Source organism: Camellia sinensis, chromosome 4 (assembly GCF_055761805.1).
Source record: "Camellia sinensis isolate YWXY chromosome 4, ASM5576180v1, whole genome shotgun sequence".
Classification (NCBI taxonomy): Eukaryota; Viridiplantae; Streptophyta; class Magnoliopsida; order Ericales; family Theaceae; genus Camellia; species Camellia sinensis.
The window spans coordinates 176,838,046-176,982,224 of NC_138964.1; the positions used below are offsets into that span (position 1 = coordinate 176,838,046).

The window sequence follows — 144,179 nt, forward strand, 5'->3', positions numbered from 1 at the left end:
TAAATTTAATTAAAGTATTTATTTATTTGGATAATTTTAATTCTATTGTGCCATGAAAGTGTAATTATCATATAATGATTTTATATGATATATATTAAATTATAAGATAGTAAAATAAACACTTATTTTGATATTAAAAATAATAGTTAAATTATAAAGAGAATTAGTAATATAAAAGTGACTCTAATTATTTTATTTAATTTTTATTTTTATATTTATTTGGATAATAAAAATATGTAGAAATATAACTACACAAAATTTATTGAAAAGATTAAATATAGATATGTTGTGATTGGATTAGGAAAAAAATATCTTTAATATTCTTTTTGAATTATTCATACATATTGTATATAAGTATATAAAATTTAAATTAAATATAAATATTTTGTAATAAATAATTTCATGTTAAATAAAAAATTAAATATAAATTAATATTAAGACATCAATAAGATAGAAAAAAATATAAAATATTAAAAAAAATTAATTTGATCCGTGCAATACACATAATTAAGCATATTCTGTCATATTTAAATAGATTAATTTATTTATGATTTATATTGAGATAATTTTTTTTTTCAAATATCATAGAGTAATAATTAAATTAAAATCAACTATATAAAAGAAATCTCACAAACAAAACTAAATACACAATGTAAAATATATAGAAAATAAGGCGGCGCTTGGGTTCTGCTGTCCCATTCCCCCTCGCAGTACTTGGGTAATATTATTACTGTATTAATTTAATGGTTTTAAAAGGGTAAAAAAATATATGTTCTAAAAAGGGAGGAAAATTGTGATGACACATTCTTGTATCATGGAAAATGTCTCGTAACTTAAATTTTGTGGCTCAAAAGTGGCTCAAATGGCCAAAACTACGTCGTTTTGGCCATTTTTATGTTGCTCTGTACTCAAAACGACGTCGTTTTGGCCATTTGAACCACAAAATTTGAGCTACATAGCATTGTCGTTTGTATCATATTCTAAACTGGAAATGTGTTTCCTAGTGTTGAGATCAAGTTGCCAGACAAATAAGATTTTGCTATTGTTAGCTTGCTAAAAATTTTAGAAGCTGGGAAAGAAAAAACAAGAAAAACAGAATAATGAAAGAAAGAAAGAAAAACCAAAATCACTTGACAACTTAAAGAATTTGCTTGCATAGTATGTGTGTACTACTCTCACACATTAGTTGGGAAGCTTTAGGTTTTTAATGTCTGTTCTGTGTTGTTTTTGATTCTGGCCACCGTGAACATTAATAGGTAACAACTCTGCCACTGATTGTCACCATCTTCACCAGCTGCAATTTGCTGGGGCTAGAAAACCCCACCTCTTGAGCTAAACACTGGTCACTCCCTGATCGTATCAGAAATTATATATAAATCTCAGATCTCATCCTGGAATAGATCTCATGAACTTGGCAGTGATAAATTTGCAGTATTATCAAGGAATGTGAATGGATTACAATCAGTTTCCAATAAGAGCTCTGCCCCCAGAAGTTCAATTTAAAGGGGATTATTGTTTGTTTATTGAGCAAATCTCACATTTGATTGACATGAACCAATCAAATTGATTTCAATTGTGTAATAGACACGATCAAGGTCATTAAAATCGGTACACGCTAGCATAATGTTCAAAGCTTTTAAATGGCACATAAATCCCCATAAGTTTTACAAACTAAAAAATTTCACTCACCAACCGCTCTCAAAATCTTATACTTCAAACAATTAAAACACTGCAACTAAAACAATACTTCAAACAATAAAAACACTGCAACTAAAACAACCCAAATGGATACTTCTTGTCTTTCTAGCGGCGGCAAACGAATCCCTAGCTATTGCTCATCTTGCTACTGCAGTCCACAGTAGCCATAGACAGATCTAACAACAATGACTTATTACCGCCATGAAAATGCACAACCTACAATCAGCAGAAACAAGAGACGACGTCTGGAACTTGTCTTCCCTACCTACCACTGGCATCGGCACGCCTCTCTTAACCGGGCCTTTAAAATCTGGCCGATACGTCTGACCCAAAACACCTTCAACCTTCTCTGAAAGCTGCAAGAACTTAAACTGCACTTCCAAATGAGCGAAACAGTCATCAGACGGTATCTGATAATTGTGTATACGATCATCCTCTTTCATTACGGGGACTACACTTACTGACATCTCTACAACTCCGGGCATGGTAACTGTTAGCAGTCATCTATTCCTGCTATGCTTAAGATTCTTGTATTCTTATACACCTGGGTTTCTTGGCCTATATATACAGGCTTCCCCTATTGTATTGATTCATTGAATATATAATACATATTATTTTTCTCTCTCTCTACTATCATAACATGGTATCAGAGCCTAGGGTTTTCTCCTAGCTTCCTCTTCTTCTTCTTCTTTACATTTTTTTCTCTCTCTTTCTTGTCTAGCAGATTGATTCCTTTTCACGTTGGTTTTTGGATATCTGGTCCTATCCTATTTCGACGATTGGACTATACCATCTTTTTCGTCTCCTCAAGACGATGCCAACACCATCAGAATCATCTTCATCCGCCGCCACACCCACCGCCACGTGCCTCCAGAAGATAGACACGTGCTGTGCCGTTTCCTACGCGCCTCTGCCCTTGTCTCGCGCTATCTTGCGCCGCGGCCTCACCTGCTAACGTGAGCTATGTGTTCTGATGTCATCGCTGACGTCAATCCTGGTTGACTGTGCGCCACTGCAGCTTATTACTTGTACTAACGTGCATCGCGCGTTTCTAACGTCAGCCTCCTTGCTGTGACGTCAGCCCTACTCTTGGTATCCCTGGTTGGGCAAACAACTTTGACTAGCCGCTTTGCCACCTTTCTGGTCATGTTTTTGGCCTGGTTAGACCATATCTCACTTGTTTTCGGTCTCCTGGATCTGCTGGTGTGCTCTGTTTTGGCAAAATCAGCCTTTATAAAGCACCATCTTCTTCTTTTTTCCCCCTGTTTGAGCATTATGGATCGTATCGAGCACATCCACTCTGTTTTTGTTATCCTTGATGGGTCAAATTATGTTAGTTGGGCCCAATCTCTTTGGCGGATCATCACTAGTGCTCTTCCTAAACCCAACCAGAAGGAGGATGAGATTAACTCTGCCTTCGATGACTGTCTTGACGAATGGGAAAGTAAGGATTATCAAATTATCACCTGGTTCCGGGTTACCGTAGTTTCCCCCATTCATCTTCAGTTTGGCTGGTTCCAGGATGATGCTCAAATTCCTTCCCCTACCAAAGCAATTTGGGATTTCTTGAGGGACTGTTATCAGACCACTGGCCATGATCATCAATATCAATTGTTGTAGACTCTTCATCACATGCGCTAGGCACCCGATCAGTTTATCAATGAATTCTTATCCCATATGTCGCCTGTTTGGGACCAGCTAGCTCTTTTTGAGCCTGCATGAGTATATTCTGAGGATGCGCAGCTATTTATTACTTATCAGAATCATCAGCGACTATTATAGTTCCTTATGGCTCTCCATAGCACTTTTGAGCCCGTACGTGCTTTATTACTCCATTGTTTGCCCTTGCCCACTTTAGAGCAAGCCATTACTGAACTTTTATCAGAGGAGACTCATTTTGGGACTCTTAAATCTCAGAATATGGATTCTGTTCTTCTACGCCATCATCCCAGAGTTCCTCATCTTCACCACCTGCTAGTTCATGCTAGTATTGTCTCAACCGTGGCCTGTTTGCCACTCATTCTTTTGTTCAGTGCCCGGTTTATGAATGCTTTATTTGTCATAAGACTGCTTTCGGTCATCTTGAATGCCATTGTCCTCGAGCTTCTTCCAAGAAAAGGTCTTCTCGTTTTGGATATCAGCCCAAATCTAGCTAAGGTTCTTGCTCTGCTACTGTTGCTTCTCATCACCACTCCACTGCTTCTGCTACTCCTTCATTCTCTATGGATGATGTTGAGTCCCTCATCCAAGAGGTGCTTGCCAAATCTGGTACTCCTCCCTCTACTGCTCTTTCAGTGACTACAGGTAATTCTCCCTGGTATTTTGATTCCGTATGCTGTAATTATATGACTTCTAACTCCACTATGTTTTCTTCTATATCATCATCATCTTCTGTCCCCATCATCCACACTGCTGATGGTTCTCATATGACTGTTCGTCACACTGGTCATATTTTTACTTCTACTGTGTCTCTTTCTAATTCTTATCACATTCATGCTCTTCACTTAAACCTTATCTCTATTGGTCAATTATGTAAACTTGGTCTAACCGTTACCTTTTCTGCTAATGGTTGTTTGGTGCAGGACCCTTAGAGAAGACAAATCCTTAGGATAGGCCGTAAGCATGGACGTCTGTTTGAGCTTACCCATCTTTGCCTTCCCCACAAATCATCTATTGTTGCTCCTATTGCTTCCTCTGCTGCATCTACTTTTGCCTTGTCTTCTTTACAGCTTTGGCATTGCCGCTTAGGACATGTCTCTTTTAGTCGTTTGAAAACTTTAGTTTCTAGTAGTCAGTTAGGTCATGTCTATCTTGACGATGTCGATTGTTTATCTTGTCAAATTGTTAAACAACCTGCTTTATCTTTTAATAATAGTATTTCTATATCTACTTCTCCTTTTGATCTTATGCATTCAAATATTTGGGGACCTTCCCCCACACCAACCATGCGGGGGTCAAGATATTTTGTAATTTTTGTTGATGATTTTTCTCATTATACTTGGTTTTTTTCTTCTCAAAAATCGATTTGAACTTAAACAGATTTCTTATGATTTCTTTGCCATGGTCTGCACTCAGTTTTCTCGTACTATTAAAATCTTTCGTTCTGATAATGCTCAAGAGTACTTGGATTCCGAATTTCTGTCTTTTCTTTGGGCTAACGGTACACTCTCCCATCGTTCTTGTGCCGACACATCCCAACAAAATGGACGAGCCAAAAGGAAGCATCGTCATATTCTAGATACTACCAGGGCTCTTTTCATTTCCTCTTCTTGTTCTGAACAATTTTGGGGAGAAGCTGCCCTCACTGCCATCCACACCACAAATCGTGTACCTACACCTGTCATAACTAATACTTCCCCTTACGAGCGCTTGTATGGTTCTCCTCCTGACTACACCACTCTTAAAGTTTTTGGTTATGCTTGTTTTGTTCTGCTTCAGTCTCATGAATGCACTAAACTAGAACCTCGCTTTCGTCTTTGCTGTTTTCTGGGGTATGGTATAGAACATAAAGGGTATCATTGTTAGGATCCTATCACTAAGCGACTTCGTATTTCCCGTCATGTGGTCTTCTAGGAACACAAAATGTTCTCAACTTTTTCCAAGTTCCACTTACCACAGTTCATCCACTTACCGATCTTTACTGATCTCTCTAAAGACCTGTTTTTTGATGTCTTTGATGCAGATTCTGACTCCATGATTTCACAACCGCCTACATCTATTGTCCATCCCGAGGATCCTGTGTCTGCTGATGGCCCTACACCTTCTCCTATTGAGGTTCCTCCTCCACTAGAGAGTTATTCCACACGGGTACGGCAACCTTCTGTTCTTCTCTGTGATTATATTGTTGGTTCCACTGTATTTTTCTCTTATGAACCTACTTCCTATCAAGAAGCTTGTTTTAACCCTCTTTGGAAACAAGTTATGACTGATGAACTGCAGGCTTTCGATAAAACTCATACCTGGGATGTGGTTGATTTTCTTCCTAGCAAGAGTACTGTTAGTTGCAAATGGGTTTACAAGCTCAAAACTCATTCTGATGGTTCCATTGAGCGTTACAAAGCTTGCCTTGTCGCCTGAGGCTTTTCTCAAGGATATGGCATTGACTATGAAGAAACCTTTGCTTCTGTTGCTTGCCTTATTTCTGTTCGCAGCTTACATGCAGTGGCTGCTGCTCGCCATTGGAGTCTTTATCAGATAAATGTCAAGAATGCATTCCGCAATGGTGATCTCACTGAGGAAGTTTATATGCAACCTCCTCCTGGTTCTTCTGTTCCATCAAACAAAGTCTGCAAACTTCGTCATGTTTTGTATGGTTTAAAACAAGCATCACGTGCCTGGTTTGCCAAGTTCAGCTCTACTATTCGTGACTTTGGTTTTTCCTCCAGTGCCCATGATTCTGCTTTGTTTATATGTAAGAGAGAGCGTGGTACTATTCTCATTCTCCTCTATGTGGATGGTATGATTATCACTGGAGATGACCCCGCGAGTATCTCTAGTCTTCAACAGTTTCTTCATCGCCAGTTTGAGATGAAAGATTTGGGTTTGATTAGCTACTTCCTTGGCTTGGAAATTTCTCAAGATTCATTTGGTTACTTTCTTACTCAGGCCAAGTATACTTCTGATCTCTTGGCTCATGCTGGCCTTACCGATTGCAAGACTGCCACTACTCCTATTGATCCTCAGGCTCGTCTTACACCTCTTGAAGGTTCCCTATTGTCTGATGCCACCAAATATCATCAACTAGTTGACAGTCTTGTCTATCTCACGATTACTCGTCCAGATATTGCTTATGCTGTTCACATCGTCAGTCAATTCATGGCTGCCCCTCGTTCTCCACACTATGATGCTCTGATTCACATTTTGTGCTATCTCAAAGGCACTTTGATTCATGGTCTTCACTACTCCGCCCAGTCTTCTCTATAGCTCCATGTTTTTTCTGATACAGATTGGGCCAGAGATCCCGTTGACCGTCGTTCTACTACGGGGTTTTGCTTCTTCTTAGGTAACTCTCTTATTGCCTGGCATAGTAAGAAGCAAACTCTTGTTGCACGTTCTAGTACCAAGTCTGAGTATCATGCTCTTACTGACACTACTCAGGAGCTTGTGTGCCTTCGTTGGCTTCTTTCTAATATGGGAGTTTCTCATTCTACTGCCACCAATCTATATTGTGACAACCAGAGTGCTATTCAGATTGCACATAATGATGTCTTCCATGATCGCACCAAGCATATTGTGATAGATTGCCACTTCATACACCAACATGTTACTAAGGGCACTGTTCGTCTTCTCTTTATTACCTCCGTTGATCAGACTGTTGATCTCTTCACCAAAGCTCATCTTCTAGGACGCTTCTCTGATCTCCTTGCCAAGCTCAAGTTGCTATCTGCCTTACCACCTTGAGCTTGAGGGGGGTGTTAGCAGTCATCTATTCCTATTATACTTAGGATTCTTGTATTTTTATACACCTAGGTTTCTTAGCCTATATATACAGGTTTTCCCTATTGTATTGATCCATTGAATATATAATACATATTATTTTTCTCTCTCCCTACTATCATAACAGTAACTATGACGTTGTTGCTCATGGCAGTATGCTCCACCACGAGGCGGCTGTCAGGTGCTGTCCAGATGGACAGGTGACCGTTGGGAATGAAGACAGGCTTGGAATCGTAAGTGACGTGAAATTGGTCGACTTGGTCGTCCCATTTTGTGACCTTGTTTACGGATAATGTGAAGCTGTGAGAATCAAACATGAGATCAAGTGCTTAGATCCAAGTGTTGTTGTGTGATTGTCCCATTGATCTGCAACCGATGAAGTAGGCGTTGATTTGGAGGTTAGAATCGGAGACTAAGCTGAAATGCTGGTTTGTCTTACCATGGAAGTAAAACATGACACCGTCTCCTCCAATAAATCTTGGGTCGTAACAGGCTGCTCCCAATCCATCACAGTTCGGCTTCTGAGCTGCAAAAAAAAAAAAAAAAGGCTTCCAAGATAGGAGAGCAATACAATACAAAGAGAACTTTTAACCAGATATTCACAACCATAATAACAGAGTTACGCTTTTCTTTTTTATTTTTATTTTTAAAAAAAAAAGAGATTTCCAGCAATAAGATTTACAAAAAGAAATAAAATTTTGGACTTTAGGCGATGGGCTATGGCCTAATGTTTGCCTAATGAATAGGGATGGCAATTTGAACCCGGCCCGACGGGGACCCGACCCCCCGTCCCCGATAAGAGTGGTTTTGTCCCGAAAAATACTCCCGATGGGCCGGGGATGGTATTCAAAAATAAATCCTCGGTGACATTCGGGCCGGGGACGGTGATACATATTTCATCCCCGGTCCCGGCCCCGGCCCAGCCCCCCGATTTATATATATATATATATATATATATATATATTATATATGTCACACTCTGCTCTATCTCACACTCTCTATTATATTTATATATTATATTATATACATTTCAACCCATATGAATAGCTCAGCAGTAGACTCTTTTACACTCGCTCTCTCTCATCTCTTCTCTTACTCTCTCTCTTCTCTTCTCTTCACACAGACACAGACGCAGGAGCCTCCTCCAAGCCACCACCGCCTCCTCCTCCTCCTCCTCCTCTAGGCCACTGCCACCTCCTTCTCCGTCGCCACGGCAGATCTGATGGAGTGCAGCACATCGTCGATCTCCACTGCCGATCTCCTTCGCCGATCTCCACCGCCGCCCTCCTCCGTCGATATCCTCCTCTGCCGCCATCATCAGCTCAGATCTGATGATCTGTAATTTTTTTTTTATCTGTTGATGGTCTGTAATTTTTTTTTTTGATCTGTTGTTTTTTTTGTTGATTTATGTTGATGATGTTGAATGTTGAAACAGAGTTGATGGTGTTGAATGTTGAAACATATATGTTTTTTTTTATGATCTGCTATTCTTTTTTTTTTTTTATCTGTTGATGGTGTTGAATGTTGAAACAAAATTGGATCGGGGACTTTTCGGGGTCGGGGAAACCCGATCCCCGTTGGGGACGGGGATGGGGACTGTGATAGGTTCCTCGTCGGGGATCGAGGCTGGGGACGGGGAAGTTTTGGCCATCGGGGATCGGGGACAGGGAGGGTGATCCCCGGCCCCGCCCCGCCCCGCCCCGTTGCCATTCCTACTAATGAACCCAACAACCCAGGCGGACACACAGGAGATTTGTAGACACTCCCTCAAAATGGACTTAAGCTATAACTTGACTCCAGCCCCATTGAGGGTATAATAGCAAGGAGTTGGTGGACAATAACGATTCAAGATTTTTTGACACCATAAGCTAAATATCAAAAAGAGACACTTATCTTACTAATTATTGAGACCTTCTACAATAAGAGTTTCTTAACATTTTCTTAGGAGACCTTAGACAATGGACTAATGATTGAACTACTTATGCCGGTGGCCTAGAATTAATAGGCATGAATCTCTCTCCTGAGCATTGGATAAACTGAAACCCATGTCCTCTTAATCACCTACTACCTATCATTCTTTAACAAGGACGGACTCTCGGTGCCGTGGCAGTGTCCGACACGCGGACACGCCAGGGACATGGAGACACACCGGGGACACGTACGGGACACGCCAAATGGCGTGTTGTAATGACCCCGACCTCCGATTAATGCTAATTCATGATTAATTATGCTTACTAGTAATTTAGGAAGGATTTGGGATTTATTTGCATGTGTATTGCATTATTTATGTGTTTCTATCTGTTTGTGATAAAATGTTCATGTCTTTGACTATAAATTGCGAATTGAAAGCTTTATCGGCGTCCGAATCATAAATCGACTTGATTTATGTGCTAGTTAGGATTTATAGAATTTTATGGTAGGTTTAATTAAAATTCAGTTCAGAATGATTAAATTAGATTAAATAATGCTTGATGAAACATAGATTTAGTGAATGCTCGTAATTACACTTTTGCCCCTTAGTGGGCCACTTTGTCCAATCTTGATTAGGAGCTCTTCATAACATTTCCTCAACCACTTTGTGACCAAAAAACGTGAGAAAGAGTGAGAGTGTGAGAGACTTGTTTTCAACAAGAGAATTGAGCTTGAACTTGGAAGAATTGAAGAATTTTGTGCATACTTGAGCTTCTAGGCTTGGAATTGAAGACTTAAGGTAAGAGAATTACCTCCTTAATTGTGAATTGAGTTAGTTCTTACATGATTCATGTGAAATTACTTACCTAAGTCTAGGATTAGCTCAAACATGTTGAATTTAAGCTTAAATCATGCATGCATGTGCATATCTTGAAGTTTAAAGTTATTTTCATGGAAATTCTTGCATGCATGTTTACATTTTGGTTGAAGTCCATGATTTCATCTTGTTTTTGAAAGAATTGGCTCTTAGGAGAATGAATTGGAAGTCTTGAGGTTGATTAAATTCATGCATGTTACATACCCATCACGTTCTTGAAGTTTATTTGAAAATTGTGTTTAATTGAACTACCTTTGGGCTTTGATTTTTCAAATTGATCTTTGAAACATGTCATATTATAAGTTTACAAGTGTTTTTCAGAAAATTAGCCCAAAAGGATCGAATTTGATGCATTGTAGTTGAGTTTTGAGCTTGAGGTTCGAATCTGGAAATTCCAGATTTTGGACTCACGCTCGAGCGGGTAACTCCACGCTTGAGCGTACATACTGGGTTCATGAAGTATGCTCGAGTGGGTAAAATGACGCTCGAGCGGAAATTTCGTGTATCCAATACTTTGCCTGTATTTTCAGTCCGCTCGAGCGGGGATAATTCACGCTCGAGCAAGGACTTGTGTCTCACGCTCGAGCGGGTATCGAGCGCCCATCGAGAGTGAATTTCATGCATCCAGCACTTTTACTGTAGCTTGCAGTCCGCTTGAGCGGAGTAATCCACGCTCGAGCGTATTCTTTTTGTCTGCATGTCCGCTCGAGCGTAGAAGGCCACGCTCGAGCTGGACCCCTGTTTCAGCCAAATTTTGAAAAGTGTTTCAAAGTGCATCTTTGCATCCTCATTCCATCCTAGGCATTCCTAGGCCATGTTTTAGACTCTGAAATGAGGATAAGAGATTGGAAACACACTAAGAGCCAACGAGATAAGTTTTGTACAATTAGAACATGTGTTTCAGGTCTGTATCTGTTATGTGTCGTGTAGGTCACGTGCCATGTCCTATCTGATCGATCTGCTCTGTCTGTTTGTCTCTGAGCCCACTGTGAGTAATAACTCTGTAAAGTTATGTTTAACTTAAGTATTTTCTGACTGATATGATATGATCTGTTTTCTGAAATGCTATCTTATGAATTATGAATGAATGTCCAATTTTCTGAAAAGTATTTGTGGCACCCTTAGTTCACGTGGCCCTCGCCCGGGGGTAACAATGCCGCGACCAATCTGCATGTGGCCCTCGCCCGGGGGTAACAATACCGCGGCCAATCTGCACGTAGCCCTTGCCTGGTGGTAACAATACCATGGCTACTTGTGCACAAGTTATGGACCTTTGTGGTCGTTGGTACCAACTATGTATGTGGGTCTCTGGACCAATCTGTTCTGATAGCTAATAGGTGTACCATGTATGATCTTATGCAAAATCTGAATATGCAAATGTATATGAATCTGTTTCTGTTTTGAAGTCTGATTATGCTCTGAATTAAACACTGGATTCTAACTTGTGATAGACATCATTCGTATAACCCTTTTACTCTGTTATTATTCACTGGGTTTTCGCTCACAATTTATATTATGTATGTAGGTGAGCCGGCACACGACCAGGGCCAGAATTGACGCCCTTTTGTACCGTTTTTGGTCAGCCAACCGTAGTGCCTCCCGAGGAGGTTCCGTCCGAAGTCTAACGCCAAGGTTGTTTTTGTATTTCATGCTAGTCTTTGTGTAAGCACTGTATAGTCAGATTTTGGGAAGTTCACTCCTGTAAATATTTTGTAAATACTGTGTATCTGGACTGGCATGCTTATATATATATAACTAAGTTTTGAAATGTTCTGTCCCATGTACGTTACCACAGCTCGTTGGACATTGTTTATTTTGTATTATTGCTTCTGCAGCCCCTTATTATTTGTTAACCTGTTCAGAGGCCTTTGGTAATCCACGGATTACTGGCCGGTTACAGTGCTAAACCCATAGGGACGGGTTTGGGTCGTGACACGTGTCCCTTTAATTTAATGATTTTTTTATAGGGGACTGTAGACCCAACTTTCTTCGCGTGCCCCCCTTTTGAAGAGGCGGGAATTGGTCTCCTACAGTTCAGACTCCTGTCACGGTTCTAAATCTAATCTCACAAAGTGTAATGTGAGACTGATAAACACCAAAGAGTCCAATTCGGCAAATCGTTTTGGAAAATCGATTTTGAATCAAATAATGTCAAAACTGGACTGCTTTGCCAGATTATAGAGTCGTCATCTAAATATTTTATTTTTGAGAAATTTAGGAAACCCTGACTCGTGCCAAAGGCCACGTGTCCGTCATCACCAAAGTTGTCTCGGCTCAGGAACTTGGGTACGAGAGGGGAAAGTCCTGAAATGAGCACCCTCGCTTGCCCGATCAAAGGATCGACCTCTACTAAATATGATATGTTGTTTTATAAACCTCATATGTTCTTAAACCGGTTATTAGTTAACTTTACTATGTGGCGCACACATACAAGTATAGACTAAGTCGCGAGAATTGGAACAAATCGACTCATGTTTGTTTTTGAAAATGGTTTGAAAGTGTCATTCGCAAGTGGGCTAAAGCGCGGATTTGCCACCCTCAAGTGGGCTTAAAACATGATGATTTGCCATTTCGCAAAGTGGGCTTGAAACGCACATTCATCGAATTGTTCTAATTCAAGTAATAAAGCCTTCATCCACAGGCATTCATGCAATTAAGCACTTAAGCAAATAGCCTCATGGCAACACTTACACTCATGCAAGTATGCTAAAGCGTAAAACTTACAGTGTACTCAAAGCCAAAATAGAAGCTAGTTAGAAATAATGCATAGTCCTAACTATACAAAAATGCCTAATGCAACACATGCAATATGCAACTAAATCGGCTCGGCTATCTAAGATGGCATATGAATGCAACGATTTGATAACATGCTTTGAAACACGCATTCAAAGAAGTGTATTGAAATTGCAATGCAGTTTGAATGATGCGCCAAGCCCGGTGCATGCAAGACAAATGAATTATGCAAACATGCAAACATAAGGTATGCTAATCAAAACGTGCCCTAAACTAACCATCGAAAGCGGTTAAATAAAAGGGAGAAAGGCATGGGGTTAGAAGACATGCACACACGCACGCACACTTATTACAACGTTATGCCTTCGTGAAGGAGGGTCCGAATAAATAAGCTAAGCTAATTATTACAAAACGAAACTAATTAACTATGCTAAGCTAATTAATTATAACAATTGAATCTAATTGACTAACTTATTCTAAGCTAATTAATTACAACAAATGAAATTGAATAACTAGTTACACAAACTAATTATGATATCACAAAATGAATTAAATAACTAGCTACGCTCAGCTATTTAAAACAATTTAAATAAAGCGAGTAAACGGCCTCGTAGGCGAGGGAGACATGCATGCTCAGTTGCGTCTTCTCGAAAATCCATCGCCATGATCTCTGTTGTCTCTGTTTGCACTCGCCTTGATCTCTGAAAATTACACCAACTTCCAGACTGCTTCTGCCCTAACTCAGATACACTTTGGCACAAAAATGGACTGGTGGCCGGTCGGCCACAGAAAGTGGCTGCCGGCCACCTTAACTGGCCGGTCGGCTACTGCAAGTGGCTGGTAAGCCACCCCCTTTTCCAGGCTTCTGGTTTTGCTGTTGCAAAGAACAGCAGAGGCATAACAATGAATTTTTCAAGGAATGTGTGTACCGCCACTCTCCTTATCATTTCTCAAGCTCAAATGAGTGTGACACTTGGCTCTCAAGCCACCAATCAAGCATTTTCATGCATGATGGCCAAAGAGGCAAGCTTGTACAAGCTTAATGAATGCACAGATAAGACTCAAAGGGCCACTACCCTATCATGCATGATCAAGGGTGACGACGACCAAGAAATGTGACACGTTTCATCACTTTGAGTATGAAACGTCCCCCATTTCTTGTGTTTGGATTAACGTCCGATCCAAACACATGCAATGCCACACAAATGCTTATCTTGCACAAGTTTTACTTTGCTCATTTTATTTACACATTTTAGCATTACCAAGCCATTCTTTAACCGGTTAAGTCCAATGTGAAAGTCCTCAAATGAGAGAGGGATCAACCAAATGATGGTTTAAGACATGAGAGAGATCATGTCTTTAGCTAGAAGGAACCCTCATAAGAGGGTTAAAGCCATTGAGCACAAGCTCTATCTCAAGCTTAAACACAATCATAAGGTTAACCAACCCTTAAAACAAATAGAAAAATGAAGAAATGAGGGAGGTTGCAGACTTTTTGATGCTGAAACGGCATGCTAAAGACCTTAAATCATGCAAGCAACACATGCAAGACATGTTCAAAAGCTAAAAGCATTATACTAATGAAGAGCATTACACTAGAGGCATGCAATATCAAGCTTAAATGACAAAACCAGCTCTGGATAGAGCTTAAACATGCCAAAACAGTGGCTAAATCATGCTGGAATTGAAGCACAAAAAGCTATAAAAACATGCTCATGTGTTGGCTCGTAAGCTAGGCTCAAAACACGGCTCTCAAAAGTAATGAAAGAGTGAAGTATATGACAGTGTGACAAGGCTATATGCACTGAAATCATGTATAAAATGATGCTATATCATGCAATCAACACTTGCACAACATGTTAGAGGCCTTAAAACACAAAGCTAGTGAAGGCATTTGCACTATAGCTATACAAGACAAAACTCATATGATCAAAGCAGCCCAAAACAGAGTTAAATCATGCCAAAATAATAGCAAAAACATGTTTAGATCAAGTTACAAAATGGTAGAAAAACATGCTTATACGTTAGGTCATCTACACATACAAACAAGACACAAGGAGGGGAGGCCACCCCCTCCTATTTTGGACCTCAAAACATACTTTTTGCCACTGAAATTCTCCTGGAATTCAATGGTTAAAAGGCTAAAAAAAGTTGTTTTAAAAGCTTTGAAAAAGAGCACAACACTTTAGCAACACAAGCTACAAAAGATTATGGACCACCCTTAACTCCAAAACATACCTCAAACCACTATTTTAAATCATAAAAACAGAGTTTTTTAGAGGTTAAAACCAGTCTCAAAATAGCATGCAAAGGTGGCTAAACAACTCACTAAAATAAAGCTTAAAAGAGGTAAGCCTTTACCTTTGAAGCATAGCACAAAAATAGGTGCAAGTCTGAGCTATAACCAATTTCGGGAGCTCCAAATAGGCCTCCAAGAACCTCAGCTCCAAGATGAAGGTACTTGGTTAAGGGTCTTAGCGCAAAAATGTAGAGAAAACTCACTTTCAAGCACAAAATAGGGAGTGAGAGAAAGAATTCTAGAGAGAGGCAGAAACTTTGCTCACAAAATTTTTGTAACTCCCAAAATGGTGGAGAGACCTCCCTTTATATAAAAATGCAAGCCAAAAGCTTGCTTCCATCCCTCCATACACGTGTATGGAGAAGGCTTTCAGTGATCAACAGTTGGTACAGCTGGCACATAAAATATCTGAAAAATGAGAAAATTGGCCATCGGCCACTTTAGGTGGCTAGCTCGCCACCTCCCCTAGCCGACCGACCACATCAAGTGGCCGTCAAGGAGGAAAAGTGGCCGACAAGGCCTTTCCCCCCCTCCAGGCAAGAGGCACCAAGGTTTGGCCAAAAAACAAGGCCAAAACACAGAGGGTTTAGAGGCTCAAAGACAAGGCATTCAGCTGAGAACTTCGGGCACTCAAAACGAGCACAAACATGCACAATTATCGAGTGCGCAAACGATGACGTCTGAGTCTTAAGGTCGGTCAAAAATTAGGTGTCTACAGGGACACGACGGGGACACGGCAGGGACATGTGTGTCCATATCGGAACAAGAATCGAACTCAAAACAGAAGAGAGAGAGAGAGAGAGAGAGAGAGAGAGAGAGAGAGAGAGAGGGCTCGTCAGGCATACTTGGAAGCTCTTCGCTAGTGAGTCGTCGGTGGTCAGTGGCTGGTCTTTGATCGTCTTCTTCGTCGCTCTCAGTCTCTCTATCTCTCTCAGAGTCTCTCTCTCTCTCTCTCTCTCTCTCTCTCTCTCTCTTCTCTTTTGTCTATCTCTCCTCTTTCAATCGATCTCGATCTCTCTCGTCTCTCGCTCTGTCTCGTCTCTCTCTACTCTCTTCTCTCTTGTCACCTCTCGTATCTTTGTCTTCTCTCTCAGCTATCTCATTTCTCTCTCTTCTTTGTTGATCAAATATTTATATTTATATTTATATATATATATAGATTATATTTTAATTTATATATATTATATCTCTTCTCTTTGTCTTCTTTCTTCTTTATTTATTATTTATTTTATGATTAGATATATATATATATATATATATATTGTATATTGTCTATTTTAATTTAATTTTTTCTTTATATAATGTTTACAATATATAGGACATATGTTTATAATGTTTAAATGTAATGATCTTTATATACACATTAAATTAATATTAGTTTTTATTAATTTTGATTATTTGGTAATATAAAATTAATCTACATAGCAAATAAGTAACATATATATTTTAAAAAATAATAATAATTTGACATGTCTCCCATCATGTCCGTATCCTCATTTTTTTGAAATTGCCGTGTCTTGTGTCCATATCTGTGCTTGTGTCTGTGTACGTATCCGTACTTCATAGGTTGCAGTCAACGAAGCAGCCTTTAGTCTTGGTGTTGGATGGCTTGAACTGGGGGCATTGTTGAGGCCAAGTAATTTCAAGGCCTAAACACGTTGTACCCTCTTCATCGCAGGAGAAAGATTGAGGGAACTGCTTCCCTGCAACAGCATCAGGTGGTGGAGCGCCAACTCCTCCGACTGGTGGTGATGGGTTGCCGTAGGGATCAGCTCTGCACTTTGCCAAAAACAAGGAAACAACAGCCAAAAAGAGGAAGAGAAATGAAGTGGCAGTGCTCATGGCTTTACCAAAGAACTCTCAGACAGCCCTTAAACTGTGTACTAAGTAACTTAGAAGTCACTACTACAGAACTTGGTTGATTTATAGTTTTGATGTTTAGAATACAAGTTAGATCTTCCAGAGAATTGAACTGTAATATGATATAAACCAGTCAACTACTAATTAATTCTTTTATTTATTTTTATTTTCTTTTTCTTTTTTTTTAATCATAGGAAGCTGTGGATAGAATCATCTCCGCCACTCTTCATGTTTCTCGTCATGTGCATGCACTCTCTCTCTCTCTCTCTCTCTCTCTCTATCTCTCTCTCTCTCTCTCAGACACACACAAACAGTTGCATTGATTTATGTGAGAGAGCAGAGCAGTGACTACTGTTTTTGCGATAAAATAGAACCGGCCATGCACGGTTCCATCATGAACTCCAACCCCGGCGATTGATGCGGAATGAAATTGATATTGAAATAGCAGGGGAAGGGTTATCAGGGGGAGTTTAAAACTTTTACCGCTAGTTTGGATTTAAGGGGTTTTAGTGAGAAGAAATGACGAGAACCGACAAGAAATGATGGAAAGAAAAAACTTAAAATTCGTGTTTTGTTTTTTGCCAAAATTCGTAAGGTTTGCTGAGAAACAAAAAGATGATGTATATAAAATTTTGTCTAAATAGATAACAAAGAGAATAAAAGTACGTGGGTGACCATTTTATTCTGTTTATCCAAATAAAAGTAGTAAAAAGACTACAATCAATTCCTTTTGCTTCACACTTTGGTTCCACCATCTTCTCATTTATTTTCTCGCCTAATTTCAATAGTAGATCTTATCCAAAAACCTAGTTTATGGCCCAACTTTCATTGCCACGCTTCAAAATCAAAAGCTAAGAGCCTAAGAGCATGCGACAGAGAATGATACAAAAAATCAAACGCTAAGAGCACAAGACAGAGAATGATTCAAGGAAGGGTACATATACGGAGAACACGAGGTTCTAAGTTAAAATCCTTACGAAACCTTGAAAATCTTAATGCCATAATTTTTTCAAATCTTCCTAGCCATTATCCTATTGCAAAAATTCTTGCTAAGAACACCCATGTATTCCACCTAGCAGATAATGAGTTTCTCCTACAGCACATCCCACTCTGCTTGATAGAAACATTAAACTAACAGTCCATACAGTCTGAAGCATCCAAGAAAGAAAAGCCTGATTATCTTGTGGCTACTAGTCCCAATCTGAAGCATCCAAGAAAGAAAAGCCTGATTATCTTGTGGCTACTAGTCCCAGTAAATTTGGATTTAAATAAGCATCAGGATCAAGAAAGAAGAAGAAAAGCACAAAGCTGTTGAGGATGGGCTGCAAATATTGACCATTATATATTGGGAAAGCAGAACTCTATTCCTATTCTAAACAAATTCCTGCTAATCTTAACCATCAAATACTGAAAAAACATATATAAATAATCCAGCAACTGAAATAGCTTTAGAGAAGATTAGTTAATCTAGGGAACTAAGGACCCTAGAGAATGTGAGACCAAGGAAGGAAAGAAGAGCCCACTTCCAAAAAGAAGAGCCCACTTCCAATGAGTAAAGTCCTTAACAACAAAATATAAAAATTAAAAAAATAAACAAATTCAAGCATCTTCACAGTTATAATCAATTGATGAGAACCATCTCACCTGAAATCAGCCTATCATAGTCACCCTCTAGGCCTTGGCCAAACAAAGGTGAGTAGCTAAATGTTAATGGTAACCAAAGACTGCCATTGTTGCCCATTCAACTATGTGCACAATCCCAATCCATTAACAGATGATCCCTGCAACATGCTCAAGTCTAAACAGAGACATAATCACTTTCCCAATTCAAACCTGATAGCACCCATTATGTATGCTCAAACCACAGCAAATTAAGAAAAATACTCCCAAAATCATACTGTAAAACTAATGAAATTTGCAAAACTAGAGAAAATTAGAGGTAATCTATGCCATATTGCTACATATGGTTTAAAACATAAACAAAGGTCTTAACTGTGAAGTTTAGAAAAAGAAACACTCCACCCATTTTACATTAGTATCATATAGCTGTCTATGCAGAGTGCAACTCCTTTTATGTGTAGTTAAAACATAATAACTAAAGACAAACCAACCACGGATACTTGGATAACCTTGATTGTGACGAAACCAACAGACATCATCACTTCTGATCTGACGAATGAGGTCTCTGAAAAGTCTTTGAGGAGACATTTGTTGGGGCACCAGATTCGAATGATCCAGGAGTTAGTGCTTTGACACCATACACCATCTCTGCCGGGTAAGGATGATCCACTGAATTTCCAATTGTTGAAATGAGCGGTGAGCTGTCAATTGACTGGACAATAGTAGGGGGGACATATGTGCTAAAATCAGGTTCGGTAGAAGGTGCTGGTTTCCCACGTCTACTGGAGGACCCGCTTGTAGCAGTTCCATCTGTTTGCCCGGTGATTGGTCCTTGTGAAGTTGATGAGTCTCCTCCACCAACGGTGGTTATGTCATGGATGCTTGATCGTCTCCTTTCTTTGTTTGCAGAATTTAGGCGAATGAAATATTTCTGTGCATGACTGGCAACTTGTGTAGGTGTTCTAGATACCACAAAATGCCGGGATATGCTTCTCCAATCTCCTTTTCCATACTTCTCCAAGCCCAAAAGAAATAGCCTATTTCATAGAGAGAGAGAGAGAGAGATGAAACTTCTGTGTCAACCATCTAATTTCAAAAGTAACAGAGTTCTGTTTCTGAAATATTATTTGCCAATTTTTCGATCATAAACTAAATGCTAAATGTCGTTTCATCTGTGAAGTATTATGCATTACAATATAGTGCTTGTCTACATTCTACCTGACAAATGCAAGAATCCGAAGACCCAAATGAAAATGTGAGAACAGCATCAATATAAATAGACACAATGTCTAGTAGTAATAAGCACCATAGATATGGATTGCAAGTGCAACCCGTGAAGTTTGAAAATATACTAAGAGAACCCACATTTGATCAATAAGAATGTATAAATACCCCCAAAATTCTATGAAGTATACATGAAGATATGGAGGAAAGCCAAAAGGAAAAGGTGAGGTATGAATACATGTTAAAATGAAGCAATGGTGCTAGGTAACATAGACAAGGACTACAAAATTCTAATATGACATAAATTCTCAATAGCACATGGCAGAAATTATAAGTACCAAAATTCTGTCCATAGTTGAGCTTAGGTCTCCCGAAGTACCAAAAAGAAAAAGTCAGTCCAAAGTTGATATAGATGGTCAACCAAAGACAAACAGCTACATACAATAAAAGTCAATGAATCTAGTTGTACAAGAAATTGATATTATTCAAGTTAGAGGCACCAAAATGAAGATAATTCTAACAAGAGCACAATTTCAGATAATGGAAAAATGCATAATTCACAAAGGATTTTAAAGAGGATGTGAATAAAGATACTGGAGAGCTGGATACAAACCATTCACGTTGTTAACTGAAGTAGCAGGGACTAAACTCTTTGATACCAATTAAAAACAAGCCCTTTCATATTTCCAGCACTTCTATAAAGACTTTGGGTTTAGTTGTGCTGTGAAATACAATAGGGACTGTTGGGAAAAGATAAAGAATAGTCTTAGGAATAGATTTAAATTTTTTAAGTGTCTTTTGATCCTAAAGCAAAAAAGAAAAGTTATCTATTGTAGGGTTGCATCAAGGTTTCTGTAAGAATGTGGAGAAGCAACTCACCATCACCAAGCACATTAAAGACACCATTCCTAATAGTAAAAATAAACAGTATTATGTCAACAATTCCCTCCTTGTACCAAAGAAGGCAGAGGGGAAGGTCAAACATACTAACTGCCCAACTTTGCCGATCAGCTGTAGCCTGATTGCATACAGATGAGAGTTGGGTATTCACAGGAAGGTGATCCATCAAATGTTGGAGCAGTATTGTTTTTACATATTATTACTCTAAAAGACTAAACTAAGAAGCATGGATGCAAACATGACACCATACAGACACAATAACACAACAGTTTTAAAAAAATCTTGACAGACACTCAGGGTCACAAAGACAAATAGTATAATATAAAATATATACACAAAAATAACTACAATGGGGCAATCTAGAGCGTGAAGCTCCCGCTAAAGCATGGTTGGGGGGAGGGCAAATTGTATGTAGCCTTACCCAATTACCTCTATTTCTGGAGAGACTGTTTTCGTGGCTCAGAAGCCTAAAGCATATATATATAAGTGTGAATAGAAGGTTCCAATATCAATTTTAAAAAGTTATGTTCCTAAAAAATTGGAAGCATAATGCTTTAGGGTTCATAAAAATAAAAATCCTAAAAGAGAATGGATTAATTGGTATTAATCCTTATACTTTGATTTTAATCACTGTCCTTGAGTTGTTTTCTTCAAACATCCAAGATTCATGTAATGTGTCTAAGCAATAGATAAACATCTCCCCCAAGTGTTTGAAACGTGCCAAGTTCTAATTTTTTTAATTAAATGAAATTAAAAATAAAAATAAAAAATATGACAAGTTTTGACATGAATACGACACTTAGTTCTAAATGTTTGTGCTTGTTAAACTTCTATCTCCCCATCTAATACATGTGGTCATGCACTAATGCATTAATGGTATCCATTAGTCAATGACCTTCATGGTTGTCTTTTCTCTAATTTGCCTATTAATGTCAACTTCTTCATCACATCATCATTGTTTTATTTTCTGTTGCTTTAATAAAAGATCTAGCACCAAATCCTACATATTAAGTAAGATGCTTACATGTTAAGTCATAAATCTTGCACTAAGAAAGTATCTATCAACAGTTAATGTCAGTTTGGATGTGATTGATACCTTTCAAGACTCCAATCAACTAGTGGTTTCATGATCTTTAAAAAAGATCATAATACATTAGAACACCAATCTCATCAAAAGTAGGTGCAAGACTGAAAATTTGTCTCTCTCCGTTTGATTAGAAAGAAACCCTAACCTGGTGAAGAAAGTTTCTTTTTGTCCGTACATAAGAATTTAGTAGAAACAAGCCCATCAAACATCAGTGAGAGAACTAAGATCAAAACGTGGTGCAAGCACCATTTTATTCTATCATACTAGAGCCTTGTTGGCAAGCACTTGGTTCTCTAATTTTAGCAACCTTTTTTATTCCCCATGTTGTATAATGAAATCAAGGTATGCAAATAAATTAGTGCAGTAATTACTGAGAAAAAAATTAATGCAACAATCAGTCAAATCCTAAAATGATAACATCCAATGCCTCATACCCATGCAGCATAAATAAGATTTTAACTATATTCTAGAAGATGATACCTTGATCTTTGATTTTTTTTTTTTTCCCTGTTAATTTGTTTAGATCATTGACTGCATGTAGGAAACCATGTGCCTGTCATTCACTGTCCATCTCAAGTATTTAGCAAGCAACAAAAAACAGGTTTTCGTTAAGGAAAATCCATTAAAATTCAGTAGTTGAAATGCAAGATTTCAATAGGAAGAAAGAAAGAAATCCCTTTTCATTAAATCTCAAGAAAATTGGGGACCAAATAATCAGATCATTCATAAGGTATTAGAGTTACCAAAAGCAAACATAGCTTGATAAAAAGCTCCTTAGCATAATCTTCTAGAAAATTCACACAATATGTAGCTAAAGGTTTACCTATGTTCCTCTTCCGACCAAGCTATTCCCCTCCGCCGTTCTTGATCTGATCTTGATGACTTCCCTCCATGGCAGGAATCGCTTTGTATTTGCCCAAAATTGCCTCCACGACTTGTAGAATCAACGTAGTGAGGCAAAGGGACATAACCTGACTCAATTGCGTTGATATCTTCAACTAAAATCTGATAATGGTGTTTGATCTCCTCAATTGTTTTCCCAGGAACCATTGCTGCAATCTTCTCCCATCGGTCACTGGAATCCTCAGAATAGATTGCCAGAGCATTCTCAAATGCCTTATCTTGCTCTCTAGTCCAAGAGGAACCATAGCATGTCTGGCTAGTGCTCATCCTACAGTTTGGATCTGCTTGAAAGGGGTCTAATTGACAAGTGAAAATTTGCGAGAGAGATCCAAGAAGGGAACACACGAAGCTCACAAGTCTATTAAAATTTCACACCAGAGTCATAAATATATAGTCATGTCACCGACAACGGCTTTACTTTCTAGAGTTTTTCCTTTGGTAGGATGGACACCTGTTGCAATGGCAAAATGTGTTCTATATCAATTCAACAGCTCAGGATGTCAATTAATAAGGTGAAGAATGGAGATAACAACTGGCTAGCTGGCATACCGGAACAACAAAACCAGATATACAACAAATTTTCAAGGATGCTAAAGTGAAAAGCAGCTGTATCAGACTATAGCGGTGAACCAAGAATGTCCGCAAGAAGCCAAGGAACCTGCAGAACAAACAACCATCATAAAAACATATTGAAGATCAAGAGCTCACAAAGAAACAAAATTGTTGGGATATAGAGATGTATCGGTGGAAATGATAACACAATTTCTTGGACAATGAGAAATATCTGACTACCTAGAAAAGAAAGCGGTGAAATAAAACCTAAATTATAGAAATAGTGAATGATGAATTGAGCAAGAAGAAAATGAGGGTTTTGGACAGCAAATTTCAAGAGCTAATAATGGTCACATGGCTATTCAACTTAGCACTTCATATTGCAATGAAGGAAAATTACCAAATAAAAGTGAGATTGGTAAGAACCAAGTATAAACTCTCTAAAGAACAATATAACAGTCCAAAGTTGCCAGGAAAAAAAGCAAGGTCTTGCGCTCTTAGTTATAAAAGACAATCATGGCAATTCCCAAATTGAGGCAAAAATAGCCTTAAATGCAAACTAGGACAGCTAAGGCTGATGCAAATTGTCTTCATATACAAACCAATTTCCTTTTAAAACAAGCCTTACTAACCCCATCAATATTAGATGGACATGCTTGCGACCATGCCAGTGTTTGGGAGATAGTATTTATTTGTTAGATTCATCTAAACCCATAGTTTTTGACACAAGTGTTGCAAATTCTTAAATGGACAATCATAGTTTCCTTTTCTCCTTCTATATCCAAGGACAAAAGATTTTGTTATTGAAATGATATAGCATGTATGACATGTATACTGGCCTTATTATGATATGCCCATGTATCATATCATATTCTCAGCAAAGTGCCTACTGCGTTGGGCAACATATAGCGAACAAGGGGAAGCAAACTGCAAAAAATTGTGATTTAACTGTCGACATAATTTAATGAGTTACCTTTCAATTGCCCAACCACTGACACAAAATGTCTATAATGCTTGCTTCAAAATTCATTAAATAAATAATGAAAAGAATGGAAAAAAAATTTTGGCTTACCAATCAATGAAGTAGAGGCCATGTATATATAATATATCCATGATACAATTTAGGAAACAATATACACAAGGCAAAATTCCTATAATCAAAATAATTTCTATTCTAATTTCCATATTCAAACATAATATTTTGATTCCTATATTCAACACTCCCGCTCAAGTTGGCGTGAAGATATTCAACAAACGCAGCTTGTCAATGGAAGACTAGAGCAAAGTTTCTCCCATAGATTTTGTAAACATATCCGCCAACTGCTAAGAAGAAGAGACAAAGGATGGACGCACAATGCCAGTCCAAACCTTTTCTCGAATGAAATGTATGTCAACCTTGATATGCTTGGTACGCTCATGAAACACAGAATCAAAGGATAACATAATGGTAGATTTGTTATCACAAAATAAAGAGAGAGGAACAGTATTCTCAAAACCCAACGCTATCAGAATAGAGCGAATCCAATGAATCTCACTTGTCCCATGTGCCATAGCCCGATACTTAGCCTCTGCAGAAGACCTAGAAACAACCGCATGTTTCTTACTTTTCCATGAGATAAGATGATCATTATAGAAAGTACAGAAACCAGAAGTGGAACGCCGATTAGTCCTAGGTCCTGCATAGTCGGCATCAATGAAATAGGCGAGCCCAAATTGGAGACCAGCAGTAAAGAACAATCTCAAGCCAGGAGAAGTCTTCAAATATCTCAAAATATGATGAACCGTTAAGGTACTCTTTACGAGGTGTATGTATGAACTAACTCACAACACTAATTGAAAATGTCAAGTCACGTCTAGTGTTGGTGAAATAAATGAGGTGTCCAACAAGACACTGATACATGCTTGGGTCATCCAGTAACTCACCAGACTCTAATGTGAGTTTGACATTAGGATCCATAGGAGTAGAAATAGGTTTACACCCTAACATATCCGTATCCTAAAGCAAGTCAAGGGTGTACTTTCTTTGAAATAAGGAGATCCCCTCCCTCGAGCGAGCCACCTTAATTCCTAGAAAATATTTGAGACATCCCAGATCCGTAATAGTAAAAGTTTGACCTAAGTCTTTCTTTACTTGACCAATGCCGACAGAGTCATCACCTGTGAGAATAATATCATTCACATAAACTAACAAGCCTATACATTGACCTGTAGAATTCTGGCGACTGAAACAAGTGTGATCAGAATGGCATTGAACAAAACCCATAGATATAATAACAGAACTGAAGCAACCAAACCATATTCGTGGAGACTGTTTCAGACCATACAAGGATTTGCGTGACCAGCACACTTTTCCCGAATACTCCCCCTCAGCTAGAAAACCGAGTAAAGGAGCCATGTAAATCGTCTCAAGAAGATCCCCATGGAGAAATGCCTTCTTGACATCAAGCTGATGAAGAGACCGAGAATGATATGCTGCAAGGGAGATAGGGAGACGTATAGAGGTAAGTTTTGCTGCAGGGGCAAAAGTGGTACCAAAATTCTTGCTAGGAATCTATGTGAAATCTTTGGTCGCCAAATTGGCTTTGTAATGGTCAACTGAGCCATCAGCTAGGTACTTTATGGTGAACACCCATTTGTAACCAACCGTGCTTTCCCCAAGAGGTAAAGGTACAAGATCTCAAGTGTGATTCTGTTCTAAAGCCGCCATATTAGTCTGCATAGCTGCTACCCATTTGGGATTCTGAAAGGCCTCAGTCACAGAACAAGGAATGGACTCCGACTCAAGCTTGCCAAGAAAAGAACGGTAAGAATGGGAAACCCTGTCATAGGAAAGATACTAAAAAATAAGATGATTAGTACTACTCAAATAACTTAAACAATTTGGAGGATGTCGATCTCGATGTGGGTTACGATGACGAGGTAAAGGAGGTACAGGAGAAGAGTTACCTGACCCAGAGATCAAAGAGGCAGTAAAGGGGGCTGAGGCTGTGGGCGACGGGAGTATATTTGCAATTGGGGAAGAGGTGAAGGTTGAGAAGGAGGAAGGGGGACAACCTTATTCTCAACCTCGTCCAAAATGGTCATGAGGTGAACAGTGGAAGTAATAGGAGGAGAAGCCTGTAAAGAAGGATTAGTACCAAAGAAAGAAAGATCCTCACAAAACATGACATCTAAAGTGCGGTGAAAGTGACAAGACACAGGATCATAACACATATACCCTTTGGACATGGAAGAGTACCCTAAGAAGATACAACAAATAAATTTGTTATCTAACTTTGTGCGAGTGGGACTCTGATTTTGAACAAAATAGGTACACCTAAAGACATAAGGTAAGAAGAGTGGAAACAGAATGGTAGTGGGCATAAGGATATGAAACGGAGTGAGACCATGCAACACACGACTCGGGGTCCTATTAATAAGGTAAACAACAGTAAGGACAACCATATACCAATAAGACTTGGGAACACCCATACCCCAAAGAAGACACCGGACAATAGACATAATATGACGATTTTTGCGTTCAGCAACACCATTTTGTTCGGGGGTCCGAGGACAAGTAAGTTGTTGAAGAATACCGGTTTGATTAGATGAGAACAAAATACATTAGAAATATATTCCCCACCATTATTAGAGCGGATAACCTAACAACTGTATGAAACTGAGTTTTCACCATCTGTAAAAATTGGACAAAAATGGAAAAGACGTCAGACTTACGACGAAGTAGATAAACCCAAGTGCACCTAGTGTGATCATCAATAAAAGTCGCATAATATGTATGACCAGAAAAAACAGTGACAGGGGAAGGGGCCTATACATCAAAATGTATAAGATCAAAAGCACTAGAAGCACGAGTCATATAAGGGATATAGCTAGTACGGGTATGCTTAGACAACTCACAAACTACACAATGAAACTTAGAATTTTTGCAAGCTTATTAAATGAAGGAAAAAGTTGACATAGATTCTGAAAATTAACATGATTCATACGAACGTCCCATAATTCTAAAGTTTGAATATTAAAAACACAAGACATGGAAGCAGATGAAGTAGAGTCGTAGTGCGAAGGGTGCTACCACCACAAGGGTGAGAGGAACGTTGCCTCAACTCAGGATGAAATATGAAGCAACGAGCCTTAACATGACTGGAAGCGCCACAATGATGACAAGTAACTGGACCAGTAGAACCCCGAGAACCAGACTTTGCAGCAAGAGCCATCTGATCAGATGAAACTGGAAACAAAGGAGAAGGATTCAGCTGAACTAGACGCCTACGGCGCTTGTCACTATCAATGGTGGCAAAGGCCTTATAGAGAGAGGGCATGGGTGATGTGCTTAAAATCTGAGTCCAAAGGGATTCAAACTCAGAGTTTAAACCCATCAGAAATTGATAAGTATGCTGGTGAGCAAGGTGTCAAGACACAAGAGAGGCAGCACCTGCTGGTAACTCAGTCAAGGACTCATATTAAGCCAATTCTTCCCAACGAGCCAAAAGGTATCCAAAGAATTCTGACACAGAAAGACCCAAGGTAGACTGGAAAGCACGAGCAATATCCTGATAGAACTAAAAGATGCGAGCAACATTATGAGCATGAGCATATATCTATGACATGGCATGCCATAGATCGGGAACTGCGTCGCAATAGAGAAACATGTGATAAATACGATCTTCCATGGAGTTGAACATCTATCCCAAAATAGTACAGTTATCAATAATCCATTATGCACAGGTAGGATTTGTTACAGCAAGCTGGCTAGTGGAAGACAAAAGCCAATGAGCTTTTCCCTTGCCCCCTAAATAGAGTTTAAAGGAGCGGCTTCAGGCGGCAAAATTTTTTCCATTCAACACCACACTCGTAATACGATGAACAAGAGTGTGATAAGAAAGAGAAAAATTAGAACTAATTGGGACAAGCTTGATGGGTATATCAACAAAGGATGGATCAGTCATGGTGGGAGAAGAGGGGCTAAAAAACACACAAAGATAGCAACACAATCCAAGAAAAAATAAAAAGCCGGAAAAAAAACTCAACGGCTTATCCAAATAGATGCTACTGAATAAACCTGGTAGCCCAAAAGAATAAAATGACAGACAAAGGGACTTGATACATTAGTCTAATAATCCCAAGGGGAAAAAAAAAAAAACAGTCACAGATCACCTAAAGAGGCAGCCAAAGTACGTAAGACCAAAACTAGGTCTGGTCGGCATCAACCAGAACCTCGGCAGGGATAAAGAAGGCCTGCCAAGGTGAAGATAAGGAAGAAGAGGGGCTGCAGAGGCTGGGTTGAGGCTGGGCTTAGGCTGTCGGAGAGAGAAAAGGAGTTGGAAAGAGTTGTCCGAGGCTAAAGAGAAGAAAGAAGGTAGTCGGTTGTGATCGGTGGTTGAGAGAGAAAAGGCTAGGGAGGCTCTGATACCAAAAAGAATGGAAAGAATTATTTGGCTTACCAATCAATGAGGGAGAGGCCATGTATATATAATATATTTATGATATAATTTAGGAAAAAATATATACAAGGCAAAATTCCTATAATCAAAATAATTCCTATTTCAATTCCTATTCTAATTTCCATATTTAGCCATAATATTTTGATTCCTATATTCAACATAATGCACCTCACCCTTCTAAAGATTATGAAACATTTGCAGGCAATTGTGTTACTCAACATCTTTGCAATTAATGTCTTCGGAAAATAAATAGAAACATGTAGTAATTATCTTCGTGGACAAATCCACACTTCATGAATCCCACAGTGATTGTGAAAAGAACATCACTAGATTAACAACCCATTTAATAGTCACACAATTGTTGTCAGCATCTTCTTTTTTTTGGTATATTGTTGTCAATATCTTATGATTCATGATACTATCTTGTGATTTGATAAGTAAATTGATACTATTATCAATACGTATCTTAAAATTAAACCTATCTAAGTGATATAAGATACGTGATACATAATGTGATAGATATGTTACCTTAGTACTTGAATTTCTTTAGCAATTTTGAAGGAAAAAAAATGAACTTATTTTATGTAAATTAATATTGTCAAAAAAATTCATTAACTTATTAAAAATGAGTAATTTTTAGATGAGAATGGTACGTTTTATTTTATTTTTTTTCATCTTTTTAACAAATAGCTACTTGTATGCTATTAAGTATCTTGTATTGAGCTGATCAAAAAAATATATATATATATATATATATCTTGTTATTGATTTATGCATATACTTACATGGTTAAATTTTAAAACTTTCTACTATGGACAAACTATTTGACAACTTAAAAGTTCTAAACAAAATACTAAAAATTAAATTGTGAGTGACGACAATATGTAAAACACATTATACAGTTACTAAGAATGATATTTGAGAGTAAATTAGAATCAAAAATTTAATAATATACAAAAATACCATATTATTACCTATACATATTATAACTCCACTCTACATTTTATGTGCATTAACACTATGTTTGGTTTGGATATTAAGGAGAGAAAACAAAAGAAATATTTTTTTAAATATTATACATTATTTAGTATTTTATTCTCACATTTTTGTTTTTTGTTTTTGTTTTTCTATAATTATATTCTTTTACCTATTTTTAAAAGGGTTAAAAAAATCTTGCAATATACAATACAATACAATAAGATACGCAGTTGTTTGGTTGGCTAAAAATAAGTAAAATATTTTACATCATAAAGCGTAAAATGATTTACATTTGAATTTTTTTTTTTTCCCTCAGTACAGGTGACACTACTCAAAGTACATATCAGGTTTCACAACTTTCATACACTTTAAATGTTTTTGTTCTCTCTCTCTACATATATGTATACATGTACATATATTATGGTTGAACAATTGATCAGAATTAGGTTTTGAAATTGTTATTTTTGTTACATTCAATCATTGTCTTATTTTATTTTTTATTAATGATACACGAACAAAATTTGTATATAAAAAATTTATATCTAATGATGTGTCACATTCATATCCACTTATTTAAAGTCAAAATTCTCATTATTATAGTTCATAATTGTAAAAATGATATTGTCACATCATTTGTCTTCAATTCTATATGAAAATTACGTATGACTAGCATTTTTCTTTTTTAAAATTTACTCTATAATTAGTTTTTTATTGTAGAAAATATTTAAAGTGCAACACTGGAAAACAAAAAAAAAAAAAAAAAAAAAAATTATTTTTGAACAAAATCATAACAAACGGAGCTTTAAAAAAAAAAAAAAAAAACCATATACCATTCGTATGTTGATTTGACAATTATGATGAGTAACACAACAAGTGATGATAACAAAAGATGATCAGGAACAAACAAAGAAGAAGTAAGTGAATTACAGAATTCAAACACAATTACCCACACATTTTAGATGAATATACGCATACACATATCATAAAAATGCACATTTAAGAAACTTCAAATTTTCTTTGGGACAAAGAGCAAATTTGGGAGGCTAACCTTTTGAAAGAGAGAAGATCCTCCTCCTCCTCCTCCTCCTCCTCCTCCTCATCAGCTTCTTCAGTGTTCATTTCTGGAAAAAGAAACCCAATTCAGGTAGTTAGTAATAAGTCCTACAACTCTGCAATCAGGTTCAATTTTGCAATGTCTACAATTCCAAGAACTGACAAACAAAACATATGCAATTGGGTTGAAGGAAATGAGTGAGAATTTGCTTATATTAGCAGTAGTATATAGACTCAATCGTCGAGGTCAGAGAAACGGTTGTTCCGATTCCCAACTGGGCTTTTAAACAAGTGCGTGCGTCAATGCTTCGTAGCAATGGAAGCAGCCAATGTTTACACATTTTACGGATTAATGATTTGCAAATTCAACTTTTAGAAATGAAACAGATTTGAAACAAAATAAAACACGTAACATATATTGATTATGGAAAATGTTGGGGACTAACTCTGGGAGGACCACCCTCTAAAGTGATTATAACCCTCTCTATATATATATATATATATATATATGTGGTGTTTATTTATGTATGTATAATCATGAGTGGTTTAGATTTGTGAGGATTTAGGTCTCAATTATTATTTATATATTTTTTTTATAGATAAATTAGACACTTGGTATAAACAAAAATAAAATTTTAAAAAATCAATCTAAATGCTTATATATACAATAGTATAGATAATGAATAATTAACTTTTTAGCATTTTTGGTTGGTTTGTTTTATTTTTTGTTGTTTGGTTGGTCATAGAGTAAGTAAAATATTTTCCAATAAATTGAAGGAAATTAACTTACAAATTTAAAGATCAGTAGGTGCTGTTTGATAAAGTTAAAAATTGAAAATTAAATATTGAAAATTACTATTTGGTAATGAATAATTGTTAAATTTATTGAATTAAAAAGTTATTTAATATGTATAAGATTAAATTTAAAATTTACTATTTTCAAATCATATATTTTAATTTTTGTATTGTAATGGTGGTGATAGTAGTAAGGGTGCTGTTATGGTGTGCAACCCCTTATGCAACCAACACAAAAGGTGTAAATGGAAGATGTAAACATAAAACAAGATAGCAAACAGAAAGGCGAAAGTGTAAGGTATAAGTTGCACACTTAAGAAAAGTCCTAGTAGTAATGGTGATAGTATGATGATGATGATAGTGGGGGCGATAGCGGTAGCGATAGTGATGGTAGTGGAGATGGTAGTGATAGTGATATTGGTAGTGGTAGCAATAATGATCATTGTGGTGGTGGTGGTGATAGCGGCGGCATGGTGGTTGTAGCAGCGATAGTAGTGGCGGCAGTGGCATGATAGTGGTGATAGTGAATGTGTAATAGTGTATACTGATACTTATATTTAGTATTTACAAAGTTAGAATTAAGTAAATTTCATATGATTTGAATTTTTCTTAAGTTTTAGCTTACATTTTAAGAGACACTTAAATTTTTAAGTGATATCAATTGTAATTATTAAACAAACTTAATTGATTATCACTTAATACATTTAGTTTTAAGTGTTGAATCATATTATCAAACACCCTATTAGCCTTGCAATGAATGATCAATTTATAATTATTTGTATAGTGGGTCTTGTAATGATTTTAATTTTTTCACCTTTGTTGAATAGAAATTACTTTAAGGCTCCGTTTGTTTTGACGTAAAATATTTTTATCAAAAATATTTTATTCATTTTCCATTGTTTGGTTGAACCAAATACAAGTAAACATTTTTTAAGAAAAATATTTTGGTATCATTTTCTCAAAAATGACTTGCCTTTTTAAATTTTGTATGTCAATTTTTATAAAGTTGACTCACACTCACTATCTTTTTAACATATTTTAGCCTTTTCAAATAAATATATTAACTCACTAAAAAATCATAAATGATACCTTATTGAATAAAAAAAAAAAAATTTGAGTAATAATATTTTTGTTTCAACTATCAACAAAATGCTAAAAAACAAAAATAAAAATATTTCTTCTATGTAAAATTAATTTATAAGAAAAATATATATTTTTTTTACAAAATATTTTACTTGGAAACGAACGGAGCTTAAATATTCTTTTAACATGGGGAGCTTAAATTATGATTTACATACTTTATTATGACGAACAAGTCAAACAATGCATGTGCACAATATTCTTCTTTGGGTTGGGCTTCCTTTCTGGACTGAGGGTGCTGTCCGGCTTGGGAGTTTTAGTCCTGTTTTGATAATTTGAAGGTTTATTTTGTATTTTTTTTTATATATATTATTCAAACCAAAAAAATCAATCTCATAATTATAATTATTTAATTCATTACATTTGTTATAAAAAATATATATCCAATTTTTTAAAAATAATCGTGATAAATTAAATAAATTACAATTATTGAATCAATTTATTTTTTTAAAGAAATATTAGATTATCGAAACGAAACACATAATAAACTTATGTTAAAACAACGTTACCTATTATATTAAACGAAAGTTGGACTTGGTGTATAAGTCTTTACTTATGACGAAGCTCGTTAGCCTAGTCCGTATCTATCTTATCCAACTCATATATTATCATCTATCTATCTATACTATTATACTAAATAAAGGCTACCTTGACATTGAGTTTAGAAAAAAGAAACTCTTACCACTTTAGCAATACACATATTAATGGTAATATTAAATCTTTATTATATATTTTTATTTTTACTTATTTGAATTGCATACTCTTCGTGTGCCAACTGCTAGTACTATTTTAAAATGAACATCTTTGGTGGTATCTTGAAACCTTCTCTCCTTATATTGCCAAGTATCCATTTTTCTATTTTTATTTTTTATTTTTAAAAAAAGAAGCATTCTCCTTATACAATTGAGTGTCCATTTTTCTACTTAAAAAAAAAAAAATTAAATTAAATTAAATAGATGAGAGGAATCAGACTTAAACCTTAGACCTTAGATTTAATGAAAAAGACTTTTACCACTTAAGGGGCGTAAAATATAAAATAAATATTTTGTTTTATTTTTACTTCTTTAAATTGTACACGTATTGCATGTGTCAATCACTAATATATATATATATATATATATATATAAAGGATTTAATTAATGAGTTTAAAAAGATTAATATATTTTATAAGAGACTTACTAATGACAAAATTAAAAGCCGTCAACAAACATCACAAATTGTCAAAATAAATATATTTATAATTCCAATACATTTTTTCACATAATTAAATACATTTTTACACATTTAATACACTTTAATATTTTTTTATATATTTTTTCAACACTAATGACAATCCTAAAGACTTTTTTTAACATTTTGTTTTTTTTAGAAAAGTATGTCAAGTAAAAAATATAAATTTATTTTACCAATTTATTTGCAAAACTCACTAACAAAATTCGCACACTCACACTCACACTCACTCACATATACATACATGCATACATACATACATACATATATATATATATATATATATATATATATATATATATGTGAACTGAGCTTTCCCCCATCCATAATTGGGTTTAGAGGATGTTTTTACGTTTGTGGATTTCATAATGGGTTTCGTTTTGATAATTTAAACCACTTATTTTGTAAAAAATTTCCTGTATATCAACAATACAAAATTAATTTGAAAATCATATTATCCTCTTCAATTTATCATGTTCATCAATTAAAAAATAGTCTAGGTTTAAAAACACACTTGTTTATTTTTTTGACAAAAATGCAATAAATTGAATAAATTACGATTATTAAATCGACTTAATTTATATATATATATAAATTATGTACACAAAAAACTCTACAAAATGACAATTTAAATTATTAAAATAAGACCCACAATGCCCTTACAATTTCGAACAGCACCCTCCTCCGGTTCAAATTATGTTTTGAAGGGAATCCAACTCATATAAATGTATACTCTACAAATATAGGAACTGTTCTGATTTTTTTATTTTATTTTATTTTTTTTCTTTTGTGTCTTTTTAGTAACTTAAAAGATTCAATTAATTAATTAGGCAGAGGAGATGGGCCAAACCATCTCAATTTGGCGGGATTGAATTTATTAAAAAAATTGAGACAAAAGAAGGTGAGAGAAGTAGAAATTAGGCTCTGTTTGGTTGTGCTCTGAAATCAATTTTCTACCCGTGTGTTAGAGTATGATGTTTGGTTTCGTTTTCAAATCAATTTTCTACACTCTGCAGAGAGAACTCTGATGCACAGGCGCCTTTTTTGTCCACCCGGATGACCACCCGGTAGACCACCCGGATGACCACCCGGATGTCCGGCTGGTTCCAGATTTTTTTTTTTTTTTTTGCAATTGATTTATATAATCGGGACAAATATTTTCTGAAAATTTTTAAATTTTTTATGTGCTTTAAAATAATTTTGAATTGTATGTTTAGTTATGAGTTGTAAATTTTTGTATCACATATCAAATGTCACATCAATAATTTCCCACTCAAATCAAACCTCTTTTCCAAAACTATTTTCAAAACTCTTTACCAAACAAATTTTCTACACTCAAATCATAATTCCACAACACACAAACTCAAAATACAACTCATACTCTCAAATCACATTTACAAAACTCTACCAAACACTACCTAAATTTTCCCCCCACTTTTTTCTTTTATTTTCCTTTTTTCTTTTTACTTTTTTTTTCCTACAAATCTCCACACTAAACTTCGAGAAACATAACATGGTACTCATCATGGCCTTTTTCCTTTAACAGGCTGAAATGCAACCATATAAAAGTACTCATTATGTTAATATCAACACGTTGAAACCTACCACAAGTATCATCATTTGGCGGTGAACTCATTATTTTTATCAGATGAGAGCAGTGAGCCTCATTGTACTAAAATGTACATTTTAAAACTTTTATCTGATTAAATTTTGTGCATGTCTGTATACTTTAGTAATTGGGTTCAAATTCTAGCATCCGCTCCATAGTAGTCTCAACCTACAACATCAATTAACATGTCCACTACAAGATGGCCCAACCAGTTAAAAGTGGATCCGACTATTTTAAAATGGGATCATACATGTTGATTAGAGGCAACAAATCAATTTGATTTTCGAAACATGCAAAAGTAGCAAAATTTGTTCGTTGGTAAGACGTTCCCTGGGCTTTTCCGTGAGTTCCTTCAAAAAAAACAAGAAAAAAAACAAAAGAACCCCACTTGATGTTTCCCCGGGTTTTGAGAGCTGACGCCATTCGAAACCCCTCCATAATATACATGTTTTGAGAGACATACCGGTGGTTGTTTGGGCACCTGAAAGCTGAAGCATTATACAGAACTGATGTCCACTACAAATGCTTTCTCTAAAATGCTTGCTTCTTCCAAGCCAAAATCAATTTCAGAATCTTCAAACGTCTGCATAAAACTTGAAACTCCTGACCTTCTAATAAGGATTATCAAGATACATATATATTGCTTACAACAATGTTGTCTCCAAGAATATCAAAACTAAACCGAAAGCACAAACTATCCAACATTGGATGCAATCTGGATTTATCTAGACCTACAAAAAGCCAGTATTGCTTGAAGCAAAACCCTACAAGAGTCGTTTGCGATACGCCTCCCTCCTCCAAAAACACTTGTGTTCTAGTAACTAATTCCTTCATGCAAAGTCTTGCCGAAGTCCCTGATTGAAATAGGAATCGTCAGTACTTTATTTTCATACAGAAGAATTCAAGACAAATTTCTGACAAGAGGTTTAGGCTAATGCCAATCACATCGTTAAAATGACCAGAAGTATTTCCAAATACAATTATCCTTTTATTTCAGAAATGAAAAGGATTAATAATGTGAACAGAGAACTAAGTGTATTATAAGTCTCTCTCGTTTTTTTTATTTATTTTTTATTTTTTTATGTGCAATGGTACTCGTCATTCTTCTCCTTAAAATGCAGTCTTATTGAATTGCATCTGCCATAACTTGGTCCATGCATTCCAAAATGTAAATTGATCAAATTTATGATAATTTTGAGTTGTTAATTGGCAGTTCTGAACTATTTGAGTAGACTGAATTTCACAAACTTGAACCATTGTTAGTAGGGCTGCAAATAAGCTGACCCGACCCAAGCTTTGCAGGGCTCGAGCTCGAAAATTGATGCTTGCTAATACTAATCAAGCTTGAGCACGGCTCAAAGATCACTAATGAATTTTTTTGGCTATTACTTACAGTATTTAAATATATAACTGACGCATTAACACTGTCTGATGCTACCTTGCCCATTAACTATGGTGAGGGACTTAACAACTAAGAGAAGAGAGAGAGCGTGTGGAGAAGAGAAAGAGGTCCCACGTGTTTTTATACATTTTTATTCTTCAAATTTTACACTCATGTGGGTCATTCTAACTTGACACATACTTTAACACCTGCATTGGAGCACCCATTTACTCACTAAATTAACAAACACTTACGACACGTACAAAAGGACCTTACTTTTAGCACTTTTTGTTATATAACACACAATTTTAACATCTTGATTAGAGATTCTTTTAAGGGTTCTAATTTAGTCCAAACCATATGGGGGTTAGTTACCGAGCTTCTAATCAAAGGAATGTGTTTTTCGAACAAACTACGAGAGGCTAAAGTATAGTTTCTCATTTTCTGTTGTTATCAACATAACAAGTGATTCTGTTCAAACCACAAAAACATTTCATTACACAATTTCTAACTACACCACACAAAAATTCAAAATTTTAAATTTTATATCTTCACACCCACAATAATACGAAACATATCCCTTTTTTTTTTTCTTTTTTTTCTTTTTTTTTGATAAATCAAAACATATCCTTGTATTCACTCCTCACCTTTCAAACCCAAATTTTACCCCATGGTTCCACCCCCGATGACTACCCCCCAGCCGCCGTCTCCAACCACCAATCCCCACTACGACCTTGTTTAAGCAAAATAAATGCTACTTTTCAAGGATAATATAGAATTAGGGTGTCATAAAAACTGTTACGTTGTTGCTATTGTAGGCATGTGATAGTATCAGCTCTCCATGTCTTTCATAGTAAATTGAATTGAGGGACAACACAGATGGTTAAGATGAGTATCAGAACCTACTAAACCATAAGGATATAAGTTCTCTGAGCAGCAAATTAAAATACAATAATTTGAAAAATACAATGATTTATAAAATCTTTGAAAAATTATATGCAATAGAAAAGTTAGTTATACACATCTTATCTAATCCATTAATTTGCATGCACTGATATAGTAAAGTACCTCTGTCAACTACGGGCAAAAAGTCCACGGCGGGAACCTGCAACTTCACGCCCCCGCCCCTATATCATAGATAAACACACAAACAAACAAACAAAAAAGGAATGGAGGAATCAAATTCTGAGGGTAATGCCCATTAAGTTTTAATTAATATAAGTTACACCACTCACCTTCACATTGTTGAATAAGTCCTCTGAAATAGCCTCCATTTGTTTTCTCTTTTTTTCTTCTTTGACAGACTCGACTACTTCCTCACTTCCATAGTCAGAATCTCTGCCATCAACAAAGGTACAACACAAACGAATTTGTAATACAATTCACTGTTTTCCAAAGACTAATTAAAAATCAAAACAAGAACTAAGCTAGGGATCATACTTATATGGGTATTTTGAAAATGGAATAAGATTGTCGAAGCTATTTCCCGATGGAGTCCTTGACTACAAATCCATCCATGTTTAACCAATAAAAAAAATAAAAAACATTATATAAGCAAAATATAAAAGACAAAGTAAAAAAAGAAATAATGAAAAATGATTAACAGCAGATTATAACTGATGATAATTGGGAATAGTAAATCTACTAAGTAAAAAGAGCTAGGTACAATACTCAAAGCATTGTCTTACAACAAAACATCAACAAAATCAATCGTAAATCAACAAATGAATGAAATGACCAAAGCCTTCCACTACCAGTTTATCTGGGATTTCCTCTGCGGGATTTCAACCTATGATCTACAAAATTGTTAGGCTAGCCTCAAACTAAAAGAAATGAATATAAGTTGACACAGGATTTCCTCTCAAAACCACTAAACCAAACAAAAGAAAAATGGAGAAAAGAAGAAAGCATGCAACTTGAATCATTATTGCATACTGGGGATACAATTGGAGGTCATTTACCTTTCTGAAGCATTTAAAATTTGGAAGTCCATTGTCTGGTGAATAATAGACTGAAGCTGGTAAGTTAGTATCTCTAACAATTAAATTTTGGCTATATATTATATCTGGATTTCCACTTTCAGGCTCATCAACCTGGTCTCTTCTTGCTGTTATAGTATTATCTCTGTCACTGGGGCAAGTAATGTCACTCTCTAATCTGGTAGCAGCATGATCTGTAGAGAATTTCTCTTTTGTCTCCTGTATAGTGGATTCTGTTGTATTGAAATGATTTGTAGAGAATTTCTCTTTAGTCTCCTGTATAGTGGATTCTGTTGCATTGACAGCAGCAGACATGTCAACTGATATGGCTGTTTCTGCTTCTACATCAGAATCTGCTACCACTGTCTCATCCGTGGAACACGAAGATGAGACAACAACTGCAAAAGGACATTTATTTAGGTAAAACAAAACACGGGGATATATTGGAGAAAGTAAATATTCCTTTGCTTCTCAATGAAAAGATCTTCATGACATGATCAAGAAGAATAAATCTTATTAATTTCAGCAACTTACACCATATTCCAGCAAAAGTTACAAATTGCGATAAAAATCCTCGATTATCAAATAGTAAATAATTGTGAAAATTAATTCTCAGCCTTTTACATTAGGAGATTCAAACATATGCACACTAAAAAGATTTAATAAATTGATTAAGTACAGAGATTGTCTTCTACTTGTTTAAGCAACAAATAAGTCAATTCTATAATAGAGAAAAACAGAAAGGTAGGAGGGTCCTTCAATATGAAGACATCAAGTATGGAATTCTATTAAATTCTGACATCATAAATTTTAAAATTTGGTAATCTAAACTGTTACCATTGAAAGCATAACCCATCTGGGTTTAGTCCCCCGTTCAAAAAAAGAAATTACATATTAGATTCATTTATCACTCTCAATCTAAGAAGTATGGACATTTGTAAGAAGGTAATGTGTCGTGTCTGTTAGAATGTATTATGAATGTTTCCTATTTCATCCTTATATTTAGTATCTTTATTTGTGCCTTAGAGGGCTCCTGTAATTTTGCTAATGATCTAATATAAAAGGGGATGAGATAGGACTCATATCTCTAACTCTTTCTTTTCTCTAAAACTATATGGTATCAAAGCCTAAACCCTAGCCCATACCTTTTTCCTGTCTGTCGGCAGCTTTATCTTCCCCAGGAGTGCAGTCGACCACAGTAACCTCTTACCCAGGCCATCGTCTGTCATCCCACAGTCCATCCAGGCCATCGTCAGTCTCTTAGGGAGTCTGTTGGCACTCTAGGGCTTCAACCAGGCCATCGTCAATCCACTAGAGGGTCTGTTGGCAGCTTCTCTGGCACCCTAGGGCCTGTCGACAGCCCCTCTGGCTTCCGTGGTTTTTGTTGGCATCTCCTAGGCTGCCATCGACTCTCTCTCCCAGTGTCGAAGCTCTCTCTTACAGTGTTGTACTCTCTCTCTCGTTTCTTATAATGGTTCGTTAGTTCTATTTTATAAATATATATATATATATATATATATACATATGAAGTAAAAATATAAAAATAAAAATAAAAATAAAACTGGATTCTTACTTTTATGAATTCTTAATTTTATGATTTTCTAGTTACTATCGTACTTGTTCCTCCACCATCTTTTGAGTTTGTGATTAGTCCTGAGTTTGAGAGTTACTTAGTAGAATATTCATGGCAGATTCCACTGATGGGTCCACAACTTCTCAGTCGCCTAAGAGCGAGAGTTCCCTTATACCTTCTACTATGACTGATAATCTTAATTCTGGGCTTAAAATCATCATTTCTATATTCAATGGTCAGAACTATCTAACGTGATCGCAGAGTCTAACTATTCTCTTGAAGAGCAGAGGGAAGATGGGGTATGTTAATGGCAGAATACAAGCTCCCATCACCACAGACCCGAGTTATGATCAGTGGGAGATCGCCAACTCCCTCATTATGGGTTGGTTGATACATTCTATGGTCCCAAAGATTGGAGAGAGCTATCTCTCTATGGACACTACACAGGATATTTGGAAAGCCGTGACTACCACTTACTCTTGGAAAAGGGAACTTTTCATAGGCTTTCGAGTTACGTTGCTCCATTTAAAGGTCAGTACAAGGTGAGATGATTATTCTCCAGTATTTTACCTTCCTTAGCAATGGGTGGAAGCAACTTGATCACCTTCAGGATTACAAGTCTGATTGTCCCACAGATTCTACTGGTTACCGGACGTTTGTGGCTCAAAAGAGGGTCTTCAAGTTCTTGAAAAGCCTTAATGTGAAGTATGATCCAGTTTGGAGCCGATTCCTTGGCATGGATGTGCTTCCTTCTCTCCAAGAAGCCTTTGCTTTTGTGCAAAATGAGAAGAGTCGCCGCTCTGCGATGCTTCCTTTTATTACTACTGATCGCTCGGCCTTGGTTTTTACTCCCCTTCGCGATTGCAACCGTGTGACTCATGGTTCTCGTTCTTCCTCTGAGAAGGAGAATCTTTACTATGACTACTGTCATAGACCTTACCACACACGAGAGACTTGTTGGAAGCTGCATGGAACTCCCTCTGGTGGCCGAGGAAACCGTTCTGGTTAGTCTAGAGGCCGACGGGCCAATGCTCGGGCACATCTTTCAGACACTGTTGAGCCACCATCCTCTTCTCCAGTTGTCTCCCCTGCGGCTGATGTTTCAGGGTTATCTGCCTCGTATTTTGAGATTGCTCTTCGCCACTTACTAGACCGTCGAGCCTCCACTTCTGCTACAGGTGCACCATTTTCTTCCTTTGCCAATTCAGGTAACTTGGCTTCCTCCCTATATGCATAGCTCTCTCATACGACCGTACCATGAATTATTGATTCTGGTGCTTCCGACCATATGTCTGGTCCTCTAATGTATTTTTAGAGTATAATCCCTCCTCAGGTCAGGAAAAAGTGCATATTGCTAATGGTACTATGTCGTCTGTGTTCGGAAAAGGTTTAATTCATGCTACCTCTTCCCTTCCTTTGTCCTCCATGTTCCAAATTTTGGTGTTAATCTTTTATCTTTGAGTCTTATTACCCGTGACTTAAATTGTAGCGTGATGTTTTTTTCCTGATTACTGTCTTTTTCAGGACCTTATCATGAGGAAGAAGATTGGCAGTGAGAGGAGCATGGTCTCTACATTCTGGATCAGACAGACCAACTGGCTCATTCATATATTCAGTTACCATCCACCAAGGACGATATTTGGTTATGGCACCGTCACTTAGGACATCCCTCTTTTTATTACTTAAGCATTTATTTCCTTTTGTTTTTGAAAAAAATAATGTGTGTCAGATTTTCAACGTGAGTCTTGTCAACTTAGAAAACAACACAGAGCCTCTTTTGCTCCTTCTAGTAATAAAAGTTCAGTTCCATTTTCTTTGATTCATTTTGATGTATGGGGTCCATCCCGTTTTGTGTCTGTCACTGGTCACAAATGGTTTGTTACCTTCATAGATGATTGTTCCCAGGCCACTTGGGTATATTTGATGAAAGATAAAAGTGAGGTACTTTCTGTGTTTTAACACTTCTATAAAATGGTTTGCACTCAATTTGGGGCGGTTGTCCAAATTCTCCATTCTAATAATGGGGGGGGGGGGGGAATATATTGACTCTGATTTTGCCACTTACTTTACCACTCATGGCATTATTCACCAGACTTCCTGCACTAATACTTCTCAACAAAATGGTGTTGCCGAATATAAATATCGCCATCTCCTTAATGTCGCCCGTTGTCTATCTTTTGAGATGCGGGTTTCTCGATCCTATTGGGGGGAAACGGTTCTTACAGCCGCTTATTTGATTAATCGCCTTCCTAACTAAATCCTTCAAAAACAAACCTCTTCAAGTTTTGTTCGGGTCTACCTCTTCCGGGTTCTCTATTTCCCCTAAGAACTTTGGATGTGTTTGCTTTATCCATAATCATTCACCCACTCGTGATAAATTAGATCCTAGGTCTCTTAAGTGTGTTTTTCTGCCACAAAAAAGGTTATAAATGTTATCATCCTCCCACTCACAAATTGTTTGTCTCCATGGATGTCACTTTCTTTAAGTTTCAGCCTTACTTTTCGACCTCCTCTATATCCTAATCATCCCTTCAGGGGGAGCCTTGGTGTGAAGAGATTCATGTTCCACTTCCGGTAAGAAAGGATGATGAGTCAGCAGTTGTTGAATAAAAGGAAGCAAGCAAAGTTTATATCAGGGACAAGGACAGATAGCAAGTCCCCTGGATGCAAGAGCCTACTTTCTCTTCTCTATTGCCAACTTCTTCTTCGGATGAGTATTCGGAGTCACTCCGTTCTCTTGAGAGTCCAGGTAATTCTAATTCTAGTATTCCTGAGTTTTCAGATCTTGATATTCCCATTGCTAATAGGAAGGGGGTTAGGACATGTACTCCGCATCCTATTACTAATCATGTATCTTATTCCAATTTGTTTTCCTCATATAAACCATTTCTGTCTAAAGTGTCTTCTGTGAATCTACCTACCAATTTTCAGGATGCTCTCTCTATTCCTGAATGGAAACATGCCATGATGAAAGAAATGAGAGCTCTCAGCAAAAGTGGCACTTGGGAGTTAGTGGAGTTACTTAGAGGCAAAAATCTAATTGGGTGTGAGTGGGTGTATACAGTAAAACACAAAGCAGATGGTTCCATAGAGCGGTGCAAAGCAAGACTGGTTGCTAAGGACTTTACTCAGACTTATGGGGTAGATTACCAGGAGACATTTGCACCGGTTGCTAAGATGAACTCCGTGAGAATCTTACTCTCTCTTGCTACAAATTTGGATTGGACACTTCATTAATTTGATGTAAAGAATGCCTTCCTTCATGGAGACCTCGCAGATGAGGTCTATATGGATATTTCCCCTGATTTTGCAGATGCTAAGTCCAAAGGTAAAGTATGCAGGCTCCGAAAGTTGCTTTATGGGCTAAAGCAGTCTCCTAGGGCTTGATTTGAAAGGTTTGCTCAAGTTATGCTGAAATATGGGTTCAAGCAAAGTCAAGCTGACCACACTTTGTTTGTGAAACACTCCTCCCATAGTAAGACCACAACTCTTATTGTCTACGTTGATGATATTGTTCTGACAGGAGATGATGTTGAGGAGATTCCTCGTTTGAAGGAATACTTAGCCACAGAGTTTGAAATCAAAGACATAGGCAATTTGAAGTATTTTTTGGACATTAAAGTAGCTCGGTCCAAGAATGGCATCTTCATATGCCAACGGAAGTATGTACTTGACTTTCTAAAAGAAACTAGCATGCTTAGAGGTAGACCGTATGACACACCTCTAGACTCGGGCCAGAAACTAAATGAGGATCAAGAGGGAGATCTAGAGGACAAGGGAAGATACCAGCGGCTAGTGGGTAAGCTCATATATTTATCTCACTCATGTCTAGACATTGCCATTGCAGTGAGTATGGTTAGCCAGTTCATGCATATGCATACTCCTAGAAATTCCCACTTAGAGGCAGTTATGAGAATCCTGAGATATCTGAAGGCCTTTCTTGGAAAGGGTCTCTATTTCTCAAAACATGGACATCTCAGCGTGGAAGCATTCACTGATGCGGATTGGGCTGGATCCGTCATTAACAGATGATCAACTTCGGGATATTGTACACTTGTTGGAGGCAACCTAGTCACGTGACGCAGTAAGAAATAGAATATGGTTACTAGATCTAGTGCTGAGGCAGAATTCAGGATTATGGCTCAGGGTGTACGTGAATTACTATGGATTAGACTATTGTTGGGAAACTTGGGGATACATCAGACCGATTCCATGAAATTATACTGTGACAACAAGGCCGCAATCAACATATCTCATAATCCGGTTCAACATGACAGGACCAAACATGTGGAGATTGACAGGCATTTTATCAAAGAAAAGCTCACTAGTGGCACTATATGTACACCATTCGTGAGGTCTGGGAACCAACTGGCTGATGTTCTCACCAAAGGATTAGGGAATAAACCATTTCGTGACATTTTCAACAAGCTAGGCATGAGAGATATCTTTGCACCAGCTTGAGAGGGAGTGTTAGAATGTGTTAAGAATGTTTCCTATTTCATCCTCATTTATATTTAGTATCTTTATTTATGCCTTCGAGGGCTCCTGTAATTTTGCTAATGATCTAATATAAAAAAGGATGAGATAGGACTCATACCTCTAACTCTTTCTCTTCTCTAAAACTACAGTGTCCGACACCATATCGGACACTGACATTACATGACACTCGTCAGACACTTCATAACATACAAATACACATGAAACACATTACAAATTTGAATAAAACAATATGTAAACAAATGATAAAACAAAACAATGTAATTTATATCTATTCTCCTCCTTTAGACTTTAAAAATTATTATCTTTAACATATAATAATTATTTCTCTTTGTATATGACATATAATAAATATATAAAATTATATACTCCATCCGTCCCATTTTTTTTGTCCACCTTTCCATTTTGGTCTGTACCAAAATATTTGTCCACTTTCTACTCTGGATATTGAAATTTTTTAGATTTCCAAAATTACCCATTATACACAAGTACAAACACATTTCAAAATTCAAAATCAAAGAACACATGAAAAATTAATTATATAGAGAACACAAAGTACAACTAGAAAACATGGACGTAGATCAACATATATAAGAAGCTTGAGTTTTCCCTTGCTAGAAAGCGGATACATGAGGAAAATGTAAACGCTTCTGCTGAAATAAATTACCAACGTCAAAAAATAGTTACCCCCAAAAAGATTGTAGATTTGTCTGCCAGTTTCCAGAAGGCATAGAAAATTTAAAATTATTCATATTCTGCTCAAGTATGTGACATGCTAGAAAATGGTTGTGTATGCCTGATAAGTGGGTCCTAATACATTATCCTTAGAAGCTAGGAAGCTGTTGCATTTCTCAAGATTCTCTTATACAATAGTTATATTCCCCCAAGTATTAAGAATTTAGAAGTATGTCCATATTCTTGGTAAAATTATTGGGTTTTCTTTTTAGGTCTTGGAATTATGGGGTGCTTTTAAGTTTATAGTGGAAGTTGAAATTTAAATTAGACTTGCATGTATGCATACAGCTAAGTTTCAATATAGAATTATTAGTTCACAAATCAAAGGGTACTTATCACCAAAAAAAAATTAGACTCTTACCAGGTGCTGCTACCATGACAGAAGGATCCAAGTGTGCAGAAAAAGCAGCACAAATCAAATCCTTCTCCTTTACTCTAGATAGAGAACTAAGGTTACGGGAGGACACAAACTTGTCTGCCAATCCAGGAGGGATTACAAGCACCACCCTCTTATCTTCTTCATCTTCCAACCCCTACATGCAATTATTCAGAAAAGTATTTCATAAAGAAAATCCAAACAAGAATTACATATGTATTTATTGCCCCAAAATATGATTTCCACCAATGATTTTAGCTAAGATTGCATACCCTTGTGCTAAAGTAATGAAATTGTTTGACATTTAAGAAGGGAAAACCAGTCAAATGAACTTTTGTTATAATGCAAACAGCAGAATAACCAGTGCAGATGAGGCCAGAAAAGCAGGTTGGGGCTGACATAGCAGCTACCACCAATGTTTTACTTATCTTTTATTAATTGGGTTAAAAGAATCAGATGACTTGGTATTTACAATATCCGCTCAAATTATTCAAATTGGTCCCTCCCAAATAGCCATCTTTTGGCCTTGAATTCTCTCCTTAAAGATTTCAAAGTATAACCACTTGATGACAAGCATCAATCACCTGTTGCTGAGCATATCTATAGTTATTCCATTTACAATAAATTGAAACATCACATTCATATAGCTTCTTTTTCCAGACCTTGTTTGACCATCATATCATGAGTAACTCAAATTGAAACAAGTGAACAGCTGGCAAACAAAGAGATTGTTCCAAAGTGGTAGAATCACCAATAGGATATCTTGTGCATGGAAATTGACTTCTTTAGATGCACACCATAAATCCAGAAGAAACATCTTTTGAGTATTTTTGGGCTTCTATAAGGTGGCTTGGTTTTATACTGGGAGATTGCATCCTTTCATGCGCCCCCTCCCCTGTTCTTAACTAAATATCCTTTGGGGTTGATTGGGTTTGGTTGCTTACCCTTGAAATACAGTTTCATTCTTTTTGGGTTATTTCTGGTCTTCTCTCCTGTCTAGACCTTTTATGACTAGATTGAGGGTTTCCAATTCCTAGTTATTGGGCCTGTTTTCTTGCTTTGACAGTAATTTGGTTCTTGGAGATCTGAGGCAACCTTGAGCTTTATGAGGTCTCTTCTACCTAGAGCGACGATGTTTAGTTTTTAAGTCCAATAACTAAACAGTGGATGTTTGTGACATGATTTTCAAAATGAATTGAAACTTTCACGTTTTCAAATTTTTTGTCTACAAATTTCTGGAACAACCAGTGAAACCTATTTCTCTTCCCATCTTTTGAAGAAAAAAAAATCATATAAGTTATCGTGCGTGTTTCCTTGTTATAGGAATGTTGAAGTGGTTGTTAAGAGGCCAACCTACACTTGTGTTTTTCCCTGTGCTTGTTACCCAAGGGGCTCTAGAGCCAAGGCTCTCAGCTGTCCCAAGGATAGTTCGTGCCACAGAGAAGATAACTCTTTTCCAGAAAGCTGAAAACCTTAAAAAGATCGCTAAGGATAATATAAAGGCTTCCAAGGAATATTCAGCAATAACGACTACAGTCCGAACTAATAATTTCCTTGTCTGGACTAAGGAGGCAGACCAGGATGCAAACCATGACCCTAGCTGTAGCTGAAATCACCCAAGTGTAGGTTTGCCTCTTAACAACCATTTCTGCATTCCTATAACAAGAAAACACATCAAAGAACTTAAATGAAAGTTCTATTTTCATTTTTTTCTTCAAAAGATGGGAGGAGAAACAGGTCCCACTGGACATGCCAGAAATTTGAACACATTTGAAAATGTGAAAGTTTCAACACATTTCAAAGTTTATGTCATAAACACCCAGTACTGAGCTTTTGGACTAAACAATGTTTGATTATTTAATCTTAGATTCCAATTTCTGATCTGGATTCCAAATCGTTAAAAACTCTCTAGCACAAAGTGAAATCTCCAATTAATGAAGTACAAAAAAATGACGAGAGAATTCAAACAAAAGAATTATTTTATTAAAATTTTGGGGATTTAAAGTCCCTAAAAATACGGAGTCTAAGAAAAATACAATGAATGGGTTTGGAACCATTTACCTATAACTCACCATCGCACTGTGCGTTGAGTGTTAAGTGCTGTTGCTCTTCATGATTCTTTGGGTTCTAAATATTTCTATACTCCCAATCTTATAGCTTTCAAATTTTATCAATTCTAGTCTCTAGTCCCTCTTCGGCAAGGTTTCAAAAAGCAGTGTTATGTAACGGTTGCAGTGGCAGACGCTACCCATTACACTAGCTTTTGCGGTGTGACAAAAATTCGCATGTGTAACGGCTGTTTCGGTGTTACGTAACAACCGTAGTGGTACTGTAATGGCCCGTTACACAATTTTACAATATTCTGAATAATTTCCTTTTCAAAAAAAAAAACCACAACTTTACAAAAAAAAAAAAGAATGAATACTCAAGTGATCCAAGCCAAAAAAAAAAATCTTGTATGAAATTTTTTTTCTTTATAATTTTTTTTAAAATTTTTTTATTTCATGACATTAGCATGTAATATAAAAATATATATAAATAGTGGTTGTATTGATTTTTATAATTATTTCATTTAACATTTAATTGTAAATATTTTTTATTTTGTTTCTGTAATGTATTGCCTAAAAAATGTCTTTTAAAAAAATAAATAAAATTAGCAGCTCAAAAATAATTTTTGTTTATGGCACAATTTTAATTTTCATTTTTATAATCATTTCAATTAATACTTAATTGTAAATAATTTTATTTAGTTAGTTGTAAAGTGTTGTCTAAAAAATGTTTACTAAAATAAATAAATAAAATCAATAGCTCAAAAATATTTTTTGTATGGCACAATTTTTATTTTTATAATCATTTCATTTAATAATTGTAAATATTTTTTATTTAGTTAGTTCAGGTATTAGTAAAAAATAATTTTGTAGACATTTAAAATCAATTATTTTTAAAGTCATTAACTATTGAAATAAAATGTAAAAAACTCATTTTATAGTGATTTAAAAATATGAAACATATTAGATCCTACTTAAAAACTAACAAAAATTGATCAAAATCTATTTTAAACCCCAATAAATGTGATTTTGGAAAAAAAAAAATTTGCATATCAATAAGTTCTTTCAAATTGTGAGAAAAATTAAAAAATTTACGGTTCAGGTTATCGCAACCATTACGCTATGGCCTTTACATCCCACAACTGTAATCGTGCCACCACAACCATTATGGTGACCGCAAATGCTTTTCGAAACCTTAGTCACACTTGATTGAATGCATCGTCCTCTAAATTTTGTAGACTCCACATGTTACTTGACTTGTATTGGTTTAAATAACATTGTTTAAATGTGACGTTATTGTATCCCATCATATGTCTTAACTGATCATATTGATCTTTTTATAGTTGGTTTCCTCTAGCTTTTCCATTGTAGGTTCTGCATGCACCATCACTTGATTGACCGAGTCATCTTCTAAACTTTGTATACTCCACGTGTCACCGCCCCCACTCCTTCTCCTGCCCCTACCCCCAGTTTGTGCAACTAAGATCTTTATCATTTGAAAAATCACAAAAAGGAGATAGAAACAAGTAATTGTTGATAATAACTATAAAATAAAAACCTAGTACATATGTGTACATTATCTAGAATATAAAACCCTCCTGCCCACCCGTTCCAACACACATACCCCAACCCAAAATAAAACAAAAAAGAAAGAAAGAATAAGGACAGAGTAAAAACTGAAAGAATCACATACTTGGTTATTTGAACAATATCCTTCAATAGAAACAACCTTGGCGCCAACCATTTCCAATAATGACCATAGCTTATTCTTAAAATTGTACTGCAAGATTACAAAAGCCATTAAGAACCAAAGAAAACTGAGAATTCTCCACTATTAAATCATAGCACAGTTTGAAGGCAACCAAAGCTTTTAAGACATTGGAGAAAGTAAAACACACGGCTTATGGTACAATGTTTCAATTGAAAATTAAAATGTTCTGTAATACTTGAAGGAAAACGAAAAAAATTAAGAGTCATGGGTGATGACTAAAGCTCAAAATTTCTCAAGTGACTGACCTTGTGTATTGGTTCCAATAGAAAAGTGAATCCTCTCAAACAGTTTTCTCGAGATTTGGGGTCAGCAACTTTGACTGATACTCCTTCCAGCATCAAGGTAGGAGCAAAACTGAAGGGGAAAGGAAAAAAATAACAGAAGGTGTGCCTTATTTTATCACTTATCAAAGCAAGGTTCAATTATTTTGTACAACACAAAAAAAGTCCTACAAAAGTTGAGAATAAAACAACGCTTACAAACTGCAGCACGGAATTTCTGTGCATATATTCTTTTCTGCAACAACCTATATGATTTTGGTCATGAATTAATGATAAAACAAAATCAAACTATGAGCTTACAAAATTGGTTCTATATGACACTGTATGTGAAGATCAAAACAATGTAATTAAAATAGTCTTTTAATGAAGGCATAGACTTCGAAGTTTTCTTTGAAGTACTAACAGTTGGCATTTACATCAGCTAGATGATAAAAGAACATCAAAGAAGATGGGAAAATATGAAGACTACATGTACAAGCAAGATCCCCAAATACAAGAGCTGATACAATTACGAGTAAAGAACCCACCCAAGACCATTCCTATTAGTTTAAGACCCATTCCATTAATAGTTCAACATAATTTCCTTTAACAAAATCAAATCACATAATGGTTATATATTTGGGAGTTAAAGATATCAAACATGCCTTGTCATCATCCCAAAATAGTAAAACCATGTCACTAACAGCAAAGTTTAGGCTATAAATCTCTTCTTACTAATCCAATCCACTTCTCTCAACCTTCATGTAAAATCCAATAGATGGGCAAGAATTTCCAACATGACATAGACCGAAGTTAGTGCATTCAGATTGGCCATTTTTAAACAAGAACCCGATTATGGCACAACATGATAACACAGAAAACAGACAGGTTTGGTTAGTGCTGAACCTGCATAACACAAAGTTGACATGGTCTACATGGACTACCCGTTTAATGAAAGACTAGTTACACATTTCAATGTTATTTTCACTAAGGGGTGCCATAACATGTTTAAATCCCTATGTAACCCTATCCAGTTGAATAAAAAAAAAAAATACGTAAAATAGGATTTTGATGTCAATAGTCTTTTTATTTCCTATTGAGATAATATGATGTTTTCATTTAGTAATTTGGAGTCAAGTTAATAAACAAAATTAATAAATGAAAAATAGAGTTTGGTTTCTAAAATTGGAGAAATGGAGTAGAGTTTATGAATAATTTCAACAAGTAGATTTTAATTTCATGAAATTTAACTTGTGGGGAAAAACACTTTAATGTTTCCATACACTTGGCATTATTAATAAGGGTGAAATGTTTTTGACATAACACGTTAATATGGCATGAATTGGACACGAACCCAAAATAACATGACACAATAACACAAAAGAAATAACAAGTAGAGTTAGGGTTGAGGAGATTCTAACACGAATCTGGGATGGCATGACACGATTCCCACCCTTACATGAATCCATGTCACAGTCATCATTGTCCACTTGCTGTTACACCCTTGGCATCACTAACTGAATGGCGTTTTTTTGTCTATTAATATGATCTATGGATATATCATTCCTTAAACAAAAGAGCCAAAAATACCTCCCAGAACCTTAGTTTAACTCCATGATCTTCATCTAAAACTAAGAAAATAAAGTGAGAAAATAAAAAATCTAAACAAAGTTGAAAGCAACAAAATTTTAAAACCAAATTACAATAAGGCTAAGGATGAATGCTTTCATGCAAAGGTGAAAGAGGAGACTTTATCATTCAGGTTAATTGTCAAAACAGCTAAAAACAGTCTGTCAAAATCAAACACGATTCTCCTATGGATCACTGGAGCAGTAAAGCTTTAAAGAAATTCAGGGATTGTCATATTCAGTGGTACTTATGGACAAGCATTCACTGAGACTAAAGCAGCAATGAACTTCATTCCGATTTTGTTTGTAAGAACCCTTGCATGGTCAAAATTAATGCACGTTATTAGTTCTAGAAGCACCAAAAAATACTTTGGCAATAACATTCTAAAAGCAAGCATGCATCAGACTGGGTGTAATCAGCTAAGAATGGAGAAGAATACTATGAAGGGTGCTTAAATTCTTGTCAACAGAAAGAAAGTGGGATCTGTACATTTTCCTGATACATTATAACAACAAAGTTTGCTTACATTACCTTTACTTTGAGAAGGAAATAAGTAAATATACCTCAAATTCAATTTTTATACTTTTCCATCACGCTAGGAAATTTTAATTCAAATGCATAACTAGCTTGCAAGGTTCTTTCAAATTATTTATTCTGCCGTACTCCCAAAGTACTAAGCTAGTGTTCGGTTCGCTAGAATGATTTTGGGCAGGAATGAATGGCTATTCTTTGCCCTCCCAGTGGAATGGCCATTCTCTAGATTCGTGAATGGTAATTCTACTTGCAATATATATATCTTTCCTTTTTACTGAACCAAACATAGGAATGGTATTCTGACGGAATGACCATTCCATTCCATTCTAGCCTTCATTCCAATGAACCAAATATTGCCTAACAGTTTATCTCTTTCATTCTTTTAGTACATGCAACAATTGACAATTAGCATTCCATTCCAACCTTCATTCCAGTGAACCAAATATTGCCTGACAGTTTATCTCTTTCATTCTTTCAATACATACAACAATTGACAATAAAGCATCTCTATTAAAAGAATACTTAAAAAATTAACTTCATGTGTAGGCTGAAAATATTAAATCAAACACTAAAAAAAGAACACAGAATTCGCCAAGTCTTTACATTAGTTGACCAGCATTGCAGCTAAATTACATTAAATGGTTTGGCTGCAATGAATCAGATATGATTGCAATCAACAGTTTATTTCTGTTCAACTTTGTTATTATCTTTGTTCATCAGGGAACTTGTTACCTTTCTAGTTCATGTAAATATATACTCAGATCATACACTCTATACAATTAGAATATAGTTATACTACTCTCTATATGTTAGACACTTCTCCCTATTAATGTATGACATACGACTATTTTCATGAGTATTATTCTTTTTATTAAGAGAATCATTTTGAGTTATTGTCATCATTTTTTAAAGTTCTTCGACATACACAAAAACTCTTTAAAAGATAAGTCTCTGTCCAAAACCAAACCAAGCCAAGCCTTAAGTCCCATCAAATGGGGTCGACCACATGAATCCTTCTTCTCCATGCGGCTCTATCAAAGGTCATTTCGTTAGTCAAATTAAGTATATCCATATCTCTATTTACAACGCTAGCCAGCGTTAATCTAGGCCTACCTGGTCCCCTAACACTTCCATCTACCGTCACTGCATCGTATCTCTTCACTACTGCCTCTGTTGGTCTCCGTTGAATATGACCAAATCATCTCAATCTATTCTCTCTCAATTTATTTTCTATCGGTGCTACTTCTACCCATTCCCGAATACACTAATACCTAATTCTATTTTGTCTAGTCTTGCCACACATCCACCTTAGCATCCTCATTTCAACTACACTTATCTTATCTACATGTTGTTTCTTAGTTGCCCAACACTCCGTCCCATACAACATCGCTGATCTAATAGCCGTTCTATAAAACTTATCTTTTAGTCTAGTAGATATTCGTTTATCGCACAGTACCCCAGATGCACTTCTCCACTTACACCATCCCGCCTTAATCCTTTGAGCCACATCCGCATCAATCTCCCCTGTTGTTGTGATAATCGACCCTAAATAATGAAAATGTTCACTCTTTGGCAGTTCTTGATTCTCAATCATCACTTCTACTCTACTTTCATTATCATTGTTACTAAATTTACACTCCATGTACTTTGTCTTAATTCTACTTATCCGGAATCCTTTAGATTCAAGTGCTTCTCTCCAAATCTCCAACTTTATATTAACTACTTCTCTAGTCTCATCCATTAGCACGATATCGTCTGCAAACAGCATACACTATGGTACGTCATCCTGAATATTTCTCGTCAACTCATCTATAAATAAAACAAAAAGATAAGGATTCAAAGTAGATCTTTAGTGTAACCCTACAGTGATAGGAAATTCATTTATCTCTCCAGCCAGCGATCTAATAGTGGTCACCATCCCTTCATAAATGTCCCTAATCACATCAATGTAACTTTTGTCACCCCTTTCTTCTCTAACACCCACCATGTTATATCCCGAGGCACTCTATCATATGCTTTTTCAAGGTTGATAAACAAAGATAAGTCTTTGTGCAAAATAGAAAACTCAAAAATAAGACTTATGACCATATCCCCTCACTAAAATACTTTGTAATTGTATTCAGAAGATCAGCCAAAAAAAAATAAAATAAATAAATAAATAAAATATCAAACATAAATGCACAAGAGGCAGCAAGTTATGATTCATGGGGTTCTGCAGTATGAGACTTCCAACTGTCTAGGGGCCACAATCCCAATATATGTGTGAACAATATAGGGTCAGAAAAGTTTATTGCCTTCTCTCTCTCAACTTCAAACAATATGTTTTAATTTGTATACTTAACGAAGTAATATATAAGAAATACTCAAAGAATATAACTTTACAGTACCACTAGGAGCGAGCAAGTAACACATACTTAGGACCTTCAGCCCTTGAGTAATTTTAAAATATCCTATTGGATAATGTTTATACATTCTAAAGCCCAATAATAGACTGAATACAAATCTATTACCACAGTAGCCATATTAAACAAAACCCTGCATCTGGCCTAGACATGGCTTTCAGTTTGATTCCAACATTATATTTTGCTTTTACATTGTTATTCTTTAGTTTCAGTCCATATTTACATTTTAAAATATATACAGACCAAATAGAATTATTTTTCACAACCCTAGTCTGAAACATGCAACTCAAAAAATACAAAAACCTCTATAAAAGTTAATATATTTCGCATCATTGTGTCAATAAAATAAACAGAAAGATGAGGTCACTATAGAAATGAATACTACCAAATACCCATTAGCCATAATTTACCACTGAAACCTTTTATTTAACAAATAAGTGGTCAAATGCAGTAACTTCATCACAAATAACAAATAAAGCAGTTCACAGAGGGCGATTGTTCTAAGGAAGCAATTGGATCACACATTAGAAGTGATACACAATGAATGTAAATATACCTCAATCCATTCTTTAAGAACGAAGGGTTTCTTGGCCACAAAAGGATCAATCACATCTTCTGTCAATGGCATGAACTGATAAACAAGCACATGTGTGCAGTCTGGACTCCAATTACAAGTCATACAAGCGCCTGTACCAATTAAATAATCTCATCAAAAGTAAACATATATTTTTAGCAGACCAGGTAGACTCCTTAGGTGTGGTTAACTTTTTATATGATAATGTCGGATTGCAGCAAAAAGAAATAAAGTAGTAAATAATGGATATTAGTGAAAAGTACTTGACGAGTTAAATGAAAATAAGGCCTTTTCTTTTTCTATTTGCTCTTCTTCATTTTATGTCCAGAGTTCTATTATCAGAATTTTACGATTCACAATTTTTGCAAAATCGACACAAATTTATGGGTGAATCTCTAGTGAATCATATGATTCACGATTTGATTCAACCCAGTCCTTAAAAACCTAATTTCAAACCAAACCCCATCCCTTATCAAACGCTAACCTCACTTCAACCCACCATCCTAATGCTGGATTTTTTTTCCAGAAACTCCGATATGTATTTTCACCTTTGGTATAGTCCATAATAGCCCTAAACCTCAATCAAACAACATTTGATTTCCATAAACCTTAATCCATTTTTGCAACTAAAACTCCTAAAAAATAAAAACATAAAATACAAATCCCGTTCCTCCTATATTCACTTGCATGGAACCACATTCCATCCTTTTAAAAGTTTTCCACATCAATGAAGTCATAGTGAAATCACATTTCAGATTGATATTGTAAAGTTATTGTTAGAATTTACCATAAACCTACCACCACTACCACCTCACCTACTCCACTAAACCTAACCCACTACACCACTACCACCTCCACTTCACCTACTCTCCACCTACTCCCAAACACACTCCTATATAATAGGAATCCTTGTAATTGTAATAACACTACATCAAGACAATCAATCATCAATTAATAATACATCATCTTTTACATGGTATCAGAGCTATAAGATTTAGGCCTATACTCCTTTCTTTCCGGCGGGCAGCCGGCCGACAACCTTGCCTTCGCTGCCCACGGGAGTTTTTCAACACATCACAAACACATACCAGAATCGAAGTCCGATCTCCTTTGCCGGTCGATTTTTCGAGTTCAGAATCGAAGCTCGCTGCTTGATCGCACGCCGCTGCGGTCTGATCAAGATCCTCGCCTGAGATCGATGAGCCGGTCGATGCGCCGAGCCACTGCGACGTCCTTGCAGTCGGCTTTGGCGAGGTCTAGACAGAAGTCTCCCAAATCTCTCTCTCTCCACGTCGATGCCTTCATACCTGAAGGATGCCACAAGTTCCTCGTTGTCATGCTTACTTCTGCTGTCGTTGCCAAGACTGTTGGAATCCGGCGGTTTGGCCCTTATGAGGCCTTGCCTACTGTGGCTTCTGCTGCTGCCGCCGACTCCAATCACCTCCAGATGGATCTCTCTCCTTTTTTTCTGTCTCTCATCAAAGTGTGCTTGCTGCCGAGACCGACCTCTCGGACAAATGTGCAACGCACTGTAAAGTAGACACAATAATAATGAGCTAAGCCGTTTCTTTCCACCACCCACCTTTCTTTTTATTATTTTATTTCATCTTTCCATTCACACGGTTTCACCCCATGTGCCCCATGTGCCCTATTCACAGCCCCATGTGCACCATTCATCTTCTTTATTTATTTTCTTTATTTATTTATTTATTTATTTTTTTCATTCAAAACAAAAAAAAAAAATAATAATAATAATAAAAAATAAATAAATAAATAAAATAAATCACACACCTTTGCAGGTTTTCAAAACCGTGGGCCCAACGCTCCACTTTCGTTCTTTTCTTTTATTTTCTTTATTTATTTATTTATTTTATTAAAAAAAAAAAAAAAAAAAAAACAATCAAACAAACAAACAAACACGGAGGAAGAAGACGAACTGCAAACTCATTTTATTCATATCGGGCCTCACCCCGATCACCATTTTACACAAAAAAAAAAAAAAAAAAAAATACAAACAAAACAACCACACCCACAGTGGGATTTTTTTTTTTTCCCTTCTCTATTCTACTGCAGGTCTCTTCTTCTTACTTTTATCTTGGGTGTCCCATGCCAGTCCGGTCTCCGTGTTTCCTTGTCCACCGAGCACGTTCACTCCCCCAAACTCCTCCACTGCAGCATATGGAGGACCTCCAAATCGGAACATCACGGTGGCCTTCCGCTTCAGCTCCTTATTTTCCGCCTTCAGCACACTTATCTCTGCTCGCGCATCCTTATACATGCGTTGGAGCAGAGCCAGTTGGGAGTTTAAATGCTGCACCTCATTTGTCCTACTCTGCAGCCGGTTCGACAGGTTTGTGACCGCCATCATGCTTTCCACACATGCCTTCAAAGTATACTGATTGGCCTCCACATCCGACTGCACTGCCATTCTTTGCTCCACCGACCGCATCGGAAAGTTCAACGGAGTAAACTCCGGGGCGCTTGATTGAGTTTCCAGTGCCACCGCACCAGTTCTCTCTCTTGTTGACTCGTTGAGGTCGGGAAAGAGGGTGAGCAACCCGCGGGAAGACGATGACGCCATTTTCTGGGCAACAGAGTGTTACAGAATATTACAACGTTTTTTTCTCAGAACTCTCTCAGCCACACGAAGGATTTTTCAGAGGTTTCTCTCAGTTTTTCTCTGCCTCAGCCTCTGCCTTCGTCTTGGTTATATAGCCAAGGCAGCCACGCGCATCGCGCGCCTCTTGACGCCCGACAAACTGGCACGCCTTTTCATGGCACATCTTTTGATAAAGTGGACACGCCTTTTGATGGCACGCCTTTTGATGAATTGGGCACGCCTTTTGATGGCACGCCTTTTGACAAAATTAGGCACACCTTTTGAGGGTGCAACTTTTTCAACGGTCCGACATGACCCTATAAACTGTCCCGACATTTGATTCCGGTTAGCCTTTTTCAACGGTCCGACAAGACCCCATAAACTGTCCCGACATTGATTCCGGTTAGCTCCTTTATGGGTCCGACAAGACTCTGTAAACTGTCCCGACATTAATTCCGGTTAGCTCCTTTATGGGTCCGCCAAGACTCTGTAAACTGTCCCGACATTAATTCCGGTTAGCTCCTTTATGGGTCCGACAAGACTCTGTAAACTGTCCCGACATTGATTCCGGTTAGCTCCTTTATGGGTCCGACAAGACTCTGTAAACTGTCCCGACATTGATTCCGGTTAGTTTCTACAAGGGTCCAACAAGACTCCGTAAACTGTCACAACAACTGTCACAACATTGTCTGCTACAACGGTCCGACATGACCCCATAAACTGTCTTCTACAACGGTCCGACATGACCCCATAAACTGTCTTCTACATCGGTCTGACACCGCCATCCAGTGTCCTCTACAACGTTATGACACCCCCATACAGTGTCCTCTACAACGTTATGACACCACCATCCAGTGTCTTCACCAACGGTCTGACACGACCATACAGTGTCTCCTATCCTTTTTTTATGTATTTTCTTGTTTTGTTCCTCTCTTCAAACTCAAGTTGGTTAGTTTCTATCCTCCTTGAGTTTGCGGGGGGCTGTTAGAATTTACCATAAACCTACCACCACTACCACCTCACCTACTCCACTAAACCTAACCCACTACACCACTACCACCTCCACTTCACCTACTCTCCACCTACTCCCAAACACACTCCTATATAATAGGAATCCTTGTAATTGTAATAACACTACATCAAGACAATCAATCATCAATTAATAATACATCATCTTTTACAAGAAACAATGTCTTTAAATAAAATTTGAGAGAGAGAAGATATGAATGGTGATGATGGATGGATGAAAAGACACAAAAATAAGATAATATGTGAGCACAATGAAGAACAAATATAAACAAGTTAATCTCCCATAAAATTCCACAAATTTATTCCACGAGTAAATCAAATAGATAAAACTTTTAAGTCCTTGTATCAGTTAAACTATTTGCCTTTGCATGTCATAATATCCATAAAATCACTCCAATACTTTACTTTCAAACTTCCACTCTCATTATTTAAAATGCAATGTGAAATTGATGTTCAAAACCTTGGAATTATAGCCAAAAAGACCATGTAGAATAGTTTATCAATAAAAAAGACCGTGATAGAATTAGTAAATGATGTTCCAAATAATAATTGAATATTTGAGAAATATGATTCATCTGCTCAACCGAAAATATAGACACTAAAAAATCAATAGTTATTATAAATAGTTAGAAAACTAAAAATCACTAGGTCTCCTTGTTTTACAAGTGTTTGGAACGACTACTAGAGTTCAACATTAAAATGGAAAATTAATAAGAATGCAAAAAGTAAAGGGACACAAACAAAATAGTTTGTTGTTTTCATTTTCAGAATTTTCTGTCAAAACCATGCAATGTAAAGCATACCTCAAAAAGAAGCAAATGTAAACAATATGCATCACAATAATAACAATGTTATGTACAATTAGAAGGAAATGGAAAGGTAACACATTCAGTAGGGTAGTTCCAAGAAAATTACCAACCTATTGATAGTATCTTCTCTTCAAGCAGTTGATTCACTTTAAAAGGTTCGGAGGAGTAAACAAGAAACATAAGTGGAACAAAACAAAACCTGCCAGACATTAGTTAGAATAAACAAGCAGAACATGATAATTACTTATACAAGGTAAGATTAGTCTACAGGCTCTACACCAACATTTGAAAAGGCTAAAATCTAAACAACACTAACCAACTGGGACTAGCTCAGTTGGCCGGAATCTCTGCACCTCACTAGGAGGTCATGGGTTCAATTCTGGCCACAAGCAAGACTCCCTTCTTCTCCAGGCTATGGCCTCCGACATACCAAATATATATATAAAGAACACAATATAGGTGGTGTTTAGGATGCAAATTTTTGGCTAAAATAGTCAATAAAAACAAAAACAAAAAATGCTAAAATAGCCTATAAGACAAAAAAGAAAAAAGAAAAAAAGAAGCCAACTATCATCCCAAACACAACTTTTTTCCACAAACTAAAATAGGCAAATAGCCAAAAAGCCAACTTTTTTCGTCTCATCCCAAACAAGTATAATATAATGTGAGTCCTTGAAAGTGTTAACATGTCAATCATGTTTACTCAACTAAATCTTTGCAGAAATTCCTTATATGCAGAAACTAAATGAACAAAATCGACTAAACTTACCTGTAGGTTGCATTACCAGTTCCAAATGAAACCAGGTCCCCATCCTTTAGAGTTGCTTCTTTATTTGGGAACTCATGAACTTTCTCTTTTGCCCCTAGGTTCTTGCTAATAAAAGTTCCATACTTTGAACAATCTCTTATTCGAACATTGGAGGATATATTAGAAGATTTGTTTTGTAAATGCTCCAAGGAAGACATCACATCAACCACTATTTCCGCATGGATTCGAGAAACTCCTTTGTCTTTATTAACTATTACGTCACATCCTAGAAAGGAAAAATAGAAGTTTAACGGTCACAACATCATGAATTGCCTAAACGTAATCTAATAAACAATTATAATTGTTATCAAAATTAGGCTTCAAATATTTAAAAAATAAAGAAAGAAAAGAAAAGAAAAAGACTAGCTCTAGGTCAAAAATAGGTGGGATAAGGTGATTGTCCCAGTTCTTTATACCCCAATGTAAGCCCGGATATTAGATATAGCCTATGCCAGTAATTGTTCCCTCAATTAGAAAGAAAGCATGACACCCATCTTGGGGCACAAAAAAAGGTCATCAGGGTCGTGTGTTGTAAGCAGACCCAACCCAAACCTATAGATTACGCAAAACGGCTGCTTTTAATCAAACAAGATAGAACATTCTTCAAACATATATGTGTGTATACATATTAGGTTATAGAGAGACATTAATTGACAAGTTAATATGAACTCCTAATTAACCCAATAACAATGAACACGAAACAAATTTAGTAAGGGGATGCAGGTAAATCAAAAAGCTGACATTGGGATTTACACTCTACTTTTAATGTCTCCATATTGTAACTCCAGATAGATACCAAAGCTTCAAACTGAAATCAAAAAGGGAAGTCGATAAGTGAATGTAGCCCTCATCAGTTTCACTCCGTAGATCAAGACCATAATAAACAAACCAAATAATCTATACTTGTACTTTTTTCATTGTCTTGTTTATTTCTTTTCCACTTCAAATTTTCATAAAACCACAAAATTTCTATAGCTTTGGCTAAATTTTAGGTTATTTACATAGAGGCCCCCTAACTATTGTCAAATATCACTTTGACATCCTAAACTAAAAATAATACAATTAGGCCCCCTTAACTATCAAAATGCATCACATACACCCCCATTGTCCTTCAGCCCTAAGTAAATCGTGAGATTGACGGTCACGCACCATGATTTAGTTATTTTATGACTAAATTACGTACGTGGAAACCCTCTGAGTTATGGAAATCACTTTATCTCCCTAAACTATAAAAATGTACAATGGGGCCCTTCAACTATCAAAATGTACAATGGGGCCCTTCAACTATCAAAATGCCACACTCCTTGATGCTGTTAACGGAAACGATAAAATGACCAAATTGTCCCATCTTTCCTGTATCTCACACACGCATTCACTCTTTGAAGTCCATTAGAAACCATCACAATTTATTTCTATTTTATTTTATTTTTTAAAGGATTTTTTTATTTTTTTTATTTTTTAAAAGGGTGGGGAGGTGAGGGGATAGAGTTAGGGTTTATAATGGATTTTTTTAAAAATTTTGTAATGATTTATGATGGACTTCAAAAGGAAAACATGTGCGTGACTATAGAAAGAGGGTCATTTAATTGTTTCTGTTAATGACATTAGGATGTGTAATGACATTTTAATAGTTGAAGGGGTTAATTGTACAATTTTATAGTTCATGAGGGTAAAGTGATACTTCATGATAGTTTAGGAAGGTATGGTGATACTTCATGATAGTTCATGGGGTAAAATGATACAGGGGAGGGTAGGACATTTGGGTAATTAAATGTCTTCCCTTAATACCGTTAAGGGATTTAACGATATCAACAGTTTAAGGGGTCAGTTTGTATTTTTTTTAGTTCAGAGGTCAAAACTTGGCACTAGATAAATGATATATTTTCCTAATGGATATATCAGTTTGTACGTGTTCTGTTAACCCTAAATTTTATTTTCCTAATAATAGACAAATTATAATAGTGCAAATTCTTCCATAATATCTATATTTTTTAGAAGTTAACATCAAATTTTGCTAAATCAAATTTTCAATTGTTATTTTGGAACGATTCAAAACAAATATTAAGGGTTGGGGATGTGCTATATAAGTGCACTTTTTGACTTTTTGGCTAAAAAAGTAGAAGAAAAAAAGATGTATATTTAGAATAACTTTTTGACTTTTTACGAAAAGATATGTAATATCAAAATGATCATTCTACCCTTGCTGACTTTTTGACTTTTAGGTAGTTGAATTCAAAAGGCAAAATAAAAGCTTCTTCCAAATAGTATGGACTTTTTGGCTTTTTTAGTAACTTTTTGACTTTTTGATTTTTGTAGATTATTAGGGTTGCTTGAAATGTGCTATATAAGTGCACTTTTTGACTTTTTGGCTAAAAAAGTAGATAAAACAAAATATGTATGTTTGGAATAACTTTTTGACTTTTTACAAAAAGATGTGTAATAAAATATTGTAGTAAAATCAAAATGACCATTCTACCCTCGTTGACTTTTTTACTTTTGGGTAATTGAATTTAAAGGGGGCTTCCCTCCGCAAGCTTCCGCCAAATAATATGGACTTTTTGGCTTTTTTAGTAACTTTTTGACTTTTGTAGGTTATCCCAAACCAACCCACGGCAACTCCTAATCATGATCCACCATTTGAGCATATTGGCAGGTCAATCATCATTGGTCGTGGCAAAGACATAATCTAGCAAAATATTTCTAAGAACATAGATATCACTATATGAATCTACTACAAGAAAGCACAAAGCAGCAAGCAACTTGATGCACCTCTAGGCTTAACTGGCATGGAATTTGGCTCCACGTATTTCATGATAAAATCAAGCCCTTCTAACATAATGGAAAAGCAGCATCCTGTTCATTGTTAGTTTATTTAAAAACTAATGTCAACTACTTCTAAAACATTCAGCACCCCTTTAAGTATTTATTGTGATGGATATTTCCACCATTTTAAAAGAATAACAAAGCAGATGGCACATCTCACCATATCAATACAAATTGTGTCTAGCCATGATCAAACATTATCACATCAAGCTCAATTGGGGATAACTAATCCTATAGTAGGACCCATCAGTTGGTGCTACCAAAATTTTCCTTATATATACTGAAACGGCATGAGTTTATTGAACTTAATGTCCTGTACAGGGTGTTTTATATGTGATTCAAGCCTACAATCCCTCATTAACTATTTACAGGTTACCCCTTGTCTCCATCAGCATATGACAAGAGGTTAGCTCAAAGTTAAAGCCAATCAAATTCATCTGTTCATATGCATAATGACAATTAATATTCTGAAATATGTGGCTACGCTTTTGTTTTCTTCAAGCATATATTTTCATTACCTTCAGATTTGATATAGCTCAGTCTATGCCTATAATGTTTTAATGATCTGTTGGGCTATATATACATGTCAGAGTGAGAAAACTCACATCTAAACAATTTTGGGGCAATCTGGAAGGAAGAATAATAAAATTTTAATTGCTTTTAGAGCACTTCCAGAGGGAATCAGACTTTATTCTATCCCATGCCTCTACATCAAGATGATCATTTTCTTTTTGCCTAATTTCTTACAAACTGCACATCTACTGGTCTCCCGAAATTTGTTGGTATAACTTCCAGCCCATACAGCTTAGTATATTATTCAAGCACATAATAAAATTTTAATTGCTTTTAGAGAACTTCAAAAGGAATCAGACTTTATTCTATCCCATGCTCTACATCAAGATGACCATTTTCTTTTTGCCTAATTTCTTACAAACTGCACATCCACTGGTCTCCCAAAATTTGTTAGTATAACTTCCGGCCCATACAGCTTAGTATACAAGTCATGCACATCTTTTTGGTTTAACCAACCTTATGGCTGCTTTGCAGATATTGTTATGTGCACTTTTATTTTTATTTTTATTTTTATTTTTTTTATTTATTTTTTTTTTTTTTTGATCGGCAAAGAGAAATCTTTATTGATGAAAGTATACAAGAAGGATACAGGACATCAATAAAGAGGAGCTTGGAACATACTGAAGCTCCAAGCTCCAAAAAGGAAAGAGCCCAACAACAATACAAAAAGGAACAAAAAGATTCAAACAGTCTACAAACCAGCTAAATTGCACAGAACATAAACACCAACTGAGCAAACTCCACCCTCAAAATGCTGATATGAGCTAAAGCACACAGATTCATAGCAAAAAGCAGCACACAGATTGAGCCCAGACTGCGTGGCACAAGGCATTATCATCACATACGCATAAAAAAACGAAACTGAGCTTGAGCAGAGCAGACTAGCAGATCAGAACAGATACAAACAGACTACCAGATCAGCAACAACCATCTTAATACATCTCCGGATCAAAAAGCAAAGCCCATCATTAATTTGCTGATATGAGCTAAACCATTGAACTGATAAATCTGGACAGCATGAGAGTAGATGAACCACTGTTGGTTCTATACCAGAAAGAACAAGCAGACTGCACAGCTACAGAATCCCAGCATATGTACATTACACAGATGCAAGTCAACACAGTACAAACACTATAGCAGAGGCTCCCTACATCACAACTCCAGCCGTTCAGTCCATTGCACCTACCCCTCCCAAACACCTCCTTATTTGCCTCAGATTGGTACCAAAATCCTGTACAGAGAACTGAAAGTCTCTTAGATATGGGTTTACCCAGAAAGCAATCCTGATTTTAATTAATTCACAGATATCCTCTAAATTTGGGGGAGTTGCTCTAAAGACACACTCATTCCTGCATCTCCAGACTGACCACATCACTGCCAATGGAATTGCCCCCCAAATCAACCTTTCTTTCTTCTTTAACTTTCCCCCAGCCCACCACAGGAGGAGACTCTCCACAGTGCACGGCAAAGCAGATTGGACATCCCACCACTTTAGCATTTCAGTCCATATGTTCCATACAAATGGGCACCAGATTAAGACATGGTTCAGTGACTCACTTTCGCTGTTACAAAACACACAAACTGTGGGGTCATTTTCACAAATCACTCCCAGCCTTTGTAGAAACTCCCTGGTCTTAATTCTTCCTTTCCAGGCAAACCACCCAAACAATTGAACCTTTGGAGGGACATGTTTGAGCCACAACAATTTAGTAATTCTCAGGGTGGCACCAGCATTACTCACCATAAAACTATACAAATCTGCTGTTTTTAGGATCCCAAGAGATGAAGCTGCCCAAACTGGATGATCTTCACACTCAACACATAGATCAGGGGCTGCTACCAGGAAATTATTGAGCCTAACCAATTCCATCTCCTCCCAGTCATATAGCTGTCTTCTAAAGTCAAGAGACCAAGCCCCTGCTATGGTTTTTTTATCAACCAACACTCTCAAGCACTCTCTTTTTTCCAAAGACAACCGATACAGAGTTGGAAATTCATCTTTCAAACACACAGATTGACACCAAGCATCTGACCAAAATCTGATCCGCACCCCATCCCCTACTTTCAGCTTGAAATTATGCAAATAAAACTCCTTTAGGCTACTACACTGTTCAGCAACCGAGACAATTCCATTCCACACCGCTGAGTACCCAATTGATGGATTTAAAGATGGAAGCCAACTAGTCACCTTCATCTTATATCTACTGCAAATGATTCTTTTCCACAAAGCATCCTTTTCGCTACCAAACCTCCACCACCACTTGACTAGCAAGCATTTATTTACATCCCTCAAATTTCTAATGCCCAAACCACCTTGATCTACTCTTTTTGACATGTCCTCCCATTTTATCATATGAATTTTCCTTTTCGCATCAGAACCACCCCATAAAAAGTTAGCTTGAAGCTTCTCCAATTCTTTAGCAACCCCCTCAGGCATTTTAAACAAAGATAAATAAAACATTGGCAAAGCTGAAGATACTGATTTAATCAGTATTAACCTTCCGGCAAAAGACAGCATCTTCCTCTTCCACCCAGCTAGTTTACTTTTCACTTTTTCCACTACTGGTTTCCAAGTAGCTAGCCTCCTTGGATTAGCACCTAGTGGCATCCCTAGATAAGTGAGTGGCAACGATTTAACTTTACAATTTAGGATTGCAGCCATATCATTCATCATCTCCGCAGAAACACCCACACCACAAACCACGCTCTTGTGAAAATTTATCTTCAAACCCGACATGATTTCAAAGCACCTTAGCACCCTTTTCAGTTTCCTCACCTCCTCCACCTTTGCTTCACTGAATAAGAGTGAATCATCCGCAAACTGTAAATGAGTTAACACCACCCCCTCACAGCCTACTTTTACCCCTTTGATTAGGTTTAGCTCACGAGCTCTACTCAACAACATGTGTAGGCCTTCAGCTACTAAATTGAACAGGAAAGGGGATAGAGGGTCACCTTGCCTTAGCCCCCTTTGAGGGCTAAACTCTTCGGTAGGAGAACCATTGACGAGTACTGAGACCCTTGCAGTTGTAACACACTCCTTCATCCAATTAATCCATTTAGTTCCAAACCCAAACTTGGAGAACATATCAAACAGAAAACCCCAATTAATGGAGTCATATGCTTTCTCAAAATCCAGCTTAATGAGCACACCCTTCTTCTTGGCCTTCTTCCAACCCTCTACAACCTCATTAGCAACAAGTACTCCATCTAGAATATTCCTCCCGCTTAAAAATGCAGACTGGGGCTCACTAATAATATGTGGCATTATGGTTTTCAATCTGTTTGCCAACAGTTTTGCTATGATCTTGTACATGGAGCCTACCAAACTTATTGGTCTGTAGTCAGAAAGCCCTAATGGATTATCTCTCTTCGGAATGAGGGTTATGAAAGAGCTATTTATACCTTTAACCAATTTGCCATTCGTATGAAATTCTTTCACAAAATTACTGATATCGCCTTTCATCACCTTCCAAAACTTTTGATAACATAGCAAATTAAACCCATCCGGACCTGGTGCTTTATTCCCATCACAATCCATCACTGTAGATTTAATTTCTGATTCTGTAAATTCTGCTTCTAGCAGTCCGAAACACACCCTGCCTTCAACTGATGGAAACTGACCCCCCAACACAGGTCTAGAAGGCCATAGCTCTGCATACTGTAACTTAAAAAATTCCAGCACTTTACTCTTCACTTGGCTTGGATCATCAACCACCACCTCCCCTTCTGAAATGGAGTTTATCTCATTTCTTATTGTTCTACACTTTGTAACGACATGAAAAAATCTTGTATTTTTATCCCCTTTCATGGCCCAGTTAAGCCTAGACTTTTGCAACCATAGCCACTCCACCATCCTACTCAACCTCCACATTTCAGCCCTAGCCTTACTTCTCTTCATTTTTTCCTCCCCATCAAGGGTTCTAACCTCAGCCAGCAGATCAAAACTATGAAGCTCACCCTCTACTAACTTCAATTTATTTATAACATTACCAAACACCTCCACATTCCAACTTTTGAGACCATTTTTCAAGAACTTAAGCTTCTGTGCCAGAATAAAACCAGCCCAGCCCACAACATTGGCCTCTCCCCATTTAGACTCCCAGAATCTTCTAAAATTTTTATGCAAAAACCAAGCATTTAGAACCCTAAAAGGCTTTGGGCCCCAATCCCTCTCATCCTCCATCATAAGGAGAGGGCAGTGATCCGAGACCAAACGAGGCAAACCCCATAACTTTAACTTGAACACCTCAAGCCATTTTGGATCCACTAACACTCTATCTATTTTGCTCCACTTCTCCCCAGCAAATGAATTACACCACGTAAATCTCCTTCCAAGTAAAGGTAATTCCGAAACCTCGCACTTATCAATGAACTCATTAAATTCATTCATACCTCTATCCCTTCTTGAGCACCCTCTCCTTTCCCCAATCTGTCTAATCTCATTGAAGTCTCCTCCTAAACACCAAGGATCAGGAAACTCCTCCTTCAATTTCAATAAACAATTCCACAGTTTCCCTCTTGAGCCGACATCATTCGGAGCATAAATGTTTATAATAACACAATTGAACAGATGGAATAAAGTACCTGATAATAGGATGAACCTTCTATTACTGCAGCAATCCTTCAGTTGGAATACATCTGGGTCCCATATACATAATAACCCTCCTGCCGAGCCGTCAGCATCCACCACCATAAACTCCATTTTAGCTTTAACCCATATAGATCTGACATCTTCCTCAGAGAACTCTATCTTTTTTGTCTCTTGGAACAGAGCCATGTCTACACTCCTCTCCTTTAAGAGCTTCTTCACTTTGCTTCTCTTCTCCCTCCTACCCAACCCTCTAACATTCCATGAGAGCAACTTCATAATTAACCATGTTTACTCCTATCTACACCCCTGCTACTGTACTTTATAGCCCAGCTTTCTTCCCTACTTCAATAAGCTCCATATCCTTCAATTCAAGATTCACTATTTCCTTCACCACTTCAGCCCTCTTGCCATTAAACTGCATCCTCAGAATTTCTCCCATTTTTACGGTTGCTTCGGCTTCATTCAGTATAAATCTCCCGTTGTCGACTCCACCCTCTCTTGAAGCAGATAGAGACGTTGCCGCCACCGCTGCACGCCAAGCTGCTGCCTTACGCATGGTTCGACTAGTTGAAGCACCTTTACTCCCATACAGCCTCATCATCTCGAATGGTCTTCTCCTTAACATGTTCTGATTAGATTTTCTCCTACTGTTACTTCTCTCCTTTACCTTTTCCTTCCCCTTCCTACATCTTGAATGCTTATTACTTGGCTCCTTCTCTTGGGCTTCGGAGAGGCTTGACAGTCCCCCACAATGCCGTACTTTAGCAGCCTTAATTCTTTTAGAGGATTCCTGCTGCCCCAGCCCAGTTTCAATTGGCCCCAGCCCAATTTCTGCCTGACACAGCCCACCCCCTTTCTTTAATAAATTATTATCACCCAAGACTACTTCTATGTTCACACCAGACTTTTCAAGGCTAGGCCCTCGAAGACTTCTAACAAAACCTGGCGTATCCACTTGGTTCTCCAAACTCTCACTGACAACCGTCTCCTCCTCCGAGCTGGTCCTCTGGCTTCGCACTTCCAGCATTTCCTTGCACAACTCATCACTCCTTTCTTTCCCCCCATCACTTCGAACATTTTGGGCTTCACCTACACTCCTCCAGCATGTCACATTTTCCACCTCCTTTCTCACACTAGGACTACTTGGTCTGGTTTCTTGGCCCACCCCAAAGCCAACCTCCAGGTCCGCAGCTAACTCCTCCTCCATATCAGTAGCATCATCTACTTCCGTTCTGTACTTTCTATCCTCATCTTGTTCTCCCAGCACATTTGAACTACCAAACTCATCTACAACTTGTTGCTTATGACATGTACATGTAAATTTCAAAGCTCTGACCGTTACCACCTGTTCTTCGCAAACTCTTACTGGAAATACCATACCTCTGCATTCCAGTTGCACTACTGAGTTGATGGGCTCCATCCATTTAGTTGATACCTTGAGCTTAGCACACACAAAGGATATTGGTTGACTCATGTCCCCTTCAAGACATAGCACCTGCCCCCATATCCCACCTATCTTTCTGAGGTTGGAACTATTCCACAGATGTAATGGGATTCCATAGCAACTTAACCATACACATCTTTCCTGCTCCAGTACCTGTCCAGCTTGTCCTTCAGTAATATCTTCACACCAATCCTTGATCAGCTCCTTAATAGCTGGTAGCTTCAATGCCCTCTCCTCCTTGGATTTGAACGTAATTACTACATCTCTTCCCCCACTTTCCCTCACCATGATATCCTCCACTCCTATTGCTGCCAATTCCTTTTTCAGACTAGCATCAGCAAATTGGGCCTTCAATCTTACAATAATACTCTCAAACAACCATCCGTTGCCTGCCTCCTCTGCCTTTAATAGGATGTTTCCTATTTCCCCTATCCTTTTGCCTTCCACCGCCTCTGCATAGGATCTCATATCTCTGATGCCACGAGCCCCATCTCTAATCACTCCAGCTTGTACAGCGTTTGCTACTGGTCTCTGCACTTGCCTATGTACTGGTATTTTTCCATCTTTTTCAATTCCCTTCTCCTTCCCAAACTCTGCGTGGTTAACCTGTAATGGTCGATCGTCCACCCACAAGCCATGTGCCTTCTGTACAGCTATCTTGGCTGCTACACAGCAATTAAATCTCACAAAGCCAAACCTCGTATTAGAAACCTTCCTTCTCTTCTGCGGTATATAGACATCGAGGACCACTCCAAACTTTGAAAACAGATGAAACAGCTCCTTAGGGTTCAGCGATTCTGGTAGGTTATCCACGAACACGGTGAACACACTTGCACTTCCCCTCGACCTCCATGGCCCTGATCTTCCTCTGCCCTTCACGACTGGTATCCACCCTCCTGCCATGACTGCCCTGAATCGTAACAGAGAACTTACACAATCTGCTTTCTGCCTTTTCGTAGTTCCTTTGCCTTGATCTTTTACTGAGAATCTTCAATGATACTTCGCACTTTGATCGGCGATCGGTGGAGAGATGATTCTTTTCTTCTAATTTTTTCCCATAAATAAATTTTCTTACATCTCCCCTCTAATTTTTTTTTTTTTTTTTTTTTTTTTTTTTTTTTTGTTATGTGCACTTTTATTGATAGTTCATCACAGGAACAAGATTAATATATCAAACAAGCCTGAAATGACACAGCATATCATTAAATAAATGTGTTGTTCATTAAAAAAACAAGAGTGAAAAAAGGAATAATTGCAACAACAGATCAACAAACTAGCCACATCTTGTACTAGGTATATGACTGCAATACAAATTCTGTGGCAGAGATGGCGCAGTTTTTGGTCCACTAGGCCCATCCCAAATATTACCCTAAGGAAGAAGAAGAAGGAAACATCTAAGAACTCTCAATCTGCATGGAAAAAAATTAGACAGCTTGACAGCCTATCATACGCCTGTGAGAATATAATCGTATATATTAGGCATGTTTGTGTGTATATTCGGCATGGTTGTTCTTAGACATGATTGTGTATATATTAGGCATGATTTATTGTATTTCCTTTTTTGGTTTGGGCGTTAGGCTTATATAAACTAAGGTCTTGATGTAATTAAAACACGATTGAATATACAAGTTAGTATCCAGAATCCTTACTTGGTATCAGAGCCGTCCACAAGCCCAAACCCTAGAAGGTGTCTGTGAGTCGTGACTCCCTCAGCGTGCATTCGGTTCGATCGAAGTCACGAGTGCCTCTTGCATCTTCTCAGGCTCCTCATCTGCTTCGTGCTTCGTGTCTCCTCCGGAATCATGACCACGATTTCTGGTCTTTCTCTCTTCAGCATCGTGACTTCCCCTTTTCTCTGGTTCGAAGAATCTCTGCACAATTCTTGCAATCTAGCTAGTTCGAAATCGCAAACCCTAGCTTCGTGATTGCCTCTAGTTCGCAAAGTTCTAAGGCGTGACATCTCTTCTTCCCTCTTTGACTCAAGATTCCTTGGTCTTCTCTGGTTGGTGACGTTTCTCTCTTTGAATTTATATTCTGACTTTGGTTTATTATATATTTTGTTTGAAGCTCATCTCTCTAGATATTAAAGGTTGCTCTGGATATTAAATTTTAGTCACAGAAATTGTTAAATATCCTGTTTTAACCCCATATATCACAATGTCGGACATTAAAATTCAAGCCATTAAATGCAAACTCACTGGTGATAATTATGCCTATTAGGCTAGTATTATAAAGAATTTTCTCCTTGGTCACAAAAAATAGAGTTATGTTTTTAGTTTTGTTCCTCGTCCATCGGACCCGAAAAATGAAGGATATCTGACTTTCTGTGATACTTGGGATTGTGATAATGCCTAAGTTTTGACTTGGTTTCATAATTCCGTGGATGGCCGTATTGGAATAATGTTTTCCAAATACAGTACTGCTAGGGAGGTATGGGACTATTTATTGGATGTGTATCAGCCGTCTAACTTTGCCAAGCGGTATGAGTTGGAAACAGCTATTCAGAGTGCTCGTCAGCGGAATCAATAAATTCAGGACTTCTATAATGAGATGACAGGTTTCTGGGATCAATTGGCTCTCACGGAACCATTTAGTCTCAAGGCACTAGACGCTTATGTTGAGTTTCGGGAGCAAGGTCATTTAGTACAGTTCTTAACAGCTCTCTTCCTTCAGTATGAGGCTATCCGTGGTGGCATTCTTCATCGATCTCCTCTTCCCAATGTGGATGCTATTGTTCGTGAGCTCCTCTCCAAGGAAACCCATCTTAAGACGGCTAGTTAGACTCTGTCTCCATCTGTCTTCTTGGCTCTTACTCAACCTCCTTTATTGTCAACCTTACCACCTCATCAGCTTCAGGCCCATGCGAAGCCCAAGAAGGGGTCATTAGCCTCTGATGAGTGTGCTTTTTGCCATCAGAAAGGCCATTGGAAGTACAACTATCCTAAGAAGGAATGTCAGTCTGCTCAATCTTCTCAGCCGCCTCAGACACAGTTTCGACCTCCTATTGCTTATACTGCCTTTGCTCCAGCTTTTGATCCTGACTTGGCTTCCTTGCGTGCCCAGATGGCTCAGCTTCAGCATCTCCTGTCCACCTTCCAGCCATCCTCATCTGCCTCTGCTCTCACCTCTCTTCATTCGGGTTTGTTTGGGTCCTTTTCAGGTATCTCCTCGTCTGTCTGGCTTTTTGACTCTGGTGCCTCTCATCATATAACTCCTCACCTTTCCGTAGTTCAAAACTATATCCCCCTTCCCTCTCCTATTACTGTCGATACTATTAATGGGTCTGGTATGCTTGTTCTATCTGTTGGGTCTGTCTTACCCTCTGCCATGTCTGTTGTTACTATTCTCTCTATTCTTTATGTTCCTCAGCTCTCTGTCAGTTTATTATCTATCAGTTAATTTGATACTTCTGGTTTTGATATTATTTTTTCCTCTTTTGTCTGTTGTGTACAGAATCGAGTATCCAAGAAGCAGATTGGAACCGGCCGTAGAGTTGGAGATCTTTATGTGGTAGAAAGCTTGCATCTTCCTCTATCCACCTCTCCGGTTACTTTTTCGTCATTTCAGGTAGATTCTCAATCGAGTCAGTTTTACTTATGGCATTCTCGCCTAGGTCATTTGTCTATTAACCGCATACGGTCTTTAGCTCAGTCAGAATTATTGGGAAAAGTTTCTCCTAATCAAATTGATGAATGTTGGGAGGTGTAAACTTGCCAAAATGTCAGCTTTACCTTTTAATAAAAGTACTTCAGTTTATGTTTCTCCTTTTTCTCTTGTGCATACTGATGTCTGGAGACCCTCTCTTGTTCTCACTAAAAGGGGTTCCGCATACTATGTGCCCTTTGTTGATGATTGCACCCGTTATACTTGGATTTATCTTATGATAAATCTGACTTCTACCAAATATATCATACATTTCAGTCTATGATCACTACACAGTTTGGGACCACCATTAAATTGTTACGATCTGACTTGGGTGGAGAATATTTTAAAACTGAGTTTTGTGAGTATTTGACCAATTTGAGTATCATTCACCAAACTTCTTGTACTAATACACCTGTCCAAAATGATCGAGCCGAGCGTAAACACCGCCATCTCCTTGAGACAGCTAGGTCTCTTCTTCTCTCTACCTCAGTTCCAGCTTTGTTTCGGGGCGAAGAAGTTCTTACTGCTGCTTTTCTTCTTAACCGCATGCCTACTCCCCTTCTTTTTGGTCGGTCTCCTTATAAGGCTCTGTTCTCTCAATTTCCCAATTACTCCATTCTTTGTGTGTTTGGGTCTGCTTGTTTTGTCCTTCTTCCCCATAAAGATTGGACCAAACTTAGTGCCCGGTCTGTCCTATGTGTCTTTTTGCGTTATAGTCTTACTCCAAAAGGCTATCGACCCTATTTCCCGTCGTCTTTATGTCTCTCGTCGTGTTTCTTTTCTCGAACGTCTATCTTACTTTCAACTTCCTCCTATCACTGCTCCAGTTTCCAAAGAGGATTTGATTTACATTGATCCATTTCCTTCTGAGGTCCCTCCTGATGAATACATCTCTTATGTTCCCCATGACCTTCCTCCATTTTCTCCTCTTTCTCCCTAGCCTGCTCCTTCTCCTCCTCCTCCGTTGTTAGTTTATTTTCGTCGCCAGGCTCTCTCCCCACTAGTTGTCTCTACTCCTACTGCTGATCCTCCTCCTCTACTGATGACTCTGATCCTTCTGCACACCGATATCCTACTCGAGCGCGTCATCCTCTAAACAGGTTGAGTTAGTCTAATATATGTTTTTCTGCTTCCTATCGTACTTTTTTGTCTGTTATTCATTCTTTTTCAGAACTTCAATCTTACAAGGAGGCTTGTCAGGATCCCTATTGGATTCAAACTATAGAGGATGAGTTGTCTACTTTACAAAAAACTAGTACTTGGGAATTAGTTCCTTTGTCTACTGGTAAGAATCTGGTTGGTTGCAAATGGGTCTACAAAGTCAAAACTTATTCCGATGGTTCTTTTGAGCACTACAAAGTTCGCTTGGTTGCCAAAGGTTTGTCACATGAGTATGGTATTAATTATGAGGAGACCATTGCCCCTATTCCCAAGATGACTACCGTTCGTACTTTGATCCCTGTTACTGCTGTTCGCCATTGGCCTCTTTATCAAATGGATGTTAAGAATGCTTTTCTTAATGATTATCTCACTAAGGAGGTTTACATGCGTCATTCCCTGGTCTTTCACATTCCTCTGGACTTGTTTGTCATCTTCGGTGTGCTCTGTATGGTTTGAAACAATCTCCTCGTGCTTGGTATGATCGCTTTAAGACAACTGTTACTGAGCTTGGGTTTCATTAGTGTGACCAAGACTCTGCCTTGTTTCTCCTTCACACTTCTGCTGATTTTGTTACCTTATTAATGTATGTGGATGATATGATCATTACTGGCTCTGACACTTCTGCTATCTCTGAGGTCAGGCAGTATCTCTTCCGCACTTTCGAAATGAAGGATCTGGGACCATTGCGGTATTTTCTTGATATTGAGGTAGCTTATTCTCCCAATGGCTACTTTTTGTCTCAGGCTAAGTATGCCAATGAGGTTATTCACCGTGCCAGTCTTACTGACACTAAGCTTTCTGATACCCCCATTGAGCTTAATGTGAAGCTTAACACTACTGATAGTGTCTCACTGACTGATCCTACATTGTATCACGAGCATGTGGGCTGTTTAGTCTATATGACAGTTACTCGCCCTGATCTTGCCTATGTTGTTCATGTGATTAGCCAGTTCGTTTCCGCTCCTCGCTCTCCGCATTGGGTTGCTTTGGTTTGGATTCTTCGCTATCTCTGCGGTACTATCGTCCAAGGCTTCTATTTCTTCCTTGGATTTAGAGGCTTATGCTGATGCTGATTGGGCTAGTGATGTTACTGATTGTAAGTTCATTTCTAGTTTCTATCTATTTCTTGGTGATTCCTTGATTTCTTGAAAAAGCAAGAAACAAATTGTTGTTGCCCGTTCTACTGCCGAAGCTGAGTATCATGCTATGGCTCATGGTACTACTGAGGTTGTTTGGCTTCGTTGTCTCCTCTCTGACTTGAGCATTCCTCAGTCTTCTACGACCTCTCTTTACTATGACAACCGAAATGCTATTCAGATTGCCATAACACTGTTTTCCATGAACGCACAAAGCATATTGAGGTTGATTGTCACTTAATCCGTCAACACCTACAGTCTGATTCTATCTCACTTCCTTTTGTCCCTTTGGCTCTCCAGCTTTTTGACTTCTTCGCCAAAACTCACACCATTGCTCGTTTTCAATTTCTTCTTGACAAACTCTCCGCGTTTTTGACTGAAACACCTTGAGTTTGAGCGGAGGTGTGAGAATATAATCGTATATATTAGGCATGTTTGTGTATATATTCGGCATGGTTGTTCTTAGGCATGATTGTGTATATATTAGGCATGATTTATTGTATTTCCTTTTTTGGTTTAGGCGTTAGGTTTATATAAACTGAGGTCTTGATGTAATTAAAACATGATTGAATATACAAGTTAGTATTCAGAATCCTTACAACGCCATGGAATGTCACATCTTTATAGTTTCTCTTCTTTTAAGTCATTTAGGAACCAGGAAATATTTAAGAATATTCTAGTTTTCAAGGCAATACTCTAAATAGTTCCAAGTAGCAATTGCAATTGCAATTAGTATTCTGGCAAATTTTATTCCTTCAAAAAAAAGCTTTTGCAGCCTTTTAACATTTAAGAAATTCATTGGTGTTTTGCTGACCCTAGTTGCTTGAATCTCTTTTATTGGTTGGTCTTCGTCTATTCTTTAATGCTCTTACTGTGACAATTATTAGTCAATTTGAACAGTAAAATTTCAGATTTAAGTGTCCTTTCGAAGTCTTGGCACCAACTATATAATCAGTGGGCAAGTAAATTCAATAAAAATTAATGAAAAAAGAGTCATCATAACTTGCCCAAAATCACGCATACCTTTTCGACCCACTTTGTATGTCCCTTTACTGAATATATAGTACCTATCTTCACCTGTCACGAGAATAAACAGTACAACCAGCATAAGTAAGTCCTTCACAGGATTGCAATGTAAAATACACTACATTCTCATCACAGAAACATAAAAATTAAAACACAATACACAAACAGGGGCAGATCACAGAATTAGATGGGGGAAAAAAATGGAAGTCCTAACTATTTTCTTCTAAATGAAGGTATCAAAAACCTGAAACACTGATGTTTACAACAATGAAAACCACAGAGTGCCATTAAACAAATAAAATAGTCCATATTAACCAACCACACGAGCAACAAGGGAGAAGAAGGTATGATTGCATTCTCCAAATAGATTTAGAACAAGAAAAAAATCATAACCACATCAACCAACCAACTGCATATACACATTGGACATGTTAAGTTTTGCTCAATTTAAATTCACCCCAACCACAAGGAATCAAATATTTCAATTCAGGTATCACACATTTAAGTAACAACAATATTAATATACGGCATAACGTTTACTTTGTAATATTCAAAAACCTTATTTAATATATGCAAGGTGCCTGGTGAAAAATAGTAAAGCTTAATTTTTCAAAAAAGGCGAAGGAGGGCCTATATTGAAGGGACTTGCAGGCAAATAATAATAGTACCGATAGGCCTTCTAAAATCTTTGGAGGTGTCACATCCCATACAACATCGGATAGGTAGGAAAAGGTCTTGGAGTATATAAGTGAGTTCATGTCTCTTCTAAGTAACAAAGCATTTTTCCTTGAGGGCCTAACCCAAAGCAAACAATATCAATATCAATATCATTGCTACTTGGGATGGGAACGTTGCAATTGGTATCAACGAGGGAGCTAGCTTACAACATGTGGGTCGTGCAAATGGAAGTCACCTCTAGAGTTTGTACAAGCCACCCCTTGGATCCCACAAGCAGTGGCAAAGTGTTGTGCAAAGCTAAGTTCTACATCACATACCATATGAGGGACTTAGCTTATGACGTGTGGGTCATGCATAAAGGAGCCACCCCTAGAGTTTATAAAAGCCACCTCTTGGATCCCAGAAGCAAGAGCAAGTGTTGTGCAAAGCTAAGTACTACATCACACACCACATGAGGACGGGCAATCCTTAGGGAGGAGGATGTTGTTAAACTACCAATTATCCCAAAACCTTAAACCATTAGAAAATGAGCCCCACAATATATCACGTGCAATCACGTCTTGCACATGGATAGACACATATAAGTAAATAGAAGGAAAAGCAAACAACCAAATAGAGAAGAAGAAACCAAACGAGGACAGAACATTAAATACCAACAGAGAGATTGAACCCAAGACCTCTCCGAACCTGAGCTCTGATACCATATTAAACAAAAGTAAGTATCGTATAACAAAATTATTAATCAGAGAAATACAAAACAAAACCTAATAAAACAGTCAAAGACTAAACTACCCTTGCTAAATAATGACTAATGCACTGCTTAACAGATGTCACATCCCATCCCTAATCGGATAAATAGAAAAAAGTTCATGGACTATATAAGTGAGTTTACACCCCTTCCAAGTAACGGAGTGCTTTACAGCCATAAGGGCCCAACCCAAAAGGGACAATATAGTTGTTGCTCAAAATGGGGACATTACATGAGGGGCCATTCCCCCACCAGAAAATAAAAATTGCCATTGAATAAGCACAAATACTTCTAATAAGGTGTCACCATGTCATGAAGGTGTCAGACACCAACACTCGTCATCAGAGACTCCTTGACATATGTTGCACAATCATCTAAACGTGCCTTATTATTTTTAAATTTTCTTCGACCCATTAAATACACATGAAACACATAGCAAGTTTGAAGAAAAGAACTTAAGAACCAATGATAAATAAAAATAATATGGATTAAATTATACCTATTAATCTCTCTTCTTTTAAACTTTTTAATATTTAATATTAGGAATTCTAAAACCAAAACTTCCAATTTGTTCATGAATAGTACTTTCTAAAATAGATATTAGTACTTTGTGTTCATAACTTTTTTTCCAATACAAATAATGTGGAAAATAATTTCTTTCTATTTTGATATAATAAATTATATATGTATTTTTAATGTAAAAAAATGAAGACATATTATTTTCTTGTATGCATATAAAAATATATACTTATTTGTTGTTAGGTCTTGTGTCATGTACTGATTATGTAAATTTTATTTATTTATTTATTTTATTTTTTTTGTAATATACTTATTATTTAGACATTTCCATGTCGGTGTATCCGCATCTTCTTGTATTTGTGTCCTGTGTTTGTATTCATGATTCTTAGTCCTTAATGTGTGTATTTTAGTCACACATTCACTCTAAATATATCGAATGAACAAGATACATTATGCCATATTCCATGATTAACCAATACAAAATGTAATTCCATGGCTCCGTTTGGCAAGAGCTTTTTTGGCTATTTTAGCCATAAAAGACAAAATAGGCTATTTTAGCCACAACAAATAAAACATCACATCCAACCCATAATTATTACACTCTTCTCTCACAAAAAAAAGCCAAAAAAGCCATTCTCAAACCAAACCTTTTAGCCCAGGCTAAAATAGCCAAAAAAACCAAAAAGTCAAAAAGCCAACCCACTTCTCAAACGGAGGCATAATATCAAATGAACAACTACACAAGAACCACTAAGCCTACCTAACAAGCCAAGTAGGCTCCATGTCATCACTACATCATCTCTTACATGTGACTCAGTACCATATGCATTGTCTTCGAGCCAGCGCATGAAATGCCTTAGCTTCAAGCCAAGGCATCTCGAGGCAATCTCCAAATAGCCTCCTAGGCACACTCGACCTCCTTCCTTTGGTCGAGCAAACTTCTCCCTGGAGCATAACCTCTCTCCTTCGGTTAAGCAAACTTCCCCCGCCCTAGAAGCATATGCACTCTATCCTCTCTCGACTCAGCCAGGCAAATCTCCACCAAAATGCATTCCTCCTATGACTTACAAAAGGATTTTTCAGTGGCACCCTAAAGCTCCTATATTAATTTAAGTCAAAAGTAGGGCTCAAAAACCTTTGTAGTATGTGTAAATGAGTGGATTCTCACATTGGATAAAAAATAGACCTTAATATACATTGGATGGGCTCACCATTTACACACTTAAGTTTTTAGCTGGGTGGACACTGTTGTTTTGCAAGTGAACTCTGCAGTTACTCAACGGCTTGGGTCATGTTGTTACGCATTCATAGGCCTCTTAGATTCACTAACAAATGGTATCAAAGTCAATGGCCTATACACAAACTCTCCTAGCCTCAAGGCACCGATATGTGCTTGCACGGACACTCGACAAAGTAGAAAAATTCGTGGGTAACTCTCAATGAAACAAGGAAAATACAAGAGCACACAATTGATGGTCCCCCAACATGGTGGTTGTCATTAGAGTGTTCTCGATACAATAATCTAGCCTAGGTTGGATATGGTGTTGGAGAATTATAGATTACAATTAAGAGGGATTGTACACGATCTATGATGAACCTACAAGCGATAGAAAGATGATAACAAGGAGATTGTTGGAGCATGTGTGAATGGGTGTAGTCCCACATCAAATAAAAAGTAAAAGGAGTGGATCTTATCCGTTAGATGGACTCACCACTTACAAGCTTTAAGCGTTTAGGTGGGCTGGAGTTTTAAACAATGTGGGTTACGTTGTGGTGTTGTGCAGGTGGACTCCACAATTACTCCCCAACAAATTGGACCTTGTTGTTGTAATGAGTTCATGAGCCTCTTGGATTCACCAACAAGCCCCTCATGAGGTGACTAGGCTATGGAGGGATCCCTCTAGGAAGTATGGCACTCCTTAAGATGGTGCTAGGTCACCCAAGGTGGTTGGGTGAGAGTAGAAGCATCCTTAGAGCTGAAGAGAAACAGAGGTCTGAAAATAGGAAAACAAGGCCTCTAGGGAGGGTTGGAACACAAAGGAACTCACCTAATCATGTGCTAAAGTCAGGACAAAAGGACAAGTGACCCTTTTTCTAGGCCCGATAATGCCCTGGAAGTAATGACCATTGCTAAAATGATGTTGATATCCTCTGAGGCTGTTGGCACCATAAATTTGCAATTTTTATTATTATTTATTATTTATATAATTGCAGGACATATAACATCTTCCTACTCATTTGGAGGTTATGAGAAGTTATATAATGTGAAAAGATGATGGCCAATAAAGTGGAAAACATGGAGCATGAATTAGAGGTTAAAAGAAGTTATGAAGACATGGAGGGATATGTGGCATTGTGGGAATAAAGGTGGAAGAGTGAGTAGTTTTAGGTGGTTATTGGGTAGTTATTACGGGGAGTTTTTTCCTACAAATATTTGCCTATAAATAGCCATTCATGGCTACATTGTAAAAGATCTAGAATTCAAATCAAAGATAATTGATTTCAATATTTCTTGTCATTTTCTTTATCTTAGGAGTAGTTTAATATAGATTTATATTTCGAAGTATTTATTTTCAGTATTTTCTTTTCGAAGCATTTTATACACTTCATTTTCGAAGCATAAGAGCTATGTTACATGGACTCTTCAAATTAAATCAAATACCCGTGTCGGACACCCGACACTCGGACAAGGGTATGGGATATGTGTCGGATACTTTTCAACGGATACTTCTTATATAATTGTATATAACACTATTATTATATGTATATATTGTTATATAATTGCTATAAATGTCATTTTGACACTATAAGTTAAATATAATACCATTTTATCTCACATATTAGATTAAAAATATAAAAATATGACATTTTTTTGCCGAGTCCGCGTATCCTTAAATTTATGATTTGATGAGTCCGACCTCTAGATACATACCCGCACCCGACACCCGTACCCGAGTCCATGTAACATAGCATAAGAGTAGAGGTAAGTAATTATTACTTTGATTGTTCACTCAATTGTCTTTCTCAGTCTCCCTCATTCTTTTTTTAATTTTTCTTTTTTCTACAATTGGCAATTTTGAAGTCCTCTTTGTTGAGGCAAAAGAACCATCAACGCAATCGCTTGATAATTGGCTTGAATTTAATCTGTAAGGGTTTTTCAATCCTTGCTGGCACGCTCGCATTTATGATATTTTCCTTCGTAGGAAAACTAAGCCAACAGAGGCACTCAAAGATTACAGGAGTAATTGAAGTGTGCTACTCTCAAGTACGAGAAGATACAGAGCGTGTCTTGTGTCTCTATGTTAGTATGAAAAAGTTTTATTTATTTATTTTTAAATAGGAAAAGCATTATGGTCATTGAGATAACATCAAATCATCAGAGGTGGCTGGATGAGAACAAAGGTCATCATAGAGCAGGAAAAAGAGAAAGGTAGAGAGCAATGGAAGTCTAAAGCTGAACCAGAATCTCCAATGATGAAAATGACACCTTCACCTTCTCTTGCATGAATGGTAGAAGAGGCTTTATTTTTCAGAAGGGGCGGGCCATGGAGGCCAACTCACCTGGTTGAATGCCCGAGTTGGGACAAAAAAACAAGTGGCTCTCTCTACTTGGCCCAACCATTTGGAGTTAACAACCACTAGTACAGTGGCGTCAATATACTGTAAGGCACTCAAAGATTGCATAAGTAACAGAGGTATGCTCCTCAGGTACAGGGTTGGTCTCGAGAATATGTTCTTGTGGAGAATTCTCTCTCTAAGACATGTTAAGGAGAAAGTTGCTCAACGGAGGATACAGCGACTCACCTTAGCGAGCATTCAACCCTAACCACCAAGCCACAAGGCCCAACTTATCCCACGCAAAGGTCATGGGGTTGGCCATAGCACCAATCCAAGGAGGTTCCCAGGCCCTAGTCTCAAACCTAGGCTAACATAGGAACTATAAGGTCCTATTGGAGAATCCTTCTATAACATATGAACTTTATGGTCATGATGGCATTGTGAGGTGGTGGCTCCGCATATTACACAACTAAGATGTTTGTTAAAATGCTAGTGAGTAAAAACTGTACTACATGTTATAGCAGAAACTAAAATTACACACAAAGACGTGTATATATATATAACACAGTTGAGAATTCTTGGGTGTCAGTGACAGAAACAGATGAATGATGAAATAGCACGAGAGAGAGAGTGAGAGAGAATTTTAAACCTGGAAGTGCGTCGTTAGGGAACAATCCCCAGACCATATTTCCGAGCCTTTGTTGCTTTTTAACTTGCCTCTGTTCAAAAATCAACGCGTTTCAGTGCTGGAAATGATAGAGGAATTTATGAGCTTTCATGTGTTGCCTGTAGATTGTAGCGACGGCGATGAAGTGTGCAATTCCACCTGAAGCTTCAGGGACTGTTTGAGCAGAGAGGGAGGGCAATTAACGATGATGAGTATTTAGGATATAGGACCCAACAATCTATCTACATAATCTTCTTCTATTGCTCCGTCTGCTCTGCACCAGCATAGTGTTCTTGATCTTGATGTTTCCCTTTGTCTCTGGTTCTCTTCCTATCTATGCTCCGTTTGATATGAAAGGGTAATTCTATTTACACAACACTCGTTTGCTCGGTGTCCCCCCGTTTCTTAATTTTTTTTATTACAATTGTGTCCCTCACTTAAATTATTTTAGGACGAATTACACTAATGCTACAGTTTGAGATTTGTATTACTTTAATTATTGGTTTTTTAATCTTGATGTTTACTTTAATTATTCGTTTTTTAATTGTGGCATATTTGATTTTAAATTTTAAATTTTATTTTAAATAAGAATAATTGAAAATATCATTACTCAATTTGATAAAATATAAACTAATTTGATAAAAATAAATGTTAAAAGAATATTTTTAAATTTTTAAAAGTTATTTCTATCCACCAAAGATAAAATTATGTAAAATTAATATATATTTTACACATTTATTTATTTTTTTACCAAGTTAATTTTTATTATGTGTTTGGATGATGATCATGGATGGTTGTTAGGCTTTTAATATGTAATCGATATATTAAATATATAAAATATTTTTAGTTTTGAATTTTTTGATTTAATGAATAGGTTTAATAATGATATCAAAGTTGTCGCCATATTTGACTTTTGAAAAAGGGATTTTTATTGATAAATCCCATTTAGAAGTGTTTTAACCCAAAAACTCCATAAAGAAATTTATTAACCCATTTAGTCCCATGTATGTATAGTTTTATTCCATAAAGTCATTTTTCTTGATTTACACTTTTTTTTTAGACTCTTATGCCCTTATATTTAATTTTGATACCCTTACAAATATTTTTTGAACGGTTAGCAATTTTATGATGTAAATATTCATATTTTAACATTCACATTAGTAAGAATGTAAATTTGGGCCGTGGCCCGTGGGCGGTCCGAAGATCGCCCTCGGTCCGGGGTGGGCCCAGCCCGTTGACAATGTGAATATTCACATTGACATGTTAACATTCACATTGATAAAAGTATAAAATTGGCCCGCGGCCCGTGGGCGGCCTGAAACCCGTCCGTGGCCTGTGGGCTGCCCGGGCGGGCCCGGCCCGTTGACAATGTGAATATTCACATTAACATATTAACATTTACGTTGATAGGAGTGTAAAATTGACCCGTGGCCCGTAGGCGACCCGAAACCCGCCCGCGGGCCCGGCCCGGCCCGGCCCGTTTACAATGTGAATATTCACATTGACATGTTAACATTCATATTGATAGGAATGTAAAATTGGCCCGCGGCCCGTGGGCTGCCCCGAAACCCGCCCGTTGCCCGGAGCGGAACGGGCTGTAAATATTCATATTTTAACATTCATATTGGTAAGAATGTAAAATTGACCCGTGGCCCATGGGCAGTCCAAAGCTTGACCCCGAGCCGGGGCGGGCCCGGTCCGTTGACAATATGAATATTCACACTGACATGTTAACATTCACATTGATAGAAGTGTAAAATTGGCCCGCGGCCCGTTGACAATGTGAATATTCACATTAACATATTAACATTCACGTTGATAGGAGTGTAAAATTGACCCGCGGCTCGTAGGCGGCCAGAAACCCGCCCGCGGGCCCGGCCCGGCTCGGCCCGTTTACAATGTGAATATTTACATTGACATGTTAACATTCACATTGATAGGAGTGTAAAATTGGCCCGCGGCCCGTGGGCGGCCCGAAACTCGCCTGCAGGCCCGGGCCGCCCCGTTTACAATGTGAATATTCACATTGACATGTTAACATTCACATTGATAGGAGTGTAAAATTAGCCCGCGGCCCGTGGGCGGCCCGAAGCTCGCCCGTTGCCCGGGGCGAGGCGGGCTGTAAATATTCATATTTTAACATTCACATTGGTAAGAATGTAAAATTGGCCCGTGGGCGGTCCGAAGCTTCCCCCTGGGCCGGGGCGGGCCCGGTCCGTTGACAATGTGAATATTCACATTGACATGTTAACACTCACATTGATAAAAGTGTAAAATTGGCCCGCGGCCCGTGGGTAACCCGAAACCAGCCCGCGGCCCGTGGACTGCCCGGGGCGGGCCCGGCCCGTTGACAATGTGAATATTCACATTAGCATATTAACATTCACGTTGATAGGAGTATAAAATTGACCAGCGGCCCGAAACCCGCCTGCGGGCCCGGTCCGTTTACAATGTAAATATTCACATTGACATGTTAACATTAACATTGATAGGAGTGTAAAATTGGTCCGCGGCCCGGAACGGGTTCGACCTATTGGCAATGTGAATATTCACATTGACATGTTAATATTCACATTGATAGGAGTGCAAAATTGGCCCGCGGCCTGGGGCAAGCTTGTTTGGGCTCGGGTCCGAGCCCAACCCGAAAACTTGGGCTAGGACCTAGGCCATCACTTTGAAGCTCGGCCCGTATAAGGCCCATTTAAGGCTCGGCTTGAGGCCCGGTGTCTTTTTTGTGGAAAATAATAAAATTTTGGGAGAAAAAATTAAAAAGAATTAAAAAAAATGGTGAGGCTCACCCAAGCCCAAGTCTAGGCCCAAGCCCCTTGGCTCGACCCACCGGGGCACCCAAAGCCTGAATACCTTTGTGCCAGGGCTAGGGCCTAGGCCTAATTTTTTGGCCCGTGGGCCGGTCTAGCCTAGCCCGAATTTTGGCAAGCACCCACGAGGCTTTACATGGGTTGACCCCGTCCCGGGCTGGGCCAAGCCCCTACACATTGATGATATGAACATTCACATTGACGGTGTGAACATTTACATTGACAGTGTGAACATTCACATTGACGATGTGAACATTCGCATTAGGGGTATTTTGGTAATTATATCACTCATAGGATGTGAACATTCACATTAGGGGTATTTTGGTAATTATGTCACCCATAGGACTTATTGAAACATAAGAAAATAATGTGAACTAAATGGAACATAAGTAGATGAAAAGGGTATTTTGGTCTTTTTACCTCAAATAGGAACATTCACATTGATAATGTGAACATTCACATTAGGGGTATTTTGGTAATTATGTCACCCATAGGACTTATTAAAACATAAGAAAATAATGTGGATTAAATGGAACATAGGTAGATGAAAATGGTATTTTGGTCTTCTTACCTCAAATAGGACCTAATGGAATAGTCAAAAAGAATATATGGGTTGGATGGAATAAAACTCATAGAAAAATGATTTATCAAAAAAGCTCCCTTTGAAAAAATAGAAACTAATTTAATGAAAATAAAAACAACCACACATTACATGATCATCATCCAAACATATAACAAAAATTAATTTGGTAAAAAAAAATAAATGTGTTAAAGATTTATCAATTTTACATAATTTTATCATTAGTGGGTAGAAATAATTTTTAAAAATTTGAAAATATTTTTTAACATTTATTTTTGTCAAATTAATTTATATTTTATTAAATTGACGGTTTTACCCTTGAAATTGAATATTGGTATATTCAATTGTCCTTATTTGGAACAAGATTCAAAAATCAGGGTCAAATGTGTCACAATTGAAAAGTCAGGAACCAAAATGACACAAGCTCTAAACTATAGGGATCTTTAGTGTAATTCGCCCATTATTTTTTTAGACAAATTTTAAAAGAGTTGAAAACGCAACTTTAGGAATTGCTCGACAAGGGTTTCATACAACTAAATACCTCACCATGAGGAGCTCTATTATTATTCGTAAAGAAAAAAGATGGTACGTTGAGATTATGTTTCGATTATTGAAAATTGAACAAGGTTACAATCAAGAATCGGTACCCTTTGTCGCAAATTGATGACTTATTTGATCAACTTCAAAGCGCTTAAGTATTTTCGAATATCGACTTGAGGTCTGGCTACCATCAAGTGAAGATCGAAGCCGAAAGCATTGAGAAGACTGTCTTCAGAACATGTTATGGACGCTACGAGTTTCTTGTTATGCTATTTGGCGTCACAAACGTTTCAGCGGCCTTTTGGACCTCATGAATCGAGTGTTCAAACCCTATATCTTGGAATGAACCTGTCAAATTCAGTAATTGAAACAAGATTAATTATAAGGTGGTTGTCACACGATTAATTAAGCTCTAATCTTCCTGAACTTTGATTAATTATAAGGTTAAACTAAATATGAGCCATGTGTTATATGCATTGTATTGTTATTGTGAACAGATATGTATAGATATGGCATGAACCTGCCTGGTTCAATAATTGAAACAAGTTAGAATTGAATACTATGACAAGTAATTAGAGCCTAATTCATATTGGAATAATTAAGTTTAGTCTAGTTTAGATTAAATTAGGCTATAATGAGGATTAATTTAATTTGGATAAATTTGTTTTAAAATTTAGTTTAACCTCATAATTAATCAAGGTTTAGAAAGATTAGAGCTTAATTACATTTCCTAAGCTATTCATCAAATATTAAGGGAAAAAATAGAGTGATTGTGGAGAGTGTTGGAGTCGAATTTGAGAGAAGGAGAGAGAACCCTTGAGAGCTCACCTAAGAAGAAGAAAAGAAGAGGAAGAAAATAACCAAGCAATCTTCAACAATTTGAGCACCTAAAGTAGGAATTCTTTCCTTATTTCATGAATTTGAGATATTACACTCATGATCCTTTAGAATTTGAGTTGAATTAAAGAGGTGATCTTGCATAATTATGAGTTTAGTGGTGTAAATTAATGTTAAGAACTCATATGACCAAATAAATAAGGAATTGAACTTATATCTCCACACGCATGGCATAATTTTCATGGAATTCATGATCCTCCAATTGTGTCCTTACTTTTTGCATGAGTTTTCAAAATTTAGGAGGAAAACTCCATGAAATTCAAGGATTGGAGCTCAATTTGCATAGATTATGATTTTGTTTTTAAATTCAAGGGTTTGAACTTTTTACATGGAATTTGAGTTTCAATTTGAAGTTATGGTTTTGTTTAAAGCTAGTTATGTTAAACTCAATATGTTCTTGAAAGGTTTTGGGGCTTGAATTGCATAAAAATGAAGTTGGAATTGCAAAATTGGAACTTCAAAATTGAAAAAAAAATTCAAACTGGTTTTGCCCAGTTCTACACGTGCGGCCTGGGCTCCCGCATGCACGGAAGAGCTCTCTTGTTCCAGCACAGCTACTGCTTTAATTGCACGTACGGGGCGCACGTGCGGTGTTGGTTCCACACGTGCGGTTTTTAGGTTGGTCCTGGTTTCATTTTCGCTCCATTTTTTTACCTTTCGCGCCTTTGTTTGCATGGTTTTAAGTATTTTTCATGTACATTCGCATCTCATGGATACAATGAAATAAAAGAACGAATAGGAATAACCGAACAAACGAGTAACGAAGAAACTGAAGAAGTATAAGTACCGAACTGAATAGAATGACTGAATGACATGAATGGGATTGAGTTGTGCTTGAATTTGTTTGTTTAGGTCGGGCGCCGCATCTTAAGCACGTATTCAGGGAGCCCACTATGAGTAACATTGTTGTAAAGCTATGTTCAAGTGTTAATTATTTCCCGAATGAAATTGCTAAGTTCTGTTTCTGAAACGCTATTGTTTACTGAATGAATGATTATCTTATTTTATGAACTGTATTCGTTGCATCCATAGCATACTGTTACTGTTTACTGCTATTGTTACTGCTACTATTATAGATATCTCTGTCAGTTTCAATCCTTGGAACTACTGTATTGATGGCTATCAAATTACCATTTGGTCTTTAAGACCTACTGTACTGTTTTGTTATTAGATGTACCATGTATGATTGATATGATTTCATCCAATGTATGACATACTGCTTTGTGAATCGAATCACTACTGAAACTAATTGTTTTTAAATAACTGTGAGAACATTATTCACAACCCCTTTACATAATTGTTATTCACTGGACTCTAGCTTATTGTTTAAAATATGTATGTAGGTAAGCAAGCACCGAAGCAGACATAGCGGTGTTGACTCGAGCCCTATTTTGTCAAGCCAACTACTGTGCCTCACTGCGAGGTTCCAAACCGTCGAGTGTTAAGGCTTTTTGGATGATTCTAACTTTCACATATCTATGAATGTAGACTAATGTTATGAAGATTTTGTTTATTGACTTTTGTTTAATGGGATTTACTTTACCAAGTTACGTTGTGGTTTGTATATATGTGTTAGCATGGACGTAATATAAAGGTTTGTTTTGTTCATTTAAGTCTGCACAGCTCATTGGACGTTTTATTTTATTATGTATTGCCTTCCGTCATCCCCGTTGTAGACACCCCATTTTTGACCGTCCTCAAGACTTGGACGTCACCGTTCGAACACTCGGTGATCATCCATGAACGTGTTCGTTTGGAGTTCCCGGAGGACTCGGCTCGCGTGCCTTGCCTCAGGATCTCCGAACTTGACCGTTTAGTGTCTGGTTTTGCACCAAACACTTGTGTTTTGCCTTGGAGGGGCAGGGAATGCCTTGTGAGACATCCCCACACACCACCGGCAGTGGCCGGAGGCCACCGGATGGTCTTTGTCTGCCATCGGCACTTTTGTTTGCCGGTCGGCACAATTTATTGCCGGTCGGCACTGTTTTTTGCCGAAATGGCATTTTTGGGCAGCCGACCACTGTTCATCCACTTTATGGAGATATTTTGTGCTAGCTGTGATAGCTGGCACCAACTCTTCCCTCCTCCATACACGTGTATGGAGGGATCTCCCTCTAAGCAAGCTTGTTGTATAAGCTTTGCAAGAGGGAGTCTTATAAGAGGAGGGCCTTCCTCTTTGATCTAGGTTAGACTCTTGCAACCAAAAACCAGACCTTGGAGATATAGATACACATTATCTCTATACCTCCCTCTCTCTCCTCATTTGTGTGTGTTTCTTAGCTCAAAAGGTGGTTTTTACCTTACTTTTGCACCATTACACACACCATCACACCTTACTCCGAGATTGAGGGACTTGGGGGGTTGTTTCTTGAGTTTTTGGACTGGTTTTGATCAAAAGAAGGAGGCTAGACCATTTGTTCTTCAAAGGTTCTTCAAGGGTGAGCATCTTGATTTATATTCCCCAAACTTGCAATAGTTTTTTACCTATCTTGCTTGCTGTTTTAGCTCTTGTGTATAACATAAAAAGGACTTGTATTTTCCTGCTTTAGCACTTTCATTAAGGTCATTTTGTGGTTTGAGTGTAAACTCACCCTTCTAGGCCTTGTTTGGTCCATTTTGGTGCCTCTTTCATAAGGTTTTGTTCACTTCAGTGTTTTGGTCCTTTGACCATTGAAAATCAGTGTATTTTTAGTGTCAAAAAAGTTGGTTTGAAGTCTTGCATAGGGGAGGGACACCCCTCTCCCTTTATGGTTTTGTTTCCTTGAGTTGTGGCCCAAAAGGGTGACATGCATGCTTGCTTATTTTTTTTGCTTCATTTCAGAACTTTTTGGGTGTTTTTAGGTCATGTGGGATCTCTATTTTTGGCTGGATTTGTACCTCCTTGTATGCTTGTAGTACTTGCTTTGTATTGCTCCATTTTGCTTAGAAGTGCATCTCATGATTAGGCCATGATTCTTGTGTGTGTTGGCTTAGTTCCATGAAGTTTTTTTAATGTTGTTTTTCCATGCTAAAAATCTGTTGGTTATCCATTTGTTCATGCTTGACATGTTTGTTAGGGTTGCTTTGTATTTTGGCTTGAAAGCTTTAAGCATGTTGACCTCTAGCATGCGTGGTTGTGATTACCCTCATGATTTAACACCATCTAGGACCACATTTTAGTCCAAGAATCATGTTTGTATGTGTGCATGCATGACCTCTTTTATGCCTTAAGGGTATACCCTCTTGTGCCTAGGAATGAGCCTTAGTGCATGTGCCTCTTGGGGGGTCATCTTGGCTGCCATTTTAGGAGTTTTTGGAGTCCCATTTTGCATGTAAAAATTCTGTTTTTACTTGTTTTAATCATGCCATGAGAGGTCATGTTGGTGGGAGAAAGTTGTCTCCTTTTTGTGCCTAAACCTTGGGACCATAAGTTTGCTTGTTAACATGAGTTGTTGTCCATCATTTTGAGCACTCTTGGTGCTGTTTTGAGGTGAATAAGGGTCCGCACCTTTATCACTTTGAGGCTCCATTGCATGCTTGTTTCATGTAAGTTGCATGATTGCTTCATTAAGCCTCATAGCATGCTAATCCCATTACCAAATTGGTCTATGTTTGCACCACATTTGCACCATGCATGCTTGACATTACACATTTGTCATGTTGGTTGCATAGTGCTTGTTGTGCTTTACATCTTAGTACCATGTTGCATTTTGAGCCTTGTGAGCATAACATGCATTGCATCATTTGGCTTGGGGTGTCAAGCCAAATATGAGGGTCAAGGGACATTCATACTCCAAGTGATGTAATGTACCTTGATTCTCGGTCACCGGGGCCTTTGACTTCGACATGATAAGGCTTCGGATCTCATTTTTTTTTGTTGCATGCATCCTTACATTGAGTGGCGAATTTGATCCCTTGGGTCATCATGCTCCATTGATGGCTCAAAGATCGAGGGTCGTGCTTCTTTGAGTTCAAAACATGATAAGAAGCACAACCATGCCTACATATACCTGAGAACCCCATGCCATGCACTGTCTGTTCTCTGTTTGCTGTCAAATTGTCTTCTGCAGGAAGTTTCTGCCGACCGGCAGAATTTAGTGCCGACCGGCAATATCTGGAGTGCCGAGGAATCCAACAAATGCCGATGGGAATTGTGAAGTGCCGGTGGGAATTCTGTCCGGCCGGTGGTGCTCTGCAGGATGCAAGGAACTTGCTCCAGTACTTTGGCAATTTTCAGAAAGACAAGGCAGTACAAACAGAGGCGGCAGGAGTATAGTACGGGTTTTCCGGGCGAGACGGATTCGAGCATGCATCATTCGCGCATCCCGAGGCAAAGGCTGCGGCTGCCCTCTTCTTTCCTTCGCCATCTTTTCTTTTAAATTAAATTAGAAATCTTGTAATAATTTTATTTGTTTATTATTTTGGGACTGTAATATTTATTTGGGCCCTCCGAATGAGGGCAAATCTGTAATAAGTGTGTGTGGGTGGTGTGTATGTCTTCCAATCCCCATTTCTTTATTTCCTTTTATTTACCCGCTTATGATGGTAGATTAGGGCATTTTTTGAAATTAGCATACCTTATGCTATGCATGCGTGCATCTATGCATTTGTATTGCATATATTAGGCTCGGTACATCACGCTAACCGCATTTGTATTTCAAATTCTAAACCGAATATGTGATAATTGTGCATTTTCACATACCATGTTTAGGGCTAGCCGAGCCTGCCTAGATTGCATTTTGCATGTGATGCATTAGCCACTTTTAACATGAACTAGGACATGCATGTTTGCTAACTAGTTTACTGTTTTGGCACGGAGTACAATGTAAGTATTTTTGCTTTAGCATCCAGCATGCGTGTGAGTGTTGCCATAATAGTATGCTTGCCATGCGGCTAAGTGCTTACATGAGATAAACTGCTTGAATGCCTGTGGGTGGAGGTCAAATTGCTTAAATTGGGATAATGCGTTAAAACTGTGAATTTTAAGCCCACTAGATAGTGGCAAAACCATTTTTTCCAAAAGCCCACTTGAGGGTGGCAAAATCTGCATTTTAGCCTACTTGCGAGTAGCAAACCATTTTCAAAACGAACATAAAATGTTTTATTTCCAATTTGGGCGATTTGGTCTATACTTGTTTGCTGCGCGCATAATATAGTAATTCTAGGCTAACAATTGGTTTAAGAACACATAAAGTTTTCAAAAACGGATATCACGGTTAGTAGAGGCCGGTCTTCGGACCGGGCGAAAGGGGGTGCTCATAGCTGACCTTCCCCAATCGTACCCAAGCTCCCGAGCCGAGACAACTCCGGTGATGACGGACATGTGGCCTTCGGCACCGAGTCAGGGTTTCCTAAATTTCCCCATTTAAAAAAAAAAAAATATTTAGGTGGCGACTCTGTATCTGGAAAAGCAATCCATGTTTGGCACTACTTTTTAAAAAAAATCTGTTTCTCAAAACGATTTTCCAGATTTGGACTCTTTGGTTTAGATTAAGAACCGTGACACAAGTCGAGTCCGAACTGTAGTAACCCCAAATGAACAGAACGGGACTCATCCTCCCGGGGCGTTCGGGGGACGTCTACACCCGTTTATTGTATTACTGTTAAGCAAGCCTTTGGTAATCACAGATTACTGGCCGGTTATGACACTAAACCTATAGGAGCAAGTTTGGGTCGTGACAGTTCGTTATTATCTTCATTGATGACATTCTCGTCTACTCTAAAACACCGGAAGACCATGAGCAACACTTACGATTAGTTCTGCAAACACTACGTAACCACAAACTTTATGCCAAGTTGAAAAAGCCATAGTTCGAGAGTCGCCACTCATCTTGGAAATACGAAAATGTACCACGATTTGAAAGCACATTATTGGTGGACAGGAATGAAGAAAGACATAACAAGCCATGTTTCCAAATGCTTCCAATGTCAACGAGTTAAGACAGAGCATCAGAGACCTACAAGACTGCTGCAACCACTTCTTATTCCTGAATGGAAATGGGAACACATTAATATGGATTTCGTTATTAGATTACCACAATTAGCCTAACAAAATGATGTGATATGGGTCATAATAGATTGATTAATGAAATCAGCACATGTCATGCTCGTTAAAGTCACGTACTCTTTTAACAAATTTTCCAGTTTATATATCAAGAAGATCATTCAATTGCATGGCGCCCCAATATCAATTGTATCGGATCGAGACCCTTATTTCGTATCTCAATTCTGGAGCAAGTTACAAGCAACTTTGGGAAAAACACTAAAGTTTAGCACCGCTTTTTACTTGCAAACAGATAGACAATTCGAAAAAACCATTAAGATATTGAGGACATGTTGCCTGTAACACCCGCCTTCGAAATTAACTGTTACTTTGGTGGCTTACCTTAATTATGTAGCTACATGTGACATTTTGTTTTCTATGCTTATATGTGTGTGTTAATTGTGAGTCATGTGCTATTTGAATTATGTTTTGCTTGATAGATATGATAATATATGAATTAGACCTATCTGATTCGTTAACTTAAAAGATCGAAAAGTAAATGTTGGACTAGGTGGTTAGAGCCTAATTCACCTTAATCAGATTAAATTTAGGCTAAGTTAAATTAGGAAAGAATAAGTCCAAATTAGTGAATTTATTGTACACTAATTAAATATGAAATATGATTAAGACAAACTAAAGATAGATATTTTATATGTATAAGCTCAAGTGAGTGGGAGAGAGATATAATCTGAGAGAGAGAAAGGGAGAGTATTATAGAGCCTTAGAGAACAAAGAGTAGAAGAGGAGAAAGAAATGAGAAAGAAGAGAGGGTGGAGGAACTTCACCAAATTAACCATAGAAGGTAAGAAATTCCTCTTTAAGCCCATAAGACTAAGTTAATTCCCACATGTAATGAGAGAATTTGAGTGGAATTAGGAAGTTGGGTGGTATATGTAGAAGAAGTTGTAAACCTTGTTCAAAACCTTGTTATATACAACATCTCTCATAATTCTTCACTTATTCTTGCATGGGTTGAGGTTGATGAAGGAAATTTCATAGATTTTTGAAATATAAGACTTCCATTTGCATAACTCGTGTTTGTCTTCCTCCATGTCAAGTTTTGATTTTAGAAATGAATAATTGAAATTAGGTTGAAAGTTATGATTGTGGATTAAATTTAGAATTTGCTCATTCACCATGTTTTAGTAGGTTTCAGGCCTTGATTTGTACAAATTTGGGTTTGGTTTTTGGAAAGGTTGAAGCTCAAAAACATAGTAGAGTTTCGGTTCTGAAACACCCAGAACCGCACGTGCGGTAGGGAGGACCGCACGTGCGGGAATCAGAGTCGCACGTGCAGGCTGCATGTATGGTAAACAAGGGAGAGGAACTGCACATTCTACATAATGTGCGGTGGGGAGTGCCGCACGTGCGGCCAAGGCACTCCGCATGTGTGGCTGTCACACAAGCCCAATTTCATTTTTCAGCTTCATTTTTCCTTCTTCTGGGCCTCCGTTAGCATGGTTTTCACTTGTATTTGACATTCATATGCATTGCACGAGTATCACGAGCATTAAAAGAGAATAAGGAACAATTAGGCCAACCAATCAATAAGTAATGATAGCAACTAGTTGGTTGAGTGGTGAATTAAACGTATTATGCTGTATGTGTCTGTGTAGGTCAAGTGTCGCGTCCCAGCCACGTGTTTTGCAAAGCCAACTGTGAGTAACACTGTTGTAAAGATATGTTTAATTATGAGTACTTTCTGACTTATACTCTTCTCCATTTTCTGAAATGATTCTTCTACTTAAGTGAATAATTGCCCTATTTTTTGAACTGTAGTCGTGGTATCCTTGGCATCTATTTATTGTTACTGTTACAGAGATCTCTGTCAGTTCTAACTCTTGGAACTCCTGCTTATTGTATTGATGGCCATCAATATCTGATTGTTCGGCCTTCATGACTGTTTGTTCGGTCCTCATGACCACCTGTACTAGTTTGCTATTGGATGTACCACGTATAATATTTATACTTCATGTATGAGATATGGATCTGTTGAGTATATAATTTGCTTTACAGTAAGGACATCATTCATAACCTCTTTCTATTGTTGTTATTCATTGGGCTCTAGCTCATGATGTTATATATATATGTAGGTGATCCAGTGCAGGAGGGGACTTAGTGGCGTCGACCTTGCCTTAGTTTTGTTAAGATACCTTTTGTGCCTCATTGCGAGGTTCCTATCTGTCGAGGCTTTGGGTGACCCGGTGATCACCCTTTTGGCCGTCACTCATATGTTAGGAATAGTTTCACATCGCTTACGGATGTGTTGATGATGGGAGTGTGCTCCATCTTTTGTTTATATTTAGCAAACTTGTTGTATCTTGATGTACATATATATATAGTAATGCATTTTGTCTCATATACATTTTCACCACTTGTTAGACGTTTTATTTTCAGATATATTAGCTTTCGCTAGCCCCGATCATTGGATTTATACAGGAAGGCCTTTGGCAATCATAGATTACTGGCCGATTATGACACTACACCTATAGGAACGGGTTTGGGTCATGACAGAGTGGTATCAGAGCACGAGTTATACCGCACACACACGTCCAAATGAGCTATAGGATGTCCTAGGACAGATATTAGGGCATTTTATTTGCATGTGTAAGTGTGTGTGGGTTTCTTACGTGTCTATGTGATGACAATGCAAATGTGAAACTTATGTGTCCTATGTTTATTATCATTTTGTTTATATGTAGACCAATAGAGGAGACAAGGCCTACAAATGCATCTGAGTCTTCTGATGTAAGAATGGAACGATTAGAGTGAATGGTGGAGTTACTGATAGAATCTTTAAGATAACAACAGAGATAGCCATTTCCACCTCCTTCTCCGCCACCAATCCTAGTTGAGCCACCCAACATTGATAACATTATTACTTTGACGTAGAAGTTTAACAAAATGAAACCACCTACTTTTCCGGGGGTCCTTGAACCGCTGAAGGCCGAAGCATGGATCTTAAAGATTAAAAAGTTGTTTGAAGTATTTCCCTGTTCTGAAGAGCAAGAGGTTTTGTTGGCAACTTTTACATTGTAAGAAGAAACAAGAAGGTGGTAGATGCTTATCCGTGATTAGCAGATTACCATGACTTGGGCACAATTTAAAGAGGCATTCTATGAAAAATATTTTCCATAGTGTGCTAGAGACTGCAAGGTAACGAAATTTGAGCAACTAAAGCAAGGTACTATGTCGGTAGTAGAGTGTGAAACCAAATTCACCGAGCTTGCATGGTATACGCCACATATGGTAGATACCGATTACAAGAAAGCTAGAAAATTCGAAGGTGGGCTTGTTGTTGAGGTCCTTGACCAGATCAATGTCCTCAAGCTAGTAAAATATGTTGATGTCTTGGATAGAGCCATTATGGCTGAGGCGAACATTGCTGCACTAAAACAAACAAAGACACCAGTGACCGGATGAAAGAGTAAGAAATAGGGATTCAATTTTGAGAAGGGCTAGAACAACTCCAATAATTCATAGAACTAGAGGTAGAATATGGGATCTTTACATAGTTCTAGCCAAGGGAATGGCACCCTCCTTTGCCCAGAATGTGGAAAAAAACATAAGAGAGTTTGCCGCAGAATTTCTGGCCCCTGTTTTCGGTGTGGGAAAACAGGCCACATGATCAAAGATTGCCCACTGAGATCCCAAAGCACGAGTTTGCCTATGGCAAGTTCAGCCGCATTAGTGTCAACCCCAAGGGTTAATCCGAAAGCGATTGTAGGGAACGAAACTTTGAAACAAGGACGAGTTTTTGCGTTAGTACCGGGTGATGTACAGAATGTAGAGATAGTTGTGTCAGGTATCCTTCCTATCTGTTCCTAAAATGCATATGTATTGATTGACTCAGGGTCTACACACTCATTTGTGTCCTGTGCTTTTGCTCCAAAATTAACTAGATCATTGGAACCAATGCCTTATCTGTTAGTTGTATCTTTTCCAACTAGGGGGTCTATGACTTGTGCATATATGTATCCCGCATGTGAGATTACCGTTAGGGACATGATTTTATATGTTGATTTGTTGCCTTTAAATATCGCTCATTTTGACGTAATCTTGGGAATGGATTGGTTATCAAAATATTGTGCTACTACTGACTGTTTGACTAAACAAGTTGTGTTTCGCTTACCTGAATTACCTGAATTTACATTTCATGGATTTGGTGTTGTATCTCCCCTATATTTAATTTCTTCCATGAAAGTGAATAAGTTGATTAAGGAAAGTTGTAGGGGATTTTTATGCTATGTGTTAACTGTGCCAACTGTTGCTAAACCTAATGTGGATAGCATTCCTATTGTTAGAGAATTCCCAGATATTTTTCTAGATGATTTGCCAGGGAATTTAGTTGACAGAGAGATTGAGTTTACTATTGAGATAGTACCAGGTACACAACCAATTTCCAAGACTCCATACTGGATGTCGACTACCGAATTGAAAAAGTTGAAAGTTCAATTACAAGACTTGTTAGACAAGAAATTTATCAGGCCTAGTACATCCCCGTGGGGTGCTCCCGTGTTATTTGTGAAAAAGAAGGACGAATCCTTGAGGCTTTGTGTGGATTATCGAGAGTTAAACAAGGTGACCGTGAAGAATAAGTATCCACTATCTCGCATTGATGATTTATTTGATCAGCTGTAAGGGGCGCATGTGTTTTCAAAAATTTATCTTTGATCCGGATATCATCAATTAAAAGTTAAAGCCGAAGATGTGGAAAAGACTGCCTTTCGAACAAGATACAGCCACTATGAATTCCTTGTCATGCCATTTGGGGTTATTAATGCACCGGCTATGTTTATGAATTTAATGAACAGAATTTTCAAGTCGTTCCTTGATGAGTTCATTGTTGCGTTTATTGATGACATTTTGATTGATTCCAAAAGTAAGGAGGAACATGAACAACATTTGAGACTTGCTTTACAAACACTGAGGGAGAATAAACTGTATGCGAGACTGTTTAAGTGTGAGTTCTAGCTTTCTAGTGTCATGTTTTTGGGTTATGTGATAACAAAAGATAACATTTCTGTTGATCTGCAAAAGATAGAGACAGTTGTAAATTGGCCTAGACCGACGAATATTATGGAAGTTCGCAGTTTCTTGGGCTTGGCTGGATACTATCGTAGATTTGTGAATGACTTCTCTAAAATTGCCTTGCCACTTACACAGTTGAAGCAAAAGGGAGTACCGTTTAAATGAACTGAACAAAGAGAGTTACCTTAATCAGATTAAATTTGGGCTAAGTTAAATTAGGAAAGAATAAATCAAAATTAAGTGAATTTATTGTACACTAATTAAATATGAAATATGATTAAGACAAACTAAAGATAGATATTTTATATGTATAAGCTCAAGTGAGTAGGAGAGAGATACAATCTGAGAGAGAGAAAGGGAGAATATTCTAGAGCCTTAGAGAATAAAGAGAAGAAGAGGAGAAAGAAAGGGGAAAGAAGAGAGGCTGGAGGAACTTCACCAAATCAACCACAGAAGGTAAGAAATTCCCCTTTAAGCCCATAAGATTAAGTTAATTCCCATATGTAATGAGAGAGTTTGAGAGGAATTAGGGAGTTGGGTGGTATGTGTAGAAGAAGTTGTAAACCTTGTTCAAAACCTTGTTATATACAACATCTCTCATAATTCTTCACTTATTCTTGCATGGGTTGAGGTTGATGAAGGAAATTTCATAGATTTTTGAAATATAAGACTTCCATTTGCATAACTCTTGTTTGTCTTCCTCCATGTCAAGTTTTGATTTTAGGAATAAATAATTGAAATTGCCTTGAAAGTTATGATTGTGGATTAAACGTAGAATTTGCTCATTCACCATGTTGTAGGTTTCATGCCTTGATTTGTTCAAATTTGAGTTTGGTTTTTGGAAAGGTTGAAGCTCAAAAATAGAGTAGAGTTTCAATTCTGAAACACCCAGAACTGCACGTGTGACAGGGAGGACGGCACGTGCAGGAATAAGTCGCACGTGCGGGCCGCATGTGCGAAAAATAGGGGAGAGTAACTACACATTCTGCATAACGTGCGGTGGGGAGTGCCGCACGTGTGGCCAAGGCACTCCGCACGTGCGGCTGTCAGACAGGCCCAATTTCATTTTTCTGCTTCATTTTTCCTTCTTCTGGGCCTCCGTTAGCATGGTTTTCACTTGTATTTGACATTCGTATGCATTGCACGAGTATCACGAGCACTAAAAGAGAATAAGGAACAATTAGGCCAACCAATCAATAAGTAATGATAACAACTAGTTGGTTGAGCGGTGAATTAAACGTATTATGCTGTATATGTCTGTGTAGGTCAAGTGTCACGTCCCAGCCACGTGTTTTGCGGAGCCAATTGTGAGTAACACTATTGTAAAGATATGTTTAATTATGATTTCTTTATGACTTATACTCTTCTCCATTTTCTAAAATGATTCTTCTGCTTAAGTGAATGATTGTCCTATTTTTTGAACTGTAGTCGTGGCATCCTTGGCATCTATTTATTGTTACTGTTATAGAGATCTTTGTCAGTTCCAACTCTTGGAACTCCTGCTTACTGTATTGATGGCCATCATATCTGATTGTCCAGTCTTCATGACCGTCTGTTCGGTCTTCATGACTGCCTATACTAGTTTGGAAGTTTGGAAGCTCGCACGGAGGCGACTGAGCGTGAGTTAAGGAAGGCCAGGGCGGTTCAGGCACAACCCGCCGGGCAGGGAAACCCAATCGTGGAAGAAAGGGTTACCCAGCGGCTCATCAGTACCGTGCTCGCCAATTGTGAGATGGCGAGTATGTTCGCAATGGAGTCTGCGAAGGGGAGGGCTTATGAAAAAGGTTTTCATGAAGGCCGAAAAGTTGGAATCGAAAAGACCAAGAAGAAGCTTGCCGAAGAGGTTTGCCGATGTGAAAATCGTGGATTTAGGCACGGTTGGATCAAGGCATCTCAGGCCGCGGAAGTTCTTCGAGCGTCGGGCATTGATTCGGCATCGCCACTTTACCAGAGTAAACATTTTTCATTTTCTGCTTTTGAAGTCGAGAAGAGTGAGGATGAGGGTGACGCCGTATAAGGATACTCATTGTAAGGTTGTCGAGCGCAGATTACGTTCAAAACTATGTAATTTATTGTTTGATTGAATAAAAACGTTCTATTTATAAATATTTCGTTGTGGTTCGTATTCGGCATATACATGTTTCGTTTTATTGCATAAATGTTTAAATGAATGTATAAGCATTGATCGGCCCGAGTATCTGTTAAATGTCCAGTGATACGCCGGTTTATAGGCAAGGTCGGCCCATACGTGATATCCGTTTAGTTTTGAATGAGGCCATTGTAATTGGGCCGTTTGTAACTAGGCCATTTATCCGTGATCGTCGTCTAGATAACTAGGTCATTGTGGCTTGAGGAAGCCAAAAACCAGTGAGTGGAGTGGCTGCGGCAAATTCGTCCCGGCTCAGGGCCTGGATGTTTGGCCAGTTGGATTGATAATTCTGTCCTTGCCCAGCCAGTGCATGTGCTTCAAAAAGTCGTTTGGATAACTAGGCAGTGGTGAATGTCGACCGATGTTCGTCTCATGGAGTTTAGCGTTAATGAAATTGCCTCGGGATTGGGGCCTTGTGTAGACGCGCCCGCGTGGGGCCTCATGCTACAGTTCGGACTCGATTTGTGTCACGGTTCTTAATCTGAACCAAAGAGTCCAAATCTGGCAAATCGTTTTGAGAAACAGATTTTTTAAAAAGAAGTGCCAAACATGGACTGCTTTGCCAGATACAGAGTCGCCACCTAAATATTTTAAATGTCACGCCCCAAACCCGCCCCTAAAAGTTTGGGCATGACCTATTCGGAAACGGACATGTAACCTGGTAACATAACATACGGGGCCTTATCGGAAGCACGAAAAAAATGGAAATAATGAAACAAATAAACTCCATTGAGCTACTTCTACATGCCAGGATCTCATTCATCACATGCATTATAGTGGATAGATAAAGTTCCAACTATAACCCGGAGCATATACATACACATTTACAATGCTAGCCCCATGATTGGGCGTATACAAAAAAAAAAATGAACATGAAAGTATATACAGCAACCTTAGAGGGACACCCATAAGCAAGTCAACATCTTAACAACTTGACAAAATAAATGGCTTATACAGTGCCTGGACATACGAAGGTTAACAAAAGAAAGCGGACGTCTTGGCTAGGACTGACCACCTGGTTGCTGACCTACAGAAACAGACATAATAGAGAGTGAGCCGGGCTCAGTGAATAGTAATACATAAATAAAATGATGCTTAACTTGAAACATAATACATATCAATGTAATAGTCTGATTCTGTGCTGAGTACATAACGGCCTTAGGCCCAATCTTGCAACATAAACTTGATGGCTATAAGCCCTTGAAATGTGGTGGCACGAGGCCCTTGAAACATTGGTATAAAGCCCTTGAAACTTGTTTGACCTTGTAGTATATTCAAACTTGTAACATATACTTGAACATCATTCATTAATTCAAACGGAACATATTATAACTAGAGTGTTTCTTGTTGTATTATGTCATTTTCGTACGCTTAACAATAAGAGACTAATTCACATTCTCATGAGAGTCACATAATAATGCTAAACTTTGCACTTATATCGTAGATTCTGAATAACTTCCAATTCATAAGCAACATAGCAAAATAACTTCAAATTCATATGGATACACATGGCTACTCTTATATTTACTCAGAATCTATTCTTCAAGAATGAACATAAATTCTTTTGGGTAAATGACTTAATTCACGTGTTCCATTAATCAATAGTATACACCGTTGTTTAATCGTTCTTATATGTTAACATAGTTGCCTTGCCTTGTAATTAATAGAGTCCTAATGGTAACCGTTACATCATTCCCACGAGTTGACATAATTAACGTAAAGTTAATAGGACAAAGTAAGCACATTTTCATTAGATTACAGATGACTTTATCGGTTTCACAATTCCACCGTTCGGCCCTTGGCCTGAGGGGTTCACACATTCACGATAGCCTTTAGGTTTCATAGATTCACAACTCATCACATCGGCCTTCGGCCCTTTGGATTCACAAGTTCACAAGTTTGGCCCTTGGCCTCATAGCTTCATAATTTCACAAATGGCCCTGGCCACATAGGTTCATAGTTCACAAATGGCCCCTGGCCACATAAATTCACAAGTCGGCCCTTGGCCTCATAAATTCACAAGTTCACAAGTTTGGCTCTTGGCCTCATAGCTTCATAATTTCACAAATGGCCCCTGGCCACATAGGTTCATAGTTCACAAATGGCCCCTGGCCACATAAATTCACAAGTCGGCCCTTGGCCTCATAAATTCACAAGTCGGCCCCCGGCCTCATAAATTCACATATACATAAATTAGCTTTTGGGTTTCATAGGTTCACAATTCGGCTCTTGGCTTCATAGTTTCACAATTCACAACTCGGAAATTCATACCTCACAAATGGCCCTCGGCCACATCGTTTCATATTTCACAAGTTGGTGATCCATACTTCACAAATTCGAGATGCATATTTCACAAATCCTTTTTGATGTTTCCGTAATTTCACAATGTTCCTCATATAGCATACACCTTTGGTGTTTCCATCATTTCACAATATTTACGTAGCATACATAACATACATGTCAACATAATTCTTATGACGAAGATCATAACGTCGATAACAATAATCATTAATGGTTAAAGATACATCGAAGTACTACTACTCACAGTGCTACAATGGAGTGCTTGGCCCTCTTGAAGTATGCCCTGTACACATATATAACTTAGTCATTAGTTCTCTTTCCTTCCTTTATTATTCTTCACAAGCCTACCATTATCCATCCATTATACCACAATTTCCTCCATCTCAATATATCTATATATAGAAATAGAAGATTACCATTCTTACAAACACAATATGGAATTTTTAATCAATCACTTCGATTTCAAGATAGGAAGGAATTGTATGGACATCTTCCATATTTTTCCAAAAATAAATCATTCTCTTGATTTTAATAACTAAGCAAGCCCACAAGTATTTAGCAAAATAATTTGGGATTAACCCATTTTGGAAAACTCTATATTTTAGGTCACAAAAATTAAAGTCAACATAGTCAATACCATCTCACATAATCACTACAATTCAACATAAGCAACATGATTCAACTCAACATCATTAAATATAATTCAACATAATTCAAGAGAAATTCTTAAATTCCATTTCAACATTCCAAAACCAAGTTCATATCATTCATACCATTAATAGATTATTTCCCCAATTTTCCCATGCTAGCATGAATTCCAATATTCATAACAAAGTTCATTCGCAAATTTTAAACATAATTTTCAAACATTTCCAAATTCTAATTAAACTTGAACACATATAATTCAATACCTCAATTTCATTATGCTACTTTCAATTTGGGCCAAATCATTGGGTATCATCATTAATCAACCTAGGGTTTCAAGAAAAATGAGGATTTTTAACAAAAATTCACACTTCTTAAATTACCACTTTTAATTCCAATTTTCCCAATGATTCTACATCTAGGATTCACAATTCATCATTTTAACCCACCAATTTAACTCCCAACATCTTCAAACCATAAAAGCCCAAATCTCATACTATACACTACAAGCTCTAAACATGGAAATTTTGTATTTAGATAATAAAATGTCACAAATCTATCTATGGATATAAGTATTGAAGAGTATTCAAACCATTACCTCAATAATCAAGCAAAGAAGTGAGCTTGAGAAGAAGCCTTCACAAATCCAAGTTCTAATCGGGTAAAAACATTGATCCTCCCTTGTTCTCCATCCTTGATGCCAAAAACCATGGTGGATCATGAGCAAAGTAAAGGAATTCAAGGATTTGGGGCTCGGGTTTCGGATATGGAAGAGGGGAGAAGAAGAGTGGAAAACAAATTGCAAGAAATGGCCCCAAAATCCCGTTTTTAGAGCTGCTGTCCCGCACAGGCCGCACGTGCGGCGCTATTCCCCGCACGTGCGGCTCTGCTTCCAGCACAGATGTGAAAATTTCAAACGGGTATAACTCTCTCATCGGGACTCCGTTCTAGGTCGTTCTTGTATCCAAATCGAAGCCCCGGAAATAAGCTTTCCAATGGTTCTAACCTCACATTCAAATTCAAAGTGTGGAAAAAGAAAAGGACAAATGAATGACGGCTGATCGTAGATTAACTATTCGAATTAAATTCGTTGGTCCAATCTTACTTTACCATCATACCACCACCTCAAACAATAACCCAAAATAAGGTAAGAACATTCCAAATACACTATTAAGAATGTCAAAAATGAGCCCATGCTCGAGCAGAGGGTAAAAAAAAAAATTTCAAGCCGATACAATAAAGGTCGCCATAACTCAGCAGATAATTCTTTAATTCCGATAGATATAGTTGAATTAAAACACATTAAACCCTAATTAAATAAGGATGACTTTCTATACGCATTTTGGGGTCATTACATTAAAAAGGGAGAATTTAGGAAACCCTGACTCGGTGCCGAAGGCCACATGTCCGTCATCACCGGAGTTGTCTCGGCTCGGGAGCTAGGGTACGATTGGGGAAGGTCAGCTATGAGCACCCCCTTTCGCCCGATCCGAAGATCAGCCTCTACTAACCGTGATATCCGTTTTTGAAAACGTTATGTGTTCTTATTCCAGTTATTAGCCTAGAATTACTATGTTATGCGCGCAGCAAACAAGTATAGACTAGATTGCCTAAGTTGGAAATAAGCATTGCATATCCGTTTGTCTCAGAAAACAATTTGGAATTTGCTACTCGCAAGTAGGCTAAAATACGGATTTCAACGAGTTTTTCCAACTCAAACAATCCAACCTTCACCCACAGGCATCCAAACAATTTATCACATAAGCATTTAGCCGCATGGCAAGCATACTGTCATGGCAACACTCACACGCATGCGGGATGCTAAAGCATAAATACTTACATCGTACTCCGTGCCAAAACAATAAACTAGTTAACAAACATACATGTCTTAGTTCATGTTAAAAATGGCTAATGCATCACATGCAAAAATGCAATTAGATAGGCTCGGCTAACCCTAAACATGGCATGTGAAATGCGATCAATTGATGCACGTATTCAATTTGGAATTGAAGTACAAATGCAGTTAGCGTGATGTACCGAGCCTAATGCATGCAATACAAATGCATGAATGCACGCATGCATAGCATAAGGTATGCTAAATCAAACGTGTCCTATTACTAACCATCAAAGCAGGTAAGTAAAAGGGAAGAAAGAAGTGGGGATTGGAAGACATACACACCATCCACACACACTTATTACAGATTTGCCCTCGCTCGGAGGGACCAAATAAATAATACAAATTAATTAACTGCGATAGCTAATTAAATATTACAAATTGCCTAATCAACTATGCAAATTGACTAATCTAGGAAAAAAGGTAAACCGCCTCGGGGGAAGAGCTCGATGCAATGCATGCTCGGTCCTGCTCGGAAATGCACCGCCATGCATAGGCTGCCTCTGTTTTCCTTCCTTTACTCCTCTGGAGGCTGCCAAAACCTCAGGATTGCTTCTCTGGATACTGGAAGACATCACCGGCTGAATGGAAATACCACTGGCAGTAGCATGTGGCCACCGGCCATTGGTGAAGCTATCGGCAGAGAAAGGATTGCCGGTCGGCACTTGGAACTGCCGGTCGGCAAAGTGTTCCTGCAGAATCTGCAATTGACAGCAACAGAGGGCAAGACAAAGCATGGCAGCACAATTCAAGGCATATATGCACCAATCATGTCCCCTATCATGTTTGCGACTCAAAAGGACATGTGTCTCGATTCTCGGACCACCAATCATGCATTTCCACGCATGATGGCCCAAGGAGTCAAGTGTGCAACTTTCATGTCAAATGAAATGCAAACCAAATAAACAAACCAAGGCCCAATTCCTATCACCAAGTCAAGGAACAAGGCATGCATGCAAGATGTTATGCAACCTAGGCATACAAGCTAAGGATGCAACATGGCATGGCAAGGCACTTATGCAAGCATACAAGCACACATGTAGCAATGCAAATGGAGGAAAAGATGGACTTAAACATGATTTGGGCAGCTCTAAATAGGCCCAAAACAGTAGCCAAAGTGACCAAAATTGGGACTAAATACACATGCATACATGCACATGTTAAAAGGCCAACACTTAGGCACAAGTGAGGCAATTCTCAAGCACACTTGAATGAGGATATCATGGACAATTAGCATGCAACATAAGCTCTGAAAATCATGTTAAAACATGGTGCCAAACCAAGCAACAAGATAGGCTAGACATTAGCATGCAAATGGTCCAAGTACTTGAAGCAAGTCAAGGGGACTTGAACCATAGCTAAGCCAACCAAGCCTCGCAAGGCTAAGATGGCTTAAGATAGGTTCAAGACAGACCTAGACTATGCAAAGGGGGCCCCCTAGATGGCATCTAAGTGGCTCAAATTCAAAGGCATGCACAATGGCCAAAACATGGAACATGCTACACAAGCTTTCAAAGCATTAAAGAGGCATTCAAGGCAAACATATAGGCATACAAAGGGGACTGAAATGACATGGTGGATGGTTCCAAATCACCAAATCAATGCAAAAATGTCATGCTATACATTCACACACTTAAGGCCAACAAGCCGGAATGCAAAGGGGCTATGCTAAGCATGCCAAATCCGACCCAAACAACCATGGACAGACCTAAAACATGGCAAAATATGCACAAAACCTTCACAAGACTAAGCCTAAAACATGCTTGAACAAGGGCTAACAACCTAAGGCATATTAAGGCAATAACAAGGCATTACATGGTAGGTATGCTAAGCATGCATGGTGTACCAAAACCAACACACAACAAGATTATATCATGGCATAATAAGCATGGAAAACAGCCAAGACATGATCAATACATACTCTAACATGATGCTCCCTCAAGAGGCCAAAAATGGTCCATTTCAAGGACAACAAGGAGAGGGGGTGGCCCTCCCCTTTTTGGAGACTTCAAAGCACCATCTTCACCACTGAAATCCCTCAATATTTCAGTGGTGAAGAGGCCCAAACACCAAAGTCTCGAAGCTTGCACAAAATAGCACAAAATGGGGCCTTTCAAGGCCTAAGAGGGGTCAAACACCTCCGAACCACAAAACACTCTAAACAAAGAATTTAGAGGGCCTAAAAACAGAAATTTTTTGTATTATATACTAAGCTCAAAAACGATTTTAAGGTAGGTAGAAATACAATGCAAGATTGGGGAATAAAGAGGCAAAATTGTTACCCTTGAAGACCCCTTCAACAATGGTGCTCCAACAGCTCCTTTTAGGTTGAAAACAACTCCAAAACTTCAAAACCAACCTCTTAGAACCTCAGTAGCTAGGTGAAGGTGAAACACTATGTGTTTGTGTGCAATAGTAAGACACAAATGCACTTTAACACACACAAGAGGGAGATATAGAGATAGGAAGTGTATGGATTCTAACCCTAGAACTCAAAACCCTAAAAATGGCTGTCTAAACTCCCTAAAATATCTCAAGTGTCTAACCTAGAGCCAAGAGAGGAGGGCTCCTCTTATAGAGGAGCCAATCTTGTAAAGCTTACAAGGTAAGCTAACAAGGAGTGCATCCGTCCATACACGTGTATGGAGGGGAACAAAATGACATACAGCTGTCTTAAAATATCTGCAAAAGCAGATGAACAGTAGTTGGCTGCCCAAAAATGCCATTTTGGCAAAAGTGAGTGCCGACTGACAACAAAGAATGCCGACCGGCAATATAGATTGCCGATGGCAGCAAAACACAGCCGGTGGCCTCTGGCCATGGCCGGTGGTGTGTGGGGATGCCTCACAAGGCATTCCCTGCCCTTCCAAGGCAAAACACAAGTGTTTGGTGCAAAACCAGACACTAAACAGTCGAGTTCGGAGATCCTGAGGTAAGGCGCGTAGCCGAGACCTCTGGGAACTCCAAACGAACACAAACAAGGGTAATCACCAAGTGTTCCAATGGTGACGTCCAAGTCTTGAGGACGGTCAAAAATGGGGTGTCTACACCTCGAGATCGCTACCAGTATTGAAAATAAAAGGAGTGGGCGCCTCGCGCAAATAAACACGCTTGATTCCTCATCACTTGTCATGTGGGGTGAGATAAGTGGGGGTGTTAGTTAGAGAAGCTCGAACTTCGGTCGAGCTTGGTGTTGCAATGGATTGCAACAGAGAACCCACCCGTATGGGAGGTAGGGTGTCCAGAAGATGGCATGAGTCTTCAAGTCGTCGAAGCAGATCACCCCGAAAGGAGAGACAACGACCGTTGAGTTTATCCTTTCTTGTCCTGAATCTTTGCCTTGACATTGTCAATGGTATCAGGGGAAGTTTGGCAATGTGCAAGTCATGGGCTTGGGCACAGTTGGCTCAAGGCATTGCAAGCCGTGGAGGACTTCCGGGCGACGGGCGTTGATTTGGTGCTGCCTCTTTACCAACGCGTCTTTTTCTCCTTTTTCGCTTTTGAGGTTGAAAATGGATATTGTAATGTTCAAATGCGGGTTGCGTTTATGTAACTACTGTTTTAATCAAATAAAAATGTTTCATTTCGAACATTTGCGCCTTATTCTGGGCGTTTTTATATATTCAATTACGCACCTCATTTCACATATTGGCATATTTTGTTTCGTTCATGCGAACTTGTAGTTTGTGTAATAATTTTCGTATGTAACAAGGGGTCCATAAGATGTGCCCAATTTGCTAAGTTGATGAATGGCATTGCGTTCAATTATAATCCGATTCGGCTCAGCTTAGGTACTTGGCCGACCGACGTAATGAATCAGCCTGTGCGTGCGAGCTTTAGGAGTCGAATGGGGATATGATTTGCAGAAAGGGGCTCAGAATCCGGAGGCTTATTTGAGCCAATCGTGATATCCACGAAGGGCGCTCTGAATTCGGAGACTTAATCGGCCCCAACGTGTCATGCACCGAAGGGGGCTTCGAATCCGGAGGCTTAATTGGCCCTAAGGTGTCATGCACCGAAGGGGGCACCGAATCCGGAGGCTTATTTGAGCCAATCGTGATATCCACGAAGAGCGCTCCGAATCCGGAGACTTAATCGGCCCCAACGTTTTTTGTACCGAAGGGGGCTCCGAATCTGGAGACTTAATCGGCCCCAACGTGTCATGCACCGAAGGGGGCTCCGAATTCGGAGGCTTATTGGAGCCAATCGTGATATCCACGAAGGGCGCTCCGAATCCAGAGACTTAATCGGCCCCAACGTGTTTTGCACCGAAGGGGGCTCCGAATTCGGAGGCTTAATCGGCCCTAAAGTGTCATGCACCGAAGGGCGCTCCGAATCCAGAGGCTTATTTGAGCCAATCGTGATATCCACGAAGGGCGCTCCGAATCCAGAGACTTAATCGGCCCCAACGTGTTTTGCACTGAAGGGGGCTCCGAATCCGGAGGCTTATTTGAGCCAATCGTGATATCCACGAAGGGCGCTCCAAATCCAGAGACTTAATCGGCCCCAACATGTTTTGCACCGAAAGAGGCTCCGAATTCGGGGGCTTAATCGGCCCTAAGGTGTCATGCACCGAAGGCTGCTCCAAATCTGGAGGCTTATTTGAGCCAATCGTGATATCCACGAAGGGCGCTCTGAATCCGGAGACTTAATCGGCCTCAACGTGTTTTGCGCCGAAGGAGGCTCCGAATCCGGAGGCTTATTTGATACTATAATGGGAAGTGAATTGCACGATGGAAAAAGATGAAACTTTTCATTGCAGAAGTCAGCTAAATACAAGTATCAAAGCCCACAAGTCGGGTCAGTGATAAAACTTTCATAAAACTGTTCATGCTGACTGCTGGCAGCCACGGATCTCTTCAACGCCACGGGCTGTCGGGAAGCGCATAAGCTGATGATAGGTGCTTGGCACGGCCTACATGATATGAAACCAGGTTCGCCCCATGATGACATTATACGGCGAAGGAAGCTTTACGACCAAGAATTCAACCTTGACTGCTCTGGAGCCCGCTTGAATGGGTAGTGTGATCTTCCTCAACGGGTACTCTGGATTCGTGTTGAAGCCGAATAACGGATAAGGCTCCGGAGACATATCTGACTCGTTGAAGCTGAGTTTGATGAGGGTCTCATAATACATAACCTCTGACGTGCTCCCTGGATCTACGAGAATGCGTTCGACGGTAAACTGGTTTACGCATAATCTGATGATCAATGGATCAATGTGGGAGATTGTCATGCCGACAAGATCAGAATCGTTGAAGGCAATACTCAGAGCTTTTTTGGGTCATTTGGTTGGAGTATGTTGCTCTCGGGGGACTGGATGCGATTGATTTGTGTGCACGGTTAGAGGTGCTGGCAAGCTGTATATTATATGGATTACGCCAAGTGGAGGTGAATCTTGTCTTAAGGCTAGTGCCTTGGTTGGGTTGCCTTTTCTTACGTACTGTTGCAGCCGGCCATCTTGCACCAGTTCCTTCTGGTGATCCTTTAATGCGTAGTAACTTTTAGTTTCGTGGCCATGATCTTTGTGATACTCGCAGCGCTTATCCCGCCTTCGTGTGTCAGAAGGGCCTACCATCTTCGACGGCCATTTGAAGAACAGGAGATGTTAGATTTTGGACATTATCGCATTGATCGGCTCTGTCAGTTCCGTGTATTTTTTGTCGGTACGTCTCATGCTCCTGCTGTCGACTTGCAATTGTTCATTCGTTCGGTAAGAGCACTGATCGTTTGATCGGCGAGAATCCTGCCTTTTATCTCGTTTACCCCGTTGCCATGGTTCTGGGCTTTGAGGCGGTACGGAACCTATTGGCTGAGCAATTTCAGGGGAGGCCATTTTACTGGATACGCGTCTGGCTTCAACCCGCAAGGCATCGTCCTCTACCTTGCAGTATTCTTCAACTTTCTTCATCAACCCCCAGACTATTTTTGGGGGTCTTCTGGTCAAGGAACTGCGGAGGGCATTGTCTGGTTGCAATCCCATTTTGAAGGCGGTGATGGCCATGGAGTCGTTGCAAGCGTCGTCAACAAGATTAAAGCATTCCCAATAGCGCGCCGAATACGCTCTCAGTGTTTCTTCAGGTTGAATTTGCATCGCCCAGAGAGAGTCTACTTGTTTCGGTTGGACCTCGTTGGTGATAAATCTGGCCTTGAAGGACTTCTGTAATTGATGGAAGCTTTTGACCGAAGCCGGCTCCAGTTTGTAATACCACCTGACTGCCAGTGGTCCCAAGCTGCTGGGGAATATTCGGCACATGAGGGCCTCGTTGTCTGCATGCAATGTCATGGCTTGCTTGTAGTGACGGATGTGATCGGTGGGGTCTGATTTTTCATCGTAGAGGGTAAATGACGGAGCTTTGAACTTCTTGGGCAGAATTGCCTTTGCAATCCGTCAGATAAAGGGATCGTGCTGATCTTCTTCATCCGAACTGTTTCTCCTGCGCTTATTCCTTGTTCGTAGACTTTTTTCGGAGGAGCTGGAGGTTTTGGATCGTCCCTTCTTGCCGGGCTCCGTGGATAATGAGTTGGAGTCACTATCGGTGTCCCTTGGTCGGGCTTGAGGTCGTTGTTCACCTGCCCTTGGAGGTCGTTCGGGATCTTGGCGCGCGACTTCTCTGGATTTCGCTATTTCCAAGGCCAAATCTTGACGGAGACGTTCATTTTCAGCGATCATATTCTCCAGCCTCTATTTATTCTACTTTTCTTGTTCCATAATTGCTTGCATTGTCTCTTGCGCTGAAGTCGTTGGTGAGTCAAAGTTCAAAGCGCATCTTGCAGCGATGGTTTCCTTTCCAAGCATATTTGCTGGAGTAAGGTCATCTCTCTGTGTAATCTCGTCAGTGGCTACCGAAGGATCTTCGATTACGCCTTCCATGGATGTATTCGAGTATTCCCATAGATGGCGCCAATTGTGTGGAAGTGGTTTGGAAATACTCTTCGGATCTTGGGGGACGCTAGGAGTCCTCAGATAGTCATCTGAAAGGAAATAAACACTCCGACGTGGGTGCCGGAATTAGCACTCCGACGGACAAGTCAGTCTCAAGCTCTAGGTTATTTGTATTCTAAGTTAAACAAGGAAATTCTTACCCTTCTTTTTTCTGCCACTCTCTTTATCTGTAGTTCCTGTATTTATACTCGTTTCCTGGGCCTCGGCGCCAGGGCCTACTCGTTACTCATTTTCCTCTCTCATATTCGGCTCCATGGATTTACGTTTATCCGGCCTATCTATTGTATTCGGCCTCCTGAGTGTGCCGGATAACGCCGAATAGTGTCTGTTTTGCAGAGTACGCTCTTCCCGGTATTGCCAATTATTCGGCTCCTACAGTGGATATCACGACCGGCTAAATAAAGTCTCCAGATTCGGAGCCCCATTGGCGAATGACGTCCCTGGGCCGATTAAAGTCTCCGGATTCGGAGCGCCCTTCGTGGATATCACCATTGGCCAAATAAAGTCTCCGGATTCGGAGCCCCATTGGCGAATGACGTCTTTGGGTCGATTAAAGTCTCCGGATTCGAAGCCCCATTGGCGAATGACGTCTCTGGGCCGATTAAAGTCTCCGGATTCAGAGTGCCCTTCGTGGATAACACGATCGGCTAAATAAAGTCTCCGGATTCGCAGCCCCATTGGTGAATGACGTCTCTGGGCCGATTAAAGTCTCCGGATTCGGAGCGCCCTTCGTAGATATCATGATTGGCCAAATAAAGTCTCCAGATTCGGAGCCCCATTGGCGAATGACGTCTTTGAGCCGATTAAAGTCTCCGGGTTCGGAGCCCCATTGGCGAATGACGTCTCTGGGCCAATTAAAGTCTCCGGATTCGGAGCCCCATTGGTGATTGACGTCTCTGGGCCGATTAAAGTCTCCAGATTCGGAGCGCCTTTCGTGGATATCATGATTGGCCAAATAAAGTCCCGGATTCGGAGCCCCATTGGCGAATGACGTCTCTGAGCCGATTAAAGTCTCCAGATTCGGAGCGCCTTTCGTGGATATCACGATTGGCCAAATAAAGTCTCCGGATACGAAGCCCCATTGGCGAATGATGTCTTTGGGCCGATTAAAGTCTCCGGATTCGGAGCCCCATTGGTGAATGACGTCTCTGGGCCGATTAAAGTCTTTGGATTTGGAGCCCCATTGGCGAATGACATCTCTGGGCTGATTAAAGTCTCCGGATTCGGAGCGCCCTTTGTGGATATCATGATTGGCCAAATAAAGTCTCCGGATTCGGAGCCCCATTGGCGAATGACGTCTTTAGGCCGATTAAAGTCTCCGGATTCGGAGCCCCGTCGGCGAATGATGTCTTTGGGCTAAGCCGCAGGGCCGTGCTTAAAACAATTTCGATTAAAACAGGCCGATTAACGTCCATTCACTCATCTGAGATACATTCATTTAAACACGTATAATGAAACATATGCAAGAACGAGTGTGCCGAACAAGAATTATAACAAAACATTGAAAATAAAATTCTTTTCTTTTATTTATTTAACCAATCAATAATCACATGATTCTAGACGCGATCCGCGTTTGCACATTACAGCAAATATTTTTATTCGGTGCTGCCCTCGTCATCGCTCTTTTCAACTTCAAAGGCGGAAAAGGGCAAATGATCACGACGATCCAGCCCGCATAAGCTGAAATCGACACCCTTCGCTCAGAGAACCTCCACGGTCTGAAGAGCCGCGATCCAACCGTGCTTAAATCCCCGATTCTCGCATCGACAGACCTCCTCAGCAAGTGTCTCTTTTGTTTTTTCGACCCCAACCTTCCGACTAGCATGAAAGCCCTCCTTGTAACCCTTGGCCCTCGCATTTGCAACGACAAAACATGCTTGCCGTATCTCGGTCGGCGATGGCATGACTCAAAAGCCGTTGGGTCACCTGCTCGTCCACAATTGGGTTAGATTGACCCGTCGCACGTGGCTTGGCAACTTTAGCCTTCCTAAGCTTCCTAAGCTCGTTCTCGGCTTCCTCCGCACGAGCCTCCAAACTACGGACCCGTTCGTCCATTTTCTCCATCTCCTGCCGCACGGCGCGCAGACACACGCTGACTTCGTAAGCCGTGTACAGCCCCTTCAGCGCCCCATGAATCCCTTTTCGAAACACTTCCAAATCTCATCGTCCAACCATCAATTGTTGGACTTCTGGTGGAAAGATCTGTCGAGCGAACTCGACTGCTACACCCGAATCCTTGACGATGGAATCTGCCTCAGTCATCGATTTATTGCCCACGAACACCGCAAAACTCAATGGTCGTGGCATCGCATCTGACTCATTCCTCGGTCGTGGTCGCAGGGCGCTTTCCCCTCGATGCTTCTCTCTTCGGGGTGATCTGTTTCGACGGCCTGAAGGTTGACGTTTTTCGTCTCCCTTGGCGGTCCTTTCCCCCGAACGCACAGGCTCGCTGCTGCGATTCATCGCAGTATCTAGCTCAGCCAGCGTTCGTCCCTCTCCTTTGCTATTGAAAAACAGTCTGTTCGACATTCGCCCTCGCCCCAAGCTAGTTTAACTCGAGTCTGAATAAAAATAAGTGGACCTACTGGCGCGAACTCACCCCATTTATTCGTAAGTAGGCAGCGAACCCGAGGCGATTTCATTAACGCTTTTGGCACTCTAAACGACAATTATGGGAGAATGCCTTGAAGTCCACGAACTGGCTGGGGCAAGGGCAGATTTATTAATCTAACCGGCCGAGCATCTTGGCCCCATCCCGATTGATATGTGCCACAACCACTTCATACACTATTTTTTGCCTTGTTAAAACGGCCTAATTATATAAACGACAATTATGGGAGAATGCCTTGAAGTCCATGAACTGGCTGGGGCAAGGGCAGATTTATTAATCTAACCGGCCGAGCATCTTGGCCCCATGCCGATTGATATGTGCCACAGCCACTTCATGCACTACTTTTTGCCTTGTTAAAACAGCCTAATTATATAAACGACAATTATGGGAGAATGCCTTGAAGTCCACGAACTGGCTGGGGCAAGGGCAGATTTATTAATCTAACCGGGCAAGCATCTTGGCCCCATGCCGATTGATATGTGCCACAGCCACTTCATGCACTACTTTTTGCCTTGCCAAAATGACCTAATTAGATAGTCGGCAAGGATACAAAACGTTTCATCCAAAATAGCAACCAAACAATTCCATTCATTAGTAACAGCAAAGCACAAAGTGAATTTTCATTAAGTAAATTGGGCACAAATTGCAACCATTTTACATATGAAAATTACTAAACAAAAGGCTGTAAAAAGCTGAAAATTACAGGCAAATTCTAAAACAAAAACAAGAGCCGCCCAAGCTAGCCCTTGGAGTCAGACTCTAGCGGCTCAACATCCACTTGCTCATACGGAATTGGCATAGCCAATGACACATTAGCAGCAGCAAGGGCTTTGAGCCAGCCGTGTTTAAATCCCCGATTCTCAAACTTGGGAACTTCGTCTTCATATTCATCAAAAACTGATTTTCTCCCAGCATCGAATGCGCTGGAAACCTTCAGGTCGGCTGTTTCCTTCGCCGCCTTCATCTCTTCTAACCCAGCTTCCAATTTAGAGATCGCCTCCTGGGCCAACTTTAGCGCGTCGTCGCTCGCATCCGCCCTCTTCTCGACGACAAATCTCAATTCTTCGGCATTGCGGGCTCTCTCCGTCTCGGCCTCGGCACGGGCACCCTCCGACTGCGCCCTACTCTTTTGGCCCTCAACCTCCGCTTGTAAACGGCCAATTAGCTCGACGGCATCATGATAGCGACAGCCCATGTCGGCTATCCTTCCGACTGCCTGTAAAACGGGAATTTGAGAACAAAATAATATTTGCGTAAAGAAAAAAGACAAAGTCCAGGTATATACCAAAAGAGCCAATTGCACGGCCAACCCAATTGCAACTAGATCAGGCTCCGCCCGAAAAGCTGCCTTGTCAGCAGGCAACGAAACAGACGTCGCCAAGCTGAGTGCAACCGCTGGATCTTTGATCACCGAAGCATCGCAAGAGATCGGTGTGTTTTTTATCTTGGGCTGAATAACAAAAGGCACAATCACATCCGACTCATCCAAGTGAGGTCGTTTGTCGGCACGGTCTTTTTCTGAGCCGGCATCGACATTGACGGGGCGTCTCTCCAACCTTTGCTCAGCCTGTACACTTGCTTGCACAAAAGGTTCCGTCTCGGCAGTTCCATTCTTTGCCGTCCCCTTGATAACAGGCAAGGAAGACTGGGATTGAGATTCGACAATCTGAATCTCTTCCGCCCTTCGCCGCGCAGCCAGCCTTTCCGCGTTCGCCTTCTTGGCAAGTTTAGTTAGGCTCACCCCGGCCATATCTTCTGGGAACGCGCCGGGCAGGTCTTCCAGACCGTGAAAAATATCGTCAAGCGCACGGTCTTCTTGACCCGAAGTGGATGGAGGATCAGCCGAATTGAGGCCAGCTTTTTCAAATGCTAACTTCAAAGCCTCGTCAACCTCAGTTTCGGATTGGTCTGACTCAGTGGAGTCAGTTACTTCCGGCCGCTCCGAATCTGATCCCTCGCAACCGATTTGCCTCAAATTTCTGAAATTAGTCAAGATAAGGGCGGTAAGAAACTCCTCACCCTCCGGAATTGGGATATTTTCCGACGCCGAAAAGGTTGTATAAGTCGGGTCGTAGCGGAGCAGAAGGTGGGCCGCCTTCCCCTGCTTCTGATGACTCCGTCGGCCGAAATACTTGAGCGCAGTCTTGATTTTTGAAAGGATGGCGTCGTCGGTCGAGGTCAGCACTTTCTTCAAATCATTTCCTGCAAAAGCAAAACCATGAGGTCTCAAAAATAAAGCTTTATAAACATAACAAGTAAACAAATAAAAGCAAACACTCGGTCGCCTGGTTCACCCCTCCGTCTAGGAATACGATCAAGGTGATCCTCGCCTTTGCCGAATTCCCAGTTTCCTTGGACGACGACCATAACATCATCGACTCGCTTCCCAGAACTGGAAAGCATAGTCACTAGTTGATGGTCGGTGTCTTTGGCCCTAAGGAAATAACGCCCGTGCCGACCAGAGGACTTGGCTAAGGCATAGTAATGCCGAATAGCGGGAATACCAAGGTTAAGCCTAAGGCGGCAGTTTAGCGCGATAATCCCCATCACGATCCTAAAGAAGTTGACGTTGGGTTGGGAAGGGATTAACCTCCAGTGGCAAAGCACGGCCCTAAGGAGTGGGTGAAGGGAGATGCAGACCCCACCCTCTGCGATTGATAGAAGAGGAAAAACGATCGTGGTTTCGTCAACCCTCTCCATATCGAGGGTGCCGTCTATCACGAATGATAGATAGACGTCACCAGGAATGGAAAAATGGCGTCGGAAACCAGAAATTCGATGCGGTGAAAGGAGATCTTTTAAATGATTCGCCATTTCTCTCAGCCAAAAGGATTATGATAAGTCAAAAAGAAAAAAAAACAAAGTAGAGGAGGAAAGAACTTACAAGAGGCAAAGGAGATAGAGCAGAGTAGGAAGTTGCAGAGGTAGTATGGAAGGCAGTCCAGCGACGAGTGTCTAAAAGCTTGTATGCGTTTGAAAAGACGTCGAAATTTTAAATCACAATAAATAGAAGTGTACGAAGAGGCGGAAAGTTGAAATGATAATCGAGAAGCGTGTGTACAGACATTTGCGTTGGGAAACGGTCAGCCGCCGAATTTTAGCTCTGACTTTTCGAGTTCAAAGCCAAACACTTCAGCCAACTGTCGATAGTGGAGTGCTTAGGGGGCAATTGTGGGGGCCGATTATTGGGAGTTATAGAGATTCCGGATAATCAAACCTAGGAGAGTCGATATTCCGAAGCACTCAACAAAGGGCTCGAAAGCTCAAATCCAACCCTACTTGGCCAAATGACCGATTGAACAAGGGGCCGAGTGAAGATCGGACAGTCATAAAATGTGCCGAATACGAGGTGGGAAATGGATCTAATCCTGAGGCCCAAAGAAAAAAAAGATATAAATAGGAGAAACATCAGCCAGAAAAGAGGTATGTGAGAATTACTGTGCTTGACTTAGAATACAAGCATCCTTGAGTGATACTAACTTTCCCGTCGGAGTGCTAATTCCGGCACCCCCGACCGGAGTGTTTATTCTCTTTCAGGTGACCAGAAGAGGATTACGAGCGTTTCCCAGGATCAGAAGAGTATTTCCAAACCACTTCCCCAGAAGTTACAAGTCCGCTACTTAAGTACAACATACTAATATTACAACATTAATTTAACGGATCCCAAGAATCGAGGAATGTTTCATGCATAGATGTGGATTTCCACCCAAAAAAGCCCCTGTTTTGCTACCGGAATGCCTCTGTTGCACAGTTAGAAAATTGCATTATTTTTTCACCTCAGCCTCTGCTCTACTGGAAAAGGGACACTATCTGGCTGGAAAAAGTGGCTAGCCGGCCACAAATAGTGGCTTGCCACCTAGTAAAAGTGCCATGCCAGCTACTAATGTTGGTTCTTTCCTGTAGCAACAGATGACAAATAGAGCACAAACAGAGTATTCTTAGGGGATGTTTGTTTACCTTGCCTCTCCTTATCAGCAAACAGGTCAAAGGAGGGGTATGCTTGATTCGCAAGCTATCAATCGACGCAATTTCATTGCCTAATGACTTATGAACTAAGGGATACAATTTTAATAAATGGTAAGGAAAGACCAACAAAACCTCCTCCCTATCATGGATTTGATCAAGGGAAGTGGTTGACCTTGGAAACTTGAACCATTTCATCACTAACAAGTATGAAATAACCCAAGTCTCCATGTGTTCAATTAACGTTCGATTGAACACCAAATGTTGTTTTAGGCATGAGAGGGAGATCATGCCGTTGGTAATGAATCCCCAAAGGGATTAAACCATTAAGCACAACATCACCCCTTTAAGCTTAAACAACACTTCTTTTGGAGCAACTCTCAAAACAAAGAGAAAAAGTCAAGCAATGAGGAAGATTGCAGAGATGCTTAGAGATGAACACAAGTATGAAAAGCAAGAAATAAATGCTATCAACTCAAATAGGTTGGTGGCGAAGGCCTAAATCACTAAGCCTATGAGGACCATTACATTACAAGCATACTATACAAAGTGTGAATGAAGCTAATATATAAAAATAGTCCTACAGTAGTCAAAAAAAGTGTTGGAATGAAGACACCAGTACCCCTTCGTCTAAGGATGTTCTTCTTAGGACGGAAGATCCGTATACTCCTAACAGTATTACTGAGGAAACAGTCCTCTGGATTGAACCGTCAGATGAACAGTGGATGACCGACCCGTGGGAGATAAATTAATCCGACCTAGTCACTCCCCGTGGAGTTGTACCGCTTTTTATGTCAATAAAAATGCTGAAATTGAAAGAGGTATTCCCCGCCTTGTAATCAATTATAAACCGTTAAATGATAAATTAAAATGGATTACAAACAACTACAACAAGAAGCTTAAATATTGAGGGATTAACACTAGCACACAAGCATAAGGAGAGGAGGCTAACCCCTCTATTTTTGGGACTTCAAAACATGATTTTAGCCTCTAAAAAACTCTGAAATTTAGGGGTAAAAAAGCTCAAAAATAGTTTATGAGAAGATGGGAAACACAAGGGTAGAGGCCTTAGAAGCAAGGTTCAAAGAAAGGTTATCAACCCCCCTACCTTTTAATGGCCTTAAACCACAAGTTTCAGCCCAAAAATACAGGTGAAAAACAACTTAAAAACAGCAAGAAAAGATGAGAAAGAGACGGTACAAAAGAACTAGATTGTATATTTCTTGTAGAGGAATGATCCCTTGAACTCTCAAACCATTATTTCATACTCTCAAGTGCTAAAATGCAAGCTTAAGCACCTCAGCCGAGATCTCTCAAAGTTTGGTTTAGAGTGTCTAAGCAAATGTTATGTAAGTTGCAAGAGAGAGAGAGAATTGTAGAGAGAGAAATTTTCCAAACTTTTGCTCTCCAAAATTTTCTAAATTCAAAATTTTTTCTAACCTCTCTAACAAAAGAGAGGGTCATCTATATATAGAAATATATGAGAGACCCTCGGAAATATCCTCACAAACATAGCTGGAATGATGTATGTATCTGTGGAGATAGCTGGCCAAAAATATTTGGTTTTTGCACTAGTGGTCGGCAGGCCACATTAGTGGGTCTGCAGGTCCCTAGATGTTCAGGCCTGAAAAACCACTGTTTTGGTCCAAAACAAGGCACAAGGTTTGTAGGTTCAAAATGGAGGTTCCTTGCTGAGGAAGTCAAGCATTTGATAAGCGTACACATTCATCATTGAGTGATCAATCAAGGGCGCCCAAGTCTTAAGGGCCATAAAAAATAGGGTGTCTACAGTTGCCCCTCTTTGATAGAGCTCGAAGTCATGAAATGACGTGAGTGAATGTCAAAGCCCGAAGACGACCCACTTTGATAGGACCGTAAGACTTGGGCAAGCAATCAAGACATAAATAAAATGGTTGAACCCGAAAGCTGCCTACGTATTCCTTTGCAGGGAATCAAACCAGCGTAGTTTTGGGATAGGATGCAAATGATATGCGAAAAAAATATACTTTGAGAGCTGGACTCACATGCTTCGCGAAGCCGGCTATTTTGAAAAGTCACAATCATGTAAGGTGATGCAATAAGCAATAATAGCTGCAATAACATGATAACAACATATGAATGAGCCTCAAGCTTAAATCAAAATGGGTTTCATGCGGAAAGAATGAAAAACGCGCACTTTAACCACACCGAAGCTGTGAGAAGAGTAAATGTGTAATAATGGCCCGGCCCGGCTCGACCTATTCGGGTTTTGTGGGCTCGTGATTTTTTAGCGGGCCGGCCCATGGGCTAAATGTGGGGCCCAGGCCCAAGCCCAAGCCCAAGCCCACTCATAATAGGGCCGGGCCTACGGCCAGGGCTCGGGCCTAGGGTCGCGGGCCGGGCTTAGGGCCTGGGCTCGGGCCTAGTCGGGTTTTTTTTTTAATAATAGAAATAAAAAATTAAAAAAAAAATTATACTAAAGTATTTTAATTACGATTAATGAGATATTTTGTTTGGTTATGTAATGTTTTATAGTGATATTTAAATTTAATTATATATGACTTATGTTTTTTTAATTGTGAACTTACAACTAAAAAAGTATGCAATTATGTAATTTTTTTTTTCTTTCGAAATGAATAATTATATATATATGAAATTGAAACTTTCAATATTATAATATTAAATTATTTATATAACATTTATTGAATGCATAATTTTTATTTCAAAATGAAATAAAATATTACAAAAATTGATATTATTAAATAAATTAGGTGTAGATTACTGATGATGGTATAACAATTGCATCACTATAGGTCAAGTACATCCCAACTAGGTTAGTACCTACTAGCCTACCAATCATTTGCATTATACTCTACCTTAATAATCTAATATAAAAAAAAAAACAAAAACAAAAACAAAAACCAAGAAAAAAACGAAATGAAATGAAATGAAATAGTAAAAAATAAATTGTTGATCAATCATCGGAAGAGACAGACATTTCAGTCGCGTTGCCCGATGATATGTCATCCAAATCATATTGAATTCTCTCATTGTCACTAAAATTTTGTCTTCTTGTAAGCGCGTGCATATAATCCCTGGATATCATCAATGCCTTAACCATTTCAGGTGAAAGCCTGCTCCTGTAGTCATTCAGCACCTGTCCACCTGCACTAAAAGCTATTTCTGAAGAAACTGTAGAAATAAGAATGGTTAGTATATCACGGGCCATCTGTGAAAGCACAGGGCATATAGATTCATTTTGTTTCCACCATTCCAAAATGTCAAAATTATCAGAATCATCCATTGACGGGTTTTCCAAATAACGTTGCCACTGACGGGTTTTCCAAATAACGTTGCAGTTCAGAACTACTTACACTTATATGTTGAGATATTCTTCTACTTTTTATTGCTGTGAAAATACTTAATCTCCTGTCTCGAGATTGTTAGACTGCTAGTGTAGTGTGTGTAGGTGTATTTGTAGATGCAGATGCAGTTGCAGCTGCCCTGTATTCTTGAAATAATCTGTTGCATGTTTGCATAATAGGGGCAAACTGTATTTGATCATCGAAAATACGCTCTAAAAATTCTTGTAAACCAACTTCTTCACACCTAGGATCAATTATTATAGCTAAACCTAATAGATGAGGCAAATGATGAAAATATTTATCAAATTTTTTTTTCGTTGAAGTAATAATGGTTATATGAAGTTCATTACCCATATATTTTATGAAAACTTTAATTATTCCTGCTAGCATATGCAAAACAAATGGTGAAGTAGGAATATATATATATAAGAAAATAATTTTGTTGATGTATCGAAAACTTTTAAAAAATCTTTATACAAGGCTACTTGGCGCCAATTAAGTTCAGTGGGTGTCAGTACTCCTCCTATTGATATTGTTGCAAAAAATAAATCTATTGCTCTTCTTTGTTTACAAGCTATTTTTAACGTATTATATGTTGAATTCCACCTACTATCTACATCTAAAATTAAATTTTTAAATGACATATTTTCTCGTTGACAAATTTTTCTATATTCTGAAATTCGATTACCAGAAGACATAATAGTAATAACTGCATTTTTTATTACAAGTACAGAAGTTTCATATACATGTATAGCTTCTTTAACAATCAAATTTAAAATATGGGCACAACAACGAACATGAAATAAATCACCATCAACAAGTAATTGTAAAGTTGATTTTAAATGGGCTACAGTTTGATTATAATATGATGCATTATCTAAACTAATCGTAAATATTTTATTTTGTAAAGCCCACTCATATAATACATTTCTTATTTCTACACCAAGCGAATGACCAGTGTATGGAAGTTCAATTAATTTAAATGAAATAATTCTTTTATTTAATTTTCAATCATTATCAATAAAATGTGCAGTGATACATTGATATTCAAAACCATTATTTGACCACAGATTAGATGTTAAACAAAATCTTCCATTCAAATTTTTAAAGATATCAAATAATTCACTTGTAATATCCTCAAATTTCTTTAAAATCCTGTTTCTAGTAGTATTTCATGAAAAACTTTGATATTGCGGTGCAAAACTTTCGTGAATCATTTTGGTAAAATCAGGACATTCGCTAGTACTAAAAGGTTGTTCTTTTTTAATAATATAATTAACTACAGAATTTTGTGCATGTATAGGATCATATGAAAATGTTTGCAAATTACCAGTTGATGAAATCTCTAATTGCATTTGACTTCGAATATCAGGTTGTTTACTTTGTAAATGTTTGTCAGAATGCCTTTTTAAATGACTAGTACTCCCTGCAGATGCAGCACTAAGTAAACGTACACAATATTTACATTTTTCTTTAAATGTAATTATGCCATCAGGATTATTTATAGATATTTTTGCAAAATGTTCCCAAACACTACTACTTCTGCTCTTAGATGATGATGCAATTGTTGGAACAGGGATATTAGAAGGAGAATCAACAGATTTATGTGTAGTATATGTATCAACATCGACATAAACATTTGGCATATTAGGATCCATAGTAATGCAAGTAAAACAATATATAAGAATTAACAATTAATTTAAATAATATGTAAATTCAATCAGTAAAAAATTATAATTAATATATGTGCATAAATTTAATTAAACTAATTAATGTTACCGACTGGCGAATGCGATATAGAAATTTTCTTCTTCTGCTAAAAGTTTCTTGTTGCACAATTGCAATAGCCACTTAGGGATGACACTTTAAAATTAATTGAGAGTTGAGAGAGATTGAGAGAGTTGAAGAGAGAGAGAGAGAGAGAATGATTTGTTGTGAAATATATTTTGAAAACTAAAATATATTTATACTAGTTTAAAATCTATCCATTTGAATTATAATGATCGTTTTATATATATCCGTTTGAGTTTGCAACGACTCAAAATTGAGGCTAGGCTAGGAATGGGTTGCCTCATTCTCGGGCAACCATTTGGACGGTGCTCTTTGGCCAGTGGGAGCCATCACGGGTTTCGTTTTGCTAATCGGAACCGTTCAATGTGTACAACTCGTCGAGTATTATATGCGTGCAAAAAATCACATTGATCGGATATCCATAACTATCTGATCGGATTTGTTTTTTTTGTAAACCATTAACTATAACACCATGCATTTTTATACCAAATTGATTTGATCATGTAGTTAGCGATATCCGATTAACGTGATTCATTATAGCCATATAGTAATGGAAGAGTTCTACACATTGATCGGTTCGGATTATCAAAATGGGACTTGTGGTGAGCTCCCACAAGCCCAGTATTACCTTCCAACTTAGTATATATATATATATATATATTATTTTTTTTTCTTTCACGTGAGCTTAGGACCTAAGGTGTACTTTCCCACATATATTATTAGGTGCACTTTCCCACTTTCCCAGCCACACACATAGACTGTGCTGCTGTGCATACAGTGATACATCATATCATCATTTTCCATTAAATAATTCATAATTTGATTTTAATTTAATAAATTATTATTAATTTTTGTTTTATTTTTAAATTATTAATTTTATTTATTTAATTATATTAATTTTTATTTAATTTTTTTATGTTTTTATTTTTATAAGATCAATCTTTTTATTTATTTAATTATTCTATTTTTATAAGATCAATCTTTTTATTTTTATAAGATCAATCTTTTTATTTTTTTATTTTTATAATATCAATTATTTTATTTTTTTATTTTTATAAGATCAATCTTTTTATTTTTTTAATTATTTAATTTTTTTCTTTTTATCAGATCAATCTTTTTATTTATTTAATTATTTAATTTTTTTTATTTTTATAAGATCAATCTTTTTATTTTTATAAGATCAATATTTTTATTTATTTTTTAAAATTATTTAACTATTTTTGCTGGGCCGGGCTAATGGACGGGGCCACGGGCCAATGGGCCGAGCTAACGGGCCGGGCCCCAAAATGGAAGGCCCAGGCCCAAGGTACTGGGCTGGGCTGGGCTCGGGCCCGGGCATAACCAAGCCGAAACGGGCCAGGCCCGCCGCGGGCTTTGGGCGAGCTTCAGGCCGCCCACGGGCCTCGGGCCATTTTTACACCCCTAGAGAAGAGGAGGGAAAAATCACTCAGGGTCGTGTTTCACGCGATCTGAGATAAACAACCATTCAGGGTCGCGTTTCACTCATCTTGAGATACTCTAATCACGTTGAAATCATGAGAAGAAGAGAAAAGCCGCTCAGGGTTGCGTTTTGCACGTCCTGAGATACTCTAATCACGTTGAAATCATGAGAAGATGAGAAGAAATCGCTCAGTGTCGCGTTTCACACGTCCTGAGATACTCTAATCTCGCTAAAACTGTGAGAAGAAGAGAAAAACTACCTAGGGTCACGTTTCACGAGTCTTGAGATACTTTAATCACGCTTAAATCATGAGAAGAGGAGAAAAACCGCCCAGGGTCGCGTTTCACGCATCCTGAGATACTCTAATCACGCTAAAATTGTGAGAAGAAGAGAAAAACTACCTAGGGTCGCGTTTCACGAGTCCTGAGATACTTTAATTACGCTTAAATCATGAGAAGAGGAGAAAAACCGCCCAGGGTCATGTTTCAAGCGTTCTGAGATACTCTAATCACGTTGAAATCGTGAGAAGAGGAGAAAATCGCTCAAGGTCACGTTTCACGCGTCTTGAGATACTCAAATCACGCTGAAATCGTGAGAAGAGGAGAAAAACCGCTTACGGTTGCGTTTCATGCATCTTGAGATACTCTAATCATGCTGAAATCATGAGAAGAGGAGAAAAAAGCTCAAGGTCGCATTTCACGCATCCTGAGATACTCTAATCATGTTGAAATTGTGAGAAGAGGAGAAAACCGCTCAGGGTCACGTTTCACGCATCCTGAGATACTCTAATCATGTTGAAATCGTGAGAAGATGAGAAAAATCACTCATGGTCTCATTTCACGTGTCCTGAGATACTCTAATCACGCTGAAATCGTGAGAAGATGAGAAAACTGCTTAGGGTCATGTTTCACACGTCCTGAGATACTCTAATCATGCTGAAATTGTGAGAGGATGAGAAATATTGCTCAGGGCTGCGTTTCACGCGTCCTGAGATACTCTGATCACCCTGAAATTGTGAGAATAGGAGAAAATCGCTCAGGGTCGCGTTTCACGCGTCCTGAGATACTCTAATCACGTTGAAATCATGAAAAGAGGAGAAAATCGCTTAAGGTTGTGTCTCATGCATCCTGAGATACTCTAATCACGCTGAAATCATGAGAAGAGGAGAAACCGCTCAGGGTTGCATTTCATGCGTCCTGAGATAGATGTAAAAAGTATGAGATTGTACAACAGATACACAATGTAATGAAAGTGTGCGATAGATGCACGAAGTAAACAAGTGCGATAGATGCACAAAGTGAGTGGGTGCAATAGATGTACAAAGTGAGTGGGTGCGATAGATGCACAAAGTGAACCAGATTGGAAATTAATATAGTGACAATGCATGTTCTATGCAAGATTATAGACAATTGACATATTATGTTAATTGAGGCATGTTCTATGCAAGAAACAAGAGCATGCTCTATGCAAAATTAAAAGCATGTTCTATGTAAGCATGTGAATTATGAACGATGCAAGGCACACATGCAACATAAGTGTATGTGAAAATGCACGTTCTATGCAACAAAAGAGAACATATATGTAATTCGACAAAACGGACAAAAGCGGCCTTCGACGCCGACCTCCGATTTACTCATCAGAGGTTGTGCAAAATGCTCAAAAAGGATACACCTTGTTTATATTGGCAAGCGGGGCACGTTTGCGCGCTGAAACACAACGGGTATTGTGAACGGTGCTAATGGAACACAGTTTCGAGCTCCTTAAAAATCAATCTGGACCTAAAAGAGAACCTCCTATACACTGTTAGGGCAAAAGAGGACAAAACCAGCACCAGGCCACAAAAGAAGGCTGCCGGCCATAAGTGAGGCCTACTGGTCACTAATGCAAAATTGGGGGCAAAAATGGGATTTGGGCACGGGCCTTCTTAAATACACCACCACACCTTATTTCCTCACACACCCAAGTCTGAAATCACTCTCTTTAGGTGATTCTTCTCTCTAGATTTGTGTTTTATACGCGTTTTCCAACGCCCCACACAAACTTTATCTGTAAACCCTCTTTGGTCCTCTACACTTTGAACTGATCAGATTTTGTTTTCGTTGATTTTCTTGCATTTTCAACACTTTGGGCTTGTTTCCCTCCAGTTTCGTGAACTTTCCCGGGTTTTGACTTTTTCTCCCATTTTCTCTCTTATAGGGTTGACTTTTTCTAAGTTTTCCCTCTTTTTTTCTCATTTTCTCCATTTTCACTAGTTTTCACCCACTTAACAGATGGCAGACGACATTTCCCGTGATGACGCTCCTCCTGAGGTTCTACCTGTACTTTCACCCTCTGTTAAGGTTAAGGAGCCGGTGGTTGCTGAAGCCGTCGAGGTAGCAAAGGACATTGCTGCAGACTTCGAGGCAGAGTTCACCCTAGGGCTCGAGCCTAAGCCATTACCATTGCAGGTGAGGCCTTTTGATCCGGTCACTTACCACCCTCGCACGCACATGATGGTTCCTAGAGGCATGATGTGTTTTAATGATTTCTCGATGGCATGCCAGAGGATGTTTTGCTGAGGGAGTCGAACTCCCACCTCTCCTACCGCGCTACTGAGGTATCAACTTTATTTTCATGCTTTCCTGCTCTTCATTTGACTGTATTTCTTGCACTGTCTTTCATCTGACTGCTTTTTTATCACTGTCTTTTATCTGATTCACTGTTTCTTTGCCACAGGGGAATTCCCATTCTTGTAGGGGTTGCTGTCACGACCCAAACCCGCCCCTATGGGTTTAGCACCGTAACCGGCCAGTAATTCGTGATTACCGAAGGCCTGCTTAACAGTAATAACAATAATACAGAGTACAGGGGCTGGCGGAATCCAAAATAGTAATAAAAGATATCCAATGAGCTGTGACAGTCTGTATGCAAAAAGACTTTTCATAACATACTCACATTCAAACCATAACAGTATATATATACATCATATACAGGCATTCAGGTTAGGGACCAAATCCCTACCATAACAGTACAGTACAAGTCTCATACAGTTTATACAAAACAGAAACAGAGAGGGGAAATCTAAAACACCCCAAAGCAGCCTTAGCTTGGCAGCACTTGGAACCTCGCAGTGAGACACGTTGGTTGGCTTGACAAAAAGGGAGTTTAACTCAACGCCCCTAGCTCCGATCTGGTGCCTGGACACCTATATATATATATAAACAGTGAGCTAAAGCCCTGTGAATAACATATGCGTAAAGAGATTAGGAATGAATGTCCTTTCAGTATTTAAAACAGTCATTTGAACAGTATATCAGTTATTCGATCATAGCAGTCGTAAGTGGTACATCCAATAGCAAACAGTACAGTAGGTCTTAACAGACCGAACAGTCAGTTGATGGCCATCATATCAGTAAATAGTAGTGGTTCCAAACATGGGAACCGACAGAGATCTCTGTGACAGTAGCAGTACAGTACAGTAACAGTAAAATGCTATGGATGCCATGAATACAGTTCGCAAATAGGACAAGCATTCATTTAGTAAGAAATATCATTTCAGAAAGCAGTACAATTGATCATTCAGAAAATATTCATGATTGAATATATCTTTACAACATTGTTACTCACAGTGCACTGGGCTACAGATAGGCTAGAGCGTCCTCGGATGCCAACCCTACAGTTACAGAATGAACACATACTAAGTTACACACTTGGGAAACAATGACTTAATCCCTATCTTGACTCGGTGTGGTTCTACATCAATATCCTCATTAAGATGCCTTAAACTAGGCCTAGGAATGCCTAGGATGAAATGAGGATGCAAAGATGTACTTTAAAACACTTTTCAAAATTTTCAGCAAACAGGGGTCTCGCTCGAGCGTGGCTTTCTACGCTCGAGCGGACATGCAAACAAAAGAGCTACGCTCGAGCGTGACTTTCCTCGCTTGAGCGGACTGCAAAGGTACTGGATGCATGAAATTCACGCTCGATGGGCGCTCGACCCCCGCTCTAGCGTGAGACACAAGTCCTCGCTCGAGCGGACTGTAAACACATGCAAAGTACTGGTTACATGCATTTCATGCTCGAGCGTTACTTTTCTCGCTCGAGTGGACTGCATGAACTCAAAGTGTACGCTCGAGGGTGAAGTTCCTCGCTCGAGCGTGGATCCAAAATTTGGAATTTCCAGATTTGTCTCCAAGCATGAAACTCAACATTTAAAGCATCAAATTCGATCCTTTTGGGCTAATTTTCTAGAAAACACTTTAAAACTCATAATATTACATGTTTCAAAGATCAATTTGCAAAATCAAAGTCTAAAGGTAATTCAATTGAACCCATTTCCAAACAAAACTTCAAGAACATGATGAACATGCAAAATGCATGAATTTGATCAACTTCAAAGCTTCCAATACATAATCAAATGAGTCAAAACTTCCAAAAACATGCTGAATTCATGAACTATAGTCAAGATATGGACATGCATGTGAGGATTCTATGAAAACAACCTCAAAACTCAACAATGTATACATGCATGCACGATTTAAGCTTTAATTCAACATGTTAGAACCAATTGTAGACTTAGATCACTAAGGACTCATTAACCGTGCAAGGTACAACTAGAATTCATAAACAAGAAGGTAAAAGCTCTACCTTAAGTCTTCAATTTCAAGTCTAGAAGCTCAATTATGCAATCTACTCTTCAATTCTTCTAATTTTCCAAGCAAATCTTGTTGAACTCAAACTATCTCCTATCTCTCTCTCTCTAGTCGGTTTGGTCTCAAGAAGATGAACAAAATGATGCCAAGCATAGATAAATCAAGACTAATAGATGGCCTAGCAAAGTCCACTTAGTGGCAATTTGGTAAATAACTAAAGTTGATGCATTTTAACATTATTTAATCCAATTTAATCATACCAAGTCAAATTTCAATTAAACATACCATAAAATCACGTAAAATCTAATTAGCATAAAACACTAATCAGTTTTGGATTCGGCCGCCGATAAGGCCTTCAATTTGTAGTTTAAAACATGAAACATGAACAGATCATTTAGCAGTCAAACAGATAGATTTGCATTTAAACTAATACACTCAATCAATCAGTTCAGAATGTCAGTCAAATCAGTTACTTAACATGCTTAATCATAGATTAGCACTAATCAGTGGTGAGGGTTGTCACAGTTACGGGGCAGTGATGGCCAGAGAGTGGTATCATAAGCTCTCGCCCAAGGTCCGCGACCTTGTTGACAAGGGCAGCTTTGGTTTATTATGCACCGGGCTCTCACGGTATATTGTAGACATGCCATTTTTGACGGCCTTTACGACTTGGACGTCATCGCTTGCACACCCAATGATGAGTGCACATGCTTGTCGAGTGCTCGAAGTCCTCAGCGGAATGCCACAGCTTTGAGCCTTTCAAACCTTACACCCATGTCGCCTCATTTTTAGACCAAGCCTTGGTTTTTCAAGCTTACAACCCCTGGTGGCCTACTGGCCATCACTCTTGGTTGTCGGCCACTGATTTGGCCTGCCGGCCACCAATGTCTTTTGCAGATATTTTGTGACAGCTGTGCCAGCTGTTTGCACAGATGCATGCATCTGCTCCTACGTGTATGGCTAGATGTTTATGAGGGAGATTCACGTTTTCTATATATAGAGGTCCTCCCTCTCATGTTTGGGGGTTAGAAAAATTTTGTTCTAAATTTTTCCTCTCTCTCTACAATTCTTTCTCTCTCTCTCTTACAAATTTCTTAACCTTTGCGTACATATCCTTCACCTTTGCCTATACACTCTTAACCAAACCTCTCCATCTTTGAGTTAAGGTATCTTTGAGTCTTGTTTGAGCTCTTGAGGGTGTGTTTGCCTTGGTTCATTACTTGAAATTGGTTCTTCTCTTCAAGAGGTATAAAACTTTGTCTCTTTACTTGTTGTATTCACTCTTTTTCTTGCTATTTTCCAACTATTTTTGGGCTGTAAAAACTCTGTATTTTTGGGCTAAAACTTGGGTTCTAAGGCCAATAAAGATTGAGGGGTGGTTCATCCTTCTTTACACCTTGCTTTCAAGGTCTTTGCTCTTGTGTTTCCCACCTTTGCACTATCTTTTTTTGAGATTTTAAACACTGATTTTCAGAGTAATTTCAATGGCTAAAATCATATTTTGAAGTCCAAAATTAGAGGGGTTAGCCTCCCCTCCTTGTGTTTTGCTTACTAGCCTAGCATGATCCATGTTTTAGCTTATTAATCTAGCTATTTTTGTTTTAATTCCAGCATCTTTTAGGACTACTTTTAGACTGTTTTAGGCTTTTTCTAAGTGTTTTTAGCGTTTGGGTTTTGTTTTGTATGCTTATAGTGTAATTGTCCTCATGAGTTTGGTGTTTTAGGCTTTAGACACCATTTTATTTGAGTTGATTGTGTTTATTTATGGCTTTCCATACTTGTGATCACTCTTAATCACATCTGCAACCTCCATCCTTTCTTGGCTTCTGTTTTGCTTTGAAAGAGGTTTCAAACAACTTGTTTGTTAAAGCATGAGATTGAGATGTCATGCTTAATGGTTTAATCCCTTTGGGGGGTTTATTACCAATGGTATGATGTCTCTTTCATGCCTAAAGCAACACTTGGTTTAAGCCCTCTTTACATTAGAGGACTTTAAACTCACCTTTGGACTCAATTAACCAAAGAATGGGTGGTAATCTAAAATGAAGTAATAAAATTGACGCTAAAAAAGGTGCAAGATAATAACTTTATTGGGTTCAATCGGGCATTAATTGAACATTTGAGTCTTGGGTCGTTTCATACTCATTAGTGATGAAAACAGTTCAAGATTCATTGTCAACTGCTGCCCTTGATCTTTCATGATAGGGAGGTGGTTTTGAGTGTCTTATTTTATTGCATTTATTAAACTTGCGCACTTTGGTTCATAGGCCATCATGCAATGAAATTGCATAGATTGATGGTTTGTGAATCAAGTTTTGCTACTCTTTTGAGCTATTCAAATGATAAGGAGGGGTAAATTGTGCAAACAAACCCTTGAGAATGCACTGTCTCTGCTCTATTTGTTGTCTGTTACAGTAGAGGAATTCAGCCATCAGTGTTCGGCAGGCCTTTTGCTGGCCACCAGTGCAAAATCCAGCAGTGTACTTCCCCAGCAGAACAGAGTTGGTCTGGAGGTAGAAATCAACGCAAGTGATTTACTGTGCAACAGAGGCATTCAGCAGTAAAAACAGTGGCTTTTTTTGGATGGGAATTGTATTCATGCATGAGCCCTCTATCGATCCTCGGGATTTGTGTTGTGTATATTAGTATTGTGCTTAAATAGTGGCTTTGTAATTAATTAGTTAGAATAGCTAATTCGTTTCGTGTTGTAATTATTTTTAATTAGTTAGATTAGTTAATTAATTCAGTTTGTAATAATTAGTTAAGTAGTTTTGCTAAATTATTCATTTGGGTTTGTAATAGTTAATTAATTAGTTTAGCTTTAATTAGTTAGCTATTTTATTCATTCGGACCCTCATGCGTGAGGGTGCAAATGTTGTAATAATGTGTATGTCTTCCAACCCCGTGTCTTTCTCCCTATTATTTAACTGCTTACGATGGTTAGATTAGAACATCATGTTTTGTTTAGCATAATCCATATTTGCATCCATTGTCTTGCATGCATTGAGCTTAGTTCATCATTCTAACTTGGATTGTTAGTTTAAATACATTCTTTGAATATGTTCTTAGATTGTATGTTATAAAATCAATTCATGTGCCATTTTAATAGCTGAGCCTAGTAGGTTGCATATCGTATGTAGTGCATTAGTCATATCGCATAGTTAGGAATCATGCTTTTTTTTCTAACTCGTTTCTCTTATTGGCTTGGAGTACTAGGTGAGCCTTTACTCGCTTTAACATGTCGCATGTTGATGTTGCCATGTTTAGCATGCTTACCATGAGGCCAATTGCTTAAATGCTATAATTGCTCGAATGACTGTGGATGAAGGCTAATTGGTTGAATTAGAATAATTTGAGTAAATGTTCATATGCGATCACTTTTTCAAGTGGTACATATTTCGAAACAATTTTCAAAACAAACATGAATCAAAAGTGTTCCAATTTTTGCAAATTAGTCTATACTTGTATATGTGCGCATCACATAGTAATGCTAGCCTAATGATCGGAACAAGAGCATATAATGTAAATAAGATTCATATCATGATTAGTAGAGGCCGATCTTTGATCGGGCGAGCGGGGATGCTCAATTCATGACATTCCCCTCTCGTACCTAAGTTCCCGAGCTAAGACAATCTTGGTGATGACGGACACGTGGCCTTTAGCATGAGTCATGGGTTTCTTAAATTTTTCAAAAATGTTTAGGTGGCGACTCTATATCTGGCAAAGCAGCTCATTTTTGGCAATTTCATTCAAAATCGATTTTCCAAAAGATTTGTCAGATTTGGACTCTTTGGTGATTTTCTATTTCACATTGCACTTGTGAGATCAGATTTAGAACCGCGGGAGTCCAATGCTGTAGGGTTTATTCGTCTTCCAAAAGGAGGCACAAAAACGTCGAGCCACACATATGGCTAGTCGGGCCTTACTCGGAGCACCGGTGGAGAGGTGGTGGGACAACACCAACTCTTTCCATTTCTCTTCCATCGGGGAGATAACGATGACTCCCTACAACTTCTCCATGATCACAGGCTTAGGAGTATGGGTGATTCGATCCCCTTTGACATGGATATAGTCGAGTGAGAGGCGACTTGGATCTACCTGTTTGGAGTGAGCCCACCTCTATACAGGCCAACGATGGTCTGATATCGTTGGTTCTCTGAGCACTTCCGCAGGAGTCAGCCAAAGACATAGGAGTAGGTAGAGTAGTACGTCTGGGGCTTCTTGATGTTCTTCCTCGGTACCGCCTTGTTCGTGAACAGGTGGAACACCATGGGCTTGTACTTACTGAGTGCCCTTGTGACCTTGCCTAGAGTTTGGTTTTATGACTGGAGTGAAGCTGGCCTCGCTACACTCTATGGCTATATGAGTTCCACTTCCCACATGAGGGGAGAGCGGGTCGGAGGCTACTAGGTATGCACCACACATTTCTGCTTTTGCACTTTCTGTTGATACATTGTGCTTTCTACTTTGCACTTTCTATTTTATATTTGTTCATGCGTTGTGCTTTCTGCTTTGCACTTTCTGTTCAGTATCTGTTCATGCATTGTGCTTTCTACTTCGCAATTTCTGTTATATGTTGACACTTTGTTGATAACACTGCTGACCTTTTCTTGCAGTTATGGGTTTACGCTTATTTCCCGGCTCTGGCTTCAGAGCCATTGGATGAGATCCCTCCAGTCGTGCCTTATTCGCAACGAGAATATGATGGTCGGTGCCAACGCCGGTGTTGTGACGATATGACATTCTCTTTCTAGCGTCGATACTTTGATACGATGGTTGCCTGCGAGGTAATTTGAAACTTACGGTCATTTTTGCCTGTATTCTTATTCATACTCTGATAACAATATGTACACTTTCTATTTGCAAATCATGTGGCAGCCTTAGGCGACGATGCCAGCCGGGGTGAGGGACCAATATGCCGGGGCTTGGGCCACATCTCAATTCTGGATTTTATTGGAAGGCCCACTTTGTTGGGCCTAGTTCTTGGGTGAGCGTTTCATATGCCAGACTCTGGGCTCATCCGCCTCAGTCATTCCTATGTCGCCTCCAACATCCATGAGGATAGCCGATAGTCTCGCAGTTGAGGCTATTATTCAGTTCATGGTAGGGCTGGATGCCGACTATTTCAGTGTGGAGGGTGATTATGCGATTTTCATCCAGACTCATCTCATGCCGCCTTTGACTGGAGCTCGCGCAGACGAAGCAGCAAGTGCTCCCTTGGCTGGAAAGGTTGCTCAAGAGGCCGAGGCGGGTGTTGAAGAGGCCCCTAATACTGTGCAGGTTGTTGGTTGGCTTGTGATTCCTATTATGCTTACTTGTTGGCGTCCAGGTGGGATAGCCTATCAGATACTGATAGAGCCACCAGAGCAGGGGCACGGGTATGTCAGAGCTCCAGGCACACCTCAGGTATAGACCACACTTTTCAACTTGCATCCCACATTTTCCATTTCTAGATATTAATGTTCAAATTCATTTGCAGGCACCCCCGGAGTACACGGAGGGCCTCCTCCAGCTGGTTGCTTCTCTAGTTGGCATGGTGTAGAGAAGAGAGACACTGCTTAGTCTCTACGATATTCAGGTATCTCCATTTTTCGCATACATTTCACTACTTCCCGCACTGCTATGCACCACACTATCATGTAATATTCACTCTGACACACGATACTGTACACTGATCTACTAATATGCCTTCTAATACTGTTTCACACGGCACTGATACACTGTACTGCCTTTTACATGATATTCCTACTGTATACTACATTTTGCCGCATACTGTATCTGATACTTTGATATTTGTTTCTCAAATCCCAACTACACCGAGGGTACCAGTGGCAGTAGCAGCACTAGCGGCACCTCCTTCGGCGGCAAGGAGGAGAGGTAGACAAGCCCAAGCATGCGGCCGAGATGAGAGCCGAGATCGAGACAGAGGCAAGGGTGCTTGGAGCCGGAGCAGTGAGTCTGAGCCCGTATTGAGCGGGGATGATATCGAGGCCAGTGACTCTGAGGAGGCAGTGAGCTGACATTTTGAGTTGTCTGAGAGCGGCGACGATGATGCTGGCTCGGGGTCAGAGAGCAAAGACGATGTCAAGGCTAGCTCTGAGTCAGAGAGCAGAGATGATGACACTGGTCTTGGCTCGCAGTCTAGTTTGGATAGCAGTGCCGATGGAGACAGTGCCCCTAAATCTCCTCCAAGGAAGAGAACGAAGAGGGCCTCTGAGCCTGATGCGACTGGCGCTGAGCTTTATACTTTTTTGCTTAGTTTCTTTCATTTTATAGTCTAGCACATGTATAGCTTCAGTTAGGCTTTACTTTTTGCTTTTGAAAACTTGTACTCTCTTTTGTAAAAAACTATGATCGGGGGAAAACCCTGCAGTTTCATGAAAAGAGTTACTGTTTTTGCATCATGAGCACCATATTTGCAGAATGAAAATGAATTGTATTGGAACGATGTTCTTAATCAGGTAATGAGTAGACCAACGACCAAAATACAAAATACAACTCGATAAACAAAGTAAAAAAATAACTCAAACACAAATATGTACACTTGTTAAAACCAAAAGACTCAAAACAAGACTTAAAACACAAAGATCAAGACAAAACTAGACCGCCAAAACTGCCAGGCCCACAAGTGGATGACAGGCCACATAAGTGCGCGGCCGGCCATTTATGATGGACCTACCAGACGGCTGACAGCTGGCCTCCACTCACAGCCCTATTTTCTACAAAAGGTCTCTCTTCGTGATTTCTTCCCCAGAACCTCATTCTTGCTGCTGTTTCTTCCACAAATTGAGATATTCCTTACCGAGAAGCTCATGGATTGGATAGCCACTTTGGACGGCACGGAAAAGGTAAATTTTTGAGGTTTTGGCATAAACACACTTTTTCCATTGAGCCGTACTCCACTTTGTTTTCCGTTCCTCCATGCTGCGGTCCGTTGTTGGGATCCAATTACGCATGTATTTCATTTCAGCGCATAGAAAATGTGCCCGACTCTTGAAGAATTTCGAGCATTGATGGAAACCCAGTGCGATGAGGAAATCATGCCTCAGCCCCGTTTTGGCCACGCCCAAGTTTTGAGACGGATGTGTGGGCTCACTTTGCACGAAGTTCGATCTTTGGCCCACTACGGAGAACTAGATATACACAACTTGATTCATTGATTTTTCGACATTGGTGATAGAGGTGACCCTCTCTGGCGAGGTTTTCGGTAACATGTCCTCTGTTTATGCATGCTTGCATATTTTCTTCTTGCCCCTAGTTACAGCGAAGCCAATATTAAGCTAATCGAAGTAGCCCAATGTCTTAAAGAAGGAAAGAGTTATATTGGTTTGATGTTGGTCGAGACTTTGATGGGCTTAGATGTTTTTCATTGGTGAGAGACCACCAGATTTGCGAGGAGTCCACTATTTCTTCAGGTATTGCTTCCCACTTTTTTTGATATATACCTCGCACATCACTCGGCGCTCATGCTCTATTTTCTCTCAAAGCCCTTTCTTTACTTTTCTCTATTCTTTAATCTCTCTTATTTTTCATCTCTTCCTAGGTATGGCTCATGGATAAGCTAAAAGTGGTGGACCCTTGCCTTGAATATTCAGCCCGAGCTTACTTCTTTTACTAACGACTGGTGGGCATTCCCAATGAAGGATTGCAGTGCAACTGGATGTGCGGTAGGTCTGCAGCTGACATTGCTTGGCGTTGCCTCTGGCTTAACTTGAATGAGATGAGCTACATCGTGTTTCAACAGCCAGGTATTGAGTTAATTGGCCTCACACATTGCGTGTTCTACTTCCTCTTCCGGTTTAGATGCTAGTTTGGACATGATCAGACCTGCCTAGAAGAGGGTGTAGAATACCTGACTTCATTCCCGATACTGCTTCACATTTAACTCGATACCTTGCTACCTGGAGGACAATAGAGCTTTTGGTCCCTGCCCGTAGTTTCAGTTATGCCCTTTCTGGCGAGTGCTTGGCTTGGTTCGAGGATGAGACATAAGCCGGGCCAACTTTGGCTACAGAGGCTTCCGCAAGCACGAGCAGAGGACACAGGTTTATTGCTTTGACATTTCTTTTCAAGTTTTATGATGTAAAAGCAACTTTGATTTGTATCAGAGAGTTAGAGAATATATTTTATGTTGAAATCAATGGAATTAAAGTTGTGAGCACTAAAAATTTTCCTTTTGGTCGCAAAAATGGTCTAAGTTGTAAAGGTAAAATTTTGAGAAAAATCAACTTTTATTAAAAATTTCCAAAACCATTTTCGAAAGTGATCAATCCTCATGATGTACAACCCCGAATCAAAAGATCATAACTACCCCTGATTACATACCACTACTGCTTTGCATTGTAACTAGCTATTCTTTCCAAAATGAAGATCACAACCAAACTAACAGATAACGATGACCTGATCAGGCAAATGGATAGGACAGTTGAGTCGGAGATGATTACGGCCGAACTTCAGGATGAAGTTGCCTACGTATCCCAAAGATAGGAATCAAGCCTTACGTAGTTCGGTTCAGGGTCACTCGAATATCAACTCTCTCGTTTTGCACTCGAACTTTTGCCAAAGACACACTTTAGGGTTTTCAACCTTGTGAGCTCAGTTTTTCTTTATTACTAATTTTTCATGCTCTAATTTTTGCCTAGGTTGCCCTTTCGGGTTTTTGTCCCAGTGAGCCTCTTAGAGATAGCATTTCTTCAACTTGTCTATATTAACCGACTGCGAAAACTCCAAGCCATCTAAGTCTATGAGAATAACTGCTCCACCCGACTAGATAGATTTAATGATATAAGGACCAGTCCATTTGGGCTTGAACTTGCCCCTAAGGTCATAGATGGGGCTCGGTTGTCTTTCAGTACCATATCTCAATCCTTGAGATTTTTAGACTTAACAATCTTGTTAAAAGTCTTTGCAATTCTGTGTTGGTTGCCCTGGACATGATATAGCGCCTTTATCATCCTCTCATCAAAGAGCATTAACTCCTCAAACCTGCTCTGTTGCCAGTTGTAAACACTCCATTTTTGACCGCCCTTAAGACTTGGGCGCTTTATTCCGAACAACCGATGATGAAAGTTACACTGTGCAATCTTTTGAATTCTCAACGAAGAAATTTGGATTCAAGTTCTAATTCCAAACCTTGCACCACATTTTGGCCAAACTATTTTAGACCTTAAAACCCTATTTTCAAAATATCTTTCCAAATACTTCTACGATGTTCCGAGGCTCGCATTTCATTTAAAACATTACATTTTTTGGTAAACCGAGTAAGAAAAAAGTGGAGATACATGGAAGAGAGGAGAAATTTTTGAAAAATATTTTAAAACATCTTATTTATAGGTTTGGAGTTAGAGGAAATAGGAGGGGATTGAAGAAAACTAGTTTAGGAAGAGGTTGGGCATTAATCCGTTGAGATAGAAATGAGTAGCCTTCACTAAATTAGGAATATCTCTTGGGACACTTAGAATTTAGATATGAGGCCAAAACCATGGAAAGTAGACTTCTGAGGCTTCGATTTAGACTCAAGAATCACCTAAAACCGAGTCCGGATGAGGGAGATATTCCCATTTGAAGTTAGGCTTGAAATGTAGATTTTTGGACCCGGCCGGGTCCATTTAAAACCAGCCGTGTCTTATTTAGACCCAGTCGAATCTCAATGAAAACTTTTTTGGAGTTGTGTTTTAGACCCGGCTATGTGTTTTGGGGCCCGGTCGGGTCTCAATGGCGAGAAACAAGACAGCTGGCGGGAATTCGCCAACTGTTGTTTTTTGAAGATATTTTCAACCAAATTGGCTCAAATTCTATAAATAGACCCCTTGCGTTTAGTTTTGAAGGTTAGAAGATTTTCCTAAGGGCTTTGAGGGAGATTGAGAGCTAAAACTATCCTCCTTGCTTCCTTTGATCTTCAAACATTCTTGAACAATACATACACAATATATACACCATTAGAGCTTGTTCTTGAAGCTTTTTACTAGAGTTTCAAACCATATTTCATAAACTTGAGGGTGTTTGGAATCAAGTTTGATCAACAACCAAAGCTTGCTCTCTTCAAGAGGTATAAGTTTGGCACCTTTTTCCTTGCTTTCATTTCAATCTTTTTCTATCTTTTTCTTGTGTTTTCCTACTATTTTAGATCAATTCCAAGTGTTGGAACTTAAGGTTGAAGAGCTACCAAAGGTAGAGAGGCTTAACACCCTTTCTTGCACTTTATCTCATAGCTCATACCCTTTGTTTTTGCACTTTTTTATTTGGTTTTCATACTGATTTTCAGAGTTTAAAAGGGTTGAAAAACATGGTTTAGAAGTCCCAAAAGTTGAGAGATTAGCTATCCCTCCTTGGTCTTGCTTACTAGTGTTGTATCTCTTTGTTCGTACCTATATTTTGTGCTCTTTAAACATCATTTTGGCTACTATTTTTTGCATGTTAGGGGTTGCTTTAGGGCTATTTTAATTCATCTAATTAGCTTATGCTTTGAATACTTAGCTTGTTGTGTTGTAAGTCCTCATGGCTTCGATTGTTTAGGCCTTAGACACCGAGTCATTTGAGTTGATAGCTTTTGACTACTACTTAGTTTTCATGCGAAGAGCTTCGTTTTAAATAATCAACTTCGCATAATCATTTTTGCACCATCCCTCCTTTCTTTTTTTTCTTTTGTTTGAGAGCTATTTCAAACAAGTACTTGTTGTTCAAGGCATGAGAAAGAGACCTATGCTCAATGGCTTAATCTCTACGGAGGTTCATCGTTAAGGCATAATCTCTCTTTCATGCTAAGGATCACTTCTCGTTTGATATTTCGTCTCATTTAGTGGACTTAAATATCACTTTGGACAAAGTGATTAAGCAATGAAAAGGTAAGTCAAAGGGATTAATAAAATTGGCTTAAAATCAATGAAACCAACCTAAAGAAAATGTTTAAAATTGGTTGGATTCGGCTAGACGTTATGCTAAACCCATCGCTTCGAGAATTGTCACTTATCAGTCCATGATATTTTGACGAAACTTGAGGCGTGTCTATCTCCCTCTTTGAGCCTCTATGATGAGAGGGAGGGGTGGTCATCTTCATTGCATTTATTAATTGTTTTGTCCAAATTGTGTTCGAAATCGTCAAGCCATCAACTTGTGCTTATTGACGGTTTTGGACTCCAATTCACTCTTCTCTTGAGTTTCATGATAGAGGGGAGCAGAAGGGACAAAAATGGTTTAAGGTTGCTTTGTCTGTACTGTTTTCACCACAGAGCACAAAAATAAATTTTTGTAGGAAACTAAGGCACGGCCGGGCCTCATTAGGAGCCGATCGAGCCCCAATGTTTGGTAAATAGAATGCTTTTGGCAAAAATAGAGGGCAGTGGCTAAGGGTGAAACAGAGTAGTTTGGGCAGATAGAGTAGTCTTTGAACACTGTCTTCATTAACGCGCATACGATCTTTGTGCATTCTTATTGTAATTATGCTTGTTGTTGTTGTAATATTATTGATGTAATAAGTTAGTTATCTAGTTAATTATTCATTTGAATTTGTAATAATTAGTTTAATTCGGACACTTGGACACTCATCCGGACACTCTTGCACGAGGGCAAATTATAATAATGTTGTATGTCTTCCAACCCACATTTCTTTCTCCCTTTTATTTCTCTGCTTATGATGTAGCATAGAGCATCGTGTTTACTTGGCATTCTCATGCTTACATAAACTTGTATCACATGCATTTGGGTTTGGCTTATCATACTAACCAATGTCGATTTCAAATTCATTGCTTGAAAACGTGATTAATCTCATGCCTTGAATTGGATCATATATAATGCTCATAGACGAGCCTATAAAATTGCATAAATGTGTGCGTTGCATTAGTCACATTGCATTGTTTAGGAATATGCATATTTTCTAATTATTTTGTGTTGTTTGGCTTGCCTTGGAGTACCAGGTGAGCGTTTATTGCTTTGGTATCTTGCATTGTGTGTGATTGTTGCCATGTCGAGCATGCTTTTCATGAGGCTAATTTCTTAAATGATATACCTGTTTGAATGCCGGTGGATGAAGGCTAATTGCTTTAATTGGAATAAGTTGATTAATGTACATGCAAACTCACCTTTTCTAGTGACGAGTATCAAAAATAATTTTCAAACAAACACAAAATCAAATGTTCCAATTTTTGTGAATTAGTCTGTACTTGTGTGCAACACACAGTAATGTTAGTCTAATAATCGGAACAAGAGCATATAGTGTAAATAAGAATCACATCATGATTAGTAAAGACTGATCTTTGATCGGGTGAGTGAGGTGCTCAATTTATGACCTTCCCCTCTCGTACCTAAGTTCCCGGGCCGAGACACTTTGGTGATGTAAGTGGCCTTTGGCACGAGTCTCAAGTTTTTTAAATTTTTCAAAAATATTTAGGTGGCAACTCTGTAATCTGGCAAAGCAATCCATTTTTAGCATTTGATTCAAACATCGATTTTCTAAAAGAATTGTCAGATTTGGACTCTTTTTGTGTTTTCATTGTTTCACATTGCACTTGTGAAATCAGATTCAGAACCACGGGAGTCCAAACCGTAGGACTAATCGTATCCGAAAGGAACATGAAAAGCAAGCCACAATTTCTGGCAACTCTACTGGGGATTTAGAGAACTTGACTTGAAATTCATGGTGTGAAATTTTATCTGCCTATATATGTTCGTTGCATTGCATTTGCATTGGTGTTTATAAGTCACTGTGTTTTCCATCTACTATTCTTGGACGGTTTACCGGAGGCTTCCCCAAAAGCTTGCCAAAAGGCTGACCGATCATAGGCTCTGACATGTTAGAAACACAACCGTTGGATCTAGATTACTGCTATACCGTTTGATCCTCCTTTCACTTCTCGGTGTTAGGTGTGAGAGGTATATTAGGTAGTCTTACTGAGGTACCCTTTTTGACCAATCGGCCTAACTGCATATAGTTAGCCTTAGTGACTTTTGAAACATAGGATAGGATGCCCTCCTATTTACTAGGCTATTGTGATACTGTTTGTTTGAATAATAAAGCCGTAGATCTCTCCAAAAGCTAGGACAGGGAAACCCTAACCTCTTATAGGGGTGTTTTGCGTGCTTTTGTACAAAATGTGAAATCTTTGGACATACGTGATGCAATCATGGGATAGTCTTAATCTTGAGGCAATTCCTTTCAAACTTGAGGGTCATATCAGAATCAAAATTTGGGTCGAAATCCAAGGGTATGTGTTTGATATGGGCGCATCTTCAGCAAGACCAGAACCAAGGCCCAAAAATTGTATCTTGCTTTGTTTTGACCAGCATACCTGGTATCCCGATCTAATGGAGCATTTGTTTTTAATGCTAGGTTTGTCTGAGCCAAAAAAGGAGTCATACCCAATTTAGCAAAGGCCCAGTCCATCCAATCCCAGAAAAAACCACATAACATAGGTCCAGTCCATCTGATCCCAAAAGGCCAACTCAGAAAAGATAAATCCAATGCCAAAAGACCCATTCTAAAAAAGCCCAATACAGTCGAACCCATCTAGATTAATCCAGTTCAGATACATCAAGTATAACCAGATCGAAATCCTTGTTAGTCAGCTTTCAGCTTACACCCATCCATTTCCCCAATTGCCAACTCAGTAAACCCGTGATGGCTCAGAGTCCAAAAGAAGTTGTGGCCATGATAA

The 144,179-nt window shown here is 38.7% G+C and overlaps 2 protein-coding genes and 1 pseudogene across 4 annotated transcripts; all 3 read right to left on the reverse strand.

Moving 5' to 3' along the window:
* Positions 1-1,656: 1,656 nt before the first annotated feature.
* Positions 1,657-8,449, reverse strand: LOC114294599 (uncharacterized; annotated as a pseudogene).
* Positions 8,450-18,747: 10,298 nt separating this feature from the next.
* On the reverse strand, positions 18,748-31,038 carry LOC114294603 (transcription factor SRM1). Of its 2 annotated transcripts, XM_082866995.1 has the most exons (6): positions 30,736-30,918; positions 30,568-30,640; positions 23,098-23,206; positions 22,903-22,999; positions 22,469-22,816; positions 18,748-19,471 (listed from the first exon to the last, which is right to left on the reverse strand). In XM_082866995.1, the coding sequence occupies exons 5-6, from the start codon at positions 22,813-22,815 to the stop codon at positions 18,973-18,975; spliced, it is 846 nt and encodes a 281-aa protein (XP_082723121.1). In that variant the 5' UTR covers position 22,816; positions 22,903-22,999; positions 23,098-23,206; positions 30,568-30,640; positions 30,736-30,918; the 3' UTR covers positions 18,748-18,972. The 2 variants fall into 2 exon arrangements, with proteins under 2 accessions (XP_082723121.1, XP_028094517.2); XM_028238716.2 differs by having other exon boundaries at positions 22,469-22,999; positions 30,736-31,038.
* Positions 31,039-35,872: 4,834 nt separating this feature from the next.
* Positions 35,873-83,357, reverse strand: NBS1 (nijmegen breakage syndrome 1). Of its 2 annotated transcripts, XM_082866996.1 has the most exons (14): positions 82,905-83,357; positions 76,750-76,803; positions 60,312-60,576; positions 59,653-59,741; positions 55,088-55,218; positions 50,186-50,232; positions 49,952-50,060; positions 49,629-49,715; positions 45,873-46,044; positions 38,689-39,104; positions 38,168-38,229; positions 37,963-38,065; positions 37,796-37,854; positions 35,873-36,200 (listed from the first exon to the last, which is right to left on the reverse strand). In XM_082866996.1, exons 1-13 carry the CDS (start codon positions 82,939-82,941, stop codon positions 37,801-37,803), a joined length of 1,626 nt encoding a protein of 541 aa, XP_082723122.1. In that variant the 5' UTR covers positions 82,942-83,357; the 3' UTR covers positions 35,873-36,200; positions 37,796-37,800. The 2 variants fall into 2 exon arrangements, with proteins under 2 accessions (XP_082723122.1, XP_082723123.1); XM_082866997.1 differs by lacking the exons at positions 76,750-76,803; positions 82,905-83,357 and adding an exon at positions 64,203-64,230.
* Positions 83,358-144,179: the final 60,822 nt, after the last annotated feature.

What these genes read in the sequence shown, in the direction of transcription:
- LOC114294603 (XM_028238716.2), bottom strand. Translation starts at nt 22,815, where the DNA reads ATGAGCACTAGCCAGACATGCTATGGTTCCTCTTGGACTAGAGAGCAA. An exon ending in TGGTCGGAAGAGGAACATAG is followed by an intron (nt 19,472 to 22,468) that starts GTAAACCTTTAG and finishes TCTATGAAATAG; the next exon opens with GCTATTTCTTTTGGGCTTGG.
- NBS1 (XM_082866996.1), bottom strand. Translation starts at nt 82,941, where the DNA reads ATGGTCTGGGGATTGTTCCCTAACGACGCACTTCCAG. An exon ending in AGAGAAGATACTATCAATAG is followed by an intron (nt 55,219 to 59,652) that starts GTTGGTAATTTT and finishes TAATTGGTACAG; the next exon opens with GCGCTTGTATGACTTGTAAT. An exon ending in TATTGGAACCAATACACAAG is followed by an intron (nt 49,716 to 49,951) that starts GTCAGTCACTTG and finishes GTAATCTTGCAG; the next exon opens with TACAATTTTAAGAATAAGCT.